The sequence below is a fragment of the Eschrichtius robustus genome, chromosome 2 (genome assembly GCF_028021215.1).
Source record: "Eschrichtius robustus isolate mEscRob2 chromosome 2, mEscRob2.pri, whole genome shotgun sequence".
Taxonomy (NCBI): domain Eukaryota; kingdom Metazoa; phylum Chordata; class Mammalia; order Artiodactyla; family Eschrichtiidae; genus Eschrichtius; species Eschrichtius robustus.
In genome coordinates, this window is record NC_090825.1 from 155043650 (window position 1) to 155187828 (window position 144179).

Here is a 144179-nt window from a genome sequence, read left to right on the forward strand (position 1 = left end):
GCCTGTACCAGGGAGTTGGGGTGTGAGCCTCAGAGCTCAGACCTGGGATTTGGGAGCTGAGCAGAATAAATCTCTTGAAATCTAAACTGACATACGACATTTTAAAATTGGGAAAACAAACAGCTCTGAAAAGATTTGTAGGATTGTAGCTGAATAGTTAACATGGAAGACATGTCATAGAGAGGTTAGGAGCAGGGGTGGAATAATCCCGTGTTGATTCAGTGAGAAGCGTTGGACAAGGCATTGAATTTCCCTGTTTACCCATCTGTTTAAAAAACAAAATGGGAAAATGACATCTCCCAGAGATGTTTGGAGATTTGATTGATGTTCGCAGTGTGCCTGGATAGCTCTCAGAAAGTGTCCAGTAAGAGCAAAATATGTCATAAGAACTTAAATATCTACACAAACTAGTCTGAACCATCTTGAGTAGATAAGCAGTTCTGTGTCTTTGATCCAAGTTGTACTTATTAAGGCAATTTGTATTTTTCAAAGAAAGTTCCGTGTTACTTCTAATTTTCTTTTGAATGTCAGCTATGTACTTGGGGTCTTTAACTGTCAACTTGAGCTTCAACACGATTGATAGATGGTCTGTCACCTATAAAGGACAACTTACCAGTTCCAGACAGCCAGGCAAGGCAGTTAAATACACTTCAACATGCTTTGCTAAGGACGATGCCTTTTGCAAATATTTGAGACATTTGTTCTCAGCTGTAATTTATTAGTGAACCTGTATCCTCATAGCGACTCCTTGGGAGGTGCAGAAGACAAAGCCAGAAAGCGAACGAAATTCGTTCATTACATATCAAGAAAAGAGCTTTCATTTACGGCTCTTTGTTGGTAGACTTACTGGTACGTGTCTTTGATGCCTGTTTAATTTCACGTAGTACCACGTCTAATCACGCTGTGTAAATAATCTGACAGAATATCCCTTGACTTGGTTTTTCCTTGTGAAGAGCATACAGCACTGCCACCTTGTTGCCAAAGTTTTGTCTGATTTGAAAGTGCTTAAAAATCAAGTGAACGCCTGCTGTGAAAAAGAGCTTACTCTCTCTCCCTCTGTCAGTACTTGCGAAAACAGGAAAACAGCGTAAACGGAGATAGCACCATGGGACTGAATTCAATAATTAGCATAATCATGATGCTCCGTATTGTTCCCCAGGGCACGCCCCTTGGCCAGATCTCCCATTAAGAGGACACCAATGTTGTCCCAGAGAAGAAATCCCCGCACGCATGATGCAGATCAGCGAGTTCCTGCCCGCTGCGCCGGTGCAGTTAATTTTAGCCAGGGTTTGTTCTATGAGTTGTAAACCTGTTTACCCAAGTAGAAGTTAGCAAGCTGAAATGTGACTTCTCCGCCCCATGTGAGAGGCGTCTATTTTAGACTCAGGTTGTTGGTGATCCCCAGAGAGCAGTTTTTGAAGAATTGCAGCCCGGATTTCCTTTGAAAGCACTTGTGAGTACTGGGTGAATCTTTCAGATTTCTCTTTGTTCTTTTCTCCTTAAATCTTCCTAATGTTGCTATCATAGTAATTTTTTATCTCTTGGGAGAACTGGGAGCTCTGGGGTGGGCACTTTAGAGGCTTCTAAGAATGGTGGCGAAAGGGCTTTCCTTAAATGTATCCTAATGCAAGAAACCTGCCTTACTCCATTTTCCCAAGAGAAAGTATGTGAGTCTTACTATTTTTATCTTTGCAAAAGCAATCTGTGGATTGTTACATACTTTATCTGCTCAAATATTTGATTAATGGAATGGTGTGTCATTGAGCTTTATTTTCAATGGTAACCTAATTCTTAGAGGGGAAAAAAAAAATGTTGAAAGTGGATTCCTGTTACACTTACTGTGAGCTACAAGTTTATGTGCAGAAATAATGGGAGTGTCAAATGTAATTTTGTAAAATGTGTAGATGGACAGTTTTTGTCAAAGGAGGATTTGGTGCTTAAATCCATATACTCCTAAAGAGAAGCCCTTAAAAAATAAAATGAATTTAGGAGGAAGCTTTTGGAAAGTAATTGAAATTATCTTCTGGAAGAATTCCCTAATCTTAACAGCTCTTAATGTAACAAGTCGCCAACTTAAATTTGGACTGAAGAAAACTAAAGATTTTAATGTAGAATATTTTCAATTAAGTCTGAATCACCTTGCTTAGTTTGAAGTGTGTTTTAATTCAGAAGACTCGGACTTCATGCCAAACAACTTGCTTATAACACAGAACCTGGCAGGAATTTCTTTATCAATTAATACGTAGATTATCTCCCCCCTGGGAATGTTGATTTTAATGAAACAGTTCTAACAGGGGGTAGTAGCTGCTCCCAGGCGTTAGGGCTCCATCATCTGTGGGCCCGGAGGAAGGGTTGCCCTCAGATGCCATTTTCCATTTGGAAAGCTGTATCTAAAGACTTCTTTGTTACTATGTATTGTCTGATTTTAAATCCGAACAAGCCAAGGTGCCAACAATGAAAGGAAATGTTTCAGTGGTACATTTAGTAGGAAAAGAATGTAAGATGGGGAAAATAGAACTGAGTGCGTTCTTGGGCTGTTTTTAGAAATAAACTGTTTTTTTTTTAAACTTAAGTCTTTTTATTGAGTAGAAGAGAAATTTGCCATCCGGATTCATTGTAATTATAACAGAAAAGTCTGTAATGTCATCTTCAGCAGTTAAAGGGACTTTGTTCCAGGATGTTCTTCAGAATATATACTTTTATCCAAAGAGAGTAACTGTTCTTACTTTTGACTGTTAATAAGGCACCATCAGAGTCTCAGTGGAGTGTTTTTAGAGGTATACTGTGGTTGGGTATTAGATCCTTTTCAAGCTATTACTCATCCGCTCAATTGTCGTTTGGTCCTGCAAAAAAGAAAAGCTGTTTAAGATTTATCCATGTTTTTAATTTAACAGAAAGAAGTTTCCAAAGGTGTTTTTACTACAAGGAAGCATATGTTCTTTTAGGAGGAGTTACTAAAATGCTTGTAGACACTTTCCGAGTGTTTGTTTTTGTGATTTATGCGCTTTGAGAGAGTGACCTAGGCCAGGAGGTGATGTCAGTGTCAGGGTGGGAATTTCTCCTGTTTGCTAGAGCCGCGATTCTCCTCCTGCTGTTCACCCCGGGTGCCTGGTAAAGGGACAGTGGTCTCGGTGCCCTCCTGGGAAGAGGCTCTTTTGACTACTTGTGATCTTGGCCGTGACCAATCACAATGAGCTCAACCTAGAGTCACCAACAGGGGATCCAGATGCTGAGAAACGTGGGCAGCTTTGTGGCCTGTGGAAGGAGCCCGGGACCCATGGTTTCGGCCGCGTGCCGGGCGCGCCTGAGCCTCCCGTAGCCCTCCTGCACTTAACTTGGTGCAGGTGTGTCCTCCAGCGCTGTTGAAGCTGCTCTCCCTGGCAGCCTGCCCTCCTGTCCTAGTCCTCTCCCTCTTAAAATAGTTACAGCCCCAGAGGCTCTGACAGAGTAACTCCTGATCGCGGTAGATTTCTTTTACTGTGACGTCATTCCTAGACAAGAGCCGTCTGCTCTGAAGCTTTGCGGGGTCTTCAGGGAAGTGGAGAGGAACCTTTTCTCTGGCTCCCCTTCATCCACATGCGGTTTTTAATAGGTAACTGTGCGGCTCGACTTACATTATCTAACAGGTTGCCTTTTGGTTGGGAGCCTAATGCATGTGCTCAGTGATCACACTTCTAGAATGTTCTCTTTCAGAAGGAACTCTTGCAGGAATAGGATTTGACACATTGAGTTCCGGATGAAAGGAGCAGTGAGCAGAGGGGTGTCTTCAGCGCTGCCTGTCTTGGGCACAAGTGTATGGTAATAGGATCTGGTCCTCGGCAGGAATGCCGATTGCTTCTGGAAATGCTGGGACGGCTGTTACTATTTAGCATGTATTAAGCACCCCCAGAGCCATACAATGCACAAAGAAAGCATAGTTCCTACTCTCAAAGAGCCCACATGCTCAAATTAGGCGGGACAGAGCCTGGGCCGCGACTTGCACACTGAGTAAACCTGCAGAGCAAGGAATAGAAGGAAGGAAAGGAAGACAAATGGGGAGGGTCGGGGGTCACCCGTGGGCTGCTTTCTGTCCATCTGGGCTTCCGCCTTGTAGGATTCGGGCAGCCGGCAGTGCCACGGGGCCCTGCTTCCCTGTCTCTTCCAGCAGCTGGGGAAGTGATGGAGGTAAGAGGGGGATGGCCCCCAGGTCCCGATCCACAGCCCCAGGTCTCTGGGACGATTCCCCACACAGGGAAGGAGATCAGGAGTTTCACCTGCACCTGGAAAGGGACGGTTTATGAGTCTATAAAGGAGGAAACTTGATACCGCATAAAAGTAAGGAGCATCTTTCTCCACAGAGTGATGTCTGGATAGAAACCTGAATTTGGGTTCCCGATTTTCTCTCCCTCTTAAACTGATACACGATTGAACAAGTTACTTCATCCCCAATCTGGTTGGGGATGTCGAGTCAACAGTTGTATTAGTTAGAGAAGTGCTCTGAGCTTCTCTGAAGGAAGGCGTTTCGAAGGTCAGCTCAGCATTACTGCAGCCCAGAACGGTGTCAGAAGGACAGGAATCAGAGGCAGCTAACAAGGCAAGCTCGGGTATTGGAGATTAATAAAAGGAGGATGTGGTATGAATCTGTGAGTTATTTTCCCTTTATAGTCAATCTCATCCCATCTCTGACTAAGGTTCCGGGTCTAGTTCACGGCTCCACAACTAAAAGGGACTTGGAGAGATTCCAACAGAGAACCTCAAAAATGATTAAAGGGTTGAAAAATGATGCCTATAGTAAGATGTTAAGGAACGTCTATTATTTAGGCTGAAGGGAAAAAAATGACCAGGGGACTCTTGAATTGTTATTCCAGTATCTGTGTGCCTCTGGACCAGGGGATGATGGCCAACTAGTATCCAGTTCTACTGAGGATGTAAGGGTTCGGTCCAGTAAGGGTTAGGTTAGAACCGTGGTCCTCAATGTGTGGTCCTAGTACCCTCAGCATCAGTACCACCTGGGAGCTTGTGAGAAATGCACATTCTCAGGCCCCACCCAAGACCTGCGGATTCAGAAACTGTGCAGGTGGGACCCAGCAATCTGTGTTTTAGCTCACCCCCCAAGTGATTCGGATGAAGCTGGAGGACCACTAGATGAGGTACAAAGAAGAGTATTACAAAATGGGGAATTGGGGTACTGGAAAATATAAACGTTTTTCCTGAAGTCATCTAAAAATGGGTTTATATTTGTTTGCAGTGTTTTCAATATTCTGTCTGAAGTCAGGAGTTAAGTGACCTGTCACAACCCCCTCTAGCCCTAACTTTGCTCTGGATTTCCTCTGTCACTGAGAGAAGACTAATAATTACCCAGGAGAATTTTGCAATTACTTTTCTGAACTCAGTAGTTAAGACAGTGCCCATTTCAGATGGGGAGCAGATGAGATATTGTGATAGAAGTCATATCGTGTTATATCTCCTGCTTCTGCTCTATCACAGTGTCATTAAATAGACTGTCTGCTCCCCGTGTGACTTCTCAGCAGCCACCTGAGGGCAGGTTTGGGCAGCTGGGAAAATAGGGAGCCCCTGGATGTTGGCCTGTGACCCCTCCGTGCCGCAGACTGCTGTGACAGTCCCCATTTCAGGGGGGCTCTGCCCCATTTCAGAAGAAGCGTGGGGACAGGGGCAGTGTGATGCCACCCCATCTTCCCAACTCTGTCCCTTCCGCCTGCAGGATGCCATCCCTCGTGCCTGCACGGGGAGTTCCACCTGCCACCTGGAAGCTGGGGACAGGGGGACCTAAATATATTGTGGTAGTGGGTCTTCCTTAGAGCCGGAGGATAGGGACCTGTTTATCCTGTTGTTTTGTCTCCGCAGCAAACAACCAACGGGACACCTAGTGGGCACTTAACACAAATACCTAGTGAATTATTCCGTTGCACCATCCAAGGCCACAGGTGCTCCGCCCTTGCCCGTGTAATTAATGATCTCGAATCGGGCAGCTGGCAGTTCTGACCCTCCCCAGTCCAGGTACTTACTCCTGAGTCCCTCTCCTCCCCCCGCAGCCCCCCATTTTGCACATAATAAAAATGCATCTTAATTTAGTTGTCTTTGCCCTTTTGCGTATTTTTCCTTTGTACTTTTGCTTGAAGGAGTTGTCTGGGGTTGAAAACAAACTACGGAGAGTGTGTGTGTTACACTTTGTATAGCGTTTAGGACAATCAGAGCTTCCTGTGATCAGAGTGAAGAAAGGGTTCTCTGAGGACATGTTTTGCCAGTGCTGCCTAGAAAGTGTCGCACCAGGATCGCACTGTTGTCCCCAGAGAGGCCACGTCCCGCCTTGGCCCGGCTCTGAGGCCCTCAGAGCTCAGCGCTGGGAACGGGGATAGTGGCATCCTTAGCTTTTATAGCTGTTCTTTATCACACATTTGCAGAGTATTCAACATTCCTTCAAGTGAGGGCAGTCTGGCATAGACTCGTTTGCCTTGTCATGGGAGACAGAGGGTGAAGGGGGCAGGTGAGTATTCCAAGGCTGTCACTGAGTCTTCAGACCTCGTTATGTTGGAAAAAACTGACTTCTTAGACATGAGGCTGCGTGTACCGTCACGTTCTGCATCTGTGTCCACGCACAGAGTATGTGAGACCTGGTCCCTGTGGTGGTTGCACACAGAGAAGACAGGTTTGTCTTAGTGATTGAGAGAGCAGAGACGACTGACTTCTAGCGCCCTGGATCAGTCTCTGAATAGAAAATACTATCTTTAAAACCCCTGAACTCTCAATAACTATATATCCAGTAGAGGAAATCCAAATGGCTGCTTGATTTGGCTCTTCATGGTAGCAGGCAAAAGGCTATTTTCATTTCTGTACAAAGAGAAATGACAAAATCGTCTTCTTCAGTATTTCGCCCTGGCAAAAGTAATTTTGTTTCTAAAATCAGTCATATCTAGTCCACAGATGTGTCATTAAAAATGAGAGTGGTGGGACTTCCCTGGTGGTCCAGTGGTTTGAGTCTGCCTGCCAATGCAGGGGACACGGGTTCGAGCGATGGTCCGGGAAGATCCCACATGCCGCGGAGCAACTAAGCCCGTGAGCCACAACTACTGAGCCTGCATGCCACAACTACTGAACCCACGTGCCACAACTACTGAAGCCCATGCACCTAGAGCCTGTGCTCCGCAACAAGGGAAGCCACCGCAATGAGAAGCCCGTGCACTGCAACGAAGAGTAGCCCCCGCTCGCCACAACTAGAGAAAGCCCGTGCGCAGTAACAAAGACCCAGCGCAGCCAAAGATTAATTAATTAATTTTAAAAAGTTTTTAAAAAATGAGAGTGGTTAAATGGTTTGGGATTAACTTTGTCTCATGGTAGTTGTTGAGTCAAAAATTTTAATGTCTTTGAAAGGAGAGGAAAAAAAACTCCTTAGCTGGTTATTAGACTACACAAGAATGACTCACCTAATAATTCAATAAAAGATCCCCAGAGACAACCAAGTAAGGTACAGGTTAAATAATTTATGGTGTTGCCATATAATGCAACACACTGCAGCCATTTGAAATGATGATGTTGGATGTACATGGAGTAAAACTAGCAGGTTACAGAAAACGTGTATCACCTCATTTTTTGAATGGAAGGCATTTTTAAATGGGCTAATGGCTTTAATTCCTGTTTTAAAAGGAAGGCATTTATATGTACATAAAAAAAGAATGCAGTGCACCAAATATAAACAATAGTTATCTGTAGGAAATGAGCTCATGCATGATTTTCCCCTGGCTTTTTGGTTACCTGTATTTTAGACTTTTTTTCTTCAACGAGCATATATTACTTACGTAATAATGGAAAACTTTCTTTTCAAAAAGGAACTATTGTCATTAATTTCTTTTTAATAAATTTATTTATTTATTTATTTTTGGCTGCGTTGGGTCTTCGTTGCTGCGTGCGGGCTTTCTCCAGTTGCAGCAAGCGGGGGCTACTCTTCGTTGCGGTGCACAGGCTTCTTATTGCAGTGGCTTCTCGTTGTGGAGCATGGGCTCAGTAGTTGGAGCACGTGGGCTCAGTAGTTGTGGCTCGCAGGCTCTAGAGCACAGGCTCAGTAGTTGTGGCGCACGGGCTTAGTTGCTCCACGGCATGTGGGATCTTCCCGGACCAGAGCTCAAACCCATGTCCCCTGCATTGGCAGGCGGATTCTTAACCACTGCGCCACCAGGGAAGTCCCAAGAGGAAGGAAATTCTGACACATGATACAACACGGATGCACCTTGAAGACATTATGCTTCGTAATTATTTTTATTGTGAAGTGAAAGAAGCCAGTCACAAAAGAACAAATATTGTGTGATTTCTCTTCTGTGTGGCAAATTCACAGAGACAGAAAGCAGAATCTTCACCAGGAGTGGGAGAGGACGGAGTGGGGAGTTACTGTGTAATGAGGACAGAGGTCAGTGTGGGGTGATCAAAAGAAGGGTGCTGGTGGTGGCAGCACAACAGTGTGAATGTAGTTAATGTCCCTGAACTGTACACTTAAAAATGGTTAAAATGGCAAGTTTTATGTTTTTGTATTTCACCTCAAAAAAAAATTTCCTTAAGAAAATTTAAGTATTTAAAAAACAAAAACAGGGAACCAGAAGCTCTGTATAGAAAATTATAAGTAAAGAGTTAGGTTTTCATTGATGCCTAGTCAAAGCAGAAGTTTGTGGGAGTTCCCTGGTGGCCTAGTGGTTAGGATTCGGTGCTTTCACTGCAGAGGCCCAGGTTCGATCCCTGGTCAGGGAACTAAGATCCCACATGCCTGGCGGCACAGCCAAATACAAAAAACAAACAAACAAAAATCAGAAGTTAGATCCTATCAAAAAATATTCAGTAGTATAGCATATACAATTATAAAGCCAGTGTACAGCTGTTTTTCTTCTTTGAAGAGAGTGGCATAAAATGAAATTTATCAGAACACGTATGTTTGTAAGGCATGTTAGTTTTCTGTTGCTGCTGTATTACCACAGATTCAGTGGCTTAACTTCCCTCTTAGAACTGCTTTTGCTGCATCCCGTAGGTGTTGGATCGTCGTGTTTTCATTGTCATTTGTCTCTAGGTATTTTTTGATTTCCTCTTTGATTTCTTCAGTGATCTCTTGGATATTTAGTAACGTATTATTTAGCCTCCATGTGTTTGTGTTTTTTACGTTTTTTTCCCTGTAATTGATTTCTAATCTCATAGTGTTGTGGTCAGAAAAGATGCTTGATATGATTTCAATTTTCTTAACTTTACTGAGGCTTGATTTGTGACCCAAGATGTGATCTATCCTGGAGAGTGTTCCGTGCGCACTTGAGAAGAAAGTGTAATCTGCAGTTTTTGGATGGAATCTCCTATAAATATCAATTACATCTGTCTGGTCTATTGCCTCATTTAGAGCTTCTGTTTCCTTATTTATTTTCATTTTGGATGATCTGTCCATTGGTGTAAGTGAGGTGTTAAAGTCCCCCACTATTATTGTGTTACTGTCGATTTCCTCTGTTATAGCTGTTAGCAGTTGCCTTATGTATTGAGGTGCTCCTATGTTGGGTGCATATATATTTATAATTGTTCTATCTTCTTCTTGGGTTGATCCCTTGATCATTATGTAGTGTCCTTCCTTGTCTCTTGTAACATTCTTTACTTTTTTAATTTTTTTATTTTTTTAATTATTAGCACCTTTAGTTATTATTTATTTATTTATTTATTTTTTGGCTGTGTTGGGTCTTCGTTTCTGTGCGAGGGCTTCCTCTAGTTGCGGCAAGCGGGGGCCACTCTTCATTGCGGTGCACGGGCCTCTCATTATCGTGGCCTCTCTTGTTGCGGAGCACAGGCTCCACACGCTCAGGCTCAGTAGTTGTGGCTCACAGGCCTAGTTGCTCCGCGGCATGTGGGATCTTCCCAGACCAGGGCTCAAACCCGTGTCCCCTGCATTAGCAGGCAGATTCTCAACCACTGCGCCACCAGGGAAGCGCCATTCTTTATTTTAAAGTCTATTTTATGTGATATGGGTATAGCTACTCCAGCTTTCTTTTGATTTCCATTTGCATGGAATATCTTTTTCCATCCCCTCACTCTCAGTCTGTATGTGTCCCTAGGTCTGAAGTGGGTCTCTTGTAGACAGCATATTTGTGTGTCTTGTTTTTGTATCCATTCAGCAAGCCTGTGTCTTTTGGTTGGAGCATTTAATCCATTCACGTTTAAGGTAATTATCGATATGTATGTTCCTATGACCGTTTTCTTAATTGTTTTGGGTTTGTTTTTGTAGCTCCTTTTCTTCTCTTGTGTTTCCCACTTAGAGAAGTTCCTTTAGCATTTGTTGTAGAGGTGGTTTGGTGGTGCTGAATTCTCTTAGTTTTGCTTGTCTGTAAAGCTTTTGATTTCTCCATCAAATCTGAATGAGATCCTTGCCGGGTAGAGTAATCTTGGTTGTAGGTTCTTCCCTTTCATCACTTTGAGTATATCATGCCAGTCCCTTCTGGCTTGTAGAGTTTCTGCTGAGAAATCAGCTGTTAACCTTATGGGAGTTTCCTTGTATGTTTTTTGTCGTTTTTCCCTTTCTGCTTTCAGTAATTTTTCTTTGTCTTTAATTTTTGACAATTTGATTACTATGTGTCTCGGCGTGTTTATCCTTGGGTTTATCCTGTATGGGACTCTCTGTGCTTCCTGGACTTGGGTGGCTCTTTCCTTTCCCACGTTAGGGAAGTTTTCGACTATAATCTGTTCAAATATTTTCTCTGGTCCTTTCTCTCCCTCTTCTCCTTCTGAGACCCCTATAATGCGAATGTTGTTGCATGTAATGTTGTCCCAGAGGTCTCTTAGGCTGTCTTCATTTCTTTTTATTCTTTTTTCTATATTCTGTTCCACAGCAGTGAATTCCACCATTCTGTCTTCCAGGTCACTTATCCGTTCTTCTGCCTCAGTTATTCTGCTATTGATTCCTTCTAGTGTACTTTTCATTTCAGTTATTGTATTGTTCATCTCTGTTTGTTTGTTCTTTAATTCTTCTAGGTCTTTGTTAAACATTTCTTGCAACTTCTCGATCTTTGTTAAACATTTCTTGCATCTTCTCGATCTTTGCCTCCATTGTTTTTCCGAGGTCCTGGATCATCTTCACTATCATTATTCTGAATTCTTTTTCTGGAAGGTTGCCTATCTCCACTTCATTGAGTTGTTTTTCTGGGGTTTTAGCTTGTTCCTTCATCTGGTACATAGCCCTCTGCCTTTTCAGCTTGTCTATCTTTCTGTGAATGTGGTTTTTGTTCCACAGGCTGCAGGATTGTGGTTCTTCTTGCTTCCGCCTTTTTAAGACTGTTGATACACATTGCCAAATTACCATCCAGAAATGCTATGCCAATTTGTAGTCCACCCCAACAGTGGATGTGAAGCCTGCCTCACACAAACGCTGGCTTGTAGCACTTTTTAAAAAGTGTAAAACTACAAAAATGAGTACCTCTCCCTTTTTCATGCAAGTGGAATTACTCCAAATTTCATAACTTTTTTCAGTTAATTTAGCAAGTCAGTAAATTTGCATCTACTGTATCATTTTTTGTGACTGTTCAGTGTTCCGTTATATGAATATGCCACAGTACACATAGCTTATCCATTCTTGTATATAAGCTATGTCCAGTTTTTCAGTTCCAAATAGTACTCCGATATGTATCCTTGCCTATATCTCTGACTATTTCTTTTGGTTAAATACTTAGAAAGAGAGTTGTTGGATCAAAAGGGTATACACATTTTAAAGGCTTGGCTTAATCTGATAGGAGAATAACCACATTTTGTTTTATTTTGTATTCCTTTGATTTACTGGTGGGTTTACTGGCTGTTTGTATTAATTTGGCTAGTTGGTTAATTATACCCTGTGTCCATTCTTCTGTAGTGAGAGGTTGTAATAGTTGTATCCTATCCTGTCAGATCCATATGTTTGACTTTCTGTTTCTGTGTGTCATGGGGTGTTGAAAGACTCCAGTTATTTTAATGTGATGCTCCACACAACACTTAAAAAAATGACTCATGATAGTTGCCTTTCATGTAATATTTTTTAATACCTGCGCTTTTGTGATGATCCCTTTTGTTAAAGGGAGTAGGTTGTTCAGCCCCAGAACTACTAGAATTCATGATCATTTGTTCTAGTTTTTGTCTGACCTTTTACTGAGAGAGTTCTTGACCATCATACTTTCATGATAGGTTTTTAGTATGTACTGTGTCTTCACACATTCTTTGAATTTGTTATTATTTGTATCCTCCTAGACTTGTCTTTTTTGCTCTAAATCTAACAGTTATTACATTTCTTCTCTTTCATTTTCCTCTTTTAACTAGTTTGAAGTGTGATTTGAAGCTTAAGATCATGATCAAAAGAATGCAGTGCCTTTCTCAGCTCCACCAGTTTTTGCTTCTGAGGTTTACATGCCACTGCTGCCCTTGCTAATTATGAACTGAGATTCATTTTGTGATGTTTTTTTCTCATAGGTTATATACAGTGATTCTTCAGTTCTGTAATTGTAGAATATGTTGGACGATTCATTGGTACTGAAGGCAGGGTTATCATTGCACATCCAAAAAGTGCTTTTTTTTGTTTTGTTTTGTTTTTGTTTTTTGCTTTATTGGAGTATAATTGCTTTACAATGGTGTGTTAGTTTCTGCTTTGTAACATAGTGAATCAGCTCTACATTTACATATATCCCCATATCTCCTCCCTCTTGCGTTTCCCTCCCAGCCTGCCTATCCCACCCCTCTAGGTGGTCACAAAGCACCGAGCTGATCTCCCTGTGCTGTGCTGCTGCTTCTCACTAGCTGTTGTACATTTGGTAGTGTATATATGTCCATGCCAGTCTCTCACTTTGTCCCAGCTTACCCTTCCCCCTCCCCGTGTCCTCAAGTCCATTCTCTACACCTGCGTCTTTCTTCCTGTCCTGCCCCTAGGTTCTTCATAACCATTTTTTTTAAATTCCGTATATATCTGTTAGCATACGGTATATCTTTTTCTCTTTCTGACTTACTTCACTCTGTATGACAGACTCTTGGTCCATCCACCTGACTACATATAACTCAATTTCGTTTCTTTTTATGGCTGAGTAATATTCCATTGTATATATGTGCCACATCTTCTTTATCCATTCATCTGTCGATGGACACTTAGGTTGCTTCCATGTCCTGGCTATTGTAAATAGAGCTGCAATGAACATTCCAAGAAGAGGTTTTAAAATTGGATTATGCATTATGTGTGTGCATATACGTTTCTGTTTTTTTCCATACCCAAAATTACAAACCTGCCATGGCTGGTCTTGTGCAGGACTCTTCCACATGTGAGAAAATGAGAGTTGTCTATATGTTAAATCTGTATAGACTTTGCAAGTGACCTTTTGTCTTTCATCGAAAGCACTTGACCTGCAGCAGTGTGGCCTCACCAGTGAAGGAGCAAAGGCTTTACTAAAGGCCCTTGAAAGCAACAGAACTCTGGTCATTTTGGATATAAGAAAAAAATCCACTTGTTGGTATGTGGTCACTTTTTTTTTTTTAATTGATTAACACATAGCAAAACAAAAAGAGTTTGTTCACGTATTGACAGTTTTTAAAACTTAATGTGTTTCACTTTCCTCATCATATACAGTTGGCCCTTGAACAGCTTGGGGGTTAGGGGTGCCGCCCCCCACGCAGTTGAAAATCTGGGTATAAGTTTATAGTCAGTGGTTCCGCATCTGTGGATTCAACCAACCTTGGCTCGTGTAGGACGATAGTACATATTTATTGAAAAATATCCGTGTGTCAATGGACCCGCGAGGTTCAAACCCATGTTGTTCAAGTGTCAACTGTACTTTTCTAATGTTGCACTTCCCTTATGTTTTTAGCAGATAATGTACTAATTAAAGTGAGTTATACTTTTAAATTGTTCTTATCTCTACTCTGAATAGAGGTGAACCTAGATACTAAGCCTGCTTCCACCAAGAGCATTATTTCCTTGTTGTGCAACCTCTGAATTCTTGCAAGGAGTACTTTATTCATTTGTCAGTTTCACAAGTAATTTTTTTAATAGCTTCTGTGTGCCAGATACGGGTCAGGCACTAGGGATAAAGCAGTGAACCAGACAGACAAAAGTCTTGCCCTCGTGGAGCTTACATTCCAGTGAAGGGGTTCAGATAGAAATGAGTAAACAGATAAGTAATATAATTTTAGACAGTAGGAAGTGCAAAAATATCTTAATGTAAGGAGAGTGAGGGGGAGCAGGTAGGACTCCATTGGATAGGTTTGTTAGGGGATGGCTTCACTGGAGAAGTGGCATCTGAACGGAGACCTGAATGAAGAGAGGAGCAAGCCATGGAAGATCTGGGGTAAGCACATTCCAGGACAAGGAGGCAATGAGTATGCAGGCATGTAGGTGGGTGGAGTATTTAAGGAAAAGCAAGGAGGCCAACACGGTCAGAGTACTGAGTGAAGAAGAGTGTGGTATGACATGAGGTCAAGGAGCTAGCCAGGGGACTGATCTTGTAAAGTCTTGAAGGCCAGAGTAAAGGTGTGGATTATTCTAAATTAGTAGAGGGTTTTGAACTGGAATAAGGCATGATCCAAATGGTATCTCAATAAGATGACCTGGTATAGAGAATAGACTTGGGGGGATAAAGAAGAGAAACAGGGAGACCAGTTAGGAGACTATCACAGTGGTCCAAATAAGAGATGTTTATGGCTTAGCTTAGGTTGGAAGTTTGGAACAAGTGAAAAGTGGTTGAATTCAGGTTGTGTTTTGAGGGTGTAGCTAACAGGGCTTGCCGATAGATTAGATGTGGGGTATGAAGGAAATAGTAACAAGGAGACAAGTCGTTGATGATTATGTGTGCAACTGGGTGGTATCACTTAGAAAAAGGGGGCTGATGGGAGGAACAGCTTTTGAGGGAATGTCAGGACTTTGGTTTGTTACCTTAGATGCCCTTTAGGTATCTAAGTGTCCGGACAGTGCTCAGACTGTACTTTCTATCCAAAGGTATCCAAAGCCACTTTAGATGCAAAATGTTTAAAGTTGACCTTTGCTGCTGCCAAAATAGTAGCCACTGGGGGCAGTCTGCAAGATGGCATCTTAGGTTTTTGAGGAAGAAATTAGAATACACAAAGGGGGAAATAAGTGTATAATTACATAATGTAGATTTCATATTTAATTTTATGGGAAAAGCAATAATTAGTTGGCTTTTGGTTTTAAATGGAAATAGCCACTCACTGGGAAATAATTACTCTAATTTCAATTTATTTTACTTTAGATCATTCTGTGATGAAAGCAGTTATCAAAAAAGTTCTCCAGATGGAAGGAGTGCCAAGTCAGAGGTATATAACATGTTTTAGTTCTGTCGGAAGAATTTCTCTTTAATGGCTTGTTTTTCTTTCTTTCTTAAAAGAAAATTATCAAGGTACTTTCTGCCATCGTAAAACTAAGTTTTTAGTGAAATGAAATGGCTTTTCTGTTTTTGAAAATGTTGTGTGATGCCTTAATTTAGGTTCCCAGAAATGCAGATTGAAAACCTTTTATTAACTTAAAGTATCTTAATTTCCAATGAAGATCAAACCCTCCTAAATTACCTGTAACTTAAATGGCATATTTATCATTTCTGTCTCAGTACCAGTGGACAACTTCTCCATTGGTGAAGGAACCATCCAAAACTGCTAGACAGAAGAAGAGAACTATAATTTTGGGAAGTGGTTGAAAAGGAAAAGCTACTATTAGAATTGGTTAACTCTTTCTTGTTTTTAATGCTACTAGAACTCACACCCCTTATGTTTTCCAATGTGCTAAAATTAAAACAGCCAGTATTAACCACACGCATATTAGGAGGCCTATATTAGGAGTCGCCAAATGTGTCGGGTGCCGTGGACAGCTGAGGCACGTTTAGCCCAAAGGAAAGTTCCAGCGCATTGCAGAGAGCAGACAAAATACCCGGTGGTGAAAATTCACTGTTGCTAAGGGTTGAAACGAACCAATAATTCCTCCTGTTTCTCAGGGTGTTCCGTTTGGCTGTTAATGAAATGTATTTCCAAGGAAGGCAGGCATGTGGCTGAAAAGGCCAGCGGTGCCTCGGGGTCACAGCGAGACCCTCCCATCTCGCCCCCCTCGGCCATCCTGTGCTCTGGGAGCAGAGCTCTCAGCCAGAAGTGAAACATAGTAGCTTCCATATCCGGATTCTAAGATTTTCTAAAGCCCTTTCAAGGCCCCCTTCTCTGAGTGGTGCTTGACCTGCTGGTGTTTGGGGCGGGAGGGTGGGCTGGGTTGAGGGTCTGAGCGCCATCCTGAGGGAAGGGCTTTGGAGGCCTGTGTGAGCCTGAGACCAGGGGGCCCAGTGCCCGTGTCCGAGGGGAGGCTAGCGCTGACTCCAGCCGTGCCGAGCCAGACGTCGTCCTCCTTCCCGACAAGCCAGCAAAGCCTGTCACTCACCTTCCTGGCTGTGCTGCTTACACGTGCCCTCTGGGAAGGCCAGCCTGGCAGAGCTCTGTTCCTGCCCTCTGGGCTGCTGGTAACTGAGTACCTAGCTTGGGTGCTGGAGGGGAGGATCCATAGATGGTGGAGGCCCAGTGCCTGCCCAGGGTGCTGCCCCTCTGCTGAGGGACGCTCGCCCAGCTGGTTAGACCTGTTCGCACCCAACTGCCCACAGTCAGCACCCAGGCTAGGAACAGCAGCCTCCCCATTTCCTCGGTGTCTTCTAGTTTTGTTCCTTTCTTCTTTTCGCTGCCTTCCTCCCCAAAGAGGCAAGATACTCATCTTCAAGAACCAAATCAGGCCATGATCTTCCAGCTAAACTCGTGACAGTTCTGCACTTCTGAATGACTGGGTACAAACATTTGCAAGGATGAGCTCTTGGGTGAGGCGCCAGCCAACTTTTCTAGCTTCATCCCTCTTGTGTGTGGGCACCGCCTGCTGCCCCAGATGCCTTGACTCCTCCATTTTCCTATATTCCTCCTCAGAATGCTGCCACCACCCCATCCTGGCCTTTGGGAATGTTAGCTGGCTGTTCCCCACAGCATCCTGTCACCCTGGTCCACTCTTTCTAACCTCTGTATGCCCTTCTATGAAATCTTGTCAGGTCCAACTGGAGGAAGACCACCTATAGGTCAGTTAGCTTGGGAAGGAACCCAACTGTGTGACCTGCTTCCCCTTTCCCAGTGTCTTTAAAATAACGTTAAAAAAAAAAAGAAAGAAAGAATGTTGTTCTAGAGCTCCTATATCATCTCTTACCACCATCAGAAAACCACCCCCCAAAAGGGGGACCTCATTCATATTGAAAATAACTTCTTAACGTGCAGGCATTACAGTAGGGCATTCTAGACACTGGGGGAGGGAAAAACCATTGTAATTTTTTCTAACATTCATGTTAAACTTATTTCCAAAGTTCTTTAAACTGTGGTATTCTTACAGGTAGACAATGTTGCTGAGCAAGCGTTTGTTCCTTCCTTTTTCTTCCCCCAGGCTCAAAGATTTGGAAGGAGATAGTTAACAGAAAAGGTAAGGTAATCTCCACCTTAACAAAATATACGATCAAATGTGACCATTTGACAGACACTATGTAGTTCCTAAAAACAAATTTAAGTGGAATTGGCTCTCTTTTCCCTGAAGTTGAGGATAACGTGGATGTTTCTGTCTAATGTGCTGGACTAATAGGTTATTATGGGTTAGCTTTTGGTAACTCATCGAGTTTCCCAGTCTGGGTTCCGTACCATCAAGTCTGGATTATAACTTGTCCTGGTCACACTGTTTTTCAAAATCAGTTTTGTTCTAGTACTCTATTATGTGTCTGTTTCACCTCTAATCTTTCCATTTTTCACCACTCTGGAGATGGTGTGATATGATCTTAACGGAAACATCACGAACATGTCTTGTGAATATTTAGTTTTCTTTTTGGCCGACTCAGCATTGCCTGCCATTCAGTCATTGTTATGTGACCAGGCAGTGTAACTATTTGTGTATTAGTCCATTGGTTCCTACCTTGGGAATGTGGAGACTTGTAAACCTATATCCTTCCCTTAGGAATGCATGAAGGAGAAATGGAATCTCTTGCCTGAATTTCTGCAGACAGAAATAAAGAATCAGTTATGTGACTTGGAAACCAAATTACATAAAGAAGAATTATCAGAGGTAAGTCGTCAGCATCCCGGCGGCTAGAAAACGTTTCCTCCCATGTAACTTGTCTGTGACCAGGGAGGCAGAATAATCCCACCTCTCCCTGTTACCTGATAGTTATAAAGGAAGCACATGTGTTTCCTTATTCTCTCATGGCCCCTTGTTGACATTCACTGCTACTTAAATTATCCTTTCCTGCTGTAGGAGGGCTACCTGGCTAAAGTCAAATCCCTTTTAAATAAAGATTTGTCCTTGGAGAACGGAGCTCATGCTTTCAGTCGGGAAGTGAATGACTGTCTAGAAAACGGGAGCCAGACAAGTGGTGAGGAGCGCAGAGTGGAAATAGCAGAGAAAAAGAAGTCCCCCAAACCTGTTTCCAAACTTTGCATGCCCAGGAGAAGCAAGTCTGATGGAGAAACACTGTAAGAGCGCTTGATTCGTTTGACCTCGTTGGAATCTGGTACCACCTAAGGGGAGGACAGACTTGGCGCCATAGGGTCTGTCTGTTCCCCCCACACACAGCCCCTCCACCGACAGTACTTGTTTTTTGTGTATCTTTTTTTGGGGGGTGTGTGGCTGTGTTGCTCCGCTTGTGCGATCTTAGTTCTCCAACCAGGGATCGAACCCCGACCCTCGGCAATGAGAGTGCCGAGTCTTAACCACTGGACCGCCATGAAATTCCCTCTTGTGTATACTTCTAACTAGCTTAGATATATACTTTAAATTTTTGTCTTCAACCAAGTTGAGCATTAGATCCCCAAATGCGGTTGAATTTATGAGGTATAAGATAACAGGAGCTGCTGATAATTATGACTTCTAAGTTACATGCCTGTTTAAGCTAAACATTTATTCTTAGACTCCTTCCCCACTTGTAGTCAGAGTAACTCTTCTGGAATTTTTTTAAAAAGAGCATGGGACTTGAGCTCAGGTCGGGTGCTTGGCCACTTCATCTTCTGATGAAATAAACGGAGGCTCTGTTTCCTTGTGCGTCTCAGAGTTGGGCCCCTCATACAAGAGCTTGTGTTAAAATGGCCCAGCAAACTGGCAGGTGCTAATTTGATGAGTTTATCAAGATGGTGGTTGCTTAGAATAAGAAGAGAAGGTTACTTAATCCTCAGAACCTGGTCTCTGCACCAGCTTGGTAATGCTGAAGAACTGCACCTTGGCTGTGAACTCTTTATTCATAGTGGCTTTTTTGTTTCTTTTTCTTTAAGCAGCTGAAGTCTCATCTAGCCCCAGGATTAGAAGGCAAACTACCAGGCAGACCACCATCACATCTCATTTCACAAGGGGGTCAGTATATAGTGAATGGACAGCCCCCATTTTAGGGGCCAACTGTTTTTGGTAAAACACATATAAATTAGTAGGATGTAACTTAGTAATTCTGACTTCCACATTGCTTAGGTTTTCCTTTTGATATTCTGTTATTAGACATTCATGAACAGCATTTCTGAAGATCTCATCCATTTTTACTCTTAACATAGGAAACTTCAAATGTACATACACAAAATACCAAGGATAGTAAAATGAACCCCTGTGTACCTATCACCCAGTATCAACAGTTAACAGCTCCTGGCTGTTGTTTCATCTATACCCCCATATGCTCCACGTGAAAATATTCCAAATGGATTACAACTTCATACACACCCATATCCTCCCAGTTGGATTACTTTGAAACAAATCGGACATGTCATCTTATCCACACATACTATATTTCTAGATGACAAGGTCTCTTTCTCTGACAAGTTTTTTATTCATATTTTGCTATAATTGCTAACATCTAGCAAACAGTCTTTTGAAGAAGACAAAACATGCCTTATAAAGTGTAACAGTTCCTTACTAACAAATATATAGCAGTGTTCATTCTTCCCCTTGTGTAACAGAGTTTGGTTGATTTGCTCCTTAAGCCTTTCAAGTGATAGATTCCTTATTTTCTTGCCATTTATTTAAAGAAAATAGGTCTTTTTTCTAATAGCTTCTAGGTCTGGCTGACTGCATCGTTTTGGTGGTTAATGTGTTCCCTTGCCTCCAGTTTTCTGTAAACTGGTAGTTAGGTCTAGAGTCTTGATCAGATTCCAGCTTTATTTTGTGAGACTTCATTGACGGCATGGGGCTGTCGATCAGAGGCATGTAATGTCTCTTCGGTGATTCGAGCAGCCATTGATCAAAGTCTAGATCCATTATTTCTTAAGGTTTGCAAAATGGTGGTATTCTAAACCTGTCATCCAAAGAAACATTAAGCTCGAAGCTTCTTTTAATGTCCTGGCAAAAAGGGCTTCTCAGAGGGAAGAGGGGACCATGCCCTGAATCTTTCCAAAGAGAAGGTACTCTTGGTAGGGAGGAATATGAGTTGTTTCGTGCCCACTGGAGGTCTAGGGTCTGGTGAGCTAACAGTTGGCTTTACTGTGTGTGACAGCCCTGCCAAACGGAAACCTGAGGAAGACCCTGAAAAAAGCAAAATCAGATGATTCTGTCGATGAAGAAGAAAAAACCAGGTAGGGCTCGCATTTAAGTTTCTTAACTCTGCCTTTTTTTGGTACACTTGCTGGTAATTGTGAATTTATACTTGGTCTGCTATGGACCGTAAGTGACTGAGAGGGTGTTAGAACACATCCCTGGACCCAGGGCAGTACAAAGTGTATTATGGTTAGACCCGAGGACTCAGCAGGCCCATAACTTCTCTCCTGTTCTCCTGTTCTCTCCTGTCTACCGTCCTACGTCTCCAGCTGTCAAGATTTGACAGTCGAACCAGCAGATGTGATGTGTTCAAAGCATTTGCTTCTGATGTCAGATAAGCTCCTTTCCCACATCTAATTTCTCTATAAAAGCAGAATTGTCGTGTTATTATGTGTATTGTAATAATGCTGCTTAGACTTTTTAGGTTAGAAAACTGGTGGCTTGCCAGAGACCTCCAATATAGAAAATGCCAGTCTCTAGCACTGTCCCATGTGACTTGAGGGGCAAACCTAGATAATACCAGATGGTCACACGCTATCTATTTCATTGCTGCCACAGGATTAGCTATGTAAGTCAGGAAGTCTGGAGGTTTACAGGTGGGTAGTAAATGCCCTGTTACCTGCTAAAGATGAGTATCCGTGGTTTGCTCTAAGGCAGGGTTTCTCAACCAAGGCATTGACTTTTGGGGCCAGATAAACCTTTGCTGTGGTGTGTGAGTCCTGTGCATCGTAGAGTGTTTAGCAAGGTCCCGACCTCTACTCACTAGGTGCCTGTAACATTCCCTCTCTCTCCTCCCAGTTGTGACAAACAAAATCACCTTCAGACTTTCCCAGATGTCCCCTGGGAGGCACAACTGCACTCAGTGAGAAGCAATGGACTCAAGGCCACCAATATCTTTGAGGTGGACTTGACGTCCTGTTGTAAAAGACATACTCATTCTCCTATTTTTATTTTGGAAATTAGATGCCACTGTTCATGATCCTTACTCAGATGTCTGTAATTAAGTTGAGTCAGACCACCCACTCACAGGTGGGACACTGAGACAGAGCGAAACAGCTTGTCCAAGTCACATGGCCACATCCCTTGCCTCCTAAGAAAACGTGTCACAAGTGAAAGCAAGCTGGTTCTTGTAATATTGACAAGTCTTTTTTTTAAAACAAATGTGCCAGTTTTAGAGTTGTTCTTTGCCCTCTAACCTTTTGGAGGGCTTACATAGCCTTCAAGCTTCTAAAGAAACGAACTGGGGCACTCTTTCCCAAGCAGGAAGCAGTTTCACTGGCAGTGTGTGAGAGGCCTTGGGGACTTGGAGGATGAACACTTGTCGAAACAGGGTTTATCCCGATATGCTAGAGTAAGGCTCAGTGCACCACACCGGTGTTATCAGGTGGTGTTGGTCAAATAAGTAGTACTTACGGAGAGAATCTTACTTTAGTCAATTTAAAGTTTTGAGATCTCACTATGTTTTTTAAAACAGGTATTAAATACATGCATTTGGTAAAACAGTACAAAAGGCTGTTTGGTACATAGCAGCCAAAGAAAAACAATGTGGCTATTCCGTGCTGAGCTATGCTGTGAGCATTATCAAATAGATACTGGATTCTGAGGCCTTTGTTCAGGAACAAAAAAGAATATAAAATATCTCATTACCACAACTAAGGAGCTGGCCCGTGGAAACTAAGACCCGGCACAATTAACTAACTGACTAACTGACTATTTTTTAAAATCTCATTAATAGGTATTTAATATGATTTTTAAAAATTTATTTATTGATTTTATTTATTTATTTTTGGCTGCGTTGGGTCTTCCTTGCTGCGTGCGTGCTTTCTCCGGTTGCGGTGAGCGGGGGCTACTCTTCGTTGCGGTGCGTGGGCTTCTCATCACGGTGGCTTCTCTTGTTGCAGAACACGGGCTCTAGGCGCGCGGGCTTCAGTAGTTGGGGCACGAGGACTCAGTAGTTGTGGCTTTTGGGCTCTAGAGCGCAGGCTCAGTAGTTGTGGCACACGGGCTTCATCGCTCCGTGGCGTGTGGGAACTTCCCGGACCAGGGCTTGAACCCTTGTCCCCTGCATTGGCAGGCGGATTCTTAACCACTGCGCCACCAGGGAAACCCAGGCTCCAACCTTTTTAAAAATGTGTTCCTTCCACCTTCATGGAGCAGGCGTAGGGGACAGGGAGGGGTGAGAACCCGATTGGCAGGGGTCCAGTCGCAACCCCGGAAGGTGACGGGGGAGGATCTAAGAGGTGGCACCGGGCCACAGTCGACCCCCAGTGACAGCTAACAGGTGCACTGCTGCCCCTTCCTGCCCCAGGACCTGAGCTCAGGTCCCGGGGCGGCTGGAGAAACGCACTGGTTTTGGTGAGATGCTCTTACTTACTGTGTGGAGCTGCTCCGGCTGCCCCGGCGCCCACACCCCTGCAGGCCCTGTGGCCGTCCTCCCTGCCCCCTGCCCAGGGCTCGGGGAACAGCAGTCTCTGTGGGGCAACCTGCTTTCGAGTCCTTCAGTGACCACGGAGGAGTGGGAACGGGCTGGGCTGCCAGGGAGCCTGGGCATCCAACACCTGAGCTCAGCCCTGGGGGCTCAAGTGAGGGCAGGGGCTGGGGGGTGCGGGCGGTGAGCGGAGGGGCCTCCAGCCGGCGTCAGCCTGGGCCCTGGACCCGGGGAAAGGCCTCACCCTCTCAGTCCTGACCTGCCGCTCGGGAACCCTGTGGCCCACCAGCCCGAGGCCTGTGGCGCCCGCCACGGACTGCCTGGCACACGGCTGGGGTGCCAACGCCACACCTGGATTTTGCACGGGGACCATCTGGGGGCTCGGTGCACGGGAAGACGAGCAGCCCCCAGGCCCCGACACGCCCCTTCCATATCCATCGAGAGGTGCCTGATGGAAGGCCGGCTATGCTCCTTTTCAAGCCCCAGGGAATTCACACGGACAGCCCTCCCGGCCACGGGGTGCCTGCCCACTGGCTCTGGGCCTGCGACCAGCCCAGAACACAGAAGGCACAGAAGTGGGTGCAGGGAGCTGAGCCGGGTCTGCAGAAGGGCAGACACCACAGCCTGGTCCACAGCCGACTGGTCCAGGGTGGGTGAGAACGGGCGGGCAGGCTGAGGGGAGGACAGAGTGTGGCACGGCCTGCCCGTCTGGGCCACGGGGAGAAGATCGGGGCGCTGCTCGCGCCCTCGCTCCGCTGCCTGGCGTCCTTTGTGGGGGCGAAGGGCCAGAGGCAGGGCTCCCGAGGAACTCAAAGGCCAGGGAAGGACACACGGGACGGTCCAGACCCACCCTAGCGCTCCAGTGGGGCAGCACCCTCTCTGAATTCCTATTGCCACCAAACCACTTCCCTAAGGCCTTTGGGAAGAATCGCTAGGACCCAGGAAGGCGGCCCCTTGCTGTGGTCCAGACTTCAGCAGCTGCCGATGACCAGAGGGAGCCAGCCGGCCGGCCGTGAGCAGGAGGACAGGACACGGGGACAGGGACAGCCACAGCTGGGCTTCCCGCAGCTGTTCCCACCGCCAGAAGCAGCTCCAGCCAATCACAGCCCAGTGACGGGCAAGAGGCCCGGCAGGAAACTGACACCCCCTCACTGGAGAGCCTGCCCGGCTGGGGTGCGGGGCACCATCGCTGTCTGAACTCACCTCACAGCTGAGCCGTCTCCCAGTGACCCAGACACGTCACCACAGCCCCAGGGCTGATCCCTGACCAAGGTCAGAACTCCCCCCAGTGTGACGGCCCCCATGCCACTGCTGTGGTGGAAGGGACGGCAGGCAGAGACCAGGAGTAGAGTCTTTTTATTAATGGCTGCGTTTTCAAAGAACCGTTTTGTAAGCAGGAAAGCTCCCCAGGAAGGGATTGCATTAGTGCAACAAGGGGAAGCCTTGATGCCAGGCTCTCCAGACACTTCCAGGTGGAGACTTTTGGCCTAGGCCGGCCGCTGGGGACACAGGGGCTGGGAGGACACGCGGCCCCTCCCCCGCCCCAACGGGGCGCTAAGGCACCCGGCCCGCCTGGGTGGGCAAAACCCCGTGCCGTCAGCAGGCCGGCAGCTTGCAGCCCTCAACCTGCAGCCCTTTGCTCAGGAGGAAGGCATCCTGCGTGGGGTCGCAACCCAGGAAGAGCTTCACCATGCCCTTGGCATCCTTGGAGCCCCCTGGCCTCAGAATGCAGCTTCTGTAGTCCATGGCAACCTGCCGAGAGGGGGCGGGGCTGCAGGAGGGTGGAGCACCCCCTTCACTGAGGGTGTGGGTGTGGCCACCTCTGCTGTGACTCAACAAAGGGCAGGGGAGCAGGAGGTCCAGGGCAGGGCCCTCAGAGCCTGGCAGGCCCAGGCGGGCAGCACAAGCATCTAGGCCCAGGCCAAGGACCTCCGTGGTGGTCTGCACGGCAGGCCGGCCTCTCACCTTGCCACTCAGGACGCCCTCCTGCTTGAAGTGTGTGTGCAACGTGTCCGTGGAGTACACCTCGCTGCACAGGTAGCCATAGGACTGGGCGTCGTAGCTTCCTGCCAGGCGGCCGAAGGTCGCAGGCAGGTGGGTCCCTGGGACACACGCGGAGAGGCTCCTGCCCGGCCCCCTGGCCGCTCCGTGCCCCTTCCCCAGAGCGGGGGCCTCAAAGCAGCCCTGTCTGAGTCCCCCGCCACTAGAGGGAGTATTGGCCCAACACTTGTAGAAAACGGGGACCTTGCGGGCAACTCAGTGGAGGGACACAAATCAATCTTTGCCGACTTTCTGCTGAAGCTCACGAGGGTTCACACCTGAGCCTCTTACAAGGACAGCTGCCCGAGGCTCCGAGGGATGAGTCAGGGCTCGCCCTCCAGCACGGGGAGAGAGCGGGTGAAAGCGCTCACGAGGGAGTGAACTGCGTCTCCGCACCGACACGCACAGGCAAACCTCGTCGACGAGTTCCATCCGGGCTATGAAGCCCTCTCCTGCCTCTTCCAGGCTCTCCAGAAAGCATGTGCAGATACGCCCACCCCACCCTCGGACTCCGCGGGCCACAGCTGGAGGGACCAGCCCAGGAACCCAGGCAGGAAGAGGCCAGGGGTCAGCGGGCCTCGGCCAGAGCCCGTCAGTCGGTCCCCCTTCACACACCACCAGACGATCCTCTTGACCTGGGCAGTAGCAACTAACCGACCGCTAAGGTGGGCCCGGCGCGCGCTTGGCTACCTGGCGTAGCTGGGACCCCGAGGATCTCCTGGCAGAGGCGGGCATTCTCCTGGGCCGGGTCCGAGGGCGTCTGCGTGTGCAGGGCCTGGTCCACCTTGGCCAGGACGATCTGGCACAGGTTGAAGAGGCCTGGAGGGCGGGAGGAAGGAGACGGGGGGCTGGCACTGTGTCCAGGCCGCGCTTTCAGCCGGGCAGTCCGGGAGCCCCTTTCCTTTCCCTCGGCCCGGCCACACCGGGGTTGGCCAGCCGGGACTGGATGAGCTTGTCCAGCAGCTCCTGGGGGACGGCACTGCCCATGCCCCACCGAGATTGGCAGCAGCGCCAGGGCTTCAAAGGGCGCGGCGCTCCCGGCCCCACAGCCTTCCCTCTGGTTCTCATCACCGCCTGTCACCAGACTGGCAGGCAACGTGCTTTTCTTTTCGTTTGTCTTTTTTCCAGCCCTCAGCCACGCAAAGGTGTGAAGCCCTGACACTCGCTGCCACGTGGATGCACCCTGAGAACACGATGCTCAGCGAGAGAAGTCAGACACAGAAGGACACACAGGGTATGACCCCACTAAGGGGAAACGTCCAGAACAGGTAGATCCACAGAGTCAGAGTGGGTTCCTGGTTGTCAGGGGCAGGGGAGGGGAGGGAATGATAACTAAGGGCGTGAGGGACATTTTTGGGGTGGGGGAAATGTTCCAAAACAGGGCAGTAGTGACGGCTGCACAGCTCAATAAAGTGTCCCCACGCGCTCCAGTGCAGCCTGTGAGAGCATTGCTCTCAGGACGAAGGGCTGACCGCAGGAAGACTGAACGAACACTGGGTCCTGGGCCCAGACGCTGAGCTGGGGACCCCCCCCCCCGTGGGGAAGTCACTGGGACTTGCTGAGCCTCCATCGAGACTGGCAGCAGCCCCAGGGCCTCACAGGGCGCGGCGCTCCCGGCCCCAGAGCCTACCCTCTGGTTCTCATCACCGGCTGTCACCAGAGTCGCAGGCAACGTGCCTTTCTTGTCTTTTGTCTTTTTTGAAGGCAACTCTTGAATACATGTATTTAACATGCAGGTAATCAGTCCTGACTCCTTGATCTGGGGCTCCCAGCCTCCAGAGTCTCGAGGACATCCACTTCCGTTGTTTACGCGCCCAGTGCGTGGGGTTTGATGAAGGAAACTGACACCGAGGGCGTCGCCACTTGCGGGGTGACATCAGTGGAAGAATCCCGTGGCGAGGGCCTGCCTGAGGACCACGGGAGAGCCCGGGCCCTCCCCGCCCCCTGCCTGCAGCCCCGCGCCCGCACCCTCCTGGGAGCTGAGCTGGTGCATCGCTTGCCAGAACTCATGGAAGTAGGTCTCCAGCTCATCATGCTGCAACAGGGAGGGCGGGTTGGGCATAGGCTTGGTGAAGTTGGCCACCATGTCTGCGATGGCGATCTGGCGCCTCCCATCCTACTGCAGGCAGCCCGGCTGCAGGCCAAAGCAGGCCATGTGCCCGGACCTCCCTTCCCTGGAGAGGGACGCGGGTGAGGCCCCGCTTCCACAGAGGAGCCCCGGCCCATGGCCGACAGGTTCCCCCACGCATGCACTGAGGGTAGAGGTCCAGGTAGAACTTGCCGATGGATGACCTTGCCCGAGGCCGCGTCCCGGACCGTGTAGAGCCTCACATCTTCGTGACACATGTTGGCGCCCTCCTCCAGGTCTAAGGTCAGCCCCAGCAGCTCCTGGGAGATGCCCAGCCGCCCGCGCGTGACCACCTGCATGGGGAAGGACTCATTGAGCAGGTACTGGTCCACGTGGTAGCGCGTCTCCTCCCCCTGCTTCATGTAGTAGCGCAGGTCCTAGACGTTGATGGGCCCGTCAAAGTGCAGGCCCCGCCTCTTGCACTCGGCCTTCTTTAGCTCCAGGATTACGGCCGCTCTTGCTCCCCGAGGGGCTTCAGCTTCTGGGCCAGCTCATCTGCGGGCGGAGGGGAGAGGCTCGGCTATGCCCCTGTGGCAGCCCCCCAGCCGCCCCCCACCCCACGCCCCTCGAGGCAGAATGAAGGGTTGGGGAAGGCGACCCCCAAGGGCTGACACAGTGGGGTCTCAGGCAGCACCACGTCCAGTCAAGGTCTGCCTGACCCCCGTCCCCACTGGGACTCGGGAAGGCGGGGTTACCTAGGAAAGTGTTCACCAGCTGGCTGGTCTTGGCCATGTTCATCTCCAGCACGGAGTCGGCACGCGTGCTGAACCCCAGCAGGCAGGACTTCTGGGCCTGCAGCCTTACCAGCTCCCCGAGGATCGTGCAGTTCTCCTGGAACCCAGAGACGGCCAGCGCTGGGGCCCGTGGGCTACGCCCTCCCCACGGGCCCCGGGCCAGGTCTCTGCGGGCGGGCAGGGCTCTCAGGCCACTGGCGGGCACAGCCAATCCCCCTCCCTCCTCTTCCTGGCCCGGATTTCTAGACACTTTGGTGCTGTCCTAACACGTGGTCTTTATGAACACAGGTCCTTTTGGAACCAGAAACGGCGTGAACCGTGATGAGCTCTAAGGCCAAGGGCAGGAAGAAATGCGACCAGGCTCTCCAGGAGCCACCCAGGGGCCTCCCCGGGCTCAACAATACAAACTCGGCTGCCATGCAGACAGCAGCTCATCCCCACGGCGCCCGAACACCCAGCCCCTGGACGGCGAGAGGCCTGTTGCTGCAGGTGGCCCGGGGCTGGCTGGTGAGGCCCGGCCCCAGGCGTACGCCACCTTCTCTGGGGCCACCTCTCCAGGTCTGCGGTGGGGTTCTCCTGGGAGCCCCCAGTCACCACAGGACCAACGTGGCCTCTCTGCAGCCCAAGAAGGTCGGGACACAGGACTGTCCCCCGTGCCCCCCGCATCACCCGCGAGGCCAAGCAAGCACCAGTGGTGTCTGCGGGGAAGATGAAGGGCTCATGCACAGCCCCCATCTACTGAAGATGCTAAAAGGGAGAAGAACAGACTGCAGCCACACGCGGTATGGACCAAACGCAAGTGTCCTTGCAGGAACCGATGCCTGAATGTCAAGGCCGTACCCGGGCCACAGTGAGAAGGCCCAGACCCCACGCAAGGCACAGAGAGGGGATGGGGGGAACATCTGCGAATCTGAGCTCATTGGGCATCACCCCAGAGGGAGAGGGAGCGGGAGAGGGAGAGGGAGAGGGAGAGAGCCAGAAGGAGATACGGAGGAAGAGGGAGAGAGAGGGAGGTACAGATGTCTCTCCCTTCCCTGGGGGTTCCCTAGTGCAGCCAAGGCTGAAAACCACTGCATTTCGGGAGATGGGTCCTCGTGGAAAAGTTAAATAGTAGCTCATGGCATTATCGACACATATTTAAAAAGCCCCAAATGTTGGGGAGTCAGGGAGGGGAGCTGGCGGCTGCCAGGAGAGATTGGGCATCAGAGGAGGTGCCTGTGCCAGCCCGCCGCCGCCGCTGCCCAGGGCCCCACAGACTTCATCTCCCAGCTGTGGTCCTGGGCTGGAAGGCAGCAGGGAGGTCAGGCCGTCCAAGCATCAACGTTGACTTCAGGGCTGATCTAAAAGGCGCCTGGTGTTTGTTGAAGCAGAAAAAAGAGAAAGCAGTGGGGAGAGGATGGGAGGGGGAGGGAGCCCCCATCAGCCCTTCTCCCTGTCTCCCTCTCTGTCTCCCTGTCTCCCTCCCTCCCTCTACCTCCCTGCCTCTCACTCTCCCTCTCCCTCCATCCCTCCCTCTGCCTCTCTCCCTCCCTCTCTCCCTGTCCCTCTCTCCCTCCATCCCTGTCTCTCTTTCCCTGTCCCTCTCTCCCTCTCCCTCTCTCCCTGTCCCTCTCTGCCTCCCTCTCTCCCTCCCTCCACCCCTGTCCCTCTCTGCCTCTCTCTCTCCCTCCCTCCATCCCTGTCTCTCTTTCCCTGTCCCCCTCTCCCTCTCCCTCTGTCTCTCCCTCTCTGGGAGGGAGAGAGGGAGAGGGAGAGGGAGGGAGAGTGAGAAGGAGGGAAAGTGATGGAGGGAGAGAGGGAGAGAAGGAGGAGAGAGGGAGAGGGAGGGAGGAAAAGACCTCTCTCTCTCTCCCTCTCTCCCCCCTCCTTCCTCCTCTCCCTCTCTCCCTCTCCCTTGTCTCTGCCTCTCCCTCCATCTCTCCCTCTCTGGGAGGGAGTGAGGGAGATGGAGAGACGGAGGGAGAGGGAAAGGGAGGAGAGGGAGGAAGGGAGAGGGATAGAGGGAGAGAGGGAGAGACATCTTTCGCTCCCTCCGTCTATCCCTCTCTCCCTCCCTTTCTCCCTCTCCCTCCCTCCCTCTCCTCCCTCTCCTCCCTCTCCTCCCTCTCCTCCCTCTCCCTCCAACTCTCCCTCTCCCTCCGTCTCTCTATCTCCCTCACTCCCTCCCAGAGATGGAGAAACGGAGGAAGAGGCAGAGACAAGGGAGAGGGAGAGAGGGAGAGGGAGAGGGAGGGGGGAGAGAGGGAGAGAGAGAGAGGTCTCTTCCTCCCTCCCTTTCCCTCTCTCCTTCTTCTCTCCCTCTCTCCCCCCTCCCTCTCCCTCTCCCTCTCTCCCTCTTCCTCCCTCTCCCCCTCCCTCCATCTGTCCCTCTCCTTCTCTCCCTCTCCCTCGTCTCTGCCTCTTCCTCCATCTCTCCCTCTCTGGGAGGGAGTGAGGGAGAGGGAGAGACGGAGGGAGAGGGAGAGACAGAGAGAGGGAGAGGGAGGGAGAGGGAGAGAGGAAGGGAAAGGGCGAGGGAGGGAGAGGGAAGGAGGTCGAGACTTCTCTCCCTCTCCCTCTCCCTCCACGTCCCTCTCTCCCTCTCCCTCCCTTCCTCTTCCTCTCCTAGAGGGAGGGAAGGAGAGGGAGAGACGGAGGGAGAGGAGAGGGAGGGAGCGAAGGAGAGGGGGAGTCGGAGAAGGATGTAGGGAGTGGGAGAAGGAGAGAGGGTGCCTGCTTCCCTCTCTGTCTCCCTCCCTCCCTCTCCGTGTCCCTCTCTCCCCCGCTCCCTCTCCCTCTGTCTCTCCCTCTCTGGGAGGGAGAGAGGGAGAGGGAGAGGGAGGGAGAGGGAGGGAGAGGGAGAAGGAGGGAAAGTGATGGAGGGAGGGAGAGGGAGAGAGGGTGAGGGAGAGAGAGAGAGAAGGAGGAGAGAGGGAGAGGGAGGGAGGAAGAGACATCTCTCTCTCTCCCTCTCTTCCCCCTCCCTCTCCCTCTCCCTCTCTCCCTCTCCCTTGTCTCTGCCTCTCCCTCCATCTCATCTCTCCCTCTCTGGGAGGGAGTGAGGGAGATGGAGAGACGGAGGGAGAGGGAAAGTTAGAGGGAGAGGGAGGGGGGGAGGGAGCGGGAGAGAGGGAGGGAGAGGGACAGAGGGAGGGAGAGAGAGAGGGAGGAAGGGAGAGATGTCTTTCCCTCCCTCCCTCTATCCCTCTCTCCCTCTCCCCCCCTTTCTCTCCCTCTCCCCCTCCCTCTCCTGCTCTCTCTCCCTCTCCTTCCACCTCCTTCCCTCTCCAGAGAGGGAAGGAGGTGGAAGGAGAGGGAGAGGGAGGGAGGGAGAGGGAAAGAGGTAGAGGCACAGCGGAACAAGGAAACAAGGACAGGGAAACAGGCACAGGGAGAGAGGGAGGGAGAGAGGGAGAGGGAGAGAGGAAAGGGAAGAGGGAGAGGAAAGAGGGAGAGGAAACGGAGAGGAAACAGGGAGAGGAAACGGGGAGAGGAAACAGGGAGAGGAAACAGGGAGAGGAAAGAGGCAGAGGGAGAGAGGGAGAGGGAAGAGGGAGAGGCAGAGGGAAGAGGGAGAGGGAGAGCGAGAGGGAAGAGGGAGAGGAAAGAGGGGGGGGGGAGAGGGAGAGTCAGATGGAGAGAGAGAGGGAGAGGGAAAGAGGTAGAGGGAGAGCAGAACAGGGAAAGAGGGACAGGGAGAGAGGGAGGGAGAGAGGGAGGGAGAGAGGGAGGGAGAGAGGGAGGAGAGGAAGCAGGGAGAAAAGAGAGAAAGAACACACCATCTACATTTCTGTCAAATGACACCGGGGATCCTTACACAACCAGGAGAAAATAGCACAGGGAGGCTCTTTCTCAGCTGGAACTGGAACTGCAGACGGGGCCAAACACCACCAGGCTGGCCACACATGTCCAGCCGCCGCTCCAACCCCGTCAGCCGTGAGTCCAGTCACCAGGGCTCTGAGTGTCTGCTCCAGGGAGCTGGGGTTCACCTTCTCACCCGGGAGGACGGGCCAAGACAGCAGGGCCCCGGGCTGGACACATAGGGGGAAAAGCATCCCCACAGGACAACTTGTGTGAGCAGATTCAGCTGCCAGATTCTAGAGGCCCGGGATCACCCTGTGGCCCGTGAAACCCAGGAGTCACGAGGGTCTTGCATCGTGATTCCTGTCCGTTGGACTGTCAAGTTTATGTAGGGAATCTTGGAAACAGCGGTAACAAGGCTGAATTGGAACGAGCTTTAGGCTATTATGGACCACTCTGAAGTATGTGGGTTGCTAAAAACCCTCCCGGCTTCCCTCTTGTTGAACGTGAAGATCCCCGAGATGCAGCCGATGCTGTCCGAGAACTAGATGGGAGAACCCTATGTGGCTGCCGAGTAAGAGTGGACCTGTCGAATGGGGAAAAGAGAAGTCAAAATCGTGACCGCCTCCTTCTTGGGGTCGTCGCCCTCGAGATGATTATCGGAGGAGGAGTCCTCCACCTCCCACACATCTCCGAGATGGAGAGCCTTCTCCGTCAGCCAGAGCAGGTCCCTTTCTAGATATAGGAGAAGAGAGAGATCCCTGTCCCAGGAGAGAAATCACAAGCCGTCCCGATCTTTCTCTAGGTCTCCTAGCCGATCTAGGTCAAATGAAAGGAAATAGAAGACCACTTGGCAAGAGGAGTGGTGTACAGGCAATAACTTCATTTGGCAAGAGTATGTACAGAAAATTCAAGTTTTGTTTGAGACTTCCGAAGCTTGGTGCACTTTTTAAATGTTTTAGCTGTTCACATTTGTTTGTCTCTTGACCCAGTGACACATAAAGGTGTCAATCTCTCTGGTTTGAAATGGGTCATATGAGGCATGTAATGTGAAGAATTGTTACCTTACAATGTTCACTTAAGCAAAATTGAATTTGCTTTGAATTTTTGGTCTTGCCTAGACTGATAATAAAACTCTAACTCCTGCCCACCTAAAGTGTGATGTTTACTATTATGGAAACAACACTGGCAAACATTGAAAAGACTTTCTGTAGCTGGGATATGGTATGCAGCAGTAGTTAAGCAAGCAGTCTTTAAAAGGTGCTGTGAACACAAGCCAGCAGGTAAAAATGAAAGGTGCACCCTTACCCTAGATTAGAGGTTTAAAAATTCCACTAGTCTTCACACTGGACAAGAGGTTGTCCAGGGAGTTTAGAATCTAAGAAGTTTCAAGGAAGTTAGTTTACCTTTGAGTTAGGTCATAAGGCCCCTCTGTGATTGCTGTACATGAATACATAGCTCTTTGTAATATTTTTTGGAAATTTGAGATTATCAAGATACCAATGTCCTGCCAGATTAAGAGTATATTGTAGAGCTGAACTTTGAGTTACTGTGCAATTTTTTTTTTCATGCTGTCATTTGTAATATGTTTTGTGAGAATCCTTGGGATTAAAGTTTGGGTTGCAAAAGAAAAAAAGAAAAGAAAAGAATCCGCCTGCCAATGCAGGGGACACAGGTTCAAGCCCTGGTCCGGGAAGATCCCAGGTGCCGCAGATCAACTAAACCCATGGGCCACAACTACTGAGCCTGCGCTCTAGATCCTGGGAGCCAGAACTACTGAGCTCCCGTGCCACAACTACAGAAGCCCGCACGCAACGAAGACCCAATGCAGCCACACACACAAAAAAGACGATACTGGCCAGGTGATCAAGGGTAAAATCGTTTGTCATAAGTCCCGTTGATGGTGTGTATCCTTGATGTGACCTGAGGAGAATGGCATTTTTATCTCTGTCTGGATCTTCCGCCCCAAACCCCGTAACTCCAGTCCAACCATAAGAAAAACATCAGAAAACAAACAGACAAACAAATTGAGGGACAAAATACCTGACCAGTCCTCCTCAAAACTTTCAAGGTATCAAAACCCAGGGACGTCTAAGAAATGTCACAGCCCAGAGGAGACTGGGACAGAAAAAGGATGTTAGGGGAAAACTAGGGAAATTCTAATAAAGTGTGGACTTCAGTTAATAACAATGTATCCATCTTGGTTCCTTAGTTGGATAAACATGTCGTACTAACGTACTAACGTGTTGGAAATAGGGGTACTGGGTCAGGGTCCACGGCACTCTGTACACTCTGTACAGATCTTTGCAACTTTTTTGTAACTCTAAGCTATTCTAAAATTAAGCGAGTGCTGAACAGAGATAAGAATGTTATTTCCCTGATTTGAACATGCCTGAGTTTCTTTTCATGGTCACATTTTTGCTATCTGGATGTGTCTTGGAATCAGTAGCAAAGGAGAGTTGCCAGCCCCTGGGAAGATGTGGGTGGTTTGCAGGTGGCTTGCTCTGGAGCTGAAGACCACGGTGGGAAGTCTGCAGCCTCGGGCTGCACTTAGAACCATGGGAGGGGATGGGCCAGCTCAGTTAGGGATGGAACCTATAAATAAAACTTTTTTCTTTTCCATTATGGCTTATCACAGGATATTGAATATAGTTCCCTGTGCTAGACAGTAGGACGTTGTAGTTTATCCATCCTATATTTAATAGTCTGCATCTGCTAACCCCAAACGCCCAATCCAACCCTCCCTCACTCTTTCTTCCCCTTGGCAACCACAAGTCTGTTCTCTATGTCTGCAAGGCTGTTTTTGTTTCCTAGACGAGTTCGTTTGTGTCGTATTTTAGATTTCACATATAAGTGAGATCATATGATATTTGTCTTTCTCTTCTGACTTACTTCACTTAGTATGATAATCTCTAGGTCCATCCACATTGCTGCAAATAGCATTATTTCATTCTTTTTATGGCTGAATAATATTCCATTGTATATATGTACCACATCTTCTTTATCCATTCATCCATCAGTGGACATTTAGGTAGCTTCCATGTCTTGGCTATTGCAAATAGTGCTGCAATGAACATTGGAGTGCATGTATCTTTTCTTTCTTCCTTTCTTTCTTTCTCTCTCTTTCTCTCTTTCTTTCTTTGTCTCTCTCTTTCTCTCTCTCTGTTTTTCTCTTCCTTTTTTCTTTCTTTCTTCTTTTATTGTCACACAGCATGTGAGATCTTAGTTCCCTGACCAGAGATGGAACCCATGCCCCCTGCACTGGAAGCACGGAGTCTTAACCACTGGACCACCAGGGAAATCCCAGGGGTGTATGTATAGTTTTGAATTAGAGTTTTCTCCAGATCTATGCCCAGGAGTGGAATTGCGGGACCCTATGGCAGCTGTATCTGTTCCTGCACGTCTCACATCAACCACCTGCACTCCAATCCTTGCTCTCAACATCATCTTCGGGGAACCCAACCTGCGACAGGGACCTTGACAAGAAGAAATGGCTCAGGGAAAAGCTACCTGCACAGGGAGGAGATAGAGGCCATCGCCCCTGGGGTGCGGCGGGGAGAGTGGGCACAGAGATTTGTCATTTCACCCCCGATACTCATCTCAGCCCTCTTGGCTGCCCCACTCTAGGTCACCTCAGGATAGAAAGGTGACCCGGTTAGAGTCCCTGCCTGTGCAGGAAGCTGGGGGCACCAGCGGGTCTGAATCATATTAGTGCAGGGCCTCCCCCATGGCACTGGGGTTATTCGGGGCGGGTCATCCTCTGCTGAGGGCCCCTCCTGGGCACTGTGTGGGGTTTAGCAGCATCCCTGGCCGCACCCATTTGATTCCAGGGGCCCCTCCCCCCCAGTTGTGACAACCACAGATTTTCCCCACACATCACGGAAGAACTGGGTGAGGCACAGGATGGCCCTGGGCGAGGACAGCTGTGTTGAAGCAACCAGCCTGGCCCAGGGCAGGGTCTGTCCCAATCCCGTCAGCGCCTGCATTTAGAACTGCCCCTTTCCTCTCCCACCTCCCCTGCCCTGCAGTGGTCTCCGAGACATCATCCCCATGTAATAAGTCACACCTTCTCAGTTGACTGTTTGCTGCCCTCGCTAGAACGTGAGCTCTTTGAGGACAGGGATGCGGTTATGTCCCCAGCACCTAGAAGAGTGTCTGCTGTGTAGTAGATGCTTCATAAATTCTTGCTGAATAAAGGAGTTGAATAAAGGGATGAGTGAATGAATGAATGAAGGTTACAATGGAAGGAGGGGGGAGATTCCCTTTCTAGCTCTCGGGGGTTGGGAGATCAAGTGAAAGATCCGTCCTAAATAGGCTGACCAGGCTTCTTGGGCTTCCCCGGGACTGAGGGTTTCCCCAGAGTTCCAGCGCTCAAACCTGAGCGGTCCTGGGCAAACTGGGGGCGGGTGTTGGTCACCCTATCTAAACACAGTAACAATTCCAGCTGCAGTAGCAATGGCCAATGACCTCTACGGTCTTATTGACCATGCACAGTTCTTTACCTGGCAGGGAAGGGTGGGCCGGGATTGGAATTCTGGTGATCCAGGGCGGGTGAGGGTACACCCCGGGCTTGTGTAGGGGAGTCCAGGAAGGTTCTGGAGGAAGTGACAGTGACACAGGAGGGAAGGAGGAGTCGAAGGAAGAACGTCCCACATGACAACGTGTGCCAATGGCCCTGGGCCCAAGGTCACACCTGACCAGGGCTTGCTTTTTTTTTTTTCTAATTTACTTTTTCCCACATGGATATGCAATTGTCCTAATGCCATTTATTGAAAACTCCTTAATTTCCCCACTTTCTGTCATATCAAGTTCTCATATATCTGTTTCCGGACCTTTATTCTATACCATAGAGCTATACGTCCCATCCTTGCACCACTAGGGCTGTTTCATCACTATAACTTTATTTTTTATTCATTTATTTTTTTTGGCCGTGCCGTGCGGCATGTGGGATCTTATTTCCCTGACCAGGGATCGAACCCGCGCCCCCTGCAGTGGAAGCTCGGAGTCTTAATCACTGGACCTCCAGGGAAGTCCCCAGGGCTTGCTTTGACATCCATCGAATGGTGGCAGGTGGGCACGGGGAGCAGCTGTCTGTGAGCCATCCTGTGTAGAAATGCCGGGTGGAGGGGAGGACAGATGGAGCGGGAGGGGAAGAAGCGGAGGAGGGAGGGAGGGAGGGCGGGCGAGAGACAGAGAGTTTCCGGAGACAATAGCTCTGGCCGTGTCCTAGGGCATGAAAGCTGAAAATAGCTCGTAGTGCCGGGAGCCTTGGAGCCAGAGCCTGGGAGCCAGGGTGACTGGCTCTCCTCCCTGGTGTGTGTGTGTTGCGGGGGCGGGGGGGGGGTGGCTCTGGGCTTCTCAGGCTGGGAGTGGGGTGCACAGAGCAGGGACAGAGCAGGGACCCTTCTCTCTGGGACCTCGTGGGCCATCCTCAGCTCACAAAGCTGAGCCACTCCTGGCCCTACGAGTGGGGGGCTTCTCCTCCCTGTCCCCTGGATCACACCCCCTCACACACAACTTCCCCGTGTGTGTTCCCAGCAACCAAGAGAATCTGTTTTTAAAAGATTTGGGGGAGGGGGGTAGACATACACACAAGAGCAGAATGGATGCTTTTTCAGAATGTGAATGGCTCTGTGTAAGCCCACCCCCAGGGTAACCACAGTCCTGACCTCTAACACCCTTGACGAGTCAGCCTTGGTCTGGGCTTGCGGACCCACGGAAGCTTCCTCATCCCCTCCTTCAGGTCCCGTCTCTCCCTCGGCGTCTTTGTGAGAAGCACCCGGGGAAGTGGGACTGCTAGGCTGTACTGCTGCTAGAACTCCACCTGGGCTCCACCAGGCTCCAGCCCCCCGCCCTGTGCACCTCTCTGACCCTGAGGCACCTCCACTGGTAGGAGCCGCATCACCTTCCCTCCTGGGACTTGTGACACTTAAGGCAGACACCGAAAGGACAAGCCTTTGGCTCCCTGGCTGGCAAAGAGCAGGTACTCAATTGTCATAAGTGTCCGTATCAGTGAGGGTTCTCCAGACAAACAGAATCCATAGGGTGTGTGTGTGTATACACACACACACGTACATATGTACACGCATACAAAAATATACAGCTGTGTATATATGCAGTATGCATACACACATATACACATATAGTATATACAATACACACAGACATATACACTATACATACACACATGTAAAATGCATAGTTTGTATATATACAGTATGTATACACACATATACACATAATATATACAATACACAAAGACATATACACTATACATACACACATATAAAATGCATAGTTTGTATATATATAGTATGTACATATACGTATAACACATGCAATATACACACCTAGGTACATATATATCATACATATATACACACATACAAAGATATCTAGGTGTGTATATAGACAGTATACATACATACACATATAATATATGCAATACATACACGTACATATAGACACACATATACACCTACATATGAAAGCATATAGCATAGAAATATATATGTACTGTATATATAAATTCATCGTATATATACATACATATATCATATATATAAGATATAGACACATACATATATACAATGTATACACACACATACACACCTATATGTAAATATGCACATGTACATACACATACATATAAATACATACGCAAGTGTGTATATAATAGTATATACATATATACATATAATACCTAGAAACATATACAGATACAGGTATACAACATATATACACACCTATATATAAATATACACTGTATACATACATACATACAGTGTACATATACTGTATATATACACGCCCATATATCAATATATGGGTGTGTGTATATATACAGCATGTTCACATTTATAATATGTATACTATATATATACACATACATACATGTATACAATATATACACACAAATATATAGGCTTGTATGTATACTGTATATAGTACTTACACATATACTACAAACGCACGCACATATAAACATATGTGTATACATATATATAATATGTATACACACATATACAAATTAATAGGCTTGTATATATTCAGTATTTTTACATATATAGTTTTGTTTTAAGGAGTTGACTCATGTGACCATGAGGCAGGCAAGTCAGGGCAGGACTCTGGGCTGGAGACACAGGCAAGAGCTGATGTCCCAAGGCCATTGGAGGAACCGTTCCCTCTTTCTACGGAACTTCATTTTTCTCTCCAGTCCTTCAACTGATGGACGAGGCCCACCCACGCCGCGGCATTGACAATCTCCTTTACTCAAAGTGGACCAATTTCAGTGTTCATCTCTTCTGAAAAATGCCTTCCTGGCCACATCTGGAATAATGTTTGTGGTTGCCGGGGCCCCACGCAGTGCACACGTGAGATTAACCATCCCCGTGGCGATGATGACACTTTATTTTCTCCCTTGACCATTGTCACTACTATTCCAATTAAAATGGCAGCGCCATGAGGTCAGGGCATTTCCTTTTTTGCCAGTACTGAGCATCCAGGGTCTGGTGCCTAGCATAGGCTAAATACACGGCATTTTTGTGAACAGAAGCCGGGATTCCGGCTGTCATATCTAATGAGGAATTATAGTCTTATTATTGGGGCGGGGGGGGGGGTGTCACGGTACGTCAAGGTCGGGAGTTGAACCCGCCACCCCAGGCCCCGAGGTGTCTCCCCGGATCCCCACTTCGGGCCGGTGGGGGTGGCCGGGGGCAGCCGAAGACGTGCGTGCGTGCGTGCGTGGGAGGGGGCGTGTCCACGGGGTGGGCGGCGCTCGCCACGAGTGAGTGGTTCAGTCCGGCCCCGGCTCATTGTGCTCCCCTCACACCGGCCGGAGTTGGCAGCAGAGCTGGAGGCCCCGGGCCTGTGACCACAAAGAGGGAGCCGGAGCCCGGACGGGAGCGCGGCGGCGGCGGCGGCGGCGGCTGAGGCCCAGGCCAGGCTCCCTCCCCTCAGCCTCCCGCCTGACCGCCTGCCCCGCCCCCGCCGGCGGCGCCCTGCCCCTCCCCTAACCGCCAGACTAGCCTGGTGCGGGGGCCGCGCGCGAAGACATGGGGGAGAAGTTGGAGCTGAGGCTGGAGTCGCCCGTGGGGGCCGAGCCCGCCGTCTACCCGTGGCCGCTGCCGGTCTACGTGAGTGCCGCCCGTCCCCTCTTCCCGGACCCCCGCCCCTCTTCCCCCACGGCGCGCGCTGAGCCCACCGAGAAACGGAGCGACTCGAGTCGCCAGACCCTCTTTGGAGCCCCCCTTCCCGCCTCGCCGTCGTTCTCCGAGGCCGTTTCCAGCCCCCGCGTGCAAGGTGGGCAGAGGGGAGCCGGGGCCGGCCGGGGGCACAGACTCGGCCGCGGGGACCCCGTGCTTCCGAGGGGCGCCGAGCTGGGCTGCCGTTGGCTCTGTAGGGCTGGGGACCCCGGTCCTCCCGGGCCTGGACTGCCGGCGGGCTTGCCCTTCCATACTTTATGATCTGACACGTCGGGTTTCTTTTTCCGGACCAGCTTTACCAGCGTCCCCTGATAATGTGTTAGATATTCAAGTTTTAGGGCCCGGTCCCAGCCCTATGGAATCAGCAACTCTGGTGGGGCTCAGTGATCTCTGTTATAACAGGCCCTCCAGATGATTTTTATTCATCTTAAAGTTTGAAAGTATCTGCATTGTCAGCTGGCCAAAACGTCCACCAGCAGGTGAAGGGGAGTGGCGCCTGGAAAAGATAGGGACTAGCCAAGGCAAGTACAGCAGCATTTGCCGTGGTAATAATGGAGAATGCCTTTTCTCCACTGGTTGGCACAGACTAGTATCTGGGAGCAGTGGCAGCGTTATTTAGGATGCTTTATATTTCAATGTAGAGTGACCGCTGTCCTGGTTTGCCAGGGACTTCCCCTGTGTGAGCACTTAAAATCTCATCCTGGCAAACCCCTTAGCTCTGGGTTTGAAAAATTTAGGGAATAACATGAAATTTAGGGGAAACATGATGTAGGTTTTGGGCAAGTCACAAGTGCTAATTAAAGCTAAGCAAGTATGGACAACATCTAGCCTTCTTTACCCCTTTGCGAGGAGGTAAATCTGATTGGGTGAAATGACTTATTGTTAAGAGATCTTTGTAGAAACATCCCCTTCTGCTTAGTCCGCTGGTTCTCAGTTCTGGCTAGACATTGGCATCGTCTGAGGAGATTTAAAATGATTTTATTGGTCTAGGATGACCAACCGTCGGTGTGAGGGTTTTTAAAAAGTGCTTCAGATGTTACTAATGTGCAGCCAAATTTAGGTGCCACTGCTTAAGCTTTTGAACCGCTGCTACATATTTTCACCTCATCTTCCTGTGAGAACATCCAACTGTAGTTGAGGTTTGTTTTTTTTCTTTTTCTTTTTTTCACTGTCTTATTATAAGATTTACTGTCTTAAATAAGAATTGAGTGTACAGAGAATCCTGCTAGTCCATCTGGTGTAGCTGGATACCCAGAATAATATCGTTAAGATATGTACCAGTTAAGTATTGTGACTGGCCTTTTAAAAATTAACATATACATTAAATTAGTATTGATAGTATAGATCTCTTTCGAAGTTGTCATGTTGGGGAGCTATACCTCTAATCTGCTGCCATTGCTAAATATCTGGACACCTTTATTAGGAATTGCTTTTAAAAATCTTTAGGGATTAAAACCAAGATTGCTGTATTATTTGTACTGGGACCCCAAAACTCACAAAGTTCCCCCGCTGTACCTTCTACCCCCATCTCTAACCCTTGGCAACTTCTAATCTGTTCTCCATCTCCACAGTTTTGTTATTTTAAGAATAATATGTAAACATAATCATGAATTACTTCATCTTCGGAGATTGGCTTTTTAAAATTTTTCCCTCGGCATCATTCCCTTGAAGTTCATTTCAATTTTTGCATATGTTAATAATTTGTTCCTTTTTGTTGCTCGGTAGTATTCTATCATAAGATTTTATCACAATTTGTTTCAACATTCACCCATTGAAAGACATTTGGGTAGTTGCCAGTTTTTGGCTATTATAAATAAAACTGCTGTGAACATTTATGTGTAAGTTTCTGTGGGAACTTCATTAAGTTTTTGTTTCTTTTGGATAAATGCTCAAGAGTACAATTACTGCATTGTAGGGTGAATCTACTTTTAGGACTAAAAGAGACTGTCAAGCTGTTTCTCAGAGTGGCTAAACCGTTTTATTTTCCCACCAGTGATGTGATATAATTTTTCTACGTACTCGCCAGCATTTGATGTTGTCACTATACTTTAATTTTAGTTATTCTCTGATATCTCATTATGGTCTTAATTTGCATTTCCCTAATGGCTAACGACGTTGAACATCTTTTCATGTGCTTCTTTGCCATGTGTATATTCTCTTCCATGAAATGTCTGTTCCTGTCTTCTGCTTATTTTCTAGTTGGATTTTTTTAAGTTGTTTGGAGAGTTCTTTGTATATTATAGATACAAGTCATTTGTCTCATATGGGATTTTCAAATATGTTTTCCCACTGTGTAATTTGAGTTTTCATCCACTTAAAAGGATCTTCTATGAAGCATTTTTAACTCGTTTTGATGAGATCCAATTTATCAGTTTTTGCTTTTGTTGATCATACTTTCGGTGTCAAGTCTAAGAATTATCCACCTAGTTCTAGATGCCAAAGATTTTCTCCTATTTTTTTTTCCTAAAAATGTCCTGCTTTTACATTTAAGATTATGATCCACTTTGATTTAATTTTTGTGTAAGGTGTGTAAGGTTTAGGTTAAGGTTCATTTGTTGTTTGTTTGTTTTTGTCGAGGGATGTCCAACTGTTTCAGTACCATTTTTTGAAAAGTCTATTCTTCCTTGATAGCTTTTGCACTGCTGTCAAAAACAAGTTAAATGTATTTATGTCAGTCTCTTTCTGGGTTCTCTGTTCCATTCCATTGATCTATGTATCTACCCTCCATCATTACTGCAAAATCTTGAAATTGGGTAGATTAATTCCTCCCATTTTAATCTTCCTTTACAAATTGTTTTAGCTATTCTTCAGCCTCTTCTTACCATATAAATCTTAGAATAAGCTTGTCTATATCCACAAAAACCTTGAGGGCATTTTAAGAGTAATTGTGTTAAGCCTCTTAACTTGGGGAGAATTGACATCTTTATTATGTTGTGTTTACTAATCCATGAACAAGGTATGTCTCCCTATTTGTTCGGGACTTTTAAAATTTTCGTGATCAGCATTTTGTAATTTTCGGTATACAGGTCCTATAAATGTCTTATTGGGCTTATATTTCAGTATTTATTTAGGTCAGTTGTAAATGGCGTCACATATTTTTATTTAAGCTTCTACACATTTGTTATATATAATTTGATAAAATTGTGTTGATCTTGTACCCTAAAACATTTACAAACTAATATTATTTCTCAAGCTTTTTGTGGATTCCTTGGTATTGTCTCCATTTGGATTATCATCTCATCTTCAGATGTAGACAGTTTTACTTTTCCTTATTCAATATAATAGGATATATTACTATTCAACATTCAGTAGGATATATTCCTTCCTATTCAACATAGTAGGAATAGTCCTTTTATCTTTTAAATAAACTTTTTAAAAACTTAACTTTTAAATTTATGTATTTATTTATTTTTGCTTTATTTTCTTACTAGAACCTCCAGTAATATATTTAATAAAAGTGGTGAGAGCAGATATCGGTGCCTTGTTTCTGATCTTACAGAGAAAGCATTCAGTCTTTCACAGTTAAATATAATGTCGGTATAGGTTGTTTGTAGATCATCTTTATGAGTTTCAGTATGTTCCTTTTCTATTCCTAGTTTGCTTGGAGTTTTCTTTCTTCTTTTTTTAAAATCATGAATGGGATTGGATTTTGTCAAATGCTTTCTCTGCCTTAATGGATAGGATCGCATGACTTTTCCCCCTTAATTTATTGGATATGGTGGATTACATTGTTTGATTTTCAAATATTTAACCAACTTTGCATAACTGGAATAAATACCACTTGGTCATGGTATATTATTCTTTTTATATATTTCTGGATTTAATTTGCTAATATTTGGCTGAGGATTTTTACAGCCAATTTCATAAAAAATATTGGTCTGTAGTTTTCTTCTTTCTATACTATCCCTGTCTGGTTTTGGTATCAAGGTAATACTGGCTTCATAAAATTAATTAGGAACTGTTCCCTCTACTTCTATTTCTTATCAAGTCATGTAAAATTGGTGTTAATTCTTTAAGTCTTGGGTAAAAGTGAAACATCTAAGCCTGAATATTTCTTTTGGGAGTTTTTAAATGAAAAGTCAGTGTTTCTAATGGTTACAGGAAAACTGAGATTATCTATTTCATCTTGGCTGAGTTTTGGTAGTTTTGGGTGTAGAAGCATGGGTCCATTTCATCTACATTTTTGAATTTATAGTGTAGACTTGTTCGTAATAACTTGTCCCTTATTAACCTGCAGGATATGTCATGGTATCCCTGGTTGCATTTCTGATATCTGTGATTTGTGCCATCTCTCTTTTTATCTTGATCAGTCTTGCTACATCTTTATTGATTAGATTGTTTATTTCAAAGAACCAGCCTTTTGTTTCATTGATTTTTCCCCCCTATTTTCCTGTTTTCAGTTTCATGGATTTTTGTTTCATCTTTATTATTTCCTTCTTTCTGCTTGTTTATAGTGTTTTTTCCTCTTCCGTTTTTAGTATTTTAATATAGAAAATTAGATTATTGCTTTGTAATATTTACTTTCCCAATTTAGTGCTATAAACTTCCCTTTCAGCATTGCTTTCACTTCATTCCACAAACTTTGATCTGTTACAGCTCCATTTTCTTTTATTCTATGCATTTAAAATTTTTTCCTTGACTTTTTACCCATGAGTTATTTGGAATTGTGATGTTTAGTTTTCATGTGATTGAAGAATTTCCTGTTGTCTTTCTATTATTGATTTCTCGTCTGATTCCATTATGGCTAGAGAACATACTCTCTATGATTTTAATTCTTTTAAATCTGCTAATGTTTTTTTATCACCCAGTATATGGTATATGAGTGAATGTTCCATGGACACTTGAATATGTATTCTGCTTTTATTGCGTGTGTTCTTTAAATGTCAGTTATATCCTGTTGATTGATGATGTTTTCAGTTCTTCCATATCCTTGCTGATTTTTCTCTCTGGTAGTTCTATAAATTGCTGTGTTGAAGTCTCAAATAATAATTGTGGATTTAAAAGTTTCTCCTTTTACCTTTTTCAGTGTTTGCTTCATGTGTTTTGAAGTTCTGTTGTTTGGTGCGTACACATTTAGTATCACTAGGTCATCTAGGTGGATTATTCCTGTTATCTTTATGTAATGACCCTCTTTGCCCCTAATAATTTCCTTTGCTCTGAAATCTACTTGATCTGGTATTAATATAGCCATTCCTGCTTTTTCTGATTAATGTTCATATGATATATCTTTTTCATCCTTTTACTTTGAACTACCTATATCATGATGTTTAAAGTAAGCTTCTTATAGACAGTATATAGTTGGATCATGCTTGTGAGTTTTTCATCTACTCTTCCAATCTCTGTCTTTGACTTGGTTATTTAGATCATTTACAGTTAATGTAATTATTGCTATGTTAAAGATTAGATCTACCATTTTATTTTTTGTTTTGTCTTTTACCTTAGTTTCTCAATCCTGTGTTTCTCTTATTTTGCCTTCTTGTGGGTTACTTAAACATTTTTTAATAAGTCCATTTTAATCTAATTTACTTATGATCATTTGTGTATACTGTTTGTATAGTTTTCTTAGTGGTTGCTTTTGGCATTACACTATACATATGTAACTTATCATAGCCTACTGGAATCAGTGTTTTATTATTTCAAGTGAAGTTTCAAAATTTTACTTCCATTTAGGTCTCTTAGTATTCCCCAGTTTTAAAGTATGATTTTCTGTAGTATTTCCTTTAGATACATTGAGAACCACATCAGATGGTGTCATAATTTTTGCTTTGACCATCATATAGAATTTAAGAAACTCATGAGGCTAATGATAGTCTCTTATATTTACCCCATTTGTTTTCACCCATTCCATTGTTCCCCTTTTCTTTCTGAAGTTCCCAGTCTTCTGTTATTGTTTTTTTATGTTTTCATAACAGTAGGTGATATCTGGGCTTTCCAGTGCCATTGGATATGAGTTTCAGGAAACACTGAGCCTGGCTCACTTAATGCTGCTGAGTTGGAGGGTTTGTATATGTTGGGCCTGTTGGCACAGCAGATGGTAGCAGATTAGACTAATGTTGATGGGACTAGTGTCACAGGAGGATGCATTCCCATTCAGGCTATGCTGCTGCTACAGTAGATCCAATCCCCCTCTACCCCAAGTGTGGGTCAGTGACCTGCTGCTGTCACTGCTTCTTTATTAGGCTGCTTTTGCCTCAGGTGTGTGGTGGGATCCCTTGGAAGCTGCTGCTGCTGTCAATCACAAGGTTAAATTCATTTTAGAAATACTTAAATATAAATATATAGCCTGGCTCTTGTAGGACCTCTGTATTTGCTTTTTATTGCTTTCATACGAATTACCACAAATTGAGTGACTCAAAACAACGTAAATTTATTACCTTACAAGTCTGACATTGGTCTCAATTGAGTCAAGTAAAAGTGTTGGCAGGATCGACAGATGAATGGATAAAGATGTGGCACATATATACAATGGAATATTACTCAGCCATAAAAAGAAATGAAATTGAGTTATTTGTAGTGAGGTGGATTGACCTAGAGACTGTCATACAGAGTGAAGTAAGTCAGAAAGAGAAAAACAAATACCGTATGCTAACACATATCTATGGAATCTAAAAAAAAAGAAAAAATGGTTATGAAGAACCTAGGGGCAGGACAGGAATAAAGACTCAGCCATAGAGAATGGACTTGAGGACACAGGGAGGGGGAAGGGTAATCTGGGATGAAGTGAGAGAGTGGCATGGACATATATACACTACCAAATGTAAAATAGATAGCTAGTGGGAAGCAGCCACAAAGCACAGGGAGATCAGCTCTGTGCTTTGTGTCCACCTAGAGGGGTGGGATAGGGAAGGGAGGGTGGTAGGGAGACGCAAGAGGGAGGAGATATGGGGATATATGAATATGTATAGCTGATTCACTTTGTTATGAAGCAGAAAGTAACACACCATTGTAAAGCAATTATACTCCAATAAAGATGGTTTAAAAAAAAAAAGTGTTGGCAGAGCTACATTCTTTTCTGGAGGCTCTTAGGGGTGTTTCTGCTCCCTGGACTTTATCAGCTTCCAGCGGTCACTTGTAGTCCTTGACTCAGAGTCCCCTTTCTCCACCTACAAAACCCAAAATGTTGCATCTCTCTGATTCTGCTTCTATTAGGACATCTCTCTCTCTTTCTACAGTTGGGAATGGTTTTCTGCTTTTACGGACTCATGCAATTAGATTTGTTCCATGAGGTAAGCCAGGATAATCTTTCTCTCTCAAGGTCTATAACTTCAGTCATATCTGCAAAGTCCTCTTTACCATGTAAGGTAACATATTAATAGGTTCTAGGGATTAGGGTGAGGGCATTTTTACGAGCCATTATGCTGCCTACCACACCCTTAACAAGTGACCTTGAGAAAATTACTGAGATTTTTAAAGCCTTACTTTCCTCAAACATAAAATGGAAAGAAAGATATCTAGTTAATATCATGAAAGTGAAACAGTATATATGAAGTCAACTAATTCAGAAAGTAAGATTTCTTCTTTTTCTTTATGATTTACATGATTCTCAGAGTTCAGGTACTTGAAGAGTTACTTTTTTTTTTAAACAGAACTAAGGAATTTCAGGGTTCAGGTGCTGTAAGATTGTCTGAATTATCTGAGTAACAATTAGCTAAGCACAGGTGTAAAGCATTTGATTTACTCCCTGGTGTTCTTTATCTTCTCATCCCACTAAATCCATATCCCTTGTCTAGCTCCAGCCAGTAGAGTCAGAGCTTGTTTTACTGTTTAACTAAAGTTCAATTTAAATTCTCTCTACATCTCCAGATTCTCAGCCCTGGTTGCATATTACAATCCCCTGGGAAGATTTCAAAAACTACTGATGCCATACTTCTACCTATCATGGATATTTGAGGAGGGACCTGGAATGAAATGCTCTAGCTTATGGTTTGTGGAGCCAAATCATAGTCTACACTGAGCCAAATCATTTGCGATATCACCTGTAAAAAGGAGTTTACCTGTGGTGACTAATGCTCTTCCTTTGTCAGTATGCTTGATTTGTCCCTCTTTGGGGGAAAAAAAGAGGGGGAAAAAACCCCCAGCAGTTTGGCTCCCTGAATTACAACCTGATGCTGTGGAATTAGTGTTGGCTCAGAGCGCACATCTTCGGATACCCATTCTCTCTCCTGCTCCCTTGCATGAACTTATATCCTTGGGCAGTTTTTCATCCACCACCCTCTTTTGCTTCTAATCTTAGCAAGTAAAGTCTCCAGTTAATGAAACAGCATTTCATGAGACTTGCTGGGAGCATAGGTCTGTTCCAGACGTATCATATGTTAGCTAAAGCAGATATAAGTGATGTGTTTTTGGCATTCATCCTTGTGGGTTGGAGAGAGAAGACAGCATTTTATCCTTTTAGGTGTCATCTGACTGGGCAAATGGGCTCTTTCCCTCTGCTGCCTACCATGTCAAAAACTGAGGGTGTTACCTCTAGAAGGTATCTTCTAGGTATCAAAATAGTTCAGATAAGTCAAATTTCTCAGTAAAAGATGACAAAACTATGGCTTAGGTGGTTAATTTTACATGTCAATTTGTCTGGGCCACCATGCCCCGTTATTTGGTCAAATATTATTCTGGATATTTCTGTGATGGTGTTTTTGTGTTTTTTAAAATTTTGATTTTTATTTATTTATTTATTTATGTCTTTGGCTGCGTTGGGTCTTTGTTGCTGCACGTGGGCTTTCTCTATTTGCAGCAAGCGAGGGCTACTCTTTGTTGCGGTGCGCGGGCTTCTCATTGCGGTGGCTTCTCTTGTTGCGGAGCATGGGCTCTAGGTGCACGGGCTCAGTAGCTGTGGTGCACGGGCTTAGTTGCTCCACAGCATGTGGGATCTTCCCAGACCAGGGCTCGAACCCATGTCCCCTGTATTAGCAGGCAGACTCTCAACCACTGCGCTACCAGGGAAGCCCAGGTTACTTTTGAACTGCAATCCCCACACTTGTAAAATGACATTAAAAACCACTCTTTCTGTGGGTTCTTAGAATTAATTAAGCAGGTTATGTGTGTAAAGTATCCTGGCACTTGAATGAGTTGTCAGAACCAAGGGCTGCTGGAGACGATGCTTATGCCCTAGGTCATCTCCCCTTCTACTGGGCGGCAAGTAAACACAAGCACAGTAGTCAGTGCTCTGGAAGGAAGTGAGTTCTGGTGCTGCAGAGCACAGAATCTTTTTTTTTTTAATTTAATTTTTTTTTATATTGGAATATACTTGATTTACAATATTGTGTTAGTTTTACGTGTACAGCACAGTTATTCAGTTATACATGTATCCATTCTTTTTCAGATTCTTTTCCCGTGCAGGTTATTGCAGGATATGGAGTAGAGTTCCCTGTGCTATGCATTAGGTCCTTGTTGATTACCTATTTTATATATAGTCGTGTGTATATGTTAATCCCAAACTCCTAATTTATCCCTCCCCCCCCCTTCCCCTTTGCAGAGCACAGAATCTTGGAAGGGAGAGTTCAGGCTTCTTGGAGGAGGCGCCATCCTTTCTAAGGATATGTAGAAGCTCCTGGGGTGGCAGGAGGGAGCAGTGTGTGTCAAAGTTTGAGAAATATAAGAAAATATGGCAAAACTAAGGTACACGAGTGGAACTCAGGTTTTGGGAAAGAAATGAGAGTTGATACTGGAAACCTACTGGGACCAAACAGAAAAGGGCCTTCTTTGTCCTATCAGAAGTTTGGATGTTTATCCTGAAGGCTGTGGGAAACGCTAAACAACAGTGAGATGGACTTCTGGTTTAGAGACTCACTCGGACCTGCATGTGGAAAGCACTTGATTGGGTGCAGGGTGAATTGTAATCCAAGGGTCCCACCTAAGTTGTAAAAGGTTGGACTGGATTTCGGAGATCCGAGAGGGAATGGGTGGGGCCTGGTGACCAGTTAGAAAAGGGAGGGCAGCAAGCGTGGGTTACAGTTTACAGCTGCATCTTTTTGTGAGATACAGAGCACAGTAGGAAGGGATTGGGGCTGGGGAGAGGATCTTACTTCATCTTCAGTGCTTTCGAGGGGCCTGGTAGACAGGTCTGGGCCCAAGGTACAGATCTGGGCTTTTTGGGAGGACAGGTGTTTGAAGGCATGGGAGAGACTTAGGTTACCCACAAGAAGATCCAAAGAGTCATAGGTCTGAGAGCTTTTTCAGTGGGTATATTGAGGATGTTTATAAGCTGAAAGAAAGTAGCCAGCAGAGGAAGGGTGTGAAGATCTAGGAGAGGAAATGATTGTTCATTTGTTTTCAAAAAGCTGAATACTTATTGTGTGCCTGGCCCTTTTCTAGGATCTGGGGTTCACACCATGTGTTATCTCTTCTGCAAGGACAGTTCAACTCATCCCCTGGTGAAGAGAAGTCAGATTATTCTTTGCATCCTATTCAGGTGTACGAACTGTTCTGTCGCTCTGAAGGGACTTTACTTAACCAGAGTAATAAGTTAGAAATCAAAAGAAATTAGAGCTGGAAGGGACCTTAAAGGCCACTGTGCTTAATGTTGCCTAATATTTTACCTTGATTGTAAGAAAAATTTATTGCAGAGCCCATTCTCTTCATAGTTCCTTCACTGAACTTTCTTTGTGTTTTTCATCCAGTGGGTCTAGCTTGTAGATTTTGGCCTCCTCGTAAATTTGCTTCTTCATCCACATTACATTTTGCCCGGACTATGGCAGAAGCTCCTGGGTGGTTTCGCGGCCCCTGGACTCAGTTCCTCTAAGTTCATCTGCCTACTCGGGTTGAGTGATCTTCTAACATGAAAAGATACGCCTAAAATGATGCTGCTAATGACTTGCCCACACAGAGTTAGTGCACACTAGCCGCCCAGCGTGTGCTCTGCCCAGAGGCGTGTAGTCTGAACTGTGCTCGGCCAAGCCTCCTGGGGCTCTTTGGCCCTGAGGAAGGGGAGCTTTTTGTGATCACTCCCTTTATCTAATCGGTCCTTCAGCAGCGGGGCGCCTTTTTCTAATCAGCGGAGGCACCCTTACTCAGGCAGTGGTCGCCCCAGGGCTCATCACCTGTGGGATACGAGCCATGCTCTCTCCCAGGCTTGATTCGACCAACATCTCTATTTTCTGTCCCTTCTCACACTTGGACCCCTGGCCTTAAGTCATCCCCACCTGCAGTATTTACAGTGCCCAGCAGGTGTCAGGCTTGAGTGTCTTTGCACAGGTGCTCCCTCTGCAGTTACTGCACCTCCTCCTCCAACTCTGCAGACCCTCAGCTTTCTCGATTGTACTTCAGGGTTATCATGAAGCGGTCACTTAGATATAACTTTTTGCCTCCATAGGAACCTGTGTGCATAAAGGTTATGGTTCTTTATCTCATGTGATTGAAATTTTGAGTTTATACATGTCCCTCCTTAATGAGGCTTTAAGGGCAGGAGTCGTTTCTAATCCTTAGCACAGAGCAGATGCTTTTTTTTCTTTTTAGATGCTTTTTAATGATGATAAAAGGTACGGTTTACATCACTCATTTTACAATAATTTTGCTTTAGGTTGTGACAGAAATAAAGTTTCCAGAAGTTGTGTTCCTGCAATAAGAAATAAAGATGTGACCTTCCAGTTGTGTAAAGCTCATGAATGCTGTGTAAGTGCGTCGGGTGCAATAAGGAACCTGGAGCTAAATGGGCTAGTTCTGAGAGAGGGAGACTTAACTACGTTAACAAAGGTAAGCTTTCATTGTGTCCTGCCAACATTTGATATTTGCTTTTGGGGCAAACTAAACGGGTAAAATTTTAAACTGTTCCTCCCCATTAAAGGGATTGAATAAATAGGCCACTTTGGTGCACCTGTGTCTTGCGACTTGTCCAATTGGAGATGGAGGTTTAGAAAGTGAGTTTCAGTCTTGTTTAAGTCTCTTCCCATCAGACTGGTCTCGTGATTTCCTACACACCATGTTACTTCCTGTCTACCTTTCCTTGGTGTTGTTCATGCCTGGATTGTCTCCTGTACCTGCTCAAACCTTGGTCCATTCTCATTTGTACCATGGAAGTTTGTCATGCTGGATGCTGTCAGAACTAATTTTACTTAAGTTTGTGTTAAGCCGCAAAGCACACGTTTTGTATATTTTCTGTCTTTTGCGTTTGTTTATATTCTTATGGTTTCTCTTCAAGAAATATTATGAGAAGGGAAATAGCAAGATGTAAAGAGCAAAAAAGTCATCATTCTCTTTAAATTGTTAGACCATGTATCTGCAATCATAATTATAATGCACTGTGGTATGTGTTAAAATAGGAAATGTATGTAATGTCCCGTAGGAGCAGCAAAGTCAGTGGTGTTAGTGGGGGTGTGTCACGGAAGTAATCACAAAGCAGGTGACTGTTGGTTGGGGTCCTGAAACATTAGTGTGTGTTCCCTATGTCCAGTAGTGGTCTGGAGGGGTCAGGAAGCCTGCCTTTCAATTTGAGGGAACAGAGGGTTTGAGGTCCTCTCTCTTCTATTGCTCCAGTATACTGCATAGCAGCTAATAAGATACTGGGTTTATAGTTGACATTTGAATTGCTGATTGATCATCAAGATTGGGGTGTATCATTGGAAATGAAAATAGGAAGAGTCTTATGCGTTTTAGGTTTTTCTTTTTTTTCCTATGTCTCAGAAGGCTCTTTGATGGGAGACTTTTTATTCTCCCATACAATTCCATGAATACTTTTACCCTGGCACTTATTTTAATGGCATTTTCAATTTATAAATGTCTTTGAAACACATATTGTAAACTATTTGAGGGTAATGACCATGGCCATTTGTGGCACATCTTAAATGTGCATCGTGTTAAGTTTTTTTTTTTTTTTAATTTTATTTATTTATTTATTTATTTATTTATTTATTTATTTATTTATTTATTTATGTCTGTGTTGGATCTTCCTTTCTCTGCGAGGGCTTCCTCTAGTTGTGGCAAGCGGGGGCCACTCTTCATCGCGGTGCGCGGGCCTCTCACTATCGCGGCCTCTCTTGTTGCGGAGCACAGGCTCCAGACGCGCAGGCTCAGTAATTGTGGCTCACGTGCCCATTTGCTCCGCGGCATGTGGGATCTTCCTGGACCAGGGCTCGAACCCATGTCCCCTGCATTGGCAGGCAGATTCTCAACCACTGCGCCACCAGGGAAGCTCCATCGTGTTAAGTTTTGAGTGTCATGTGGTCTACCATCAGTGCTTCCCTCTTTCATCCAGTTTTCTTCCTCATTTCCTTCTCCAAATTTGTCTCATTTTTCTACTTTCCCTTTTGCTTCTCTATTCTTGCTTTCTCTTTCCCATTGCATCTGTCATTCTTCTTCTCCTTCTCCTTCTGACTTCATTATGGCCAACCGAAGCCTTTTCTAGTATGTTCTCTATCTTCCTTGCCTCTTTATTGCCATCCACAAACTTTTACAGAATATTCTTGGTTGACTCCCTTACTTCCTAGCATACCCATGTACTTCATGATCACTTTAGAACATTGAAAAGGGTTGGAATTTTTAAAAATAGGTAATTCTAATCAGTCTTCTTTCACCTCTGGTATAAGACTCTTCTTCCTCAATCTGACCATTCTCAAATCTAGAAGTACTCCAGCTCATTGGTCCTCCTTACCCCCATGTTTAGGCCAAAGAACTTGTGAAACCTTAGCCCTGTTTAATACTTGAATTTATCAAAACATAAGAGAGCTAATTCTGCCTGAGGGCACCAAAGAAGAATAAAGATGCCACAGATAAACGTTTAGTCCAGATTTATAATGGACTCTAAGTGCCTAGTTGAGTGCTGACCATTAACTCACTTGAACAACAGGGAGCTCATGACAGAAACTAACATGTTAATTGTATAGACACTTCACCATTCCTCAATGTAGCTGATAAACTGCATCCAGTTAGCTTAAGTAACATGAATGATGAATTTCCCTGTGTATATAAATTGGGAGTTTGTAAAGTTATCTTTTTCCCTTTGTACAACTACTGACTACCACCTCGCTTCGTCACGGCAATAGAAAATGACGACTAAGAAACACATTGTCTCTGGGCTTCCCTGGTGGCGCAGTGGTTGAGAATCTGCCTGCTAATGCAGGGGACACGGGTTCAAGCCCTGGTCTGGGAAGATCCCACATGCCGCGGAGCAACTGGGCCCGTGAGCCACAACTGCTGAGCCTGCGCGTCTGGAGCCTGTGCTCCGCAGCGAGAGAGGCCGCGATAGTGAGAGGCCCGCGCACGGCGATGAAGAGTGGTCCCCGCTTGCCACAACTAGAGAAAGCCCTCGCACAGAAACGAAGACCCTACGCAGCCAAAAATAAATAAATTAATTAATTAAAAAAACAAACAAACAAAAAAACACATTGTCTCAGTATCAGTGGACATAATGTCTTAGTATTCTACAAAAATCTCTAAATTCTTACTCTAAAAGATATATCTGCCAATATCTTCTATCCTTATCCTTTGTTAATATAAATATCGAATCTATGAACGTCTCAGTTTCCTTACTTAGAATATGAGGTGGATTGATTTGCTAATATCTAGAGACCTTTCCAATTTTAACATTCCCTGGTTATAAGGGCTGAGCCAAATACAGTGGCTCCTTAATCATTAACCTCGCTCATGATGAAAGTCATCAGCAAGATCTACATGTAAGAGATCAAATATTCATATCCATATATACTGTAGCACATTGACTTTTACAGAACTCAGAGTAACACAACATAGTTACATTCATAGACTTAAGGTCACTGTGGTATACTTTACAATTTTTCTTTTCCCTAGGAAGGAAATGTAGATCCCTGGGAAGGGATTTCTTTCTCTGCTTTTTAGTAATGTAAGCCTTCATTATCTCTTGGATCCTAAAAATGGGTAGGGTTTTGGCAGGTGGAGCTTAGGAGAGACCCATCAGGTGGTAGGGACAACATGAGAAAGGGCAGAAGGAAGAATGGATTTTGAGAAGGACCTGATATCTTACATGATGAGAGCAGCGTTTCACAATCTCTGTCCTGCAGAACACTGGTTTTAGATGATGCTGATGTAGTTACAAGACAGAAGCATTTGGGAAGAGCGGTACTCTACATCCCGACATGAAATTCAAGTTTCACTTTGTTACATTACATACTCTGAAAAGTTTTGGAGGAAGGAATTGATTTCATTTTTTTAATTCAGTCTTACAGTTACTTGAGAAACCTATATTCAGCTGATGGGACTGTATTTTGTGAAAGGCCAATCGGAGAAATGCTGAGATGGAGCTTAAGATATTTCTGTGTTGGGACAGGCATGTGATTATTTTTCTTATAATTCTTTACTGTTTGTCCTAACAATTGTTACTTTGCAGGATTTTTTTTTTTTTTTACATCTTTATTGGAGTATAATTGCTTTACAGTGTTGTGTTAGTTTCTGCTGTGTAACAAAGTGTATCGGCTGTATGTATACATATATCCTCAGGTTTCAGTTTTAAGCCTTCTGTTTTTACCTGAGTCATTGGGCCTCTTAGAAAGCTCAACAATTCTGGGGTCTTCATCTCTTATGTAGTTTCCAGAAGCTCCTGGCACTTACCAGTATTTCCTCTTGATTGTTTTCCTCCGACTTCAAACTTCTTACGATTATGAGCTGATTGTTTTCTCAGCCTCTAGTGTCAAAACCAGCCACCTCGCTCATCTTCATTGTCTCAGTTACAAGGTGCAATATTTCCCACGTTTATATGTGTCAAAATATAAGTCAGGGATTGATACATAGTATGTGCTTAATAACAATTGTATTTCCTTTTTTTCTTTGTTCAAAGGTATCCAAACACTGGCCAAGTTCTTAAATTGAAAGTAGAGTGATCTAATTTATTCAGCTCATCCAACCATCAATATTGAATATTTGTCTTTTTTTCTTACACATACTTCTTGTATTCCAGTAGTGACATTCTAGAGCACAGTGAGCACATGTATAACTTATTACTGCATTACTACCTTGGCTATTCCTTGACCAAAATTTACTTCATACAACTGACAGCCTAATTAACCTACTAGAGTTTTTTTTTAATGTATGCATACAAACAATAAACACCAGTTGCATTGCTAATAACTGAATTTTTACATCTCTATGCACCCATGTATCCAACACCAGGTCAAGGTATTATAAAATATTTGTAACACCCTACAAGGTTCTCTGTTACTTCTTTCTGTTCCATACTCCCCCAGGGCAACACCCAAGCTGACCTCTATCACCATATATGACATACATGGAATCACACAGTGTGTATTCTTTGGTATCTGGCCTTTGGTTACATATCATTATATCAGTAGTTTATTCTTTTATTGTGTTTTCTTGATTTTTTAAACCTAGACATTCATACAGTGTCAAAGTACCACTGATTTCTTAATATTATTATGCTGACCTCCATCTTCAGAGGCTTTCCACAGTCTTCCATCTGTCTTTCCACCTACTTTCTCTTCCGTCTAATGATGTTTCATTTAACCAACCTCAGTCAGCCTTTCCCCCATATTCCCCAACACGTAGCACTCCTGTGTTCAGCCAGTTTTGTTCCCTATTCCATAAGCCCTTTGTGCCATTGCTGACACTGTGCCTGTTCCCTGCCCGGAAGGCCTGTTCCCTACCCTCTATATACTTGTTCAAGACTCAATTTAAATGCTGCCTGTTCTAAGAAGTCTTCTCAGAAGAAGCCAGTGCTTTTTGGAATCCTTCTTTAATGAAATCCCATAGCAAGTGTCATCTGTCCTCCCTGATCTGGTAATTAATTATCCATTGTTCCTATCATATAGTGTTTGTTTTTCTCATGTGCTGTTATTATTTATTGAAGCAGATTATAGTGACTTGAACCAGGAACTGGGTCATTTTCCTCTTCATTTTAGTGCAAGTTTCTGTGATATGAAGTTAAACTCCTTTTCCCTCACTTCCCATTCACCCTCAGCACTTGTTAAACACGAAGTACAAGTGAAACTTATCGGTTTTTGTGGTCCTTGGTTCTGGTCCCTAGGTCTAAGCTGCACTTCTGTAGTGCTAATTTGACTGATTTCTTATTGTCACATAACTCAGGAATTAACTAAATCATTACAAATTTAGATACATATAAGATATTATAAGAAAACCAGTGGATGTCACAAGTTTAGGCCTGGGGGAGAGTGTTGTATGAGTCCTAGTTTGGTGGGGCTCACACTGCATGATCGCGCCTTCCAGTATTCCATTGTAAGTAAGAAAGAGGTATGCAAATATATGCTTAATACTTAACAGTGTTGAGAAAAAAGAGAGGAGAGAAAGGGATGACAGGTACTTTGAGGGCTTTTTGGAATTCATGAACAATTACGATTGGATGGGGAAAAAGAAAAACCGAGGGCTAACCTCCCGCAAGTGAGCTCAGGAAAGAGAGAAGGGCTCATCTGGTATGCAGGTAGAGAGGTTTGACCTACAGAATCTTAGAAAACGTCAACAATCTGAGCAGTGATAGCAAGAGGCAAACTAAAGGGATAACAGAAGTCTGCAAAAGTCTCGCACAAAGAGCTTTGGCATGGTGTTCATCATCTAGCTAATCCTAACATGCAGACATTTATGAGAGTAAAGTCAGGTCTTTGCCAGAGTGGGTTCCTTATTTGGGCAACTGGGTCAAATGAAGAAAGGCAAATGTAGACTGCCAGAGTAAATAAGGAGAGGAAAAACAAAAAGAACGAGGCCTATCATTCATCAGTGGTTTCCCCCCAATATTCTTAGCCTCCACCTTATCTCCATCTTACTGGTAACACAGGAACTAGACTGAACAATCAGGTAAAAGGTCTCTACAGAAACTGAGGTAATATAGAAAATAAGAAAATAAAACATAAAATTGTAGATTTTCTTCCTAGGGGTAATTGAGATGATAGTTGAATAATAACATAAGATCAGGTGAAGTCTAAAGACATTTTAGAAAAGCTGGATAAAGCAAGAAAACATCTGTTCACTGGCATCTGAATGTTAGAGAGACACCAAGACATGTGGGCCAAGTTTGGAGAGAAGGGAAACACAGACGCAAGCCTGACATTTGGTGCAGCTTTTCTCCTTGGGGCATTTACTGATTCAAATCTTACAGCCTAGGAGCTGAAAAGCCAAGGAGTTCAAAAGACTCTAACCACAGAAGCCAAACGGCAAGAGCTCAAGCTAAAGGCAACAACTAATGGAATGACAAGCTAAGTGTATCTTTAGTCTCACAGGGCTGCGGAAACCATTACATTTAAAGCCTAACAAATACATGGGTAGTTGGGAATAGGGAGAATCCAAACGCTCATATGGTAATCCCAAAGGGCAACACCCATAGAGGAAGGACAAGACAGAAATAGAGCAACCTTCACACAGACTGAAAAACAGCTTTGAATGAGCTCAAACTGAGAATGGACTAAGGTTTCCAGTCCCTATAGTAACTGTCTGCTGTGGACAAAAGGAAATCTTTTCAAGAGAACGATAACAACATCCAGAATGTGGAGGTATCTTTATAGTTTCCTAAAATAAGTTAAGCCCAATTTTAATATAAAAAATAATTGGACATACCAGGAAAAAGACTAAATGATCAAAAGCTCAAAAAAAAAAAAATTAAAAAATTAAAAAAAAACAGAACAAGAAAGAAAGAAGACAATATAAATAGACAGAGGAGGACAAGAGTTACCAGGCGTTGGTTAAAAAAAAACAAAACAACTATGATTAAACAAAAAAAATAGACACATGGCAAATAAGCATATGAAAAGATGCTACACATTCCATGTCATCAGGGAATTTTAAATTAGAACAATAGTGAGATACCACTACACACCTATTCAAATGGCTAAAATCCAAATACTGAAATCCCAAAGTTGTTGACGATGCAGAACAACTGGAATTCTCATTTGTTGCTAGCAGGATACTTGGCAGTTTCTTACAGAACTAAACATACTTTTACCATACAGTGATCTAGTAATCATGTTCTTTGGTATTTACCCATAGGAACTGAAAAGTTATGTCCCCATAAAAACCTGCACATGGATGTTTATAACAGTTTCTTTCATAATTGCCAAAACTTGAAATCAACCAAGATGTTTTTCAATAGGTGAATGGATAAACAAGCTATTGTATATCCGTACAAAGGAATAGCATTCAGCACTAAAAAGAAAAGGCTATGAAGCCATGAAAAGACATGGAAGAAGCTTAAATGCATATTGCTAAGTGAAAAAAAGCCAATCTGCAAAGGCTACATGCATATTATATGATTGCAGCTATATGAAATTTAGGAAAAGGCAAAAGTGTGGAGACAATCAAAAGATCAGTGGTTGCCAGAGGTTGTGGGGAGGGAGAAAAGGATGGGTGAAGCCCGGAATTGTAAAGGCAGAGAAACTCCTGTGTATGGTTCTGTAATGGTGGATACAGGTTATTGCACATTTGTCAAAAATCATATAATGTACAAAACAAAGAGTGAAGTATAAAGTAAAGCATGGACATTAGTTAGTAATAATGTATCAATATTGGTTCATTAACTATAACAAATATATTATGCTAATGTAAGAAGTTAATAATAGGGCAAACTGGGTTGAGAGGTAAGGAAGTATGAGAACTCTGTCCTTTCTGCTTAATTTTTCTGTAAGCCAGAAACAGCTCCAAAATAGTCTATTAATTTAAAAAACAAATGTAGAACTGCATACAAAACTTGCGCGTAAATCCAACCACAGCAGCATTATTCATAAGAGCCCCAAACAGGAAATAACCCAAATGGCCATTTACTGTGAATGATCAATGAAACACAGTAATATCCACACCATGGAATATTATTCAGCCATAAAAAGAAATCAAGTACTGATACATGCTACAACATGCATGAACCTTGAAAACATGCTAAGTAATTGTATGATTCCATTTGTATGCAATGTCCAGACTAGGCAAATCTGTAGAGACAAAGTATATTAGTGGCTGCCTAGGGTTCGGAGAAGTGGGGGAGTGAGTGACTTATAGTAGATTATTTTTTTTGGGGGGGGTGGATGAAAGTTTTACAATTGATTGTGGTGGTAGATGCATAACACATTAAATTGTACACTTTAAATAATATGGAAAGTAAATTATATCTCAATGAAACTATTATTTAAAATTATGATTTTACAGAAATTCAGTCCTTAACTATTATGTATCTATCTGTCTGTCTGTCTGTCTATCTATCTATCTATCTCTCTATCTGTCTATCTATCCATCTATCTATCTATCTCTCTGTCTGTCTATCTATCTATCTATCTGTGTGTCTTATCTATCTCTCTATCTCTCTGTCTATCTCTATCTATCTATGTCTCTATCTATCTATCTCTCTATCTCTCTCTCTTCTCTGTCTATCTATCTATCTGCCTATCTATCCCTCTCTCTCTCTCTCTATCTCCCTATCTGTCTCTATCTATCTGTCTCTCTGTTTATCTATCTCTCTATGTATCTCTCTATGTATCTATCTATCTATCTGTCTATATATCTCTATCTCTCTATCATCTATCTGTCTATCTATCTATCATCTCTCTATCTATGTATCTATGTATCTATCTATATCTACCTGTCTACCCATCTATCCTTATGTATTGAACAGTAACAATGGCTTATAAGTCACTTCCCTACATTATTTTATCCTTCCAAAACTCTTGAGAGGTCAATAGGCCATAGGAAAAGCACTGAGTTCACTGGAACACTTGAAGGTTGAATTAACTGTTTGTGATCACTCAATCAGTAAATGGTGATGCAGGGAATTCCACGCACATCTTCTCTGTCCTCCTTTCCTCCTTCCCTCCCTCCTACTTGCTGACTCTATTCCAGCCACATTATTTACTAATTCTTCCCTGAGGACACTGGCATCCTTCCTCTGGGCCTTGCAGAGGTTATTCCCATGATCTGGAATGCTTTTCCCTCAGACGTCTGACTCATCTGCCTCCCTCTAGACTGTTCAAATTCCACTTTCCCAGTAAGACTTATCCTGTCTACCGTTTAAGTTGAAAGCCTTGCTCCTCTCTGCCCACAATCTCACCTCACCATATACTGCTTAATCTCCATAGCATTTATTCCTGGCGAACCTACCAGATAATGTACATGGGTTTCTGTTCTCCCCTCCAACTGGAAGATAGGCTGCACAGACTCAGGAATTTTGCCATTATTAAACCTAGTGGAGGCCCAGCAGAGCTCTAGGGTCAGCCAGAACTGGGCACAATTATAACTCTCGTGATTTGATATTTTAGTGGGTTAGCTCAGAGCCAAGCCAGTTATTAAAGAGGATCTTTTCTGCTATTTTAAGCAGCATGGTACATTTGAGGTCAACTTAAGTTTTCAATAATTACAGAGCAGGTATGAACTCTTCCTTTGTTTCTCCAGACACATGAACCTGGATGCCAAATCCATCCTCTCTGGGTGTAGTGGGAATGTATGAAGATGACTGGCCTAAGTCTCAATTGAATAAAAAGATTCCCCAAAAGACATTTCAGCATTTTCGAAAAGTTCAGTCATAAAGTGTGGTTCTTTATCACACATCAGGGATTATCTAGCCTCCAGTGTGGTTTTTTTTTTTTTTTTTGCAGTAAAAATGTGTCATTTTATATTTTAAATTTGCATTATGAAAATAAGTCTGTACACGAAGTAATACATATTTAATGAATATGAATCATGTAAATTTGGTCATGGTATTTAAGGTTGGCTTTGGCTTTGAAGTATTTTTAAATTCATAGAAAATATTGAACTTCTTCTTTTTTTTTTTTTTTTTTAAAGATTTTTATTGATTGATTGCTATGTTGGGTCTTCGTTTCTGTGCTAGGGCTTTCTCCAGTTGCGGCAAGCAGGGGCCACTCCTCATCGCGGTGCGCGGGCCTCTCACCGTCGCGGCCTCTCTCGTCGCGGAGCACAGGCTCCAGACGCGCAGGCTCAGCAGTTGTGGCTCACGGGCCCAGTTGCTCCGCGGCATGTGGGATCCTCCCAGACCAGGGCACGAACCCGTGTCCCCTGCATTAGCAGGCAGATTCCCGACCACTGCGCCACCAGGGAAGCCCAAAATATTGAACTTCTAATAAAATAAATAAAACATTGTAATAATTGATATTAACAATCAACTTCAAAATTTCTTTGTCTGCATTTTCTGTTCAATTTTAAAAGAGAAGTCACTTTCAGTAGTGTTCCAAAGTGAGTGGATTGCACCTTCTATGATGTGAAAAAAGATCCGATTGCCATTAGCTGTTCTTAAGTGCTGAACATAACTGAGAGAAATTGTAACAAGACACTCTCTGTCACTGGCAGGAAGCCCATCTCCATCCTTTGCGGGGGCAGTCCCGAGCTCATGTTTTAACGGACGCGACTGCAAACCGTGGTTCTCACGTGACTTTCTGAAGAGCCCCCGCAGCAGGCCCAGGTACCTTGAGTGGACTAAGTCTCACTTTATGGCAATGGCATCAGATGGTGGCTACAGAAGGTTGCTGACGTCCCTGTGTGCTCTGACAGGCTCTGCAGACCGGGGGACGAAAGGACCAAGGAACTCTGACCGCCCTCGGGAATCCCAAGTGACTGGAGGGACACTGCGTCAGGGCCCCAGGCAGTGTCGCCCACTGTTCCGGAGGCGGGCGGAGGCTCCGCAGCCTCATTTGGTCCAGACCCTTCCAGTATTTAAAATTATTGTCAAGATGCTGCATTAACTCAGGCAGGTCTACAAAGGCGTCCCAAGCAGCAAACATGTCTGTGATGAAATTGTCAATGAAAGAGATTTGGGATTTGGGGATGCTGCAGGTATTTCTGTCAAAAACTGCCATCACCACAGGCAAGTCCTGTCGCTTCTCTTCATCAGTCTGAGAAAAACATTCTTCTGAGACACGTGCGGCCCACTCAATGCACTGCTCCAGGGGTCGGTAGGGATTGGACACATCAGCACACTTAATCAGTCAGGGTGAGTCACCCCAACTCTCCCTCCTCTGGACCTTAGTTCCTCCTGATTGTCACTAGTTACACTGAAAACAGATTTCAGGAGTCAGCACGTGCAGCCATAATGTGTGCCTAATTCCACATCCCAGTCACTGGGACACAAAATTTTGGTGTCTTAAGTCTGGCTCCCACATCACCACTCACATATGTCAGTTCTTCCTCTACAGCTGAGTCAGTGAGTAAAGACACATAAACAGAAGTAGATTAATACGAACAAGGTTTTATTGACATATATATATGTACATAAAGCTGGGAAAGAGAAAGGCCCATTGAGGCAAATGCATAGGGGGAGAGGAAGCATCTGAAAACAGCAGTGGGCATCCTGCCAGTTCCAAGTCTAGGGAAAACTTGGGTCCGCCAAGTTACCAGTCAAGCCAGGGATGGCACGGTGGATGATACAGGCAGCTGTCTTCCATTCTCCTAACTGGAGCTTCTCAAGTCTGGTGTAGTTCTGAAGTGGGCTCATATGCTCCTCACCCTCCAGCACACACACACACACACACAGACACACAGACACACACACACACACACACACTTGCACACCCCTGAGGTGTGGTCCTCCGGCTTGCTGTAGGAAGAGAGGAGGTTAAGTTTCACTTCAAGGGGCTGAGCCACTTTCCAGTGAGGCAAAGTCCATTCATGGTGACACACAGTTTGCAGAATAAGATCTGCTCTTCATTTGTTGAGTTTCTTCATAGAAGAAAGGAATTCGCTGGTGGCTCCTATGAAGCCCTGGGCAGGTTATGAGGCTGCCAGACTCCTGTGAGCACAGGCACAGCTGCCCTGACCAGGGGCCTGCAAACACAATGCTGGCTCGTCTAAGTCAGAGGGGTGTCCTGACTTGGGGACCCCAGTGTTCTTACTGAGAGTGGAGGTTCCTCTCTAAGTATGGATGGTGCTGTCCCCCATGGCACCACCTGGGTTTTGACCAGGGGGGGCCTCAGGTGCTTTGTATGAATGTGGCACCAGAAGTGTATCCAGTCACAGCAGGTGTGGTGCTGTCCCCCATGCCCCCTCCCCCCCGTTCTCTGCACAGATGGGTTCCAAGTCTGATGGCAGTTATTGACACAGGGCCTCCCAGCACCGGTGAGATGTTGTGCCCTCCATCCGCACCACCTGTGTGTTGGCCAGGTGGGTCCCAGTTGTAAGCGGGAATAGCAGGTCCTCCAATCATGGGCATGATGTTGTTCCCTCCTAGACGACCACCACCTAGATTGTGGGCAGGTGGGCCCCTTGTGCTTGGAAATAAGGTAGAACTAGAAGTGTGTTGAAACCCACGGGTGATAACCACACTTGCAACTGCAACAGATGTGGTGTGCTCTGTTAGAAGGTGGAAACTGACATGTTCCTTGACACAGATTTCTTCTCCTTGGTGATGGAACTTTTAAATGTAGATTTTCTACGTCCAGATGGGCCCTGTGTGCAGTGACGGCAAGTGGAAACTCTAGGGCCTCCCATCGTGGGGATGGTGTTGTCCCCTGCCATCACTGTACCACCTGTATTCAGCCCAGGTAGGCCCCAGGTATTTGGATTTAAGGTGGAATCAGGTATGTTCCCAAATGCTGGGATAGTGCCTGCCCCTCCTAGTGCAGCAGCCTTGCCGTGGTCAGGTAGATGGCAGGTTGTCTGGCCCAAAGTAGGAACAGAAGCGGTGCTGGGTGCCCCACTTAGTCCTGCCTCAAAGTTAAGTGGTCTGGATGCCTGTGAGTGAGTGAGGCCTGGGGCTGACACACCGACCCCAAGGCTCCCACCGGCCGTAGGGGCTGCAGGTCCCATGAACAGGGGGCCCGGTGTGGTGTCGGCAAAGAGCGAGCCACTGTCCCCAGCACTGGGCATCCTGGTGGCAAGCCCAAAGCCAGTAGCAATGGACACAGCCCTGGGGAGAATGCCTGGGTTGTCGCCGAAGGCCGGCTGCGTGTTGCTGGTGGTGGCGAATAGGGAAGCTGGCGAAGCTGCCGGCATGATGCTGACTTGCGGTGGCTAGGCTGCAGGGGCGACTAGGACTTTATCTTGTGCTGAGGCTGCTGGGTTTCCCAATAGAAAATTATCGTTAGGCCTCTGCCCATCGTTGGCCCCCAATGTGGCCTGAGACGGGAGACCTGGGTCCAAGGAAGCTTGAAGTGTTGGTCTATCTGTTGGCCGGCGTTGCAGGTAAATGAGTCGAGTCATGGGCTGAGGCATTGCTACCACTGGGTGGTGTGTTCCCAGAACTAGGAACAGCCCTGTGAAATGTCTATTGGTTCTGCCTGGAGACAGGGGCAGACTGGAAAATGACAGCCTGGGAAGGAGGTGTGGTGTCCATAGGTACAGTGTCAGAGCTGCTGCCTGCTGAAGCATTGGTGACGGCCGAAGCCGTAACTGGGGGGCTGGGGAAAACAGGAGCCGGATGGAAAATGACAGCCTGGGAAGGAGGTGTGGTGTCCATAGGTACAGTGTCAGAGCTGCTGCCTGCTGAAGCATTGGTGACGGCCGAAGCCATAACTGTGGGGCTGGGGAAAACAGGAGCCGAATGGAAAATGACAGCCTGGGAAGGAGGTGTGGTGTCCATAGGTACAGTGTCAGAGCTGCTGCCTGCTGAAGCATTGGTGACGGCCGAAGCTGTAAATGGGGGGCTGGGGAAAGCAGGAGCCGAATGGAAAATGACAGCCTGGGAAGGAGGTGTAGTGTCCATAGGTACAGTGTCAGAGCTGCTGCCTGCTGAAGCACCGGTGACGGCCGAAGTCGTAAATGGGGGGCTGGGGAAAACAGGACCTGAAGCCATAAATGGGGGGCTGGGGAAAACAGGACCTGAAGCCGTAAATGGGCGGCTGGAGAAAACAGGAGCACCAGGGAGAGAGCCCCTCTGCTGCCCATCAGAGGTCCCAAATATGGGCTGAGGGTTGGTTTGGGGGCCAAAGGGATGGTTAAAAATTGGGGTGGCGCAGGGGACCATCGGCACAGGTAGAGTGATGGACACTGGTATCCCTGTAAGGTGCCTCTGCTCCACCCTGAAACCTGGGGGAGACCTAACAATGACAGCTTGGGAAGGGGCAGTAGTGTCCGTGTAGACACTAGGCTGCAAGGTCAAACTTCCAGATGCCGTGACCATGCTGGTGGAAGGGATTGCCACAGAAGTCATCGGCTGCCCAGTTACAATAGGGGGATCGATGGTAGGGGCTGGAAGAGGGGTAGGTGAGTATAAAGGAGGGGTAGGATCTACACAGATGGGTGTTGGGGGTTCTTTTTCATGGGACGGTGTCTGGACCTTCCTTATATTCTTGGGGATCTTTTTCCAGTGACACTGAATGTTCTTCTCCAAGGTGCCTGGGTTTTTGGCAGCAGCTAAGCACGGAAGCTTAGGAGGAGGGGGCAGCTCACCTCGATCCCACGTCAGTGCCTCGTTCCCCGACGCGGGCGACCTCAGCCTTGGCAGCGGCAGAAAAAGCGGCAGGGGAATCTTCCGCTTCCAGGGCCTACTGCTGGTAGATAGCAGGGAAGAGGAGCTTCTTGTTGGGATGCGTGAAGACTCTTCACGCTGCAGCTCCTTCCCAGACATCAGTGAGCCTGGTGATTTGGGCCGGTGGTCTTCACCCAGCACTGTTTTTGTTGGCTTCTCCAGCAGCAGGGAGCAGCATGCGGTTGGGGCAGAGGACACCATGGCATGGGATGGGACCTTCACCTCCCTCTTCTCACCTCCTTCCCAGGCTGTCATTTTCCATTCTGCCCCTGTTTTCCCCAGCCCCCGTCTCCTCAGTGGGAGGTGACTGGATGGTACCAGCTTCCTGACGTTGACTCCCTGCTCAGGGCAGATGGCAGGCGCTGGAGCAGCAGGGTGGTCCCGGTCAGATGTGGCAGCCTCCCAGGAAGGCAAAACCAGCGGGTGACAGCCCACCGGGGCCCCACGGCGGGGCGGGCGGCGGGGCGGGCGGTGGGGCCAGCGGCGGTGGTGGAGCCAGGTACGAAATTTGCATAGTAAATTGCCCATGTAGGACCGGTTGTGCGCCAAGCGATCCGAGAACAGAGTGTGAAACTGGGAGAGCTTCTCCTTAGCTTCACCTCCTCTCAAGGTCTAGCACGCACTGGACACTGGATGGCTCAGCCTGGCGCTTGTGCCATGTCCATTGTACTCGTCACAGAGAAAGGGTGGGTGGGGCAGGGGGTGGGGCGGGGGGCGCATGCAAGCCCAGCCCGTGGAGAAAGCCCGGCCCAAGGGCAAAGGGCGGGGCCCCATAGCCCGACCCCTTCTGGACTTTCTAGTGGCTGGGACTTCTCGCTGTGGGCGACAGGTGTTTGGCACCGGATGGGCCACTATGCGGAGACTGTTGGGGACTATGGAAGCCTTCTCCTGCAGAGCTCACCCTGCCTGGGCACCGGCTCTGCAGGCCCCTCAGCCCTGCGTATGTATCGGCCAGCCCTTCCCCCACAAGGGTCCCAGGGGCCAGAGCCTGTTCAGAGCTGAGTGCAGGAGGCACCCAGAGCTTGCCAGGCTGTGGCCCGCCTCCTCCAGGGACCTCCCCAGCTTCTCTGCGAGGCCTGATGACGGGAGCACCTTCTCCAGGGCTGCTCAGCTGCCAGCATCACCATGAGCCAGGTGGCGAAGGTTTCTGAGCAGGGGATGCAGAGCCCTGACCCGACTGGGTGCTGCACCCCACGATGTCCCTTCCTGGCAGATAGGTTCTTTGTTCACTTCTTTTTCGAAATTTGGTAAAACAACATATAAACCTTCGACTGTTCTTCAGGGTATACAGATGGTAGTGGCTTAGCCGGGATTCGAAGCAAGCCTGTGTGATTCCAGAGCTCGTGCTCTGGACTGTGGCGCCTCCTTATCATGTATGCTTCATGTGTTACTTTTTTTTTTTTTTTTCTTGTGGCCCTTATGGTACTTAGCCCTAAGTGCCATACGTGTGATGAACACATACACTGCCCTGTAGGAGGTCTTCTTTTGTTCAACGCATGAATTGCTCATCCACCACACTGGGTTCTAGTCTCAGAAGATACAGGTCAGGGAGCACCAGTTGTCAGCATAGCAGCGTCCCACATTTCTAATTGAGGCTTGCAGCCCAGATTTTCCCTTTGGTCTAGTTTGAAGGATCCAGATACGTAAAGCTTATATTCTAGATAAATCATGGGCTATCCGGAAAGAAATTCACCAGTAAGTTATTCCAGTTTCTCTGGCCTTCCTGGAGTATATCCAGTAAGGCATATCTCATTCATGTCTGGAAAGCAAATATATCATTTATTGCAACTTCATCGTGGAGCGACGTATTGGTTTAAAGTACGATCAACACAATTTGGTCATTGTGAGTATGCCAGCTGGGTCCACTGTTTACTACACATATGTAACTCTAGCGATTCTTATGCCCAAGAGAGGAGACATACTCTTGGGTGTCTAGGGCAAGGGAAACATGTGTTGTTATTCAGGAGCTGGAAGCTTCAGCATGACAGGAAAGAATTGAAAAATCCTGGTCTACACATCACTTTACCTTGTTTGAAACTTGTTTCTTTGGCTTGCTTCATTGGAGTGTTTTCTCTCTCCTGGGGCTGACATTGTGTGTTCTGTATCACGCATGTGACATGTAGAAGTTTCAGAACCCAGAGTCATATAGATGAGTAAAAATTTATTTATATATTTTAGTTTAAAATCTATTGAAAATAACACTGGGCATAGTTCATATATTCCAAAATTAGTTTGACCCTCTGCCCATGAGATTCTTTTTATGATATGTGACAGCTAATTTGGACTTCCATCCCCAATAAACTTTGAGGTTTGAGGACACAAAAGGTTTTGCTCAGACCTAAATTCTGTCTGAAAAAAAGGGGTAAATATTATAAGCCCTTTCTAACCTCTCCAGGAGCAGAAATGATTTACAGCTGTGGCATTGAACCATAATTCCTTGATCTCATTTGAGAAGAGTTCAGTAAGAAACAATGTCCTGATTTTTGTTTGTTTTGTTTGTTCCCTGTTTTCTTGTCTTGCTTACCAACAATCCATTGTAATTCATGAGTTTGTATGGCAGCAGGCTGAGTGTTCCCTGGAGCTCATTAAATGAACTTTTGTTCCTAAAATGATTTTTGTCTCCTTGTTTCAGCCCCTCTTCTTTCCTCTGCCCTTGACTATAACCAGAGCTCAGCAAAAGCTGACTGGCTTTGTGCAGACCCTACTTAGGGGAGTCTTTTCTTAATTATTTTATTCATGGCTCCTCCATTTCATTGTTTGCCTTCTCAAAATGTGTTGAAATCTTTCTGTGGTTGATGACTTCCACAATGTCTTGGCTTTTATTGGTTGCTTAATTTTGGTATTTCTACAGTTTTATTTAAACATGGTTTCAGGAGGAACAGAAAGTAAAGGTTTCCTAGTCTGCCATCTTGCGCTGAAAATCCCTGTTGATTTTAGCATCCAGTGTTCCCATGGGAAAAAACCCAACCTTGGCATTAATAGATGTAACACTCAAGATTTCAGCTTTTCTTGAGCAATCACTAAGGATTTAATATGTGGTCATTTCTAATGGGAAAATACTAGCTATCTCATGGAGTTGATTTGAGGATTAAATTAGATAATGAACATGAAAATGCTTTATAAGGTTTAAAAATCTATAAAAATGTTTTGTGTTATTATTTGATTTGTTGCTATTTCAACTTTAGCTGACAGTTGTTTATGACCTTGCTTATGTGAGAAAATGCCTTCTGGTTTATTGTTTTGAAAGCCAGAATATATTTTTCAATAGCTGAATGGAAATGGCATCATTTGTGAAGGTTAAGGGTGAAGGCATAAATGTTTCTTGACACCTATCACTTTACAATGTTTTCAGGAACTAATTGACTCATGTATTCCTCTTCCAAATTTTGCTGAGGACCTCCTACCAGCCAGATGCCTTCCATCAGGTGTTGGAAAGCATTTTCTGGATTTTAAATGTCTTAGGCTTTGTGGGCCATATACAGTTTCTGTAGCTTCTCCTCCCTTTTTTTCTTCAACAGCCTTTCGAAACGTGAGAACCATTATTAGCTCACAGTCACACAGATCCAGGCTGAGCGCCTGATTTGATTTGTGGCCAGTATTTGCCGATCCCGGCTCTGCGTCCTCACTGAGGAGGAGGCGCATTTTTGAGTAAATCACTTCTTTGAATCAACTGTTGGTCTTCTGGGGCTTGTCCTTATTCTCCTACAGTCTCTAATCAACATGGCATCCAGAGAGATCCTATTAAAACAGGTCAGATCATGTCACCCAAGTCTCTTCAATGGCTTCTTCACAGGAAAAGCAAAGTCCTCAAAGTGCCTCCACAGCCCTAGAAATCTGGGCCTCTGTTTCCTCTCTGACTGTTTCCTTCTCCTCTCCGCTTTGCTCCCTCTGTTTTCCACACACTGACATCCTTTCTGCTCCTTGGATACTCCAAACCCACTCTTGCCTCATTGCCCTTCCATCTGACTGTTCCCTATGCTTGTACTATTCACTTCCCAGATATGCACCTTGCTCCCTCTCACAACCTTAAGTTCCCTCTGAAATTTTATCTTCCCCAGAAAGCCCTCATTGATCACTTACTTTCAGATCGCAGCCTCCTCCTACCAGCTAACAATCTCCATCTCCCTTCCCTGCTTGCTGTTTTTCTCCAGCACTTACCTGATATACTAGTTATTCTACCCATTTATTTAATTTTTATTTACATATTTAAACTTATGATTTTATATTTGCTTCTTTACTTTTGTCTCTCCCCTCAGCTCGAGAGAGGCTATATTCATCTGTGTTGATCACTGCTGTGTTTCCTGAACATGCCTATAAAACATACTGAAGAAGGGTGCCTGAAATTTGGTAAGGGATCAATCAATTTTCTTGGCTGAATGAAGAAATATGTTCATAAATTAATGAACAAACCTCTGGGGTTTCTGAATTAAGGACTAATGGGAAGAGGAAGGCAAATGGTTGGGACAGGGTACTGCAAGAAGTAGTATTTGGAGTACTCTGATAGTTATCCTAATAGATACGATATTGTTCATTTAAGTAGTTTTAATGAGAGAGCTGGGAACTAGGGACACACAGCATCAAGAGTTTTATAATGCATTCTGTAGAGTTCTTTTTAAGTGTGTACAAATATCATTGAAAATATATGCATGCATATACACCTCTGTTACTTTATTTAGTGCTTTACAAGAGCCCCTCAGTGAAGGGGTAGTAGCAACTATCAGTATCCTTCCTTTATGATGAGCTTAATTTATTCAAAGTTACATCATAATTTATTGGTAACTGAGAAACTAGACTTAGTTATTGAATAGACCCTCCCTAGAAACCTATGACATTAATAAAACCAACAAAAATTTGTTCAGTTTCCAATGACACACACACTACAGACTCAATTATGGGCCATCCATTTTAATGAAGGGAAGACGTGATTTAACAAATACAGAGCAAACGGAATATTAAGTTTTGTCCTCCGTTAATATTAGTAACGGATAAAGTAGGCTCCAGCACCTTCAAGATAGCTTGAGACCATCATCTCTGTGTCATGGGCAGGGGGATGTTCAGCCAGGATGTCTTTCTCTGTCACTGAGAAAAATTTCCATAGTATATAATGATACTTACTGAAACAGATATGGGGCATTTGGGTAATTAGGAATCCGTTAGCATATTTTTCCGGAAGCCTTGACTACAAAATGAAGATAGCAGATTTGGACACTGTCAGCTATGAAGAAGTTGTTTGGGTATTCATCTTTATGCCAAATGAAATAAGCTTATTTCATCTCTGCAGCTTCCCATATACCATTTTCCAACCTCTGTTTTGTGTTTGCAAAGACTTTTAGAAATTAAAAATCAAGTTAAAAAGTGAGTGACAACTTAAATGGTATATGGAATATTTTGCTGACTTACAGGAGCATGTAGAATTAAATATGACCCAGTTCAAATGTTAATTTTATTTTAATATGTATGTTGGGGTGGAGTCTTCAAGGTGCCAGAAAACAAGAATTCACCCATCCTGTTTAGAACTGCAGCACACACACACCTTCAGTTACCAGTTCTGTTCATTCCACAGAATCATCTTGAGAACACATACTGTTTTTTATGTACCTGGTATACATCTCAATTAGTTTGAAGAATTTCGCAGATACCTGTTAATATGTAGTTCTCCAATTCCAATCTTGCCACGTCCTGTACCAGTGACACAGCACATAGGAATTTTATTTCTCTTTCTTTCTCTGGGTTGTTCAGAACCCAACGAAAGAACAATGGAATGGCATCAAAGAGATCAGCGTTCTTGACCCAGATTTACCATAAAATAATTGTGTCCTCTTGGGAAAATTATAGTTATTCTAGGCCCCTTTCCTTTTCTTTACTTTGACAGAGCTGCACTAGAAGACCCCAAATAACATTGCACTCTTTCAGTCGTAGCTTAGATGTGATTGGTTTTCTGAAACAAATGAAGACAATGACACCTGAAGCTGTGCAACATCTCTGTAACTATGTTTTCTTAGAGTTGCCTCCATTGTACAGATGATAAGATGGCTGAGCACAGAAGCAGATGTTTTGACCAGAGGTTCCGGAGTAAATGGAGCTAAACCACAAGTTTCCTTCTTTCCTGACGCTCACTTAGCCACAACATAGGCTTCTGAATATTAAGCTGTAAAGCATATTATCAGCATAGTTTAAAAGAAGCTGTTCTTCTAGGATTTCCAATTAATAGCAGGAGGTTTTGAAATTCTTAAAAGATCATCTAATTTTGTGAGAATTACAGCTCTATTTTCCTGTCAAGCAAGTTGTATTAGTGCCAGACAATCATCTGAGCTTCTGGATGCTTCTCTGAACCTCTTGAATTTTTCTTCTTGCTACTTGAAATTCATGCCAGATAAGCCTTTTTATAGAGAGTATGTACAGACTTGTCTATTTTCATCTAAGAAAGCGATGCAGTGAGTCAGGATGGGGGTTAAGCCCTCATTCTCAGAGTGGTATTGAGCTCCTGGTGAAATATAATCATCATTTCCTCAGAATAGAAAAGCAGTTATCTCAAGTTTTTAATGCCATTAACTATTTATACATTTATTTATAATACATATATTTATTGTACCTATGAGGTGTGTTCTCTTCGGGAAGTACAAAGCTATTTGAGACATAGGTTGTTCACTTTTTTGTTTTCCCACAAATACTGTGACCCTTTGAGCGGGAAGGTCTATATTTTACTAACATCTAGAACAAGCAGCTAACACGGTGTCTAAGATGTAGTCAATAAATATGAAATAGATAAATGAACACATTTTTAAGGAAAGGCCAGGACATGAACAAATAGAAAATTTTCCTGTTCAGTCACAAAGCCACAACATAAAAATGATACAGACAACAAGTGCTACGGTCATTCAAAGAAGGCATAGAACAGATACAACAAGGATCTCCTCTATGGCACAGGGAACTATACTCAATATTTTGTAATAACTTCTAAGGGAAAAGAATCTGAAAACGGAATCACTGTGCTGTACACCTGAAACTGACACGACATTATAAATCAACTATACTTCAATTAAAAAACAAACAAACAGACAGCAGCAACAACAAAAAACCAAAGAGGTCGTAGAAGTTCTTATGAGATTCCATAAGAGAAGAGAAGCCAAATGAGGACAGGAGAGAAGGCTTTTGAATCAGTTCAGAGGAGAAGTCACAGAGGAACTAGTCTTTGACCTGAACTTGAGATTAAGGTTAAGATGAATTAATTTTAATTAATTAAGATTGCAACACAGGGATATTACAGATAAAGGTAATCACATAAACTTACTATACTGAAACTTGCAGAGGTTATGAGTGTTGTTCAAGATCCCAAAGCAAGTGCATTGTGGAATCAGAATTTTAAGTGAGGCCTAATGAACTGAAAACAAACACAAAAACAAGCCCTTCCTGTGATAACCACGTTGCCTTTGAAGTCATTTTTTTTGGTGGGTTGGTAGAAACTGGTTCCAGTGTTTTGCACAACTGTACAGTGTTTCTTGCAGGAATGACTAGTTCTGTCCCCCCGCGGCCCCCCACCCCCGAGTTGATCCTCAAAGTTTCCTTTAGAATGGACTTGCTAAAACGCAGACATGCAAGTATTCATGATACCTGTGTCCAATCATTTCTCCTGCCATTGCCTACTTCACTTCTGGATTATGTGAACAATTCACTGTCTTCATTTATGCTTTTCCCTCCTCCGAGAATTCCTTTCTCCCTATGGGGCACCTGGGAAACCCACTTCATTTTTCAAAACTCAATTTACATATTATGTCTTTTGTGCACTCTTCTTTTTAGTGTTGTGATCACACGCTCCTTTTTGCTACCCTTGCACTTCTGCATGCCTGATTGTTGCACTCGCTACACTGTATTGTGATTGTATTTTTTACATATCTCTGTGTTCTCCTGGGCAACATTCCTTGGGGTCAGGGACTACCTTTTTTCATCTATTGATGCTGCCTTAGCATGTTACTTGTTGTGAAGTAGTTAGTTATAAAAATGAGATTTGATTAAATTGAAAATTGTTATGTACATATTACTTATTATCACTTTACAGATATAACAGGAAAAAATATTAATGTTGGTGCTCAAAGTTCACTTCTAGTAAATGGTGGTGGTACTTGACTTTACTTATATTATTTTCCCCACTATTTTATATCTTTCTACCTGATATCTCTTCTTTATTTCCATCTATGTTTCTTTATTACTAAACCAAGAAAAACAGGGATAAGAGTAGGGCTAGGCCATACTTGGCTGGAATAGTAAAGAAATTGTGTGGGGTTTTGGTGAGAAAATCCTGAAGCATACAGGTCTGCATCTTCCCTTTGAGGCATGTGGAGGGGTCTGCTTCTAAAGAGTTTTATTAGCAACTAATCAAGATGCTTTTGCACAAGGCTCCTGATTAGCTGTTGGTATACTGAGAGTGAATCAGAGTTAGCGTAGTTTCTGATTTCTTTTACATTGTCAATGTGGATGATCATGTTTTACTGCTGGAGGTGTGGTGGTGGGGAGTGAGGGAATGTTCCTTTCCTGCTCCTGATGTCTCAGTCCCGTCAAGAGAGCTCTTAGGGTCATTTCAGCCCTGCTTCTTTACTGACTCTGCCCCAAGGTGATCAAGTGACTTATATAGAAAGCTTGAAAAGAATTAAGTGAGCATGCTTGCCTTGACTAATTCTGTTCTCTCCCTTGAGAGTGTGAGTGAGTGTCTACTGTTTGTCTCATTCTGTGTATTACGAGTTAATAAATCTGCCCAATTCTGGGGTTCCGTTATGTGATCATTGAGTTCAAACTGGATTCTCAAGCCAGAGTTATCCACAGTAACAGGAATATTCGGCCCTCCATCTTTCCTCTTTTATCTTATTTCCTAATTTATTCCAAACCAAATGGAATTAAGGCATTGTACTTGCTGGAAGGTAATGAAAAGACCCTAACATTTGGTGCATTACCTGGGAACACTGAGAAATAAAAAGAAAGGAGCAGACATTTTGGAGAGGAAAATGTCCATGTGGAAAATATTTTGGTACTGCCAAGGAAGGTAGTCTAGTGCCTTGGTCTTTAATGTATGGTGGGAAGTTGAGACCTTTGACTGTTTGAAAATATTTAGGTTTGTGCAGTAAACTGCTGAAGCCTAGAAAAGGTTTAATGCATGCTGTATAAGTGTCCTCCGTGCTTGCTAGGAGACTAATAAACTTGGAGGCTTAACACAATAGAAATTTACTATCTCACAGTTGGAGAGGCCAGAAGTGTGATATCAAGGTGTCAGCAAGGCTGCTCTCCCTACAGATGCTCTACGGGAGATTCTATCCCTGCCTCTTTCAGCTTCTGGTGGTTGCCAGCTTCCTTGGCTTGAGGCCACATCACTCAGTTTTTGTCTCTGTCTTCACATCACCCCCTTTCTGTGTCTGTATCTTCTCTTTTGTCTGTCTCAAATGTCCCTCTGCCCTTCTTGTATAATAAGGACAATTGTCATTCTATTTAGGACCCATCCAGATAATATAGGATGGAAATCCCATCTCAAGATCCTTAATGACATTTGCAAAACCTTTTTTTTCAAACGAGGTAACAGTCAAGGATTAGGACATGGGTATATCCTTTTGGGGGCCACCATCCATCCCACTATACCAGCCATAAGATACTTTGATTTTGGCTGATGGCTGCAGCTTATGGCGTGGGAGAGTGGCTGTTTCTTTAGAGCCACTTAAGTAAAAGTCTGACATAAAGAAAAGGGGCGTTAGGGAGTTGCAGGTGACTGAGCAATACCTGGAGCGGAATGAATAAGGCACCTGGAGGGTCTTTAGTATACAGAGACCTTTACCTGGCACTTGAGAGTGTGCAGGAGTTTACAGGGCAGGAAAGTCTCAGGCAGCCGTCCACCTTGCCTTACTCTTCAGGTACAGTTTTTCCCAAGCAGGCTTGACCGAGACAAAGACTCAATTGTAAGGAAAACCTGTTTTGTAGAACTTGTCGGCATTGACACATATGGTCTACCGTAGGCTCAAGTGACTCCCTGTACATGTGGACCCAAGCTGACACTGGATTTGTCAATTATGTTGGAGAAAGAAATGTTCTCTTAAAGCCCTTTGGTCTACGCAGTTCCATAGCAGGAGGCAGTGAAAATGGCCATGGCGGCATAGGACTATCAAATCTACGCATCAGAACTGGAGGTGTAATGTCACTCGACAGAAGCCATAATCAGTTCAGTACTGCAGTGTGAACCACAAGGTCATCAATGAGGAAGGATAACTCAAGAGTCCACGTGTGACAGATGCTCAGGGCTGTGCACTGCACATGGCAAATTCATAGTGACAAATCAACGTCAGGCTAAAAGATTCCTCCTGGTTCGAAGTTGGCAGGTCAGAAATTCCAAATAAATGGCATAGACTAATGGACATCCTAGTGAGGCTAAAACGAAAGAGACTTTATCTTTCTCTCAAATGCCATTGAGTTTCTGCTATGTTCTTTGGTCGAATTCTGTACTGGATTCTGGGAACAAAAATGTGCCTAGTTTCACTCTTCTAGGAATGGGGGATTGGCTTGCTTTTGAGATTGTTTTTAAATTTTGGGGATAGTGCTGTAAAATCAAATTGTATCTTAGGAACTCTTTAGACTCTTTAAAAGCATGGTTCATGAGAGACTTGATAAACTGATAAAACAGCCAAGGCCCTAAGAGACCCACACCCGTGTCAGTGACAGAAGTCCAAGCTACAGATACTGAAGGAGCCCTCAGTCCCATTCAGGCAGTTAAAGCCCTGCCACTGAGAATGAACCGAATGTACATTTGGGAGGATTGTTTATGGACATTTAGGACTTTGGATTTTTAACCCACAGTAACAAGGACACTTGATTTCAAAATTGGGCTTTAATACTTTGGGACCTTAATTCATAAGAGCGTTTAATGTGTGCCCTTTTAATTTCTCTGTGAAGAATTTGATACTGGCAAAGGTGTACTTTCAAATTTGCAACATTTCTATGATTTCTGAATTGTATTACTGGATGCTTTTATGTATTTAACCTCAGTGTGTCATTTAACCTCATCAGCTTTCTGTGGTTAGCTGTGCTGTGGATGGCTGGTAGAACAAAAAGTTGTTTCTGATCATTGGATATGAGTAGCCCTGGAGTTAATTTAAATTAATGCAATTTCTCACCCATATCAGAGACTTCTGGGATGAAACTCTAAGTCGTCCACCAGCAGTTCCCGGAGGCCACTCAAATGAGTAGCCCCATAAAAGTGTGAGCAGGACTGTCCTGATAAAGGTCTATTCTTTTTCCTGAAGGGAGAGCGATATTCCCTTAATTACAGGCTTAAAGGCATAGTTGAGTGGATTAAGTGATTGAAAAAACCAGGGAAGCATTAGTGACAATTTCCCTTCTCGTTCCTAATGGTACCTCCATGTGAAGGGAATTTGATTAGTATAACTTTTAACTTCCCTGCTCTTCTATTCACTGACACTGGCTGGGTGAGGTGACCTACTTGACTGGCAAAGTTAGGAAGAATAACTGGCCATGCTTTGCTAAGCTCTTCTTTCCTTCATCTTGGGAGTGAGTCTGGTGATAGAGAGACAAAAGTTCTCTGCTCCACTGTGGACACGCCCCTTTCACATGGGTTTGCCTGGAACCAACTTGCTGCAACAAAGTGTGTAAGTCTGGATAATTCTGGAATTCAGTTGACAGACTCACTTGGCTGTCTCATGAAGCCCCTTTTTCCAACATGGGCTCTAACAGTAAAAAGTGACATAATGTGTGGGCTCCAGTGCAAAATGAAACTATAGTGCCTCTTGTTCAAACTGCAAAGAAAAAGTGTTGTTGAAAGTATTTGCACTGGGGTGCATAGTGTCCTCCCCAAATTCATGTTCACCTGGAACCTGTGAATGTGCCCAAGTAAATTCTTTTTTCAGATAGAATCGAGATAAGATGACATCATACTAGATTAAGGTGAGCCCTAAATGGGTTCGATGGGTTGTTCTCTCTTCTCTTTTTCATATATGTCATCTTTTTCAGCAGAAGTGTTTGGCTAATATTGGGAAGTAACACGAGTAAGAAAGGATATGATAAGATTCCTTGGACATTCTTGTTTCTTAAAAAACAACTGCTTTCTTTCTGTGTTAGAAGTAAGTTCAGATTCAGATGGAAAGCATGGCCTCCCGGAGCTGTTAACACCTTCACTTAGTCTTGGATGTGACCAGTAGCACAAAATTCTGGTGGAACTCAGTAAGACTCCAAATGGGTACCAAATAAGCATGTCATGGAAAGCACACCATAAGCAGGGTGAAAACTAGATGTGAATGGGGCAGCAGGAATGGTGGCAGACACACATATTTCACATGTCTCCTCTGCTCATGCATATATTTTATTGTCCCATAAATTTACTTACAAAACGTAAGTTCAAAGATAAAATCATTAAGAATTTCAAGACAGCAATAGCAGAGCAAAGCAAGCAAGCGTGGGGCCCTTCTGAGCATGGTTCATGCGGGCCTTGATCAACTGGTAAAAGAGTCAGGGCTCTGATATGCCCACACCATGTCAGTGACAGAAGTCCAAGCTAGAGATATTGAAGGAGCCCTCAATGCCACTCAGGCACTGAAAGCCCTGTCACTGAGAATGAACCAAAATGTAAATTTAGGAGGATAATTTATGGACATTTAGGACTTTGGATTTTTAACCCACAATAACAAGAAAACTTCATTTCAAAAGAAAGTGTGAGGTCTTCAAGTTTGCTTTGGTTATTGAGGGTCCTTTGTGGTTCCATATCAATTTTGGAGTCGTTTCTTCTATTTCTGCAAAAATAGGGGATTTTGATAGGCATTGCATTAAATCTGTAGATAGCTCTGTTTAATATGGACATTTTAACAATAGTTCATGAACATGAGATGTCCTTCCATTTATTTATGTCTTCCTTAATTTCTTTCACTAACACTGTAGTTTTCAGTGTACAAGTCTTTCATGTCTTTGGTTAAGCTTATTTGTAAGTATTTTATTCTTTTTGATGCTATTGTAAATGGAATTGTTCTCCTAATTTCTTTTTCGGATTGTTCATTGCTAATGTGCAGAAATGCAAGTGATGCGTATATGTTGATTTCATATTCTGCAAACAAACTTTGCTAAGTTGTTTTATTAGTTCTAATAAATTTTTTGTGAAATATTTAGCATTTTCTACATCTTTTTCAATAGTTTCCCTGTCAGCCTAAGTGTATCCTTCCATCTAGGGGACATTTTGACCTCCATCTTAGGCTTTCATGTTAATTCTCAACTTATTCAGAGTCTTAGTTGGTTAGTGTTCTCCTTATTGTTTGCTACTTTGGAGAATCCAACAAAATGTTCTACTCAAGGTGAGACCTGTTTTCTCTTCCACCTCTGAACCTGAATATCACTTATTACTTACTTCATTCTCTTAGAACTTAGCATTCAAAGTTTCAATGGTGATCTTTCTTAAAGGAGGTCAATATGCTCACCGAATTCAAGACCTCTGGTGAGTTGTGTCAAGTGTGTAGGAATCATATTAACTTGTTGGCTGTTAGCACCCCTGGAAACATTTCTAAAGTGGCATTTGAGCTTGATATTCAGGTTTATTGGACACCGCATTAAAGAGTTTAACAGAATAAGAGTAGGCTGGTCTTTCCTAAAGCAGAGTTTATCCAAGGGTGACCTTGTAGCCACCTGCATCAGGCTCATCCCCGTTGAGTCATTGAGTGCCCTCAACCCCCCTAAACTGTAAACTCCTTATAGACAAGAATTATGTTTTATAGCTCTTGTTCCCCTTCCCTATACCTAAACATGCCTGGAATAGAAGGTGCCTCTACGAACAGGTGTTGCTTTATTTTAAACTACATTAAGTACATGTATATGTTCATTTCCCTGTGGGAAAGGAGGCTACATTCCACAGGATTCAAATATCAAGCCTTTAAACTTCCTTGAACCCATAGATATATAAATAGTTGCATAACTATCCTCCCTCTAAACAACTCTAAGATGATCATATCAAAATATGGTCATTAATTGTTTTTCATTGCAAACAGATAATAAGCAAAGTGAAAGGAACTTCTTCCACCAAAGTAAAGGCCAAAGTTCAAAAAGTCAAATGAATATGGGATTTGTTACTATTCTAAATAGTAAAGAACACTGAGAAGAAATATCACAGTGCTGGTTGCTATTATCATCTTTTCATTTTCCATTCCAGTTGTTTATATTATCTTCATGGGATTTCACTGAAGTTATCAAGGTTTTTTAATAGTCAAATTAAAAAACGAAATCCCTTGAAATGCCAATACAAAGAAAAATGAGTCAGAACATGAAAAAATGTTTTAGACAAGTTGACAACATATATTCTTTGCTCATTTCTCTTTTTGAGACAAGTTCCATTTTATTCACACCCACATGTACAATAGACTGAATAAAATACAACCCCATCACTCGATGGTGATAAAAAAAGGAAAGACAAGCTGGTTCCAGAAAATTCCTCTATTTATTCCTAGTGTCTTGTTGCATCTGGCAAAAAAGAGCATTTTGAAATATTCTCTAAAGTTTTGTATTGTATTTTATAATCATTTGCTTATTTATCTCAATGTAAATATTAAAAACGCATGAGAAATATTTTAACATTTGGCACTTGACTATTCCTATCTATTTCCTTAATGTTTCCTTTGCCTCGTATGACGATCTTTTGGGATAGACAGCACATACCACTCTTCCCCAGACTCTACAGCCCCATACACATGCAAAATAGCTCGTGCGGATGTGTTAACATACACTTGGTTGAGGCAGGAAGGCTGTAGAATACATCGTTTTTACACCTCAACGTTTTAAGTGTTTTTGGAAAGTAACCCTAGTTTGAGTGGAAGATCCATCGATTTATCAAATGCATTTCAGGTATACCTAGGTATGTCCAGTCAAATGGTAAGGCTATGTTACTGGGAGACTATTTACATGAGCAAGTGAAAAGACATCAGTGAAAGAATATATTATAACCAAGAGTCAGATATAATATGTCAGTCAAATAGAATGTAGATCCCAGAAACATAGCCACACATATAAGGACAACTGATTTTTCAACAGAGCTGCAAAACCAATTTTGAGGAGAAAGGATAGTCTTCTTGCAAATGGTGCTGGAAGCATATAGCACACGGATATAGTGCCTAGATAGCCATATGCAAAAGTATGACCTTTGATCCCTACTTCACACCATATAAAGAATAAGCTAAATGTAGATCAAAACATAAATCTCTAAAACTTGGACAAAATCTTTTTGACCTTGGGTTAAGCAAAGATTTCCTAGAGATGACACCAAAAACAAGATCCATAAATGAAAAAAAGTGATAAATTGGGTTTCATCTTTGGAAGCCATTATTAATAAAAGAAAAGCCACAGGTTGAAAGAAAATATTTACAAATTATATACCTGAAAAGACTTGTGTCTCTAACACGTATAGAACTCTCAAAACTCAGTAATCAGAAAAATTTTTTTAAATTAACAATATGGGTAAAAATATTTAAAAAGAGATCCTGCCAAGGAGGTGTACGGATGCAAATAAGCACATGAAGTTGCTCAATGTAATGAATTATTATCTAAATGAAAATGAAAGCCCCAGGAGATGCCACTACACACCTATTGAATGGCTAAAATTAGAAAAGTCCAAGCACACCAAGTACTGGTGAGGCAGTGTAGGAACTGGAAGTCTTTTGCACTGCTAGTGGGAAGGAAAATGGTACAGTCACTTCAGTCAACAGTTTGGCTGTTTCTTTATAAGTTGAACATACACCTACCATATGATCCAGCCTTTCTGCACCTAGATATTTATGCAAGAAAAAGAAAGCATATGTGCATACAAAGACTTGTACGTGGATCATCATAGCATGTTTATTTTTAATAGAATTGTAACAACCTCGAGCACCCATCAACAGGCGAATGAATAAACATACTGTGGTATACTCATACAGTGAAACACTACTCAGCAAGACAAAGTGATCAACTATTGATACCCACAAAAATATGAGTTACTCTCAAAATAATTACATTGAGTGAAAGAAGCCAGATTAAAGAGTCCTCACTGTGTGAATCCATTTATATAAATTTCTAGAAAACTGCAAACACATCTCTAACGATAGAAAGCATATCAGTGGTCACTTGGGGATGTGGAGGGGTGGAATGTGGGGAAAAAAAGGGGCTTTATGAATGAGGCATAAAAACACTTGCAAGTGATGGATATGTTCCTTTTCTTGATTGTGTTGGCAGTTCCATGGGTATATGCATATTTCAGAACTTAAATTGTGTTCTTTAAGTATGTGCAGTGTACTGTGTGTCCGTTCTATTTAACAGTGCCAGTACAAAAAGGCTAAGAACAGACGCTTGTCTCAACAAATAAATGTAACAAAGAACAGAAAAGTCAAGTACAGTATGATCTCTGTCAGTTGAATTTTCCTATAGTTGAATTCCCTCAAAAAATATATCCCAGTTCTTAAAAGAGATGGGACTCTTAATAAAAGGTAAAAAAACCAGGAAAAGCCATCAGCAGGGTGAGCTCCAGCTACTTTTCAATTGTGAGACACAAGGTGCACGGTGCAGACATGCTAGGATGTTTGTTCTTCCTGCCCAATATTTTAGAGAGGATATTAAACACCCCCGTTAAATGCCTGCAAGTGATGGCCAGAGTGGAGTTTGGAGAGTGATGGCTGTGATCTTTAATATGGTTGTGCCTTTGTAAAGAGTCTCACTCAGAATTGCCAGGGTAATTTTGGAGTCAACTTTTTTTTGTTTTGTGGATGATATATATGTCTAACTCACCTCAAGAATATATGCACATAGACTTGAAGTTAGGGACCAGCTGGTGTAAATTTGTGTGGTTATCTCCTGACCTAACCTTTTAGCTTCTCTTTGTTCCTTGATTGTAGTTAAGCTTCATCTTGCCTCAGGGCCTTTGTATTTGCTGTTTTGGAAATATTATTTCCAGAAAAATTGTCCATAAATGATTCCTTTCTATTCTTTGGCACTCATCTCTTAAAGATATTTTTTCCTTGATTGTCCTACTAGCCGAACTCAGTCCCAATTTATCAGATTACCTTACTTCTTTCACAGAATAATAATCAAAACAAATATTATCTTTGGTGCCTCTTTGTATTTAAATGAACTTCTTCCCAAGGAACTCAAGCCCCACAGTGACAGACGTTGTTACCTTTCTTATCCCTTATTCTGTGTCTTCGAACTGTGTCTGGCATGTAGTAATCACTCGAGGCCTGTTGACTGTGTAAAGAATATGTGAGTAGATGAACAGATTTGGAGTTATTTGAGGTCGCTCTTAATGATGGCTGGTGTTGGTGATTAAATTAAAACTGTAGGTTTTAGAGTTGGAAGTGATCTTGCTGAGTCTCACAGCTACGGCAAAACTCTCCCTACTGTAGCATCCCTGACAGATGATCAAGTCTGAGCTTGAATAACTGTATATGAAAGACCCTAGCCAGGGCAACCTCCTAGCTTTCTTCCAAGCAGGTCACAACCTTCCATGGGAGTTTGCTCCCTATTATTCAGCTGTATAGGAGAAAACGGTTTGATTTACCCAGAATCATCTTCTCTCAGTCTCCTTGTTCTAGTTCCTAGAGAATAGACAGGACAGAGTTTCCTCTAAATTACATCCTTTGGGTTTGCATTCCTGCTTGTAACAAAATAAGCACCGTGCTATGGCAAAATTCCCCTTGATTGTCTGCCACTTGTTGCTACATTGCTTGTTAGTGTTTAGAAATAATTTGTGTTAATGTTCCACATTATAATTGATGGAGTACAGAAATAAAAGAGATCTTGGGGTTATGTCAGAAGCAATCAGACCGACATTTTCACTTACACTTTTAATGTATTTAATGCTGACACTGTGAGGAATTGAGCAGTAGAGTCACCGCGTTATTGCCATTGCTGAAAAAATGTATTTATGGTGAAATTTATGGTAACTTTGAAAGCATTAGCTGATGGGGGAATTGTCAGCTACATCTTAGAGCTCTGAGCATTTCTCAAAAAGTCGTGATACGAAACACCTCTGCCTTTTCTTGTATTTCTGTTTTCTTGTATTTATGTTCAACTACTTCACAAAAAGCATTCTTCATATTCCTGAAATAATGATGGGCTTAGTTGAGATTCCTTTGGGTCCTAAGGGAACAACATGTGTGCTTAATAGTGTCGAGTTACACAGAGCCTGGATGTTTGGCTCCAGACTGAAAGCCCCATGGAGTCATTTTTTTCACATCTGTTCACCAATGTGTATGAATGGGAGAAAACCAAAGTTCTGGTTTGTTCAGTCAAGGGGAGCCACACTCCTTTTACTTTTGCTGTGACAGACAAGTAAAGAGGTGTAAAATATGAAAAGAGTCTTTTCATGTTTGGTAGAACGCTTAAGTGGGATGTAGAGAATATACAACAAAAAGAAAAGCAAGTGAGTACTGCTGGCAAACTTTTTCAAGGGCAGCTAACAAAATAATAATAGTAGTAACAGCAATAGTAAGATTGATTTTAAAAGACTTAAGAGTGGCATGGATTCCTAAGCACTCTACCTGTATTAACTCCACGCCACAGCTCTGTAAAATGGGTGAGGTTATTAAAGAGGAGGTTGTTTTTCAAAGAGAAAGTGAAACACAAAGAAGTAACACTCCTGAAGTCCCACCACTAATAAGTGGTGGAGCTGGGGAAAAAAGATCCAAGCAAATTAATTTCAGAGTTAGTGCTCTTAACCAGTAGGTTATGTCCCACAGGTAATATTTGCACATTTTGAAATCACTTTACAAATACTATTTTTACCCCTAAAGTACACAGGGAATACCCAGGGAAATTGGCATTATAATTATTTTTATTTCTTTGCCAATAATCTGTTAACTTTTGGCAGTTCAGTATCCTTCCCCAACTTCTTAAAAATTCAGCCTACAATCCAAAACAATAAGGGCTAGTGAAAATAAATGTCTTGTAAATCCAGTTCAAGAGAGCAACTTAAAACTAAGGTCCCCAAGGATGTAAAAGAGAAAGCAAAAGAAAAGAAGAGAGAAGAAGCCCAAACCCTATGATTAAGCTCCACGTTGTTAGGTAAAGGGGCATTTAATTAATGCTTCTTTAATACCTTGTGCACAGAGGCATGGCTCTACAGAAGCCAAGGAGTCTCCCTTTCATCACTGATTCACGGTATGCTTCTGGCAGGGTCACTTCCTTCTTTGAGCCTCAAAGCTTTTCATCAAGACAGTGAAGGAATTGGAACAAGGTTAGCTCTCACAAGCCAGCTCTCATGTTCTCTCATGTTACCTGTGAGTCTAGGTAAGTGCCGAATGTCTTTAACATAACAGATTATATTTTTTCTTAACCATTTCTCTTCTCCTGATTTTTACGTAATTTCTAATACATGGTAGAATAGTAGAAAAGAAAAAATACCACACTGAAAAGTAACTGATACACTAACTTTCCATTCTCATTTCACTGTTAATTCAGCCAAAAGCCTTCTGTAGAATTCTGATGCAGACCATGAAAACACACTGTAAGTGTTCCAAAGTCTTTTCCATATTTGGTAGTCCTGTGATTTCCATTGGCAGAACTATCTTGGACTGTCATCTGAAAATCTATCAAAAAGAAATTAAGTAATAGGAATTCATATCAATGGTATTGGAGAAAGAAATCCTTGAACTTATCTTACTGTGTGATTCTTCATCCATGTACAAGATCAACAAGAAAGGTTAAACGTTAAAGGCAACATATTCCCATGAATAGAAGGGAGAACATAACACAAATAATATACAATGCTAACATCATGTACATACACATATATACAAGTAGTCTTGAAATATATTCCCAGATATTAATTGGATTAAAGTTTGGGGAAATAAAACATTTTTTCTCATAGAGAACATTATTCTTTAAGGCACATACAGACACACATATCTGCCCTGCTGGCCTCTCACAGTTTCAGTTGATTCCATTCATGTCCCCAGTTCATTTCCCCATATATTTATTCTTGGATTAGTGATTTTTGAACAGGTGTTCATCTCTTTAGAAATACCTGTGCCATGACCGCAGAGTACTCAGATTTCTTTTTGGCATTTGGTGCCATATGATGGGGAAAGTGACGAGTTGTATGACAGGAGAGGTACAAGGTGAACCTTAGAGTAAGTAAGACTTTATGCATAGTTCTTAATCCCAAAAGGAAAAGAGAAGGATAGCAGTGAAAGTCATTGGAATAAAGGACCTCTCAGATGAATCAGCATTAGGATAATTCATTGGTTACCGACTGTCCAGTCGGTTTAGGTTATAAAGTATTCCTGAGTGACTGCATCACTTTATGAAAGGATCTACCTAACTATAGCTTTCTTTTGCTGGAGTTAGTTTATATGGCAATAATATGCATAGAGAATGGCAATTGTGAATTCCTGTCTTCCCCAAATAGAAGACACTTGTTAAGGTACAAGTTTCCCCAAGACAGCAAATGATTTATCCGTACTATACTGACTGAGACTGTGTCTTACCATTCTTGTTTGTTAAAGGAGATAACAAGGCTAACTTTGAGTAGAGTAATAGCAGGATACTTAGAAAATACTTTCAGGTTAAGTTTTGTATACAAAGTTCAGTGTTTACCCACCAAAAGGAAATCAGCTCATTTAGTATTGCAGGAAATGCCTTCATACTTTTTCATTGCCACTAAAGGAATTTAAAACACCTGTTGGATATATTCCCTCCTAGAATGCCATTTGTACACTTATTCCTAATTGGACCTGTTATTTTAAATGCAAACTCATACTAGAAGGCTCAGAATTGATACTCAGTATTTTTAGTGATCACATGGTTTAGGGTTCTCAGATTTGGGCTCAGACTTGCATTTCAAGCATTGCAATCCGGGCTTGTTAAATGATTTCCCTGCAACCAGGAAAAATTGTTTATCTGAATCTAAAGTCCAATTAAAGAAATGTGATAGTGGTGATAGTGGTTGATGAAGCAGACTAGCATAGCAGCTCGGGCAATTATGGACAAGTTACATTTACCCTCTCTGTGCCTCAGTGTCTTCCTCTGAAACTGAGTTTCTTCATCAATGGTGATAAATACTGGTACCAATCTGACAGTTATTGTGAGAAATGAAGGAGTTCACAAATTTCCTAAAGGCTTAATGTTTGGCTTGTCATTACTAAATGCTGATAATTATTAGTAAAACAATATCCCTCTATTATTTATTATATCAAAATAATAATGATAAGGGCCTGTTATTTTAGTAGTTCTATTTTTTGGTCATATAGTTTAGACTAACTCATATTGTTTAAATGTGAAACCAAGAAGAAAAACAGTTTTGTTTTGTTTTTTTAACCTGGTCAGGGAACCCAAATCACCTAATTCAGAAATGTTTCTAACTTGGCATCTGCTTTGAATCTGTCACAGCCAGAGAAAGTTTATTGTCTCAGAAAGTGACAGCCTTGTATTTGTGTAGCATAAAAAAGAAGATACATGCTAGATAAGATATAGACCCCTTATCATAGTCATGCCACACAGAGTGCAAAACTATTCCTGCTGGGTTCAAACATTGTGATCCAGAGCCTGCCATTGCCTATCATCAGGAGCAGGAAAGCGTAAGAACCGTATGTGTTTGCCCTTAAGTTGGTCTACAACACAGATACTGTCAATCAGCCTCTGATAGTACCCTCCCCGTGGACAACCTTCTGTGCTCTTTTGAGCATGCTCAGATGGAGTCTACCATCAGTGTGGTGGGAATTCACTTGGCTTCAAGTGTGTCCACATTGAAGGGTGAAATGAACAAATACTAACCAAATTTGTGGCTGTCCAAACTAGGAAAATAGTTAAAGAATCAGGACATGAAGAATCAGGCAAATACTCATTTGGCGTCAACCCAATAAAAAAGCTTCTTGGTGAGAAAAAAGTTGCCAAAGATGAAAGCCCAGAATAGTGCTACTTTAGCCTAACCACAGTGTCAAAGCAAATAACACACATACACACAAACGCAAAAGGAAGCCCTCTTTACACTAATGCCCCAAAGTCCTTTATGAGTCTTCAAATTGAGCAGATTAGGTAGGTTGATGGTTGTCCTTTACGAACTGGGTCCACCTAACAAGACTGCTTACTAACAGAATATCTGTGTTTTGTCATTTAATAGACATCCCAAACTTAATATACCTTGCAATCAAATACACACATAGTCACTCATGCTTTTCCTGTAGACTTTCCAAAACAGAAAAGGGCAGCTCCATTCTTCCTGGTGCTCAGTTACAAAATGTGATTCATCTTTGACTTTTTCCTTTCTCTCTCCTTTCACATCCAATACAGAAGCAAAATGTGTCGGCCCTATCTTTGAGATAGAACCAGAATTTGACCGTTTCTCGATTTTTCCACTATTACCACTCAGGATTAAGATTTCGTTGTCTATCATCTTAATTATTATCCCTCTGAAATGTGTCCTTAACACAGTGGCCAGAGAACCCTTTGAGAATCTAAGTCAGAAGAATTATGTGACTTCAGTGTCTTCCCCTTCATCATAGTTGAAGCTGAAGTTCTTAAAATGCTGGAAAGTTGCTACGTGATTACCCTCCACATTATATATTTGATCTCATCTCCTCTACCTCTACTCCTTGCTCACTCTTTTCCAAACACCTTATACTCTTTAGTCCTTGATGTCCAACAAGTATAGTAGGCAGACATTTTCACTTGCTGTTCCCTTTACCTGAATTGCTGTTCTCTTTACTATCTACAGTACTCATCCACTCACTTTTTTAGGTCTTTTCTCAAATATCACCATCTCCATTATGAGGCCTTGCTTGGATTCCCTGTAATAACCTGCAGCCCCACTAATACACACTACCTCCTTAGAAGCCTCCCTTCTGCTGTAGAATCTGTTGAATGAATGAATGGAGTGAGCTATGTCTAATTTCCAAAAAAATAAACATCAGCCTTAAACACTTGTTGAGAGACGGGTTCAGGGTATAAAGAATAAAAGAAGTGTAAATTCAGGCCTTACCATTCACCATCCATTCCCTCAGGGTTCTGCTATGGTGTATCTTTGAATAAAAAGCACAGTTTGATAAGACTAATTAATAGCTTAAATTCGTTAGACTCCCAAATCTTTTAGAGTAGAAATGTGATAAAAATTGTGTCAGAGATTCTCAACAAAATGTTAGCAAGTTGAAGGCAAAAAAATATAAAAACAATTACATACCATGACCAAACGGGATTTGTGTCAGGTATGTAAGGCTGGTTCAACACTTGAAAATTAATTAATATCCATCCAAGACAAAAAAGAAAAAAAAACATATAAATACATGCAGAAGAAGCATTTGACAAAATCCAGCATGCAGTCATGAGAAAAACTCTCAGTAAACTAGGAATAGGGAGGGACTTTCTTAACGTGATAAATACGATCTACAAAAAACCAATAGCTAACATCATACTTACTGGAGAGAAACTCAGTGCTTTCCCACTAAGATTAAGCACAAGGCAAGGATGTCCTCCTTTACTATAACTTTTCAATATTGTGCTGCAAGTCCTTGCTAATGCTATAAGGCAAGAAAAGGAAATAAAAGTGTACAGATTGAGAAGGAAGACATAAAGCTGTCTTTGTTCACAGATGACATGATCATCTATGTAGAAAATCTTAAAGAGTTGACCCAAAACTCCTGTAGCTAATAAGTGATTATAGCAAGGTTGCAGGATCCAAGGTTAATATACAAAAGGCAATTACTTTCCTATATACCAATAATGAACAAGTGGAATAGGTTAAAAAAAAAACCCCACACTATTTACATTAGCACTGCCAAAAATGTAATACTTCAGTATAAATCTAATAAAATAAGTACAACCTCTATAGGAGGAAAACTACAAAACCATGATGAATGAAGTCAAAGAATAACTAAATAAATGGAGAGATATCGCATGTTCATGAATAGGAAGACTCGGTATTATCAAAATGTCAGTTCTTTCTGACTTAATGTATAGAAACTCAGTGCGATCCCAATCAAAATCCCAGCAAGTTATTTTATGGATATTGGCAAACTGATTCTAAAGTCCATATATATGAAGAGGCAAGAGACCCAGAATAGCTGTCACCTCACTGAAGAAGGACAAAGTTGAAGGAATGACACTACCCAGCTTGAAGACTTATTATGAAGGTGCAGTAATCAAGACAGGGTGGTATTGGTGAAAGAACAAATAGATCAATGGAACAGAATAAAGAGCCCCAAAATAGACCCACATAAGTACAGTCAACTGATCTTTGGCAAAAGAACAAAGGCAATACAATGGAGCAAAGATAGTCTTTTCATCAAATAGTGTGGAAACAACTGGATGTCCATAGTAAAAAAAAAAAAAAATCTAGACACAGACTTTATATCCTTCATAAAAATTAACTCAAAATGAACCACAGACCTAAATGTAAAACACAAAACTGTAAAACTCCCAGAAGATAACATAGGAGAAAACCTAGATGACCTTGGGTATGGCAGTGACTTTTAAAATATAACACCAAAGGCACAATCCATGAAAGAAAGAATTGATAAGCTAGACTTCATTAAAATAGAAAATTTCTGCTCTGTGAAAATCACTATCAAGATAATGAAAAGAAAAGCCACAGAGTGGGAGAAAACATTTGTAAAAGACACATCTTGTTAGGATAAAGTGGCAACTTGCAAGCTTCTTACATGTGCAACTGGTGTAATTTATTTTGGTATGTAGTATGAGGTACAGACTTTAGCTTTCAATGGGTGTGTAGTTTTCTAGGCATCAATTTTAAAGATTATACCTTGACTTTATCACAATCAAACTTCCCAGACATACTTAGAACTATTTGTGGGTATTCTTTTCTGTTTAATTTGTATATGTGTTCATTCATGTAGTAATGGTACAATGTTTGAATTGTAGTGGCTTTATAGTTAAGTTATATAGCTGCCTGCTAATTAACAGATACTCGACTTCTAATAAAGTTTATTACTTGTACCTGAATGCCTCCAGATTATGTCCTTCATTCAGACTCTTTACTATTCACTCAATATAAATTCAGAGCTGATATACATTAAAAACTGAACTAAGGTGGCTAACATGTTTTAGTTTTCGTCTATATTCCTAGATTTAAAATATGAGAAAGTAATAGAATGCAACATTTTTAAAAACCTCTAATGACTCACTTTTTTTTTTTTTTTTTTTTTTGGCTTTAGAATAGCTTTATTACATAATCACAGGGCCACAGAGCCCAAAGAGAACCTCGAGAAGATAATCCAGTCTCTCTTCTTACTCTTGGAATTAGGTACCTTGTCTTTGAGGGATTGCTGTAAATCCTGTCCCATTGTTGAACCTTTATATGGCTCATCCAATCATCACTAGTATGAGGTGGATTGTCTGTTAAAAGTTAATGATGGTGAGCTGGGAGTCTGTTGTTTTCTGTTTATGCACAGCAGTGGAAGGGGAAAATCTATTTATTTAAATCAAAATGTAGCTGTTTACATTGGAAGCTTAAATTCTTGACACACCATGTCCTGCTTTTGAAAGGGCAATTTGTGGGATAAGGAATGTCACGGTGATGTTCTGGAGGCCACAACAGGCATATTTTCTGGTCATAAGTAGAAAGCAATGATTAAATTCAGGTTTCCTTTCTAGGAGATGCAAAAAAAAGCAAGAATTATTAAATTTAGGTTTTTAATGAGAAGGAAAAAAAAAAGGAAAGAAAATGAGGACGGATGAAAGGAGGAGGTTGTTTCTTCCTAGACCTGATATACATGGGTACATTTCCTGCTAATGATTCATCTTGGTTGGGAGGGGCAGGAGACATGGAGATACAAGTCCATGAGGAACAGAGTATACTTGGGCAGAAGTGAGACTTAGACCTTGATTATTACCTAAGGTTCATATAAGCTTCGACAAATATGCTGTTGATTTGTTCCAAACATGGAGTCATACCCATTCTATATTCTCTGGAATGGTCTGAGCATTGTGCCACCTCTGTAGGAAGTAGAGGAAGGCAGCTCTGAGTGGCTCTAGATGACTCTGGAAATCAGCCTGCTTATTAGGGCTTTCTGGGTTTGACACAACTTAGTATATCAGTCAGGAGAAGATGGGTAATGCTGCTGTAACAAAGTACTCCCAAATCTTGATGGTTTATATTCTGAGAGGTTTATTTTTCCTTATACTACATGCTTCCCCTGCCTCTATCCTTTCTTCACAAATCACTAGGGGCTGGAGGAGTAGGTTTTCTATGTCTTCCTGCCTTGTTGGTACTTCCTCTATGTCACAATCTTCTCCTTGCTGTAAGGAGTAATTCTCTTGGGTTATAATATTTAATGACTGTCAGGAAACAAGAGTAATGGGAAAGAGCAAAAAAGGGAACATTGGTTTAATATTTACAAAATATCTAATGACTCACATTTTCTATCTCTAATTAAAACAGAATACCCTGTGGAATATCTTTGCATCATTTACCCGGTTTCATTAATTCTGGCTGCTGAAGTTAATTTAAATTCACTCTGGTAAAATGAGAGCTCAGTATAAGCTTTTAGGATACTCAGACTTACAAATAGTCATCTGCTAGATGGTAAACAGTAAACAGTCTTGTTTATTGCAAATAATCTTAGCCAATAAATGTTATTTATGCTCCATTTAAGAATAAAGATGTTAATCTGAGATCACAAAACGATCTTTTTGTTAAAGCTAAAAGCAATTCTGTTTTAATTAGTTGCAAATGCAAATATTACCCAACTTCTTTCTCCTTCTTTGATAGTTGTATAGAAATAAAACGAAATATAAGAATGTAAGCCAGGGCTTCCCTGGTGGCGCAGTGGTTGAGAATCTGCCTGCCAATGCAGGGGACATGGGTTCGAGCCCTGGTCTGGGAAGATCCCACATGCCGCGGAGCAACTGGGCCCGTGAGCCACAACTACTGAGCCTGAGCGTCTGGAGCCTCTGCTCCGCAACAAGAGAGGCCGCGATAGTGAGAGGCCCGCGCACCGCGATGAAGAGTGGCCCCCATTCGCCGCAACTGGAGAAAGCTCTCACACAGAAACGAAGACCCAACACAGCCAAAAATAAAAATAATAAATAAAAAAAAAAAAAAAAAAAAAAGAATGTAAGCCAAACCCACTACAAATGAAACTGCACTACAGGCCCAGTATCTTCAGTGATTTCTAGATGATTTCTATGCTCAAACCTTCATTCTATCCTCTTTTCCTAAACAGAATTGTTTTGTTTTGTTTTTTTGGGTTTTGAGTAACTTTTATTACACAAGGGATTCATATTCTTTATAGAGAAATCATGTAATCAAATAATCCAAAAATAGATTAAAGAGCAGCCATAATTCCACCTCAAATATATTATCACTGTATCTATTTTATAGTATAGCTTTCATATGTATGTTTTTAACATCTTTATTGGAGTATAATTGCTTTACAATGTTGTGTTAGTCTCTGCTGTATAACAGTGCCTCAGCCGTACGTATATATATATCCCCATATCCCCTCCTTTTTGCGTCTCCCTCCCACCCTCCCTATCCCACCCCTCTAGGTGGTCACAAAGCCCCGAGCTGATCTCCCTGTGCTATTTGGCTGCTTCCCACTAGCTATCTATTTTACATTTGGTAGTGTATATATGTCCATGCCACTCTCTCACTTCGTCCCAGCTTACCCTTCCCCCTCCCCATGTCCCTAAACAGAATTTTAAGAAGTTAGCCAAGATAAAATGAGAAACTGATTTAGACTTAGGTCCCAAATTTACAGCTTCAATGATTTAGGAAAATTCCTTGACAGCTATACTGAGCCTCAGTTTTCACATTTGTAAAAGGGTGAGGATTAAAAAAACTGATACTTCTGGAAAGGCCTGTCATTCTGATTGGATATTTTTAAAATGTTAACTGAAATTTAAATGTATAAATTATAAAAAGAAGATGACAAAAAGGCCTATTGTCATTTTATTACCCTGGTGGTCCACTGATAGGAGAAGGGGCTTCTCTAAGTAGTTTACTTCATCCTGATTTCTGGACACTCCCTTCTTTAACCTGCTTTTGGAGGCAGCGGGTGACATTCTGGCAAGTTTTATTCAATTTCTTTATGCCTTGATTTTAGGAAAGAAGAATAGTAGCTGTGCTGAGCTCTGCCAGGTCAGATAGAATTTTGGAGTATTCTCTTTCTCTCTCTTGTAGACAGCCACTGTCATTTGGTAAGCCATAAGCCTTCCTTTGCTTTGACTGTGGTTAGTGTGTTTGCTGGATTTCTAAAATATATTTTTAGTGTTTACTTGTTTAGATTGAAAAGATTGGGCTATATTTTTAGAAGTTTACCCCTTCTTTTTGGAAGGCCTTTTAAGTTGTGTTATTGCATGCAAGAGAGCTAACGAAATTCTGGACTCCATATTTTCGTTTTTACCTTTTTTTTTTCTCAGACTTTGAACCAACAATGGCTAAGAATGAAAGGAACTCAGACCCAAATATTTTTTCCCTTGTAAAGCACAGAGAATATGGGAAAAAATTAAATTGGGAAATTGTTTTGCTCCTCTTCCTCCTCCTTGTTGGTCAGTTACCTTAGTCGTCCACCTCACTTTGTATTTCTAGCCTGGCTTCAGAAAGACCTGAATTTGATGAACTACACACTGTTGGAGTAGTAGATTGCTAGAAGGAACCACGATCCAGACAACCTTAAATGGCGGCTTCATGGAATATATTCAAGAAGAATGGTCCAGCCAATTTCCTCACTTCCATTGTGAAAGGAGTTCCCTATTCCTAAGAAAATGGACCTATGTCCGACTGACACAGAAGATGGAGATTTATCCCAGTGTATTTATATATGTATATATATTAAAATTATATATATATGTATATATTTATATATATATAATGCCTAATGGAAATATCTCAGATGGTCTATGTTGTGTTTTTTCTTTAATTTTACTTATAAAATTGTGACCATTTTTTAACTCAAAAGAGGAGAACCTTAAAAATTAATTAAAAAGACATTCTCAGTAGTCTAAGGTTCAGAGTGACTTGGCAGAGAAAATTGCTGAATGGTTAGGTAACAGTGCTGGTATGCTTGGCTATTGTAACACTTTACATTTGAGTTTCTCTTCCTTGGAATTACAAGAACTATATGACTCAAGAGAAAGATTGATAATTAGGAATATTCTGCTTGCTTTTTATATAGCCGAATGAAGAACATTTTGATTAATTATTTGGAGGTCATAGGAAGGAACCTTCATGATCTAACTTTTGAACAAGTAGTGTTGCAACACAAAGCTATGACTTCAAAAAGGAAATTTGAAATGACCTATTTCTTTTGGTATCTCAATCCAGATATCTGTCAGTAAAATGAGTCACTTTTCAGTCAAATGGGTGATCAGCAATATAGTTTTTTATTGGGAAGCTGAAAGACACCATTGCCAAACAGAGCATCTGCAGTGTTAACATCTATATTTGAGCATCTTTCGTTTTCCCAAGGGGTGCAGGTGAGAAGAAGGAAGGCAGAGAAATGCACTTGAATAAAGCTTTTCAAGATGGATAGAACAGAGAGCATTCCCAGAGGCAGGTCAAGTTCAACCCAAGAACAACTCTCTCAGTGCTTTCACAACTAGTTAACTCAGCTCTCAAATCAGTAACTCAGCTCTCAAATCAGTGCTGAAATCAAGCAGAAGGTTGTTAATATTGATACGGTTAACATACATCAAATAGGATTACTGAATTTTCTGAATCCAAAAGTTCTCCACAGTGTTGACATTTCCTCACTGAACTCCCAGGATTGTTTGGTTTCAAAGGCTGTTGGGCTCAAGACGCATTTTGTTTTAAATAATCCTTCATAAAAAGTTCAGCTTTCAGTCTAATATGATTGAAACCCAGCTTGAGTGTGTTTTATAATGCACTGAGCTGGAAAGACTATGGGCATTGAATTATTCAAAACATGGTAGGCAAAGGAGTGATATGTGGGGAGGAGGTGATCAAAGAAATCAGTGAGACTTGATATGTCATGTTATCTCATTTTATTTAGCTTTTAGAACTCTTCCAAATATTAGAGGAAAAAATCAATATCAATTTTCACCTGTCACGTTCCACACTTCAATTATTAATGAATGTCAAATTTGACCACAGTTTTCTGTACCACCTGCTCTGCAATAATATTTCTGAGCCTTTATTTAAAATGTAAAATTGTCATTGAATTTCCAAATATGATTCTGCAGTGGCTAATTCAGCTTGTTTTATTAATAAGCAAGTTCTGATGAGTAATAGTAATTTAATACGCCTGCATGTAAGGTTAAAGTGTAAATTATTGCTGCCGAAGGTGATGAGATATGACTGCGATGTGGTGGTAGGGCACTCACCTTCCTGAACGAACCCTGCAAGCACACAGTTCTTGGGAGAAACCAGTACTTCATAGAGTAGCAAATCTGATATTATTTTGCATGTCTCCTGTAGCAGTGGAATGCACACACACACACACAAACATGATCATGGGTGAAAAAACACACATGCGCACCTTAGATGCTTGCACTAATTTCTGAATATAGTTCTCCGGAAAGAAAAAGCTTTACTGATGATTTGTATTTTTATAGTTTATTACTTTATCCATACTAAAACACTTCAGGAAATCACTTCCTGTTTTGTTGTCCATGGAATCCTTTCAATTTTGAGATGCGAAATAGAAATCGAAATAATGATTATAGTCCTTGGCCATGAAAGACTTAAGTTACAGAGAGCCCGGTGACTGGAGGTCAGAGCTGCCACGGAATTATTCCCTGCTCCGGAGACCATTAGAATATCACTGTGTACCCACTTAAGGATAGAATGCTGCTATTGAGAAACTAGCTCTCTTTTATTTATGCTAAAAGGAGAGAACAGTAGGGGACCTTGGCTGTGTGAGTGTATGAAACTTTCTCTGTTTTGTACAATAAGCAAAAACTATACATGAAATAGCCTCGGGCCTTTTGTCTTTTGTACCCAGCTCTTTCCTGTATTGCTCCTGATCAATTACACTTAAATCAACAAGAGTTGCTTGAACATTTTGACAGTAATGTTCCCCATACCCTGAAGCATTTTTAAAGGGTTACTGAGATAAAGCTATTTCAAAAAATACTCCCTCCAAATGTTTTCAGGGTGGCATCAATGAAAGTAACTTAGAGGAAGAAAACTCCACCTTGAGTTCCTGGCCTACCACTCTAAGGCCAGGCAAGCATAAACCTTCATAGCAAAACCTAAGTTTGCTCACACTTGAGAATTTGGTTTCCATGGTCTTATATGAAAAGTATATGGAGACTTTAATTCCCTATAAGCCCTTTCCAAAGAGTAAATATAGTTCATCATTCATAAGAGATGATGAAAATTACAATTTTGTTGAATAGGTGGAATATATATTATATATAATATATATATTTTTAATATATATATAAAATATATATAGTTACTATTCAGAGTCCTAAAACATGGATTTTTCTTACTTACCAAGAAGGAACGGTAACTTGATCTCTAAACACAATAAAGCACCTGGTCATAGCAGAATCATAACAAATATTTGATATCAGAATGAATTCACTGTTCAGGTGTAAAGAGGGAATACCTTCAGCTTTCCTCTTTCTTGTACCCCGTTATTGCATCCTGGACAGAGGGGATTTTTCTTGATTTTAATCTAAAAGAGAAATGTTCACTTTTGTTAAGATGGAAATTGAAAACCTCAGTAGGCAGAGGCACTGTTTTTATTTGGCTGAATTCCTGTTTCTAGTGATAATTCAAGGTGTAATAGGGTTTTCTCTGCCACTGCAAAATCTGAAAATGATAAGCATCTCACCAGAGTTTCAGGACGGCCCGTTACCTATTCTGTGGAAAGGATATTCAAAGTACCATGCTTCATCAGTGTCTTCTTTGACTTATTCATCAATGGACAACTACTGAGTTAAGACAGTGTCTTATCCTTGCTTCAAAAAAACAAAAACAAAAAAAACCCACAAACAAAAAAACTGTTAACGATGAAAACTTATTATGCCAGGCCTTAGTATGGCCTGACTTGGAAATTTAGTTTCAGAGGCTTTTGTGAATATACCAAGGAAAGAGGACCTAGGCGTATCTTATTCCCACAGGCTGCCAATAAATATTTGCTTAATGGAAAAAAAATTAATATATAGTATAGGAGAGAACCTGACAGATGCTTAACATTATTGAGTGATAGCAATGCCCAAACTCATCTGTGATCAAACACTATGAAAGTATCCTCCTAAGGATAAACTGATTACAAATAAGAAGTGAAAATTCAATTATGGAGATACTTTCAGTTTCAGCTCTGATATGCAAAAAGCTTGGAAGTTGTCACTGTATCTTGTCCTTACAAGATAATGCTGTACAAAATGAAAATCAATGACTTTTCTCAGACATGATTAATAAAACATGTAACTATGAAAGAATTTTAAAACTGTAATTATGTATGTGTATATATGTGTCTCTGAAAAATCTGTGTCAAAGAAAACTGAGGCTATCAGTATAAACTCATTTAACTTCTATCTCTTCTTACCTTTATTTCCTCCCAAACTTACCAGTATCCATCCAACTCGAAGGATACAAGTGATTTTTACATACTGTGCAAGGTTTTTTTCTTATTTCTATGTCCATGTTTCCCCAGTTCTCTAAATTATTATCTACATCTTCAGGATCTCCTTCATCGGTTCCTTCATTTCAACATATAAAATATAAGTCCTTCTCATTCTAAAAAGTTCTTTTTTGCTAATTATTTTCTCTTTTCATCCAAACTCCTTCAGAGTAGCCTATTCCCACTGTCTTCACTAGCCCCGCCTGGCCCCCACAGGCAGCCCTACACCCTCAATTTATCGCCATCTGGCTTTCTTGTCCACCACTTCACTGAACTGCTCTAAGGTCACTGGGGACCTAACTGCCCAAATCCAATGGACACTTACATTCTCTGAAGGATGACACTGTCATCTACTTCCTCCTTCTTGAAACTCTATCACCTCTCTCCTTCCCAGAATTCTTTCTCTGCTTATTACTTAAACGTTGTCAGTACTCACAATTCTCTGAAATCTCATCCATTTTCATGATTTTAATGACTGCTAAGTGCTGATGACATTGAAATTTTTATCCTTCCATGTCTTCACGTGCAGGTCCAGTTATCTACCAGTTTGTCTCCCGAATTCTACAGGTGCTTTAAAATTCTACATGTCCAGAACTAAAGTCTTTTCCCCAATTCAGTTCTTTATCCCCTATTTCCAAACTCAATGATACCACCACCCAACCTTAGTCACACAGATGGGGGTTCAGCCTCCGCCTCCTACTTCTTCCTTACTTCCCAAGATCAAGTCTTGCTTGTAATTTCCTAAATACAATTAGAACTTATTTCCTCCCTTCATCTATACCTTATTTCAGACCCCTTTCTTCTTGCTATTACCTGGTCTAGAAGTTACCAAATTGCTGTTTGCTGGAACCAGTTGTTAGACACTTCTATTAAAAAAGGACTCTAGAGTCAAATAGCTTTGAGGATGGCTGTGTACCATACGCCTGCTGTGACGATCCAGAATGAACATTAGCCGACAGCAGCCCCGAGAAGCTGTGCAGTAAAGAAACCTGATTAACTTTACTTAAGCCAGGTTCTCCCTTCTGCCGGCCTATAAACCTTTCAGTAGGGACAGGAGAGGAGGTGGCAGCATGAAAGTCCCACTCGAAAATAAAAAACACTGCTCCTCAGAAGAGTGGGGCATAATTGTCTCCAGGCGTCTTCAGATTCCTCATCCATACTGACGTCAGTGGTCTAAAATGCCACCTGAACTTGTCCTTTCCATTCTTAGCTATTTTCTGAGGAAACCAGCTCCACGCACGTGGATGGCTAAGACCCACTCTCCTCCTCCTCGCTGCCTCCTTTAGGGGCGCTTGCAACTGCCTGGTGACATTGCACTGATGCGCCAGAGCCTGTGCCTGTGGCTCCATAACACACCCCTCGCACAGTCACGGCTCTGGACTTCCGCTGTCCTCTCTGCCTTGAGTGTCCTTGCCTTTCACCGGCTGACTCACCAGTTTTTCACGAGTCCTTTAAGACTTAGCTTAGGGACTGCCTCTTTCGATGACTTTTCTTTGCCTCACAGCTCCCCCTCTTCTTCCACAAACACTGATGAAACGCCCTGAATATGTCCGTCACAGCAGCATGTCACGTGCAGGATGAGACATCTGCTGTGTGTCTTCCCCTCTCACTCCACTGCTAAAGGGCCAACGCTACATCTTGCTCATTGTTTCGCTCCTCTAACACTCAATCCATGACTAATGAACTAACTAGTACTGTAGTAGCCCTCTTAGTAACAATCAGGCAGGAACTTCTAGAAGAAATCTGACACTCCAGCTCTTCTCTGATCTCACCTTTCAGTCTGAATGAACTAAAGACTTATCTGTACATGTTTTACCAGAGAGACATAATTTAATCCAGAGATGTGTCATCACATACTCTTACATACTCTGCCGTTTAAAAATTCGGCTCACGATGGGGGAAGGAGACAGGTGTGCTTTCTGATAGCCCCACTCTTTTGCACCTCTAGTGCTCACTGGCTTCTCTCTCGGTGCCTTCCTTAAACACTTCCTCTCTTAACAAGGAAACAGGATAACAAAGTAATTAAGAGCCTGGGTTCTGCCTATCTGTGAAACAGAAACATAACCAAGGACATAGAGAATAGACTGGTGGTTGCCAAGGGGGAGGGGGTGGGAGAGGGTTGGATTGGGAGTTTGGGATTAGCAGATGCAAACTGGTGTATATACAGGATGGATAAACAGAAAGGTCCTACATGGGACTTCCCTGGTGGTGCAGTGGTTAAGAATACGCCTGCCAATGCATGGGACACGGGTTCGAGCCCTGGTCCGGGAAGATCCCACATGCCAGAGAGCAACTAAGCCTGATGCCACAACTACTGAAGTCCATGCACCTAGAGCCCGTGCTCTGCAACACGAGAAGCCACCACATTGAGAAGCCTGCGCACCGCAACTAGAGAAAGCCCGCGTGCAGCAACGAAGGCCCAACGCAGCCAAAAATAAAAAAATAAATAAATACATTTATTTTAAAAAAAGTGGATGTATTTTAAAAAAACCAAAAAGGTCCTACTGTAGAGCACAGGGAACTATATTCTATATTCTGTGATAAACCGTAATGGAAAAGAATATGAAAAAGAATGTATATAAATGTATAACTGAGTCACTTTCCTGTACAGCAGTAATTAACACACACTGTAATTCAACTATACGTCAATAAAAAATAAAATTAAAAAAAATTGCCATAAAAATTATCACATAAGGGGGACTTCCCTGGTGGTCCAGTGGTTAAGACTTCGCCTTCCAATGGAGGGGGTGAGAGTTTGATCCCTGGTTGGGGAGCTAAGATCCCACATGCCTTGTGGCCATAAACCAAAATATAAACCAGAAGCAATACTGTAACAAATGCAATAAACACTTTAAAAATGGTCGACATCAAAAAAATCTTTAAAGAAAATAATCACATAAATCAGAAACAAATGAAACATAATAAAGTCTGTACATTTAAAAAAAAAAGAGCATGGGTTCGGGTCAAATCGCAGCTTACCACTTACTTATAGCTGTGTAATTCTTGGCAACTCACATAATGTCTCCTCCGACCCCTCATCTATAAAATGGGGATGGTAATAGTTCCCAATCTCATAGCGTTGCTGTAATCCATAAACACGGTTAAGTGCCTTGGTAAATGTTTGAGGCTCTCTGGTTATTGTGAATTAAAATATGTCAATGGCTTCTGGCCATGTGATTTATAATAGTTTGACATTTAACCAAATGGTAAAACTATTCCATTTATTATTCCCATCTCTTTTTACCCCTTACCCTGTTTTGTTGTTTATGTTTGCTCCCACCACAGAGTGCTAGTTCCAGGAGAGTAAAGGCTTTATTTTGTTCACTGCTGAAAGCAATGGCACCCAGAAAAGTACTGTACATATGAAGACCTCAGAAAACACTAGCTGAATGAATGGTGCAAAGTGTCACAAGGAAAAATACACCAAAACTTTCATTATAATAAAAAAGTATAGATAAATCTTTCTCTAATGGCTTCCAGTCAAGTAATTGAAAACATCATATGCTATAATAAAAACATAAGTAGTTTATTAAAATTTGAAGGCAAAAACATAATTTTAAAAGATTTAGTCCTATGTTAGGCGTGATAGAGTATGGATGCTTTCTTAAAATTCACAATCAGATCCAAGAGTATCACTTTCAGAATGTTCTAGTAGACTGAGTTTACTTTTAGTTGCCTTTGATGAAACAGTCACTATTCTACTCTCTTTCTTAACAGAAATGTGTTTTTTCAAAGACTCACTTTTAATTGCTTTATTAACCAAAGAATTCTTTTGCCCAATTCCTTTGCTTTTCTGCTTTACAGGTGAGTCAGAGCAGGAATGCAGGTCCTTCCCAGGTTGTTTCTTAGCAGAGTATTTTTTGGTTTATTCACCTGCTTTGCTCATTTTCTCTGAAGAAGACCTGCTATTTCTAGATAATTCCTCTTCTTTTCTTTGACTTCCAGTTCCAGAAATGACGTCTGCTGAAGGGAGAACATGTTCTAGCAATGAAATCTTCAAAAGACTCCTGCTGCTGCTCTGTGACTGGGACCCCCAGGTTGTCTTTGGAAGTTTCTAAGGCCTCCTGAGTAGAGACTAGGACATGGAAGGAGTCGAGAGGCAAAGGAAGCCCAGCATCACCTGTAATTTTCTGAAACTGGAGGGAAAGCCAAAAGACAAGACAAAAATTCAGTGATGAACAAAGCCAACCATTAAAAAGTAGAGTTCAAAACATCAATGTTATTCTGTGATCTTAGTATTAACACAGTAATTGATTATTCAGAAGATTTCAGAGCCAGTTTTTTTCTAATTATATCTTGCCAAGTGATTCTCAACTTAACCTAGCTATATCCAAGGCTATGTCTGCTACATTTTCAGACTTTGGTGATTGGGGTAGTTATTACCCATTTCCTTTCCCTCACTAAAAATGAAACCCTACTCTGTAAGAAAATTAATTTCTTTTCTATCCTCCAGGCACATGTAAACAGTATATAGTTTGTGACCAGACTGTGTTCTCAAGCTGTCAGTTCCCAAGACCAGTCTGAGATTGGCTGAGGTGGGTGAAGGGGGCTCCAAGTAATGCTAGAGGAAAAGCTGACATGTTTCCCCTCCCATTCCCATGACCAGGTGAGTCACTATAATATCTTACGTATTAGCTATGTCAAGATTACTTATTTTAAAAATTCTGTCAATACGTGTACCTTCATTAGTGTTCCTTCATTGTAAGCTGACTGCATACAAATAGAAACCTAGATAAAATATGAATAGAATAGACATTTATACAATTTAAAATTTGGAATATTTTCTGTAATGTTTTCTTTCTTCATTAAGGAGAGTTTGCTTTAACTCATAAATTTTCTAAAGAACTTCCAGTTTTCTTATGTACAACAATACAGTATCATGAAATGGGCCCACATTTACTAATCTCAGATTTGGAGAGGACTCCACAGTCCTCTAGCTCCCGAGCATGTGAACTATTAGAGACCGACCATTATTATTTTCTCTCTGACTTGGTCATTTCCTTTTTTTTTTTTTTTTTTTTTAATGTCTGAAACATTTATATTAACATATTTCCATACATATTTCCATACAAATACAAATATAAGATTTTTAGAAATTTCATGTAATGTCTGAAACATTTATATTAACATATTTCCATACATATTTCCATACAAATACAAATATAAGATTTTTAGAAATTTCATGTAATGTCTGAAACATTTATATTAACATATTTCCATACAAAACAAAACAAAAAATGGACGGACAGAACCCTAGGACAAATGGTGAAAGCAAAGATATACAGACAAAATCTCACACAGAAGCATACACGTACACACTCACAAAAAGAGGAAAAGGGGAAAAAATAATATATCTTGCTCCCAAAGTCCACCTCTGCAATTTGGGATGATTTGTTGTCTATTCAGGTATTCCACAGATGCAGCGTACATCAAGTTGATTGTGAAACTTTAATCTGCTGCTTCTGAGGCTACTGGGAGAAATTTCCCTTTCTCTTCTTTGCTCGCACAGCTCCCGGGGTTCAGCTTTGGATGTGGCCCCACCTCTGCGTGTAGGTCGCCTGAGGGCATCCGTTCTTCACTCACACAGGACAGGGTTAAAGGAGCCGCTGTTTTGGGGGCTCTATGCCAAACAACTAGCAAGACAGGAACATAGCCCCATCCGTTAGCAGAGAGGCTGCCTAAAATCAAAATAAGGCCACAGACACCCCAAAACACACCACCAGACGTGGACCTGCCCACCAGAAAGACAAGACCCAGCCCCATCCACCAGAACACAGGCACTAGTCCCCTCCACCAGGAAGCCTACACAACCCACTGAACCAACCTTAGCCACTAGGGACAGACACCAAAAACAACAGGAACTACGAACCTGCAGCCTGCAAAAAGGAGACCCCAAACACAGTAAGATAAGCAAAATGAGAAGACAGAAAACACACAGAAGATGAAGGAGCAAGGTAAAAACACACCAGACCTAACAAATGAAGAGGAAATAGGCAGTCTACCTGAAAAAGAATTCAGAATAATGATAGTAAAGATGATCCAAAATCTTGGAAATAGAATAGACAAAATGCAAGAAACATTTAACAAGGACCTAGAAGAACTAAAGAGGAATCAAACAACGATGAACAACACAATAAATGAAATTTAAAATACTCTACAAGGGATCAATAGCAGAATAACTGAGGCAGAAGAATGGATAAGTGACCTGGAAGATAAAATAGTGGAAATAACTACTGCAGAGCAGAATAAAGAAAAAAGAATGAAAAGAACTGAGGACAGTCTCAGAGACCTCTGGGACAACATTAAATGCACCAGCATTCGAATTATAGGGGTCCCAGAAGAAGAAGAGAAAAAGAAAGGGACTGAGAAAATATTTGAAGAGATTATAGTTGAAAACTTCCCTAATATGGGAAAGGAAATAGTTAATCAAGTCCAGGAAGCACAGAGAGCCCCATACAGGATAAATCCAAGGAGAAACATGCCAAGACACATATTAATCAAACTATCAAAAATTAAATATAAAGAAAACATATTAAAAGCAGCAAGGGAAAAACAACAAATAACACACCAGGGAATCTCCATAAGGTTAACAGCTGCTCTTACAGCAGAAACTCTGCAAGCCAGAAGGGAGTGGCAGGACATATTTAAAGTGATGAAGGAGAAAAACCTACAACCAAGATTACTCTACCCAGCAAGGATCTCATTCAGATTTGATGGAGAAATTAAAACCCTTACAGACAAGCAAAAGCTGAGAGAGTTCAGCACCACCAAACCAGCTTTACAACAAATGCTAAAAGAACTTCTCTAGGCAAGAAACACAAGAGAAGGAAAACACCTACAATAACAAACCCAAAACACTTAAGAAAATGGGAATAGGAACATACATATCAATAATTACCTTAAATGTAAATGGATTAAACGCTCCCACCAAAAGACACAGACTGGCTGAATGGATACAGAAACAACACCCATATATATGCTGTCTACAAGAGACCCACTTCAGACCTAGGGACACATACAGACTGCAAGTGAGGGGATGGAAAAAGATATTCCATGCAAGTGGAAATCAAAAGAAAGTTGGAGCAGCAATTCTCATATCAGACAAAATAGCCTTTAAAATAAAGACTGTTACAGGAGACAAACAAGGACACTACATAATGATCAAGGGATTGATCCAAGAAGAAGATTTAACAATTGTTAATATTTACGCACCCAACATAGGAGCACCTCAATACATAAGGCAAATACTAACAGCCATAAAAGGGGCAATTGACAGTAACACAATCATAGTAGGGGACCTTAACACCCCACTTTCACCAATGGACAGATCATCCAAAATGAAAATAAATAAGGGAACTCAAGCTTTAAATGATACATTAAACAAGATGAACTTAATTGATATTTATAGGACATTCCATCCAAAAACAACAGAATACACATTTTTCTCAAGTGCTCATGGAACATTCTCCAGGATAGATCTTATCTTGGGTCACAAATCAAGCCTTGGTAAATTTAAGAATATTGAAATCATATTCAAGTAAATTTTCCGACCACAGCGCTATGAGACTAGATATCAATTACAGGAAAAGATCGGTAAAAAATACAAACACATGGAGGCTAAACAATACACTACTTAATAACGAAGTGATCACAGAAGAAACCAAAGGGGAAATCAAAAAATACCTAGAAACAAATGACAATGGAGCCACAACGACCCAAAACCTATGGGATGCAGCAAAAGCAGTTCTAAGAGGGAAGTTTATAGCAATACAATCCTACCTTAAGAAACAAGAAATATCTCAAATAAACAACCTAACCTTGCACCTAAAGCAATTAGAGAAAGAAGAACAAAAAAACCCCAAAGTTAGTAGAAGAAATCATAAAGATCAGATCAGAAATAAATGAAAAAGAAATGAAGGAAACGATAGCAAAGATCAATAAAACTAAAAGCTGGTTCTTTGAGAAGATAAACAAAATTGATAAACCATTAGCCAGACTCATCAAGAAAAAAAGGGAGAAGACTCAAATCAATAGAATTAGAAATGAAAAAGGAGAAGTAACAACTGACACTGCAGAAATACAAACGATCATGAGAGTTTACCACAAGCAACTCTATGCCAATAAAATGGACAACCTGGAAGAAATGGACAAATTCTTAGAAATGCACAACCTGCCGAGACTGAACCAGGAAGAAATACAAAATATGAACAGACCAATCACAAGCACTGAAATTGAAACTGATTAAAAATCTTCCAACAAACAAAAGCCCAGGACCAGATGGCTTCACAGGTGAATTCTAACAAACATTTAGAGAAGAGCTAACACCTATCCTTCTCGAACTCTTCCAAAATATTGCAGAGGGAGGAACACTCCCCAACTCATTCTATGAGGCCACCATCACCCTGATACCAAAACCAGACAAAGATGTCACAAAGAAAGAAAACTACAGGCCAATATCACTGATGAACATAGATGCAAAAATCCTCAACAAAATACTAGCAAACAGAATCCAACAGCACATTAAAAGGATCATACACCATGATCAAGTGGGGTTTATTCCAGGAATGCAAGGATTCTTCAATATACGCAAATCAATCAACGTGATACACCATATTAACAAACTGAAGGAGAAAAACCATATGATCATCTCAATCGATGCAGAGAAAGCTTTCGACAAAATTCAACAGCATTTATCATAAAAGCCCTGCAGAAAGTAAGCATAGAGGGAACTTTCCTCAACATAATAAAGGCCCTATATGACAAACCCACAGCCAACATCGTCCTCAATGGTGAAAAACTGAAACCATTTCCACTAAGATCATGAACAAGACAAGGTTGCCCACTCACACCACCATTATTCAATATACTTTTGGAAGTTTTAGCCACAGCAATCAGAGAAGAAAAAGAAATAAAAGGAATCCAAATCAGAAAAGAAGGAAAGCTGTCATTGTTTGTAGATGACACGATACTATACATAGCGAATCCTAAAGATGCTACCAGAAAACTACTAGAGCTAATCAATGAATTTGGTAAAGTAGCAGGATACAAAATTAATGCAGAGAAATCTCTTGCATTCCTGTACACTAATGATGAAAAATCTGAAAGTGAAATTAAGAAAACAACCCCATTTACCATTGCAACAAAAAGAATAAAATATCTAGGAATAAACTTACCTAAGGAGACAGAAGACCTGTAAGCAGAAAATTATAAGACACTGATGAAAGAAATTAAAGATGATACAAATAGATGGAGAGATATACCATGTTCTTGGATGGGAAGAATCAACATTGTGAAAATGACTCTACTACCCAAAGCAATCTACAGATTCAAGGCAGTCCCTATCAAATTACCAATGGCATTTCTTACAGAACTAGAACAAAAAATCTTAATATTTGTATGGAGACACAAAAGACCCCAAATAGCCAAAGCAGTCATGAGGGGAAAAAACAGAGCTGGAGGAATCAGACTCTCTGACTTCAGACTATACTAGAAAGCTACAGTAATCAAGACAGTATGGTACTGGCACAAAAACAGAAATATAGATCAATGGAACAGGAAAGAAAGCCCAGAGATAAACCCACGCACATATGGTCACCTTATCTTTGATAAAGGAGGCAAGCATATACGGTGGAGAAAAGACAGCCTCTTCAATAAGTGGTGCTGGGAAAACTGGACAGGTACATGTAAAAGTATGAAATTAGAACACTCCCTAACACCATACACAAAAATAAACTCAAAATGGATTAAAGACCTAAATGTAAGGCCAGACACTATCAAACTCTTAGAGGAAAACAGAGGCAGAACACTCTATGACATAAATCACAGCAACATCCTTTTTGACCCAGCTCCTAGAGAAATGGAAATAAAAACAAAAATTAACAAATGGGACCTAATGAAACTTAAAAGCTTTTGCACAGCAAAGGAAACCATAAACAAGACAAAAAGACAACCCTCAGAATGGGAGAAAATATTTGCAAATGAAGCAACTGACAAAGGATTAATCTGCAAGATTTACAAGCAGCTCATGCAGCTCAATAACAAAAAAACAAACAACCCAATCCAAAAATGGGCAGAAGACCTAAAAAGACATTTCTCCAAAGAAGATATACAGATTGCCGACAAACACATGAAAGAATGCTCAACATCATTAATCATTAGAGAAATGCAACTCAAAACTACAATGAGATATCATCTCACACCGGTCAGAATGGCCATCATCAAAAAATCTAGAAACAATAAATGCTGGAGAGGGTGTGGAGAGAAGGGAACACTCTTGCACTGTTGGTGGGAATGTATATTGATACAGCCATTATGGAGAACAGTACGGAGTTTCCTTAAAAAACTAAAAATAGAAATACCATACGACCCAGCAATCCCACTACTGGGCATATACCCTGAGAAAACCATAATTCAAAAAGAGTCATGTACAAAAATGTTCACTGCAGCTCTATTTACAATAGACAGGACATGGAAGCAATCTAAGTGTCCATCATCGGATGAATGGATAAAGATGTGGCACATATATACAATGGAATATTACTCAGCCATAAAAAGAAACGAATTGGAGTTATTTGTAGTGAGGTGGATGGAGTTAGAGTCTGTCATACAGAGTGAAGTAAGTCAGAAAGAGAAAAACAAAAACAGTATGGTAACACGTATATATGTAATCTAAGGGAAAAAAAAAAAGGTCATGAAGAACCTAGTGGCAAGACGGGAATAAAGACACAGACCTACTAGAGAATGGACTTGAGGATATGGGGAGGGGGAAGGGTAAGATGTGACAAAGTGAGAGAGTGGCATGGACATATATACACTACCAACCGTAAAGTAGATAGCCAGTGGGAAGCAACTGCATAGCACAGGGAGGTCAGCTCTGTGCTTTGTGACCACCTAGAGGGGTGGGATAGGGAGGGTGGGAGGGAGGGAGATGCAAGAGGGAAGAGATATGGGAACATATGTATATGTATAACTGATTCACTTTGTTATAAAGCAGAAACTAACACACCATTGTAAAGCAATTATACTCCAATAAATATGTTAAAAAATTAAAAATTAAAAAACTACAATGAGATATCATCTCACACCAGTCAGAATGGCCATCATCAAAAAATCTAGAAACAATAAATGCTGGAGAGGGTGTGGAGAGAAGGGAACACTCTTGCACTGTTGGTGGAAATGTAAATTGATACAGCCACTATGGAGAACAGTATGGAGGTTCCTTAAAAAACTAAAAATAGAACTACCATACGACCCAGCAATCCCACTACTGGGCATATACCCTGAGAAAACCATAATTCAAAAAGTGTCATGTACCAAAATGTTCATTGCAGCTCTATTTACAATAGCCAGGACATGGAAGAAATCTAAGTGTCCATCATCGGATGAATGGATAAAGAAGATGTGGCACATATATACAATGGAATATTACTCAGCCATAAAAAGAAACGAAATGGAGGTATTTGTAGTGAGGTGGATGGAGTTAGAGTCTGTCATACAGAGTGAAGTAAGTCAGAAAGAGAAAAACAAATATAGTATGCTAACACATATATATGGAATCTAAGGGAAAAAAAAAAAAAAGAGGTCATGAAGAACCTAGGGGCAAGACGGGAATAAAGACACAGACCTACTAGAGAATGGACTTGAGGATATGGGGAGGGGGAAGGGTAAGCTGTGATAAAGTGAGAGAGTGGCATGGACACATATACACTACCAAGTGTAAAATAGATAGCTAGTGGGAAGCAACTGCATAGCACAGGGAGATCAGCTCAGTGCTTTGTGACCACCTAGAGGGGTGGGATAGGGAGGGTGGGAGGGAGGGAGATGCAAGAGGGAAGAGATATGGGAACATATGTATATGTATAACTGATTCACTTTGTTATACAGTAGAAACTAACACACCATTGTAAAGCAATTATACTCCAATAAAGATGTTAAAAAAAAAAAAGGAATGATTTCAGTGAGCCCAGACTCTCGCATCTTCCCATACATAGAAAAGCGCTAAATTCCTTAACTTGAGATACAGTAAGTCCCTGCAAACGACCCTTCAAGTTTCGAACTTTCAAAGATGCAAATGAGCGTTCCATCAACGTTAGGTGTGAGTGAAACTGCAGCTTGCTCTCCACCTCCTATTGCTGAGGATCCTTCAGCTCTACCATCTCCCACCTCCTCTCCCTCCTCCAGTCAGTAACTCTTTTTGCCTGTTCACTCGATGCCAGCCCCTGTATGCCAGCTGTTGTACTGTACTACTGTACTTTTCAAGGTACTGTACTGTAAGATTAAAAATGTTTCATTTATTCTTTGTTTTTTTATGTATTATTTGTGTGAAAAGTATTATAAACCTATTACAGTACAGTACTATTATAGCCGATTGTGTTAGTTGGATACCTAGACTAACTTTGTTGGACTTACAAACAAGTTGGACTGATAAACGTGCTCTCAGAATCAGAACTCATTCTTACGTACGGGACTTACTGTACCTAGTTTTCTTTTATTAACAGTAATCTTTTGTTCCTACTACCTGCCCCTTGTTGCAAAACTCCTATATATCCTAGCTCCCCGCCTCGCCTCCTCAGAGCAGTTTTCTCAGGGTTACTTGAAATGCTGCCTCCCGGACTTGAAGTCCTCAGTATGTCCACTGAAGAAAACACAACTCTCAATTTTCAGGCTGTGAATATTTTTTTTCAGTTGACAATACCTTACCCCTTCTATAACTGTTATGGTAACCTACTGTGTTAGGTGGGTCCCTACCCTAGGTTTGATTGACAACACATTACTGCCAAGAACGTATGAAAGAGTTTATTACTTCCATAATGGAAGTGTCTGGGGAGGGCAGGGAAGGCCTCTTAAGTAGGTGGGAAGTGCCTTGACAGAACAAGGAAAGGAGCCTGGCCTGAGTTTTTTGGTTTTTGTTTTTTAAATTTTTATTGGAATATAGTTGATTTACAATGTGTGTTAGTTTCTGCTGTACAGTAAAGTGAATCAATTATACATAAATATATATCCACTCTTTTTTAGATTCTTTTCCCATATTGGTCATTACAGAGTCCTGAGTAGGGTTCCCTGTGCTATATAGTAGGTCCCTATTAGTTATCTATTTTATTTAATTTAAAAAAAATTTTTGGCCGCACCACACAGCACATGGGATCTTAGTTCCCAGACCAGGGATTGAACCTGTGCCTCCTGCATTGGAAGTGGAGAGTCTTCACCACTGGACCACCAGGGAAGTCCCCCTATTTTATATATGTTAGTGTGTATATGTCAATCCCAATCTCCCAATTTAACCTTCCCCACCCCCCTTTCCCCCCAGTAACTGTGTTTGTTTTTCACATCTGTGACTCTATTTCTGTTTTATAAATAAGTTCATTTGTGCCATTTTTTTAGATTCCACATATAAGCGATATAATATATTTGTCTTTCTCTTTCTGACTTACTTCACTCAGTATGAGAATCTCTAGGTCCATCCATGTTGCTGCAAATTTTGGCCTGAGGTTTTTTGTTTGTTTGTTTGTTTGTCTGAATTGAGATTAGGAGGTGGGCTAGTGTGAGATTTTGCACACAAAGGCAGGGGCTACCAAGGATTTAATCTCTTACCAGCACCAAAGAAGTAAGCACCCAGGGCTTCTTGTCATCTTGTACCGATGTGGGGCACCAGGAGAAGGAAGGATGAGGCTTTAAAAGTTGTCAGCAGTCAAACATTAAAAAATGGAGTCAGACTTCTAGATTCTCATCTGGCATGTAAAGAGCTTAGAAGGTGACATTCCTATAATCCTCACCAGAAAAAAGCAAACAAACTTAAAATTAACGACTCGGATCTATCAAACCATTAATCACAGGGCCGACTGCTGTCTCCAAAATTGGAGAGACAGTAAAATAGAAATTTTGAAATATGCCCACAATATTCTGCTCTTAACAATGCCTGTCCTCAAAAGATTCTGTTTTACCAGTGCCTAACTGACATGGTGGGAGGGTGAACTAGGAGATAGATGGGCCCCCTGGGCCAGACAGCTGGTGTTTGTCAAGTGGAGCAAAACTGAAGTTTTGTCCTCAGCCAGACAAGAATGATGCCCGTTTCCCTTCCTCCACTGATATGGAGGGAATGAACTGGCAGTGGGGAATTTGTTGCGGCAAAAATAGAAATGGAGTTTTTCCTCTCCTGAGAACAAGGAAAGTAAAGGGAACAGTGATCAGCCTAGAGAAGAAACCAACAGGCCTGAAAGAGTTAATCACTCCTAGCTATATTTTAACTGTTACTAATCTGTAGTGTCTGTAACTAGATTCATCCTTCACAAAGCTAACCTATCACTACCTGACACTATGTGAATTACATCCTGCACCTATCACCCCCTAACTCTGTGTGATGTAAATTACATCCTGCACCTGGTGTTTAAGCTCCCTGCACTCCCTTGTAACAAGTCACCCCTTGTCGCTTTTTGCATTTCAGAAAGAAGGTCACAGGCCAATAAGCCAGAGACAAACAGGCCCAGTTACCGGGTCGGGCCGCCTGACGCCAGATGTGACTGTTTTGAAATAATGCAAGAAGAAGAAAAATGCAAGACCGTCATGACTTCGATCCTTATCATACACCCCCGGACTTCGAGCCCCACCTATAAGATCTCCTCTGATTCCTCGGGAAGTGAGGGCACAGTTCTTGAGGCGCTAGCCTGCTGTGTTTTCCCCTTTGCCTGGCAAAGAATTAAAAGCTATCTTTCTTTTCCTCCAAAAACTCTGTCTCCATATTCCTGTTCAGGATCAGTGCACAGAGAGCCAAGGTTTTTTTGGCAACAGGGGAAATTGCTAACTTGAGTCTCCTCTAGCCTTTCTGCTTGACCTAAGTTGAGGGAGAGAGGGACCTCAGAAAGAGTTGTGAGGTTGAGAGTTTTGTTTTGTTTTGTTTAAACCCCAACAGCAAACACGTGGTGTGTTTTCCGAAACCACTTCACCAGCTCTCCAATTCCAACTGGGTGTCTTACAACTCAATTCTACCACTAACCAAAATTAACACCAGATTCCACAGTTGAAGGGCCCAGTCCTGTTGTTGGGGGAACCTCTGACCATAACTGCCCACCCTGGCCAGACACGATAGTAACCACTTGCAATGAGTTATCTTACAACAGGAGGTTCTGGTAAGGAATGCAGAACTAACAAGCTACCACCAACCGTAAGAATTCGGGAAAGGTCAAAAGGAGAGAAGAGATGCCAGTCCATATATCTTACCAACCTCCCAGAATCCTTCTCACTGGAATCCATCTTGGCTGAGCGATGGGCGTGCCACCAGGAAGGACCCTGAGTCAGAATGATCGGCCAGAGACAACCCAGAAACGAACCCCATTACTATAAAACGTGAGACTTTGAGCTATGTGGCAGAGCAGTTCTTCTGGGTTCCCTTACCCTGCTGCTCTCCACCTGGGCTCCCCTTCCCAATGAAATCTCTCACTTTGTCAGCATGTGTGTCTCCTTGGACAATTCATTTCTGAGTGTTAGACAGGAGCCCATTCTCAGGCCCTGGAAGGGGTTACCCTTCCTGCAACACCACAAGACTGCCCCCATGTCAGATGCCAGCTGCAAATGCAAGGCCCAGGCCACACACATTTCTGGATGGCTGACTACAAATTCAGAAGTTCCCTATAACCCCTCATGTTTGTTCATTTGATAGAACGACTATTAGAACTAAGAAAAATGCTTTACTTATTATTATCAGTTTATTTTAAAAGATACAAGTCAGGCACAGCCAAATGGAAAGGGTGCACAGGGCAAAGTAGGGGAACAGGGGTAGGAAGGTTCCATGCCCTCTCCTGGCATGACAGCCTCCCAGCACAGTGATGTGTTCACCAACCCAGATATCTCTGAATCCCAAAGTTTAGGGGTTTTGATGGAGTTTTCAACACTGGGGGCTTGAGGGTGGGCTGGGCTGGAAGTTCTAAGCCTCTAATCATAGCTTGTTCTTCCTGGTAACCATCCCCCATCATGAAATCATCTATGGGTCTGGAAACAGTTGCCTCATTAGAATGTAAGATGCTACTATCACATGGGAAATTCCAAGGGCTTTAGGAGGTCTTTGCTAAGAACCATGGACAAAGACCAAATATCTTTCTTATACCATAGAAGGTCACAGTCTATGGTCACATACTGAGACCCAATCATGGGACTATAAAACATTTCCTTTCCACCCTCAATGTACCACCACATCAAGAAGACACCTAATAACAGTATAAAACACTGACAGAACTGTATGTTTCAGAACTTATTTACAAGTCTCTATAGTACTCCTAAAGATGACGTGGGAGACAAAAGCAAGGACACCTGAAGATATTTTAGCCTCTGACAGCCACAGCAAATAATAAACAACTCCAAACCCTAGTCAGATAAACCTAAAATCTCATACTACAGGCCTAAAAACCTCAGTTCCTTTTCACGGTACGTCATGTCTGGTATTCAACAAAAGATTAAAAGGCACAATAAAAGACTTAAAAAACACATCTCCTAAAAAAATAACCAAAAAAAGGAGGGGAAAAAAAGAGAGAGAAAAAAAAAACCCCAACACATCTCTGGGATTAGGACAAGCAAAAGAACCTGATTCAGATGTAGCAGATATATGCTGGAATTATCAGACCAGTCATTTAAAGCAACCATGATTCATATGCTAAGTGCTCTAATGGAAATAATGGATGACCTGCAAGAACAGATAGGTAACATGTGCAGAGCTGGAAACTCTAAAAAAGAACCAAAGGGAAAGCAAAGAAATTTTTACGAAAACAAAAGAACAGAACAAAAATAAAGAATTCCTTTTTGGGGGGGACCTGACCATTACAGTGGAAATGTGTGAGAAAAAAGAATCAGCAACCTTGAGGAGCCATCACTAGAACTTTCTGAACTGAAATGCAAAGATAAGAAAAGGGTAAAAAGAACAGAAATCCAAGAGCTTTGGGACAATTAAAAAAGGTGTAACATATACAAAATGGGAATACATGAAGCAGAAGAAATAAACAGGATACGTAAAACAATGATGAGTGAGATTTTCCCCCAGATTAATAATGGATACCAAAATAGAGATGTAGGCAGCTCAGAGGTCACCAAACAGGATAAAAACCCTAAAAATGCACACCTAGAAATATATATTCAAACTCAAGAAAAATCAAAAACAAAAAAAGTCTTGAAATGTCAGGGAAAAAAAAACCTTAGTTACAGAGAAACAAGGATAAGAAGTAAATTGGACTTTTCTTTTCAGAAACCATGCAAGCAGGAAGAGAGTTTTGTGAAACACAGTGTGTTGAAAGAGAAACCACCCAACTAGAATTTTGTGTCAAGCAAAATTATCTTTCAAGTGAGGGAGAAATAAAGACTTCCAAAAAAATTGAGGGAATTTGTCACCAATACCCCTGCTTTGCAAGAAATGTTAAAAGAAATTCATCAGGAAGAAGGTAAATGATAAAGGTTAAGTGTTAGAGAAGGAACAAATGAAGGTAATAATTAAATTGTTTGTTTTTGTTATTCTTAATTAATCTGACATAACATTTTGTTGAAAATAATAATAGCAGCAACATATTCAGTAATTATAGCTTTTGGATGAGTGAAATGAATGACAGAAATGTTACAAGGGGCAAGGGAGAGAATTTGCATCCAGTGAAATGTTATGGTATTACTTCAGAGAGGAGTTGGGTTAGTTGTAAATGTATACTACAAACTCAAGGGCAATGACTAAAAATGTAAAAAAAAAAAAAAAAAAAGTTACAATGATATGCTAAGAGAAGAGAAAAAATGGAATCAAGTAAAATGTCCCCTAAAAGGTAGAGAAGACAGAAGAAAAGTGGAAGACAAAAGAGAAACAAAGAACAAGGGCAACAAATAAAAAATGGTAAAACTATGGTAGATATTAATCGAGCTATATCAATAATCACTTTAAACATCAGTGGTCTAAATACAATAAGTGAAACAAAAAAAAAACCTGTCACAGTGGATTAAAAAACAAAACAAAACTAAACTGGGCTTCCCTGGTGGCACAGTGGTTAAGAATCCACCTGCCAATGCAGGGGACATAGGTTCGACCCCTGGTCCGGGAAGATCCTACATGTCATGGAGCAACTAAGCCCGTGCGCCACAACTACTGAGCCTGCGCTCTAGAGCCCGCGAGCCACAACTACTGAAGTCCGCGTGCCCTAGAGCCCGTGCTCCGCAACAAGAGAAGCCACCGCAATGAGAAGCTCACGCACCGCAATGAAGAGCAGCCCCCACTCGCCACAACTAGAGAAAGCCCGCGTGCAGCAAAGACCCAACGCAGCCAAAAATTAATTAATTAATTTAAAAAAAAAAAAAAAGAATACCAAGGGGGTCAGCATGGATGAGTGGCTAGAAGGCTGGTACCAGGAAGTCATGAGGACTCACACCAACCAGGGCTTGGAAATCCAAAAGAGGGCTGCAGACCCTACTAATTGCTCGCTAAATGCATCAGGAGCCTTGCACACCAGCTGCTTGGGATACTCTGCCTGCAGACACTTCCAACTGGCCCATGGGCACACCCAGTGCTCCATATACATCAACCCACACCCTATGTCTGGCTCCTCACATGACCCCCAGATGAGGAGCACAAGACTGCACAGTAAACACACACCTGTAGCTCATAAGCACACACATATAGCCGGCTTGACTAGGTGGGATTGGGAAGACATACAAACGTGAGCATTTCAGGGGAAGCAAACACAGCACCCAGCCTGGATGTGAGGGATCAGGGAAAGGCATAGAATCTTAAGAATTCTGTCCAAAAGAGGGAACAAGAGGCATGAAGTGGGCATCCACAGAAAAAGCCTGAGAGAAGCTCAGAATATCCATCTGGGTTGAATGGTGAAGGTGTTTCTCTCCCAAAGCCAGTCAGTAAAAACTGGAAGAGGTGACTGTTTCTTCAAATGCAAAGACAGCAACACAACACTTCGTGGAAAATGAAGAAGGAAAAAAAAATGAAGATTGTAAGGCATTCTGCTAGCTCAACAAGAAAAGGCACAACATGGACATATATACACTACCAAATGTAAAATAGATAGCTAGTGGGAAGCAGCCGCATAGCACAGGGAGATCGGCCCTGTGCTTTGTGACCGCCTGGCGGGGTGGGATGGGAAGGGTGGGAGGGAGGGAGACACAAGAGGGAAGAGATATGGGAATATATGTATATGTATAACTGATTCACTTTGTTATAAAGCAGAAACTAACATCATTGTAAAGCAATTATACTCCAATAAAGATGTGAAAAAAAAAAAGAAGAAGAAAAGCCACAAGTATCTATTGATTCCAGAAAATAATGATGCTGGTTATTATTTCCATGGGAAGAAACTGTTTTGTAAACAATCATACTTGAGCACTTCTGCTCTGCAAGCCTAAGCCCTGGAATTGTTGATACATTCGAAAGCACCCAAAAGTAAGCAATAGACTTCAGAAACACCCGCTAAGGGCAGGAAAAAAGGGAAACAAATTTTAACACAGGCAATGTACTAATGTTATATTTTACTTTTCTGAAATTCACCTTTCTTTAGTTTACAGTTACTGTAAAACGGTGACTAAAAAGTGAATAAAACTTTTTAGGGTGACAAACCCATGGAGGAGCAGGAACATTTCTCAAGGGGTAGCTACACCCAAGGGCTTCCCATAGGATACGGATGTCTGTGCCCAGGAAAGACTCTGGGGGGAGACACCCAAGGATTTCATACAGCCTAGTTACAGGTGGTTATTCTCTGCTTTCCTCTCGTGGTAAAGTATCCACAAACCAAAAACTACACCTTTAAACATGAGCCATTCATTGGCTGTGGGAAAATGACAAAATTCCACATCCCCCTCTGCCAAAGAGTAGCTGTGGGACCTTGTGTAAGAATTTAACTTCTTGGATCCTTCAATGTTTGCTTCTAAAAAGTGAGCTTAATATTTATTAGGTGTTAGGATTAAATGAGATCTGTGTAAGGTGTATGCACAGTCCCTGATATATGGTGAGCATTAAATAATTTTTATTTCCATTAATAATACTACTGATTTTATTACTAAATAAATGAACGCATAAATTTTCCGCCCTGGAAAAAAAAAATACCGCGTCTGTTTGACATGCACCACGGAGGACAAATATTTGATAATGATGCTGTGAATTAGAGACACAGTTGGCTTTGGGAAGGCGGGGAGGGACCTGGAATTTATGGATTTAATGCCAGCCCTAGGAAGAGCTAGGCTAGGGCGACAGGTTCGTGGATTTGAGACTCTGCTTCCCCAAACATTTGGAAAACTCCGGAGAAAACGGGTCCTCTTGGGGAGAAAGGTGGCACTGGGGTCCCCACAGACTAAAGCTCCACCCACACTTAAAGACCAGACACAGAGTCTGAAGACTCTACCCGAGGTCAATGCACAATCTGAGGAGAGACGGGTTGCGGGCGCAGAGCTGCCCAGAGAGGCTCCGGGACCAAAGTCACCACGCACAGTGATGGGACAGGACGCCCGAAGTCTCGGCTGCTGGCCCAGCCCCCGCGCTGAGAGCTGGAGGGGGCTTAGGTCTGAGCTGAGCCCCGGGCGGACTTAGGTCTGCAGACTCCGGAGTTGACCGCAGCAGGGTTCGGGTCCCACAGTGGCAGGTTCCGACTCAACCCCTCCTCCCTGTCCTGGGACACCTGGCCCCTCAACTCACCATTTCCTGGCTTCTGGGGTCCCCCTGGGGTCCTCCCTTCCACTCCTGCCGCCTCTTCAGTTCACAGCATCATATACGCTGCAGAGAGACACCCGGGAACCGGGAGAACAGATGAAACGCAACACTGAGCGCCTCCAGGAGCCCCTATGTGGTCGGCTAAGTGTTGCCCCACCCACCTTCCCGTGCTGCGCCCCTGATTGGACAATTCATGAGAACCCACTCCCTCTCCCTGAGTGACAGCAGGGCAGAAGGTCACGTGGTTGAACATAATGCGTTTCAGCCAGTGGGCTGGAACTTGCCCCCTCCAGGGAAGTTTGCTTTTAAACAAGACTTTTTCATAGGTGTTCCTAACCAATATTATGCATAATCACACAGTGAAAGCCACAGGGCTTATGGGAAAAATGGGATTGGGTGGGGTTCAACACTCAAAACTTGTCACTGACATTGAAAAAGAAAAGGAATCTAATAAAACAGCATCTTACCTATACTGAATGGTTAAGAAATACAAAAGCACTACAAGAAACAGAGCACTTTACCTTGAAAGAGGCCTGTCCTTTGCTTGTAGAAGTGATCATTAGAAGTATTGACACTTGTGAGTTATAATGAAGAGGTGGAAGGAGAGTTACCTAAAATCACACAGAAAGTCAGAACCCAGATGGATATGGGGATCCTTCATAACACCTGAGAGGCACTGAATGAGCTGGCAGTGTCTTGAGCTGTGCGCATGTGTTCTGTGTATTTCTGAGCAGCTAGGTTCACCTGGGTGCAGTTTTCTGCAGTTAACTCCAGTTTCTCTCGTGTGCCTTGCAGATGAAATTGCACATAAGCAAACATAAAATTTACATTATGTTCAAATTGTTTCCAAATTTATCTATACCCAGAAAAATATCATGTTTTCAAAAAAGCATTATAGCAGAACTGACTGCATGTAGATGTAGATATAATTTTTTTCTGAACCATTTGAAAGTTGAAAATATCATGACACTTCACCATTAAATATATCAGCATGAATCACCCAGAATCAGGACATTGTCCTGTGTAACCATAATACCAATACCACGCTTCAAAAGTTGAGACTATTTTGGTATCATCTAATATTCAGTCCATATCAAACCAAGCAGAACCTGTGGGGACTTTACAGGGATACCCCTGTATCCCCCACCTGATGTTTATATTGTAGAAAATCTTTAGCCTCCTAGGCCTTCCCCGAGTTCCAAAGAGCAAATTTAACAAGAGAAGGGGGAGAATGCTGAAACAAAGGAAAAGGGTCAAGCAAGACAAAATAATAATAGTTTAGCCAGAAAACAAAGTCAAGGACCTGAGTTCCTCCTCAAGGGTATATTTAATAATCTGAGCTGTATCTTTGAGTTGTTTTTCTGATAATAAAACTCCCACCAGGTGGAAGAAGTTAACTGTATGCTGACCACAAACACATGGACCCCAGAGTGGCTGGAACCAGAAAGTTGATGCTGTTAACTCCTGAAATACCACCCTGTTACCTCACCATCCACCAATTAGAGAATTGTGCAGCATGACCCTCTTCCTCACTTTGTCTATAAAACATTTCCCTTAAAGCCACTGGGGAGTCCAATTTGTTCATAAGTCCAACAAAGTTAGCCTAAGTACCCAAGTAACACAATTGGCTATGTAGTACTGTACTGTAATAGATTTATAATACTTTTCACACAAATAATACATAAAAAACATCTTTTTGCCTCCACTCTCTCAATTATTTTCACTTTTTTTTTTTCATTTTTATCCCTTGGTGCTTCTTTGCTGTACCAGCTACATCACCACTGCTTTTACACTTGCTTCCAGACACCTGGGCTTGAAATAAAGATGCTGTGCTACTGTACTCGATACGGTACTGTACAGTAAAGTACACAAAAGCATAACCACTTGTAGAGGATGCACGCACGTGACAATGTATGCCAGACACGTGAACTAACTTACATGATTGGACATGCGAACCCATGTTCGTATCTTTGAAAGTACTCAACTTCAAGGTTTGTGTGTAGGGGACTTACCGTATTCCAACTGTCTTCAAATATTTCCTTTTTGTAGGTGGCTTTTTTCAAACTAGGATTCAATCCACCTTCCTATAACAATTAGGTTATTGACTTTTTAGTGTCTTTTGATTTAGTCCTACTCAGAACCTCACCTCCCCCCCCACCCGCCCCACTGTTTTTTTATTATGTCATTGACTCTTAAAGACGCCAGAACAGAATCTGGCTTTGTCCGCTTGCTTGAAATATACTCTTGAATAAAACTATACTTGAAAGGAATTATTCATAGAGTAAGTCTTATTAAATGAGAAAATTGGGTAAATTGGAAAAAAATGTTAGTGGGCAAATTGCTCCTCAGGCAAGTTCTCAAATGAGGCATTGAAGGATAAACGTGCCCAGGAGTGTCCTCAAAGGTGCCCTGGTAGGAGGAAGAAACGGGCTCAGGCCAAGACTAGTTGTTCTTCCTGACTACCTATTTCTCACATGTTCCCATGCCAATCCAACCCAGCATAAGGGTTTTGAAATATTTCAGGGTTGAGCAAGAAAAAAGATATGACCACACACAAGGTGGCAGCAGCACACACAAGGTTTACTAGGCAATACTTGGACCAGTATGCATGCAGGGGAAGTACCTGGGAGCATGACATTTTGAAGAGGTTATGGCATGGAAATCACTACTCAGAAGGGTAGAAGGGCAAGGGAACTCTCACTAGAGAGAGGGGAGGTGGTCAGTGAGGAAACTTACATGTCTAGTTGATGTCACTCAGCAGCCTCGTGGGGATCTCTGGCTTAGACAGCTCTAAAGGACATCAGGGATTAAGGCATTTTACAGCCACAGGGTTTATCTTTTTTATGGAATCACATGTTGTGTGCAGTTTCACAGGGTATGCAAAGCAGGCAGATTCTAAACGAAATGGCAACTTTATCAAACAGTAAGCCTCTATATTAACAAGGGATTGATTCTAGAGCCTCTGTATTCTTATTCAGTATTTTGGTTTTTTCCTCTGATAATGAACTCTGGAGATTATTTTGGTATATTACTATTTTCCATATTCTCTCTCATGTTCCCCCACCTAAAATGTCTTAGTTCTCCTTGAAAAATTCCCTTCCTTGTGAATTTGAGAATCTACATCTTTACTTTCTAAAAATTACATTATGGTTTTAACTATATTACATTAAATCAAATATTTGGGGTGAAAATCAGCTCTTTCCAATATTGTAACCATTGATAAAGATGGTATGTCTCTACTTAATCAGGGATTTCATTTCCTGTCATATTACTTCATCATAATGTGTTCTCTTTTCTCTATTGTATTTGTTAATTTATTTAAAAATATTTATTTATTTGGTTGCTGGGTCTTAGTTGCAGCAGGTGGGCTCCTTAGTTGCAGCTCCAGGTCTCCTTAGTTGCAGCTCCAAGGCTCCTTAGCTGCAGCACATGGGCTCCCCAGTTACAGCATGCAAACTCTTAGCTGTGGCATGCATGTGGGATCTAGTTCCCTGACCAGGGATTGAACCCGGGCTCCCTGCATTGGGAGCACGGAGTCTTTATCCATTGTGCCACCAGGGAAGTCCCTGTTGTATTTGTTTAGAATTCATTGATTTGTCATTATTTTTATGATTACCTTCCTTCCAATCCTCCAAATTTACTCTTCTCTTCTTTTTAAAATTTCCTAAGGCGGAGCTCAGATTATTGATTTCAGACATTTCTTCTCTTCTAACATAAGCATATAGTGCAATAAGTTTCCCTCTTGGCACTATTTTATTTCCATTCTACAAACTTTGAAGTGCTGTATTTTCATGTTCATTACTTTTGTCTATTTAAAAAAAATTTTTTGAGGGTTTCAATTTTTACCATAGGTTATTTATAAGTGTGTTGAATAATTTCCAATTATTTGGAGATTTTCTAGTCATTTTTATGTTATTGCTTTGAAATTGGTTCCATCATGGTCAGTGAACATCCTCTGTATGATTTCAATTCTTTTATATTTCTTGAGTGCTTTTTTAATGGCCCAGAATATGTTCTATTTTGGTGGATGTTTTATGGGGGCTTGACAGTAACGTGTATTCTGATGTTGTTGAATGGAGTGTACTATAAATTTCAACCCAGTGTTCTATAAATGTCAACAGGATACCGATGTTTGATAGTTGCTCAGTTTTCCTATATTCTTGCTGACTTTTTGTTGAGTAACACTGTCACTTCCTGAGGGGGGGTACTGAAGTCCCTAGTTATAATTTTGGATTACTCTATTTTTACTTTCAGTTATGTCAGTTATTTTTTTAGATTTTGATTTTATCGTGAATATTTTCAAAAGTACAGAAAACCTCAAAGAATTTTAGGTGAACACCTGCATACTCACAACATAGATTTTACCATTTTTAATACTTGCTTTGTCTCATAGCTATGAACAATATATCAATGAAACCATGTTATGTTTTGATGTGTCTCACTCTTTTTTTCCAGCTTTATTAAGGTAGGATTGACAAATTCAAATTATGTTACTTAGGTTGTACAATGTGGTTTCTTTTCTTTTTAAGATACACAATATCATGATATATCTTTTTTTGTTTCGTGTATTGGGTTGGCCGTTCGTTCGGGTTTTTCTATAAGAGCTTACAGAAACCCAGAGGAACTTTTTGGCCAACCCAATATTTTGATTCTCTGTTGTAATCACTATGTTCTTGGTGGATTGACTTTTTATCATCAGGTAATGTGCTTTTTTGTCCCTAGTAATTTTTTTTGATACAAAATATACTTTATTTCACGGATACAGATACTCGGGATTTTATTATTACTATTGGGTTGACCAAAAAGTGACTTTGGTTTTTAAGTAAAAATAAAAGACACATTTTTCATTTTCACCAAGGACTTTATTGAACAATGTATTCACCTTTTTGTTCCACTACCCTCTGCCATTTTCAGGCAGCTTCATAATTCCATCTTCCCAGAACTTTTTATCTTTTTGAGCAAAGAATGTTCCAGGTGCCTTTTACAGTCTTCCAGGGAATTGAAATTTTTTCCATTAAGAGAATTTTGTAAAGATCGAAATAAATGGAAATCCAAAGGTGTAACGTCTGGTGAATACGGTGGATGAATCAGAACTTCCCAGCCAAGCTGTAACAGTTTTTGCCTGGTCATCAAAAAAACATGCGGTCTTGCGTTATCCTGATGGAAGATTATGCGTTTTCTGTTGACTAATTCTGGACGATTTTCGACAAGTGCTGCTTTAAGTTGGTCTACTTGGGAGCAGTACTTGTTGGAATTAATCATTTGGTTTTCCAGAAGGAGCTCGTAATAGCGGACTCCCTTACAATCCCACCCTCTGCACAACATCACCTTCTTTGGATGAAGACCGGCTTCTGGTGTGGTTGGTTCATTTCGCTTGCTCCATGATCTCTTCCATTCCATGTTATTGTACAGTATCCACTTTTCATCACCTGTCACAATTTGTTTTGAAAACGGAACATTTTCATTATGTTTAAGTAGAGAATCGCATGTGGAAATACGGTCAAGAAGGTTTTTTTCGATTAACTTATGTGGAACCCAAACATCAAAGTGATGAACATAACCAAGCTGGTGCAAATGATTTTCAACACGTAATTTGGATATTTTGAGTATGTCGGCTACCTCCTGCGTGGTATAACATTAATTGTTCTCAATTAATGTCTTGATTTGATCGCTATCAACTTCAACAGGTCTACCCAGCCATGGAGCATCATCCAGCAAGAAATCTCCAGCACGAAACTTTGCAAACCACTTTTGACATGTTTGATCAGTCACAACACCTTCTCCATACACTGCACAAATCTTTTTTTTTGCATTTCAGTTGCTTTTTTACCTTTCTTGAAATATTAAAGCATAATATGCCGAAAATGTTGCTTTTTTCTTCCATCTTTAATATTAAAATGGCTACACAAAGACTCACCAATTTTGATAAGTTTTGTTTTGAATGGACACTGATATAACAGCTGTCACAATACAATCTAACAAAACTGTTTCGAATGAAGTTAAAGACAACCAAGTGCTACTAGAGCCATCTTATGGAAAAAACAGAATGAACATACGGCCAATCCAATATTATTACTGTTTACATGTTATAACTTTTCCAATACATACAGTAAATTTACGCTTGTTAAAATTGAAATTAGATTTGAAGAAAACCACGTTCCATTTATTTTTGAGGGGTATCCCACTGTAGTAACGGGTCCTGTTGATTATCCATTCATGCAGTGAAGGATGTTGGAGTACCATCCAGGTTTTGGCAATTATAAATTGAGCTTCTAAGAAGCATTTCTACCTGCAGTTTTTCATGAATGTAAGTTTTTATTCCTGAAAAGCAACTGTCTTGAGTGGGAAAGTTGCATCAATTGTTGTGTGATATAATAGCATAAAAGAAAATACTGCACCGATATCTCAAGTGATTGTACTATTTTGCACTCCCACCAGCAGTGGATGAGAGATCCAGTTGCTCCATGGCTTAAACAGCTTTTAGTATCGTCAGCAATTTTCACTGTGGCCATTTTTATGGGTATGTATTATGCAATTAATGTGCTTCTAATATGGAAGTTTGAAGGCATAAATAATATAATGATTCCATCCAGTAATCCCACTCCTGGGCATATATCTGGACAAAACTATAATTCAAAAAGACACATGTACCCCAATTATCATAGCAGCACTATTCACAATAGCCAAGTCATGGAAGTAACCTAAATGTCCATTCACAGACAAATGGATGAAGAAGATGTGGTACATATATACAATGGAATACTTCTCAACCATAAAAAGGAATGAAATAATGCCATTTGCAGCAACATGGATGGACCTAGAGATTATCATACTAAGTGAAGTCAGTCAGAAAGAGAAAGACAAATACCATATGATATCACTTATATGTGGAATCTAAAATATGACACAAATGAACTTATCTGGGAAACAGAAACAGGCTCACAGACATAGAAAACAGACTTGCAGACTTGTGGTTGCCAAGGGGAAGTGGATGTGGGGGAGAGATGGATTGGGAGTTGCGGATTAGCAGATACAAACTATCATATAGAGAATGGATAAACAATAAGGTCCTACTGTATAACACAGGGAACTATTGAATATATTCAATATCCTATAAAAAACCATAAGGAAAAGAATATGAAAAAGAATATATATATGTATAACTGAACCACTTTGCTTTACAGCAGAAATTAACACAATATTGTAAATCAAATGTACTTCAATAAAATAAATTAAAAAGAACATAATGATTCTACATTAAAAAGGAAGATAGGATAATATATTTTGAATGTTTCTATTTGTGAACAGCAAGGAACCGTAAAACTGTCAGAAATTCCTAAAATTTAAAAACTGCAATGAAGGTAGAAGGACGTGCTCTCACTCCCTCTTGCGAGAACACCAGAATCACAAATAACTGCTGGACAATCATCAACAGGAAGACACTGGAACTCACCAAAAAAGATACCCCACAGCCAAAGACAAAGGAGAAGCTACAATGAGGCTGTAGGAGGGGCGCAATCCCAGTAAAATCAAATCCCATAACTGGTGGGTGGGTGACTCACAGACTGGAGAACACTTATACCACAGAAGTCCACCCACTGGAGTGAAGGTTCTGAGCCCCACGTCAAGCTTCCCAACCTGGGGGTCTGGCAACGGGAGGAGGAATTCCTAGAGAATCAGACTTTGAAGCCTAGTGGGAATTGATTGCAGGACTTCGACAGGACTGGGGGAAACAGAGAATCCACTCTTGGAGGGCACACACAAAGTAGTGTGTGCATCGGGAACCAGGGGAAGGAGCAGTGACCCCGGGGAGACTGAACCAGACCTACCTGCTAGTGTTGGAGGGTCTCCTGCAGAGGCGGGGGGTGGCTGTGGCTCACCATGGGGACAAGGACACTGGCAGCAGAAGTTCTAGGAAGTAATCCTTGGCGTGAGCCCTCCCAGAGTCTGTCATTAGCCCCACCAAAGAGCCCAGGTAGGCTCCAGTGTTGGGTTGCCTCAGGCAAAACAACAAACAGGGAGGGAACCCACCCCACCCATCAACAGTCAAGTAGATTAAAGTTTTACTAAGCTCTGACCACCACAGCAACAGCCAGCTCTACCCACCACCAGTCCCTCCCATCAAGCCTCTTAGATATCCTCCTCCACCAGAGGGCAGAGAGCAGAAGCAAGAAGAACTACAATCCTGCAGCCTGTGGAACAAAAACCACATTTACAGAAAGATAGACAAGACAAAAAGGCAGAGGGCTATATACCAGATGAAGGAACAAGATAAAACCCCAGAAAAACAACTAAATGAAGTGGAGATAGGCAACCTTCCAGAAAAAAAATTCAGAATAATGATAGTGAAGATGATCCAGGACCTTGGTAAAAGAATGGAGGCAAAGATCGAGAAGATGCAAGAAATGTTTAACAAAGACCTAGAAGAATTAAAGAACAAACAAACAGAGATGACCAATAAAATAACTGAAATGAAAACTACACTAGAAGGAATCAATAGCAGAATAACTGAGGCAGAAGAATGGATAAGTGACCTGGAAGACAGAATGGTGGAATTCACTGCTGTGGAACAGACTAAAGAAAAAAGAATGAAAAGAAATGAAGACAGCCTAAGAGACCTCTGGGACAACATTAAATGCAACAACATTCGCATTATAGGGGTCTCAGAAGGAGAAGAGAGAGAGAAAGGACCAGAGAAAATATTTGAGGAGATTATAGTCGAAAACTTCCCTAACATGGGAACGGAAATAGCCACCCAAGTCCAGGAAGCGCAGTGAGTCCCATACAGGAGAACCCAAGGAGAAACACGTCGAGACACATAGTAATCAAATTGGCAAAAATTAAAGACAAAAATTCTTGAAAGCAGCAAGGGAAAAACGACAAATAATATACAAGGGAACTCCCATAAGGTTAACAGCTGATTTCTCAGCAGAAACTGTACAAGCCAGAAGGAAGTGGCATGATATACTTAAAGTGATGAAAGGGAAGAACCTACAACCAAGATTACTCCAACCGGCAAGGATCTCATTCAGATTCGATGGAGAAATTAAAAGCTTTACAGACAAGCAAAAGCTAAGAGAATTCAGCACCACCAAACCAGCTCTACAACAAATGCTAAAGGAACTTCTTTAAGTGGGAAACACAACAGAAGAAAAGGACCTACAAAAACAAACCCAAAACAATTAAGAAAATGGTCATAGGAACATACATATCGATAATTACCTTAAACGTGAATGGATTAAATGCTCCAACCAAAAGACACAGGCTTGTTGAATGGATACAAAAACAAGACTCATATATATGCTGTCTACAAGAGACCCACTTCAGACGTAGGAACACATACAGACTGAAAGTGAGGGGATGGAAAAAGATATTCCATGCAAATGAAAATCAAAAGAAAGCTGGAGTACCTATACTCATATCAGATAAAATAGACTTTAAAATAAAGAATGTTACAAGAGGCAAGGAAGGACACTACATAATGATCAAGGGATCAATCCAAGAAGATATAACAATTATAAATATATATGCACCCAACATAGGAGCACCTCAATACATAAGGCAACTGCTAACAGCTATAAAAGAGGAAATCGACAGTAACACAATAATACTGGGGGACTTTAACACCTCACTTACACCAATGGACAGATCATCCAAAATGAAAATAAATAAGGAAACAGAAGCTTTAAATGACACAATAGACCAGATAGATTTAATTGATATTTATAGGACATTCCATCCAAAAACAGCAGATTACACTTTCTTCTCAAGTGTGCATGGAACATTCTCCAAGATAGATCACATCTTAGGTCACAAATCAAGCCTCACTAAATTTAAGAAAACTGAAATCATATCAAGCATCTTTTCTGACCACAACCCTATGAGATTAGAAATGAATTACAAGGAAAAAAACGTAAAAAAAACAAACACATGGAGGCTAAACAATACGTTACTAAATAACCAAGACATCACTGAAGAAATCAAAGAGGAAATTAAAAAATACCTAGAGACAAATGACAATGAAAACACGATGGCCCAAAACCTATGGGATGCTGCAAAAGCAGTTCTAAGAGGGAAGTTTATAGCTCTACAAGCCTACCTCAAGAAACAAGAAAAATCTCAAATAAACAATGTAACCTTACACCTAAAGGAACTAGAGAAAGAAGAACAAACAAAACCCGAAGTTAACAGAAGGAAAGAAATCATAAAGATCAGAGCAGAAATAAATGAAATAGAAACAAAGAAAACAATAGCAAAGATCAATAAAACTAAAAGCTAGTTCTTTGAGAAGATAAACAAAATTGATAAGCCATTAGCCAGACTCATCAAGAAAAAGAGGGAGAGGACTCAAATCAATAAAATTAGAAATGAAAAAGGAGAAGTTACAACACCGCAGAAATACAAAGCATCCTAAGAGACTACTACAAGCAACTCTATGCCAATAAAATGGACAACCTGGAAGAAATGGACACATTCTTAGAAAAGGTATAACCTTCCAAGACTGAACCAAGAAGAAATGGAAGATATGAACAGACCAATGACAAGTAATGAAATTGAAACTGTGATTAAAAATCTTCCAACAAACCAAAGCCCAGAACCAGATGGCTTCACAGGCGAATTTGATCAAACTTTTAGAGAAGAGTTAACACCTATCCTTCTCAAACTCTTCCAAAATATAGCAGAGGGAGGAACACTCCCAACTCATTCTATGAGGCCACCATCACCCTGATACCAAAGATAAAGATTTATTCCTCAGATAAAGATTTAACAAAAAAAGAAAACTACAGGACAATATCACTGATGAACATAGATGCAAAAATACCTCAACAAAATTCTAGCAAACAGAATCCAACAGCACATTAAAAGGATTGTACACCATGATCAAGTGGGGTTTATCCCAGGAATGCAAGGATTCTTCAATATACGCAAATCAATCCGTGTGATACACCATATTAACAAATTGAAGGATAAAAACCATATGGTCATCTCAATAGGTGCAGAAAAAGCTTTCAACAAAATCCAACACCCATTTATGATAAAAACTCTCCAGAAAGTAGGCATAGAGGGAACCTACCTCAACAGAATAAAAGCCATATATGACAAACCCACAGCCAACATCGTTCTCAATGGTGAAAAACTGAAACCATTTCCTCTAAGATCAGGAACAAGGCAAGCTTGCCCACTCTCACTACTATTATTCAACATAGTTTTGGAGGTTTTAGCCACAGCAATCAGAGAGGAAAAAGAAACAAAAGGAATCCAAATCGGAAAAGAAGTAAAGCTGTCACTGTTTGCAGATAACATGATACTATACAAAGAGAAGCCTAAAGATGCTACCAGAAAACTACTAGAGCTAATCAATGAATTTGGTAAAGTAGAAGGATACAAAATTAAGGCACAGAAATCTCTTGCATACATATACACTAATGATGAAAAATCTGAAAGAGAAATTAAGGAAACACTCTCATTTACCACTGTAACAAAAAGAATAAAATACCTAGGAATAAACCTAACTAAGGAGACAAAAGACCTGTATGCAGAAAACTATAAGACACTGAAGAAAGAAATTAAGGATGATACAAACAGATGGAGAGATATACCATGTTCTTGGATAGGAAGAATCAACATTGTGAAGATGACTATACTACCCAAAGCAATCTACAGATTCAATGCAATCCCTATCAAACTACCACTGGCATTTTTCCCAGAACTAGAACAAAAAGTTTCACAACTTGTATTGAGACACAAAAGACCCCAAATAGCCAAAGCAATCTTGAGGAAAAAAAAAAAAAAACGGAGCTGGCGGAATCAGTGCCCTGACTTCAGACTCTACTACAAAGCTCCAATTAAGACAATAAGTCATTAAGACAACATGGTACTGGCACAGAAATAGAAATATACATCAATGTAAAAGGATAGCAACCCCAGAGATAAACCCACGCACATATGGTCACCCTATCTTTGATAAAGGAGGCAAGCATATACAATAGAGAAAAGACAGCCTCTTCAATAAGTGGTGCTGTGAAAACTGGACAGCTACATGTAAAAGTATGAAATTAGAACACTCCCTAACACCATATACAAAAATAAACTCCAAATGGATTAAAGACCTAAAATGTAAGGCCAGACACTCTAAAACTCTTAGAGGAAAACATAGGCAGAACAATCAATGAAATAAATCACAGCAAGATCTTTTTGACCCACCTCCTAGAGAAATGGAAAGAAAAACAAAAATAAACAAATGGGACCTAATGAAACTTCAAAGCTCTTGCACAGCAAAGGAAACCGTAAACAAGACAAAAAGACAACCCTCAGAATGGGAGAAAATATTTGCAAATGAAGCAACTGGCAAAAGATTAATCTCCAAAATATACAAGCAAGTCATGCAGCTCAATATCAAAAAAACAACCCAATCCAAAATATGGGCAGAAGACCTAAATAGACATTTCTCCAAGAAGATACACAGATTGCCAATAAACACATGAAAGGATGCTCAACATCACTAATCATCAGAGAAATGCAAATCAAAACTGCAATGTGGTATCACCTCACACCAGTCAGAATGGCCATTATCAAATTTTACTTAATTTTTAACTACTACAAAACTATATATTTTTTTAAAAAGGCATATTCAAGTGTGTCACATACAAATGTTACTACAGAAGAGGCCAACAACATGCTTACTGGCCTCGCCAGGTTAACTCTCTTGGTACAGCCCTCAGAACAAATGAAGCTCCCCCTTGTTACTTAGAAATGGAATGGTATCCTTAGATCACAAGGCAACTTGTTTAAAAACTCTATTTTTTAACATTTCCAACAGTTTATCATTGTAATCAAGAAAAATCTTGATAATATGCAAGAAGTAAGAAATCACAGAAATAAATTGGTTGCTGAAGCTCACGTAAGATAATTGTCATTAATCCCCTAATTTTAATTTTTGGCGTTCATCAAAACAGGCTTGTTTTTTCATTGAATTTGAATAAATATGATAAATCTGAACTAATACAATGTTTACTAAAAATATTCTTCCTATCTGTTTTATATATTTGTGATTCTTCATAAGATTCCTTCTGAAAAGAGGGTTCTACTCCTAAAAAAAGTCTTTTAAAAAACTGAATGTAAAGTGTTATACTCCTTCTTTTTCTACTGACTTTCGTTTCTGAGATTGTTAAGCAAATCTTCAATTTATTGGACTCATTTAAGATTCTAAACCGTCTTTTCTCTCTTCTCACACACATCCATATTTTTCTCCCTGCTCCCCACTTCTCCCTCTGAGCTTGGTGTTTGTGTAAGACAATAACAGGAACAATCTGATTTGGCAGGATAATAATCAACCAAAATGTGTCTCTTCTGTTTCTCATTTTGCTTGATTACAACATCAAAATGCTAGAATGGGTGAACTATTTTGAAGTCTGGGCTTTGAAAACACCTGTTTAGTGATGTGGATGTGTGAATTTTTCTATTGAACAATAATAGCAGCTTACTCTGTCACTTTCACACTTTGATTACAAAAACAGTGGTCTGGACATATCCTGGCAAAATATATTTGGAGGTTATGGTAGCAGTTGAAATTCTCATGGAAGAATAAAAATGTGCATTAGGACAATTTACACTTATTTTATTTGTTATACAATCTTATATAAGCAATGATCAACTCCTCTGTCCTAAGTAACTTTTTAATGTGTTATGTGAACTTCATCAGCAGCTTCTTGATTGGGTCTCAAGCACTAATCAGGCCCCTCACAAGTACATTGGATGCTTAGACGTCTTGCCTCCATCATGAAGAGTAAGTAGGATCATAGTGACTAATCACATTAGCATGATTTAAAAATGCAGAGAGTGAATAGCTTTTCCCCCCAAGATTTGTAGTAAAAACATACGTACAATAAGACTGCAATAATTCATTACACCATTGGCTTGTTTATATTATAACATATTTATGTGCCCAGAAGAATGAAACCAGAAAACCACCATTAACAAGCAGAGGAAAGAGATTGTTTTTTTAACTGAATTCAGGATGAACACGTAAAAAAAAATATTTCAAAGAAGGGAAACTGCTATCTTGTTATGTCCTCTAAGACATTACAAAACCCAGTCTCACTAAAGATCTTTTTAGTAACCTATATTTTGTACTTCCCACTAAGAACCACTTTCTGCCCATAAAGCCAAACAGTGAGTTCCAGGTGAAGTCACTGCAAATCACAGAAGCATGTCACTAAGGGAAAATTCATTCCCGTGAATTTTCATGGGAAAATTCCTATGTTTCCCATGAAAGCAAAAACCCTTACCTTCGGGGGAAGATATCCCATTTACAAATAGTATATTGCCACCCAAATGGATGTAAATTCACTGACTCCCTCTCAGGACTTGGGGTGTCTGCTTTAGGGCTGAATTGGTCTGCTAAATATTAGATAGGTACTGAGCAACGTGCCTTAGATGCAACTATGAAAAATCACAAACGGTTCTTGCCTTCTACAAGCTTACCATCTAGTGAGGAAGGCACTAGATACTAATGATAGTATCAAGAGTTCTGTCCTGGAGGGTGTAATGACAGTGTTGATACCTGGAAGGTAACAGGAGTTCAGGGGAAAGGACATAATGATGTAAAGTATTCCAGGCAAAGTATTCCATTACAAGGAATGTTTAAGGAAATGAGAATATTTTGTGATCAAATGATTAGTGAATATTTGTTGAGTGCATACAGCTAACCTATAGATTACAAGGGAGAAAGTGGTGAAAAACAAAGCCAAAAGGGATTCAGGGGCCAGATTTATCAACTTAAACATTCAGGGGCCAGGGGCCTATCAGTGCAAAAGATAGACATGGTATCTGCCCTCAGGGAGCTAATAGTTTAGTAGGAGAAAAAGATTTTTAAAAATCAACACTAATGTCAAATTGTGATCAGTACAATGAAGAAAACAAATGGGTGTGAGGAGAGAGTAACAGGAAGAATCTGCTTAAGATGGGCTCAGAGGAGACATCTCTGAGGAGGTGAGATTTGCAGGATGAAAAAGGGTCAGATCATGAAGGGCCTGGTGAATCTTATTAGTGAGTTGTGGGTTTTGTGGGGTTTTTTTTGAATTTTGTTTTCTTGTATACAGCAGGTTCTTATTGGTTATCTATTTTATACCTATTAGTGTATATATGTCAATCCCAGCCTCCCAATTCATCCAACCACCCCCTCCCACTGTCCCCCGTGTGTCCATACGTTTGTTCTCTACCTCTGTGTCTATTTTTGCCTTGAAGACTGGTTCATCTGTACCATTTTTCTAGGTTCCACATATATGTGTTAATTTACGATCTTTGCTTTTCTCTTTCTGACATACTTCACTCTGTATGACAGTCTCTAGGTCCATCCACGTCTCTACAAATGACCCAGTTTCATTCCTTTTTATGGCTGAGTAATACCCATTGTATATATGTAGCACATCTTCTTTATCCGTTAGTCTGTCGATGGGCATTTAGGTTGCTTCCATGACCTGGCTATTGTAACTAGTGCTGCAATGAACATTGGGGTGCATGTGTCTTTTTGAATTACGGTTTTCTCTGGGTATATGCCCAGTAGAGGGATTGCTGGGCCATATGGTAATTCTATTTTCAGTTTTTTAAGGAACCTCCATACTGTTCTCCATAGTGGCTCTACCAATTTACATTCCCACCAACAGTGCAAGAGGGTTCCCTTTTCTCCACACCGTCTCCAGCATTTGTTGTTTGTAGATTTTCTGATGATGCCCTTTCTGACTGGTGTGAAGTGATAGCTCATTGTAGTTTTGATTTGCATTTCTCTAATAACTAGTGATGCTGAACAGCTTTTCACGTGCCTCTTGGCCATCTGCATGTCTTCTTTGGAGAGATGTCTATTTAGGTCTGGGAGTTGGGGTTTTATCTTGATGGTTATCCATGTTTAAAGGTTTTAAGTAGAGGAGAGATGCAATCAACTTGTATTTTAGACAAATCATTCTGGCTGCTATGCAGAGTCTGGAGATGAACAAGGCAGAAGGAAGAGGTAGGGAGATCAGCTGGATGGCTTTTCCAGTGAACTGGGTGAGAAAGAATTTCCTAGTGCCAGAATATTTTAGTAACAGTGCTATTAGGTAGACGTAATATTAAAGTATTTAACAATCAGTTTGGCATGAGCACTAACTCATCAGGATGGATGGTAGCTTCAGCACTGAGCAGGGTCTGCAGATGTCTCTCTGCTGGGCCAGGCTGGATAGACAGGTGGAACCCAGGGGTGAGGCCAACACAACTGGGGCTTAGACTAGCAGCTCTTTGCAACCAGTATGGAAGTATTTCAATATTTCAGCACCAGACGGAACTGTAGTAGTCTGGGAATTTGGTATAGAGAGCCAGGGAAAGATTCAGGAGATGGTCAGGAAAGAGAAGGCTTACATGTGGGGAATGTGTGAGGTGAGCAAAATGGAGGGGTTAGCGATTAGGCTCTGGGCTCTGCTTGGGCAACCAGGGAAACTCATTTATTTATTCAGCACTTTATGTTTAAGACACCTGAGAGATTTGAAATGTCACGAGGGCCGTTGGATATGTGAGGCAGGGACGCGGGAAAGATGTGGGCTGCAGAAATAAATGTGGGAGTTTTCAGTACATCATTTGAAGCTAAAGAGTGGATGAATCCCCAAAGGAGAGACAATAGAACCCAGGATGGAGGCCTGAGCAACTCTGCCATTTAGAGTTTGTCAAGAGGAAAAGGAGCCTTTGATGGCAGAAAGAGTGGCTACTATTGTACAAGGAAAACGAATCCTGTGAGGTTTCGGAAGCTAAGAGCGGAGAGTGTTTCCAGGAGGAGGGAGTGGCCGGCTGTGTTCTAAGCTGCGGAGAGAGTGAGTAAGAAAGAGAGGACTAGGGACTCTCAGGGACTTAGCAGCACAGAGATTGTTGGTGACCTTGATAAGAGCAATTTCAGTGGGCGGTGAGCACAGAGGTCAGACTGTCTAGCACTGGAGGTGAATGAGAGGTGGGGAGGTAGAGATGGTGTGTACAAGACAACTTCTTGCAGTGATGTGGGACTTGGATTTTTTTTTTTTTTTAAAGGGAAGAGGCTTAAGCAAGTTTAATTGCTAGTAGGAGAAGCAGTAAGGTATTTTAATAGATTCCAGGGGTCAGCAAACTAGGGCTACTGCCTGTTTTTATAAAAAAAATTGTATTGGAACCCAGCCACTTCCATTCATTTATGTATTATCGATGACTGTTTTTATGCTATAACAGCTTACTTATTTTAGTACTTGTGAAAGACACCCTGTGACACAAAACCAAAAATATCTACTCTCTGACCCCCTTACAGAAAAAGTTTGTTAGCCCCTGGTTTAAACTAAAGTATTACATGCCCTTTTAATTTCCACAGAAATGCAAATAAATACAGACCATATATAAATGCATACATAATGACATACACTAACAATTTCCCAAGTCAAAAGTGCTACGGAAATTCTCCTTCATTCGTTTACAAATTTATCAATTAAAAAAAAAAGACAAAAAGACGTAGCTACTGCTCTTCTGCGCATACTACAGTTCTGTTGCTGACAATATAAAGTAAACACATTTTATTCACTACAGCACACCTAGTACCTGGCGCTGAGCCTGACATGTGGTAGGTGCCCAATAAACACTGGTTGAAGCAAAGAAGAGAAGGAACCAGGTGCTGTACTAGGGAATTGTCTGGGGCAAGGGGTAGGGGAGCTTTTGAGATTGGGGTAAATAGCAGAGGATTCCCTGTGTACATGAACTTAGAACCATCCCAGTGAGGTTTGTGGGGGCTGGAATAGATCACATTCCTCTAGAATTAATCTGGAAAGTGAGGGGGAAATGGCATGGGGAGATCTGGCTAAAGCTGAAGTGTATCCTTGATGTGAAAACAAAATCACAAAGTGGCAGTTTGTAGTTTGGCAGGAGGAAAGGGCAGTCTGCACAGTTCTTTATTTGTTGTGATGAAACAGAAAGTAGAGATGAGCTGAATTTATGTACAATTCAAGCCAACTTATTCCTCAGGAGCATGTGTTGCTCTGTTAAAAAGTAGGTTAAAGTAACAAGTCAAAAAATGAAAATTTCCAAAAACATTTTGTTTAACTGAAAACAAGCATATATAAGTTGACCAATCTTTTGACACAGGAGCAAGGCTTTTGGCACAGGGCATCACTCTTGAATAAAGAACACCCATAACATTAACTGAGATTTAAAGTATGGGTGTCTTTAAAGGAGAATGAAAACTTATAGATAAAGGGGAAGCGATCTGAGTGCAGAATTCTTCTAGAGTTTTTCCCACAATCTTTTGCAGCTATATCGCTCACACTTTAGGAAGCTTTTGACTTGTTCACTAGAAACAACTCTTTTCTTTGTCTTCATATTTCATCAATTTATGTAATATTTAATGATATCACATCATTAAAATAACAAAATGCAAGTGTCCTAAACAGACGTAGGAAACAACTGCTTCACAGGGAGGATACAATTCATATCAGAAGGTAACCTACTAACCTTGTTCTGTGGTGGGAACGCTGGGGTACAAAGGGAATAGGCGGTGATTCTGGTGACTCCAGGAAAGGGAGGCAAGTGAAGAGTGTTTCTCAGGACTTCCCTGGTGGCGCAGTTGTTAAGAATCCGCCTACCAATGCAGGGGACACGGGTTTGAGCCCTAGTCTGGGAAGATCCCACACGCCGCAGAGCAACTGAGCCCATGTGCCACAACTACTGAGCCCACGTGCCACAACTACTGAAGCCCGCATGGCTAACGCCTGGGCTCCACAACAAGAGAAGCCACCACAATGAGAAGCCCACACACCACAACAAAGAGTAGCCCCCGCTCTCCACAGCTAGAGAAAGCTCACGCGTACCAACGAAGACCCCACGCAGCCAAAAATAAATAATAAATAAATAAATTTGTTTCAAAAAAAAAAAAAAACTGTTTCTCTGTGAGCGTGGTACAAGCATGTTACAGGGCCCCAGCTGGTGCTCCTTGAGTCACTGACAAGCTGCCAGCATGGCTGGGTCCCCTGAATATTGACTTGGGGCAGCTGTCCCAAGTCATCACACTCTAGGGACCGTGCAGTATTGTGCCCTGGAAAGCATGCATTAAACACTTGCCTTAGCTTCTTCTGGAATGTAGTATGTGGAATAATAGATGACTCCTCTTAACAATGCAACTACCAGAGAATTACAACTGATGAGAGACCAGCCTTATATATCCCATAGCAGATTTAGCTTTGCAAGGCACATTTAACGTTCTCAAACTGCTGAATCTAGAGAGAGACAGTAAAATCTCTGTAAGCATATTCTGGCAGCAAGTCACCGGGTAACTAACAAAGAACACCCAAAATAGCAGGCAAAGATGACTGAACAATATAAAAGTCGAGAATCTAAGCAGTGGTTACTATATTACCATGAACTGAGACTGGGGAGCCCACGTTTTGCAGCAAAGGCCCAGCCAGCTTTCTAATTTATTTTATGCTAAAATTGGGTTGATAAAAAATGACCCTATTCTCTGCTGTCAATACTTTGGAAAAATTTTCCCATAGTTTGGAAAGGAGGGAAATAAGATTTCCCTGTGAGAGTTAACTGTAAAACCAAGAATGTCCTTGATTACATATAGATATGCAGTCACTCAAGAGATCGAGTATTTCCAATATGAAACCTTTTCATATTGTTCTCTATCAAGGCCTTAATTAATGGTAGAACTTGAAGGGGCCTAAAAGGTTCAAATGTTAGGACTCAGAAAGGTTACATGATATGTTCAAGGTCCTAAGGTCAATTATGAGTTAATCCAGCCTATGACCTAGGTCTCCCAAGTCCTAGTCTAATGTTTTTCTCATTATAACACCCACCTTCAAGTTGGAATGTTCTGATTAGCTGGGGTCACTGTATCCTTAGAGATACGGTTACTATAGCTGAGGACCAAATTACCCTACAAATCAATGAGGTAAAACAACTGTTTATAATGCTTATAGGGTCTGTGGGTCACAATTCAGACAGGGGCTGTGGAGATGACTTGGGGCTAAGATCCCCTGAAGACTCACTCACTCACTCACTCACACGTCTGCTGACTGATGGTGGCTATTGCTGGGACCTCAACACCTACAAGCAGCCTCTCTATGTAGCCTGAGCTTCCTCACAACATGGTGACTGGCTTCCAAGAGTGGGCATCACGAGACAGTCAGGCAGAGGCTATATTGCCATTTATGACCCAGCTGGGAAGTCATGCAACATGACATCCACCCCATCCTCTTTTTGTTGGGGCAGTCATAAAGTTCTACTCCAGTTCAAGGGGAAGGGAATAGACTTCACCTCTTGACGGGAAGTGGCAAGGTCCTGGAACAGCATGTGGGGTCAGAAATATTGCTGTGGCCACTTATGGAAATTACAATCTGCTACAACTAGAATTAAATGCCTTCTTTACAAGAAAAAAATTAGAGGGAGAAAAGAGACAGCAGAAGAACAACTAACCAATCACACCTGAAGTCTGAGTATGCCTGCTCCCATTTCTCTCCCTCTGGGGAACTTTGCAATGTGTGCTTACTGCAAATTGAATGGGAATAAAGCATGTTAACTCAACATGATTGATGCTTTTATTTCATTTAACTGTCTAGTTTGGTGTGTTGGAAAGTATGTTTCCAGCTTTTAGGCTAGGGATAAGATGTATCCTTCACAATGAGGAAAAGGGGAAAAACTATTTTAATTGAAGAACTTATTTTTTAATATAGATCATCTACTAGACTATAAAGAAAACATCAACAAATCTCCTAAAGCACAAAGTGCACAGACATTCTCTGACCACAGAGCAATAAAACTATAAATTAGAAACATTTAAACAAAACTTTCCCACCCACATGGAAATTCAAAAATACCCTTCTCTATATCTCTTGGGCACAAAAGGGGAAATATGATTGCAATCATAGAATATTTAGAAAATAAAAATAATGAAAACACTACAAATCAAAACTCCTGGGATACGGCTAAAGCTATATTTTAAGAGGCACATAAATAAGTAAGGAATGAATAATGACAATGCCAGCAGCAGCAGCAATGGCTAACACTTTCTATTCTAGGAGCTTTATATGTATGGACTCATTTAATCCTCACAGCAACCTACAGGTAGATGCTATTATTTTCATTCTCATTTTACAGAGGAACAAATTGCGACACCGAAGGGATGAGTGATTTGAGCGAGATCATGCAACTAGCCCCTGTCATTCCAGGCACTGGGGTTACACAGTGACCTAGAAGGCAAAGTGTACGCTCTCTTACAGCTGTGAGCTCCTCATTACTGCTGGGCAGGTGTGGGAGTGCCAGCTTCTCACGAGGCCTTCACGGATGCCTTCCTGGATGGGAGGGGCAGAAGTGCCTCGTTACCGCCGGGTGGTGGCAAAAGCCCTGAAGCTCCCCTAGGCCTTCTCTGGCAGTACCCCATCTGGGATGGGGAGAGAGGCCTTGTTACTGCCAGTGGGGGTGGAAGTCCAGGCTCCCCGTGTGGTCTCCACTGGTACTGTGGAGAGGGGAGGGAGGAGAGTGTGTATCATTCATGCCTGTTGGGGATGAAAATCCCAGCTCCCTATGTATCCTTCTCTGCCGCCACCTTGGCAGGTGTGTTGGGGTGCCTTGGTACAGCCTAGCGGAAGGCTGAAGTCTAGTCTCCCCTCTAGGACTTGGCTGGCATGGGTGGGAGTGGGGCCACAGTTTTTTTTTTTTTTTTCTGTGGTTTTTGGCTGGAGTAGAGCTGCTTAGATAATTCTAAAAGTTTTCTATTTCACTAGGCTGACCTATTCCTGGTTCTCTGGCTAAGCAGACCAGGCTTTGGTTGAAGGTTGTTTTTTTTTTTTTTTTTTTTTTTGTCTGTGCCTGTTGGCGTTTGCAGGTTGCTAGCTTCTTCAGCTCCAAGTCTGGGATATATGAGGTAAACAAACAAACAAGGTAGGAACTAACCATGTGTCATTCCTCAGGTCTCAAAGTCCCTAGCTGATCTGCCTTCCTCCCTCTACCTTTCAGCCTTCTTATGTTTCTTTTATATGTAATGTCCAAGGGTTTTAGTTTCACTTAGCTGGAGGAATATGGGAAAGTACATCAACTTCATCTTCCCAGAAGAAGTTGTCTCTTATGTTAAGAAAAAAAAAATCTGACAGGATGTGTTCATTCTCAGAGCAGGAGGAGAGTCAGAATGGCAGAGAACCACTGATAGTGAGGGGTGGAGGGGAGAGAAAGGGGGTGGGATCCTGTGCACAAGTGGAAAGGATGGCCCTAGATGTGAACATGGAGAGTTCATCTGAAGTCACAAGAGGAAAAGATGAGCATCTATTAAACATGCCTGGAGTTTGGTGGTGAGTGGATGAGGATGTCTCCATGGAATAAGGGAAGCCATCAACTGAGAAAGGGGGCTGGGGTCAGGGAAGGCTGGGGATTTGCAGAGAGAAGCTGCTTTGAAAGGTGGTGGAGAGAACTGACTAGAGAAATACAGAAGGATTTCTCTACAGCCTGAAGCCACATACATTTAGAAGGAAACCAGTTAGCCTAGTTGCTTCTTTTCCTCCAGAACTAGGTACAGAGTAGGCAGATAAATGCGGGTTTACTCAATAACTGTGCCAGATCAGATGAGAGAAGGACGAAGAAAAAAAAAAAAAAAAAAAGACATGGAGGGTGTGTATAAAGGAGTGATTATGATGATGAAACACAAAGTCAGTACCATAGCATGGCACAACTACAGAAGGCACTATTTTTATTGTATTTTGCAACACAGAGACCCAGCGTAGACTCTAATATGGATGAGGAAGAACCTGAGTAAATGGCCAGTGAATATTTGGGGGTGATTGAATTGGGAGTCCTAATAGGGCTGGAGAATTGTTAAGGTGGGACTGGTAAATTAGAGGCACGCAAAGATAGGAGATGATGGCCATAGAGAGAAGATATTTGAAATTGAGGTTTAGGAGGTGAAATAGATATTGGAAATGAAAGATCTAGGATATGAGAAGGTGTAGCTGAAGTGAGGTGGGGGGTGCTTAGCAAACTACATGCCCTTCACAAACTTCCCATTGAGAATAACTAAAAACAATGAATAAAATATAGAAATATATATATTTTTAAATGCATCAGTGACCTGCTAATAAATTAAGGCCAAAAGGAATTCTAAGCAAGGCCCAAGTGAGATGACCCAGGCACTGCTAATGGCCTTTGCACTGAGGACTTTTGACAAATCAGGGGATCTTGAGATCCAGTGTTCACAGCCTTGTGAAATATGGATGATAGTTGACAAAGCCTAGGTCCAGCCCAAAGAGGGCAGCATAAAAGACAATCCTACATAAAGCTCGAAAGGGTATACTAGAAATAAAATTGCCCCCATTGCAGACAACAAGGACATTTGCTTATGTTAAAATTTGGCGCTGGTAAAGGAGAAGAAAAATCTTTCCTGAAAGTTTCTAAGTACAAGCTAGCCCTCACGTGTGAGTTTTGTTGCCAGAGTTGCACTACCTGGGTGGTCTGGAAAACCTTCAAGCTGAGAATTTAGTTTAAAGTGGCCCTCCTTCAGTAGTACCCATGAGCATCTGGCAGAAACACTTGCAAATCCTTTTTAAATGAACTCCCTTCTATCTAGGCTTCAAATAATTCCCATAGAAATATGAATTCACAATTAAAAAAGAAAAGCAACATGAGCGAGACCCAACAAAATAACAAGCAACTCACATCACCCACAAAAAGTCAATCAGGTGTTGGAAATATCAGATAGTATAAAATTTATATACAATTTATAATGATTAGAGGGCAGAAACTAGGGAGTCATCTGCAGGAGATAAGATTTTTACATACACATAAGAATACATATTAAAGATAGGGACGTTGCTGGTGTAGTCTTTTTATAGGTTTTATAAACCACTTGAGCCTATATCCGTCATTTTAGTGTCTGACATGTTTGGAACTATCAGTGCTTTGTTGGTTTATGGCTTAAATTCCTTTTCTTGTCCGTTTCCTTCTTCCCTTCCCCCCACTTTAAGAATTTTCCTATACAGAAAAATAGAATTAAGATTTTTTTTTAGTAAAATTGATACTTATAAGGTCAATATTTTAAAAATGCATTTCTATATACCAGCAACAAAAAATTAGAACGTGTAATAAAAAGACAGATGCCATTTACAGTAGTATCAAAAATATGAATTACCTAGGAAGAGATTTAACAAAATATGAGTAAGACCTGTATACAGAAAATCATAAAATGACTGAGAGAAATCAAAGGAAATTTAAATAAATGGAAAGTGATACTATGTTTATGGGTAGGAAGATTCAGTATTATAAAGTTGTCATTGCTTTTCCAATTGATCCGTAGATTTCTTTTATTATATTTAAAATCCCAACAAAGTATTTATTTTGACTGGTGGGCATTGAGGAATGGATAGTGGAACTTGGCACGTTGATTCTCAAGTGTATCAGAACGGACACTGAAAATCAGTTGAGGAAGTATGAGCTTTAAATAACTGATGCTGAGACAACTGGTTATTCATATAGAAAAAAGGGGATCTGAACCCCTACCTCACACCACATGCCAAAAATCAATTCTAGGTGTCTAAAAGACTCAAAATTAGGTAGAGTTTTTAAACTTTTTGAAAGTAATAAAAGAAAATGCCCTTTTCAATTAACGGATGAGAAGAATCTCTGAAGCGAGACAGAAAAGCATAGAGAGTAAAGTAAATTACTATTAAAGTGAACTACATTAAAATGAAGAACTTCTGTTCATCAAGATATACCATAACAGAAGTGAAAAGGTGAGTCACACACTGGGAGAGGGTATTTGCTATACCCATATGACAAAGGGTTAGTATCCAGACCAAAAACTATAAGCCATTCAGAAAACTA

The 144179-nt window shown here is 42.2% G+C and overlaps 1 long non-coding RNA gene and 2 pseudogenes across 3 annotated transcripts; 2 read left to right on the plus strand and 1 right to left on the minus strand.

The window, feature by feature from the left end:
• Positions 1 to 26117: 26117 nt before the first annotated feature.
• On the minus strand, positions 26118 to 27846 carry LOC137758976 (thimet oligopeptidase-like; annotated as a pseudogene).
• Positions 27845 to 32670, plus strand: LOC137758977 (serine/arginine-rich splicing factor 3 pseudogene; annotated as a pseudogene).
• A 6756-nt stretch (positions 32671 to 39426) lies between these two features.
• On the plus strand, positions 39427 to 102874 carry LOC137759786 (uncharacterized). 3 transcript variants are annotated; one of them, XR_011073199.1, is made up of 4 exons: positions 39427 to 39763; positions 51348 to 51520; positions 70403 to 70493; positions 102623 to 102874. It is a non-coding gene; the product is annotated as an uncharacterized lncRNA (long non-coding RNA). The 3 variants fall into 3 exon arrangements; XR_011073201.1 differs by lacking the exon at positions 102623 to 102874 and adding an exon at positions 94672 to 94886; XR_011073200.1 differs by lacking the exon at positions 102623 to 102874 and adding an exon at positions 76139 to 78979.
• The last annotated feature ends 41305 nt before the right edge of the window (positions 102875 to 144179 follow it).